Source organism: Pseudophryne corroboree, chromosome 8, assembly GCF_028390025.1.
Source record: "Pseudophryne corroboree isolate aPseCor3 chromosome 8, aPseCor3.hap2, whole genome shotgun sequence".
Taxonomy (NCBI): Eukaryota; Metazoa; Chordata; class Amphibia; order Anura; family Myobatrachidae; genus Pseudophryne; species Pseudophryne corroboree.
The window spans coordinates 88,739,650-88,883,828 of record NC_086451.1 but is presented as its reverse complement, the minus strand read 5'-3'; the positions used below and the strand labels follow the sequence as shown (position 1 = coordinate 88,883,828).

At 46.8% G+C, this 144,179-nt stretch overlaps 2 protein-coding genes, 1 long non-coding RNA gene and 1 pseudogene across 3 annotated transcripts; 3 read left to right on the top strand and 1 right to left on the bottom strand.

Moving 5' to 3' along the window:
- The first annotated feature begins 32,863 nt into the window (after positions 1–32,863).
- LOC134949777 (uncharacterized) lies at positions 32,864–86,959 on the top strand (annotated as a pseudogene).
- Positions 86,960–88,493: 1,534 nt separating this feature from the next.
- Positions 88,494–90,851, top strand: LOC134949775 (anoctamin-5-like). Its single transcript, XM_063938511.1, has 2 exons — positions 88,494–88,499; positions 88,629–90,851. Exons 1-2 carry the CDS (start codon positions 88,494–88,496, stop codon positions 90,849–90,851), a joined length of 2,229 nt encoding a protein of 742 aa, XP_063794581.1.
- A 143-nt stretch (positions 90,852–90,994) lies between these two features.
- LOC134948662 (uncharacterized) lies at positions 90,995–101,325 on the top strand. Its single transcript, XR_010182999.1, has 2 exons — positions 90,995–91,568; positions 98,577–101,325. It is a non-coding gene; the product is annotated as an uncharacterized LOC134948662 (long non-coding RNA).
- An 18,760-nt stretch (positions 101,326–120,085) lies between these two features.
- On the bottom strand, positions 120,086–129,366 carry LOC134949774 (rap guanine nucleotide exchange factor 1-like). The gene is made up of 5 exons (XM_063938510.1): positions 129,253–129,366; positions 122,219–122,311; positions 122,039–122,136; positions 121,824–121,952; positions 120,086–120,882 (listed from the first exon to the last, which is right to left on the bottom strand). The coding sequence occupies exons 1-5, from the start codon at positions 129,364–129,366 to the stop codon at positions 120,732–120,734; spliced, it is 585 nt and encodes a 194-aa protein (XP_063794580.1). The 3' UTR covers positions 120,086–120,731.
- Between the last annotated feature and the right edge of the window lie 14,813 nt (positions 129,367–144,179).

Sequence of the window (144,179 nt, the reverse complement as noted above, 5' to 3'; positions counted from 1 at the left end):
GATAAATTAAAGATTAGGTGGCTCTGTGCTTCGGTGGCCTTCCCACTGTTCTGCCTCCTCGTTTGGCCTCCCCGTCTTGTTTTGGTCTTCCCCGGGTAGAGGCCACCGCCCGGGTGTTTGCCACTAAAGGGGTCACAGTGTGTCTAGCTTCCGTATCTGTCGCTCCAGTTTCGTCGTTATCACTTGCTGAGGTGCTCGAGAAGCGAACCCGTTGTGGTCTCCTTGGGTTATTGGCTCCCCGGCCACGTCCACGGGCCTGATTTCCTTGTCCAAGCCAAGTGTAAACCCGATGTTGGGCGTAATCTGTCACAACCTTTCTGTGTTTTTCTTTCTTATATTTCACTAGGTTGTTTTTGTATTCATCCAATTGGATCTGTAATTTGGATGTCCAATCTGTAGATTTATCAGCTGCCATGGTGGTCAGATGTTCCTTTTCAAACGCATTGATCTTCTCTGTTGTTGATCTTAGCTCCCTCGTGGACTCCTCAATGACCAATAAGATAAGGTCCATGGAGCATTTGTTAAGTATTGATATCCAGCGTTTGCAAAAGGTCGTATTGTATCTACCAATAGTTGGTGTGTTATGGACCCTGAACCCCCGGGGTATTTGTTTAGCCCGGTAGTAATCAGATAACGTGCGACTGTGATAGAGGAAGTCCATTTCTCTTTTCTTTAATTTGAACAATTCACGATACACATCAGCACAGAATTCCACGTAATCTTCAGACAGTGGCCTGTCCTTATGAAGAATTTTCTCAGCATCAATGTCTGAGAAACTGAGAGTCTCATAATTGTCACACTCTAATAGAAACAATGTGAATTCACCCTCACCTTCTGAGGTGGCCATCCTATGCCTCCGTCCGGATGCCTTAACAGACCGGGTTGCGTTGTCGGTGTAATTAAAGTGCCAAATGCGTGCATATAAAGTGCTCCCAGTGAACTAAAAAAGTTTAAAAATCGAGGGAGGAGGTCCTGTGGGAGGGTGCCCTGGGCTGGTTCAACGAACTTATCCACCGCAGCGGAGCGTGGAACCAAATACTCCCAAACAACTGCCCCGGCACTCATCCAAAACAGCTTGCTGTGGTGCCCTTCCTTGTGGACCTTGCCGGCCCACCTATGTATAGCAGAGGGAATTAGGTGGCACTCACAGACTTGTAGCTTGTGGAATCAAACTTCACACAGTGAAGATGTTTAATGAAAAAACAGTGACGTTTCGGGGACGTATCCCCTTCCTCAGACAGTGAGACAATGCAATAACAGTGAATAAATACCATAAAATGACCCCACTTACCCCCATGATCACGACTCCCAGCTGCGTGGACCACGGCGTGTCTCGGCGTCCCCCGGCCCGCACTTCCGGCTTCGACGTCACCGCCTGACCGGAAGTGAGTCATACAGGCTTCGCCGGTCACCATGTCAACGCCCTGGGAGCGCTGCAATGTAAACAAAGCACAACACACTTGTATTATTAATGAAAAGGACTAACAAAGTGTAAAAAACACACACACATCTCAAAGATCGCTCGCCTGGAGCTGGAGTGTGTGGATAAAACCATCATATCTGTGATAAAAACAATACATATATATGTGCATACATGTTAAAAATACTTATTTTACAACACCCAGTCTGACACATCTGAACCTGAACTATTCCAAACTCGCCAATGTTACTACTTTCTGAACAAAACAATGATGATATATATGGAATGAAAATAGGAATAAAAATCACTGGCGATGGACAGGCATGGATGACTCTACTTTTGGAAAGATATATTTTATATGTTTATTAGCCAAAAGGTTTATTATGGGTGAATGGTTCTATTGCATATTGAGTCTTATTATAAAGGCTGCTATTGTTAATCTAGCTGCATTAGGCAATGAACCTGAAAAGGCTGGCCCATAACTAGGGACTCGCCTGCAAAAAGAAGGATGTATTGAAAAGTGACAACCTTTATTATATGTCTTTTAATCATTAATGTATAGTGACCTACAGAAAGTTACTAAGTCCTAAGGACTCGCTTAATCCTTTAGGGGCTAAACAATCCAGGCGAAAAATCCACCTGGATTCTAGTTGCAACAGTTTTTCCCCCTGTCACCACCTCTTATGGATGCTGGAACATGATCAATGGCCCTATATCTCAAACTGGCCAACGTGTGATGCTGTGTGGCAAAGTGCCTGGCAACTGGTTGATCACTAGTCCCTGTTGACAGGGCTGCTCTGATGGCAGACCGGTGTTGGGTTAAACGGATCTTCAATTGACATTCAGTTTTTCCTACATAATAGAGCCTGCAAGGGCACACTATTATGTAGACCACATATCAGGAAGTACAGGTCAATGGCCACCTAATTTTCAGGCGTCGGCCCGTATGTGGGTGGGGGAAGGTCTCGCCGACTATAAAGAAGGAACAAGTCGTGCATCCCAGGCATTTAAAACAGCCATTCTTCTTGCTTAAAAAATGCCTGGGTGCACTCCTGGCATCAAAACCTGTGATATCAGTCTTGACAACTAAATCCTTCAAGTTCTTGCCCCTGGCGTAACTCGCCATGAGTTTGCTATCTTGGAAGCATTTCAGGTCAGGGTCCGAGGTGACCATTTGCCACGTGTCCCTGACTTGCTTGACCAGTGCCGGGCTGTTGGCATTGTACTCCGTCACCCATGGAATGATCTCCCTGGGTAGGGTTCGGTGTCTCTGCTTGGCCTGTTTTTGAAAATTACAGAGGGCTCTCTCTCTAGCTTTTTTGAGTTCTGATAGTGCATACCCTCTCTCACTAAATTTGAGAATCATCTCCTCGAGTTGCTCCTCTGGTATATTTGGGTCAGTATTATTCCTGCAGACCCTGAGCAATTGGGAGTAGGGCAAGCTGCGTATCATTGCCTTAGGGTGGGAGCTCTCTGCCCGGAGCAGTGTATTCCTGTCCGTAGGTTTTTTATACAGGGATGTCTCAGCTCTCCCCTCTATCAATTGAATACAGACATCCAGATAGCAGATGTCTGATTTGCTAGATACCAAAGTCAATTTGATGGGACTGTTGGAATCATTATGTTTATTAATGAGCCCAATCAATTTTTGTATATCGTCGTTCCACATCATCAGGAGATCGTCAATGTAACGAAAATATAGAAGAATTGCACTTGAAATGCTCCCATCCAGAAAAAACAAGTCCCTTTCCACCTCCCACATGAAGCTGTTGGCGAACGACGGGGCCACTGGGGACCCCATCGAGCAGCCCGTGAGTTGTTTATAAAACTTCCCGTTAAACAAAAAGTAGTTGTGTGTCAGTGTGAAGGTCAGCAGCTCAATAAACAAATCTATGTCTGGACCCGTGTAAAGGCTATTGCCCGTGATCAACCGTCTGACCGCCTCCAGCCCAGCCTCATGGGGGATGCATGTATAGAGGCTGGTCACGTCCAATGTGACCATGGTAGTTACCTCTGGCATTGGTCCCAACCCTGCTAATCTCTCTAACAGCATATTCGTATCCTTGAGGTAAGAAAACGTAGCTTGAATACATGGCTGCAGGAATGTGTCAAGAAACACAACTACTGGCTCGCACAGAGACCCACGGGCAGATATAATAGGTCTGCCTGGTGGTCTCTTTGCGTCCTTGTGGATCTTGGGGAGGGTGTAAAACAATGGGACCACTGGCCATTTAGTGGATAACTTGTCACAAATTACCTGTGATATCAACCCCTCACCAACTGCCCGTTTCAAAAGCAAATCAAGATCCTGCTTGAAGACCAATGTAGGGTCATGATCAAGCCGGCAATAGGTTTTACTATCACTGAGTAATCTGTCGCATTCTGCGACGTATGAGGAAGTGTCCTGAATGACAACAGAGCCGCCTTTATCGGCGGCCCTAATAATGATGTCAGTCCTTTGTTGTAGACTCTTAAGTGCTTGTCGTTCATCACTGGATAAGTTGTGTTTCACCGCTGGTGCTCTAGTTCCAATGGCCCCCTCCATTAATCTGTGAAAGGTTTTAAGAGTGGCGTTGTTTGACTGTGGGTCGAATCTGGACCGGTTCCCCAATCTGGAGATGCGGCTGGGTAATGCTGGTTCAGTGTTGACCGTGGGATGTTTAGAAAAGTATTCTTTGATCTTAAGTGAGCGTGCCAGTTTGAACGCCTCCACCTTCCATTTAAACGGATCCACAAAATTGGTGGGAATGAAAGTTAGTCCTTTGCTCCGCAGTCTCTGTTCGGACTCCTGCAGAGTGTGTGAAGATAAATTAAAGATTAGGTGGCTCTGTGCTTCGGTGGCCTTCCCACTGTTCTGCCTCCTCGTTTGGCCTCCCCGTCTTGTTTTGGTCTTCCCCGGGTAGAGGCCACCGCCCGGGTGTTTGCCACTAAAGGGGTCACAGTGTGTCTAGCTTCCGTATCTGTCGCTCCAGTTTCGTCGTTATCACTTGCTGAGGTGCTCGAGAAGCGAACCCGTTGTGGTCTCCTTGGGTTATTGGCTCCCCGGCCACGTCCACGGGCCAGATTTCCTTGTCCAAGCCAAGTGTAAACCCGATGTTGGGCGTAATCTGTCACAACCTTTCTGTGTTTTTCTTTCTTATATTTCACTAGGTTGTTTTTGTATTCATCCAATTGGATCTGTAATTTGGATGTCCAATCTGTAGATTTATCAGCTGCCATGGTGGTCAGATGTTCCTTTTCAAACGCATTGATCTTCTCTGTTGTTGATCTTAGCTCCCTCGTGGACTCCTCAATGACCAATAAGATAAGGTCCATGGAGCATTTGTTAAGTATTGATATCCAGCGTTTGCAAAAGGTCGTATTGTATCTACCAATAGTTGGTGTGTTATGGACCCTGAACCCCCGGGGTATTTGTTTAGCCCGGTAGTAATCAGATAACGTGCGACTGTGATAGAGGAAGTCCATTTCTCTTTTCTTTAATTTGAACAATTCACGATACACATCAGCACAGAATTCCACGTAATCTTCAGACAGTGGCCTGTCCTTATGAAGAATTTTCTCAGCATCAATGTCTGAGAAACTGAGAGTCTCATAATTGTCACACTCTAATAGAAACGATGTGAATTCACCCTCACCTTCTGAGGTGGCCATCCTATGCCTCCGCCCGGATGCCTTAACAGACCGGGTTGCGTTGTCGGTGTAATTAAAGTGCCAAATGCGTGCATATAAAGTGCTCCCAGTGAACTAAAAAAGTTTAAAAATCGAGGGAGGAGGTCCTGTGGGAGGGTGCCCTGGGCTGGTTCAACGAACTTATCCACCGTAGCGGAGCGTGGAACCAAATACTCCCAAACAACTGCCCCGGCACTCATCCAAAACAGCTTGCTGTGGTGCCCTTCCTTGTGGACCTTGCCGGCCCACCTATGTATAGCAGAGGGAATTAGGTGGCACTCACAGACTTGTAGCTTGTGGAATCAAACTTCACACAGTGAAGATGTTTAATGAAAAAACAGTGACGTTTCGGGGACGTATCCCCTTCCCGCAGACAGTGAGACAATGCAATAACAGTGAATAAATACCATAAAATGACCCCACTTACCCCCATGATCACGACTCCCAGCTGCGTGGACCACGGCGTGTCTCGGCGTCCCCCGGCCCGCACTTCCGGCTTCGACGTCACCGCCTGACCGGAAGTGAGTCATACAGGCTTCGCCGGTCACCATGTCAACGCCCTGGGAGCGCTGCAATGTAAACAAAGCACAACACACTTGTATTATTAATGAAAAGGACTAACAAAGTGTAAAAAACACACACACATCTCAAAGATCGCTCGCCTGGAGCTGGAGTGTGTGGATAAAACCATCATATCTGTGATAAAAACAATACATATATATGTGCATACATGTTAAAAAATACTTATTTTACAACACCCAGTCTAACACATCTGAACCTGAACTATTCCAAACTCGCCAATGTTACTACTTTCTGAACAAAACAATGATGATATATATGGAATGAAAATAGGAATAAAAATCACTGGCGATGGACAGGCATGGATGACTCTACTTTTGGAAAGATATATTTTATATGTTTATTAGCCAAAAGGTTTATTATGGGTGAATGGTTCTATTGCATATTGAGTCTTATTATATAGGCTGCTATTGTTAATCTAGCTGCATTAGGCAATGAACCTGAAAAGGCTGGCCCATAACTAGGGACTCGCCTGCAAAAAGAAGGATGTATTGAAAAGTGACAACCTTTATTATATGTCTTTTAATCATTAATGTATAGTGACCTACAGAAAGTTACTAAGTCCTAAGGACTCGCTTAATCCTTTAGGGGCTAAACAATCCAGGCGAAAAATCCACCTGGATTCTAGTTGCAACAGTTTTTCCCCCTGTCACCACCTTTTATGGATGCTGGAACATGATCAATGGCCCTATATCTCAAACTGGCCAACGTGTGATGCTGTGTGGCAAAGTGCCTGGCAACTGGTTGATCACTAGTCCCTGTTGACAGGGCTGCTCTGATGGCAGACCGGTGTTGGGTTAAACGGATCTTCAATTGACATTCAGTTTTTCCTACATAATAGAGCCTGCAAGGGCACACTATTATGTAGACCACATATCAGGAAGTACAGGTCAATGGCCACCTAATTTTCAGGCGTCGGCCCGTATGTGGGTGGGGGAAGGTCTCGCCGACTATAAAGAAGGAACAAGTCGTGCATCCCAGGCATTTAAAACAGCCATTCTTCTTGCTTAAAAAATGCCTGGGTGCACTCCTGGCATCAAAACCTGTGATATCAGTCTTGACAACTAAATCCTTCAAGTTCTTGCCCCTGGCGTAACTCGCCATGAGTTTGCTATCTTGGAAGCATTTCAGGTCAGGGTCCGAGGTGACCATTTGCCACGTGTCCCTGACTTGCTTGACCAGTGCCGGGCTGTTGGCATTGTACTCCGTCACCCATGGAATGATCTCCCTGGGTAGGGTTCGGTGTCTCTGCTTGGCCTGTTTTTGAAAATTACAGAGGGCTCTCTCTCTAGCTTTTTTGAGTTCTGATAGTGCATACCCTCTCTCACTAAATTTGAGAATCATCTCCTCGAGTTGCTCCTCTCGTATATTTGGGTCAGTATTATTCCTGCAGACCCTGAGCAATTGGGAGTAGGGCAAGCTGCGTATCATTGCCTTAGGGTGGGAGCTCTCTGCCCGGAGCAGTGTATTCCTGTCCGTAGGTTTTTTATACAGGGATGTCTCAGCTCTCCCCTCTATCAATTGAATACAGACATCCAGATAGCAGATGTCTGATTTGCTAGATACCAAAGTCAATTTGATGGGACTGTTGGAATCATTATGTTTATTAATGAGCCCAATCAATTTTTGTATATCGTCGTTCCACATCATCAGGAGATCGTCAATGTAACGAAAATATAGAAGAATTGCACTTGAAATGCTCCCATCCAGAAAAAACAAGTCCCTTTCCACCTCCCACATGAAGCTGTTGGCGAATGACGGGGCCACTGGGGACCCCATCGAGCAGCCCGTGAGTTGTTTATAAAACTTCCCGTTAAACAAAAAGTAGTTGTGTGTCAGTGTGAAGGTCAGCAGCTCAATAAACAAATCTATGTCTGGACACGTGTAAAGGCTATTGCCCGTGATCAACCGTCTGACCGCCTCCAGCCCAGCCTCATGGGGGATGCATGTATAGAGGCTGGTCACGTCCAATGTGACCATGGTAGTTACCTCTGGCACTGGTCCCAACCCTGCTAATCTCTCTAACAGCATATTCGTATCCTTGAGGTAAGAAAACGTAGCTTGAATACATGGCTGCAGGAATGTGTCAAGAAACACAACTACTGGCTCGCACAGAGACCCACGGGCAGATATAATAGGTCTGCCCGGTGGTCTCTTTGCGTCCTTGTGGATCTTGGGGAGGGTGTAAAACAATGGGACCACTGGCCATTTAGTGGATAACTTGTCACAAATTACCTGTGATATCAACCCCTCACCAACTGCCCGTTTCAAAAGCAAATCAAGATCCTGCTTGAAGACCAATGTAGGGTCATGATCAAGCCGGCAATAGGTTTTACTATCACTGAGTAATCTGTCGCATTCTGCGACGTATGAGGAAGTGTCCTGAATGACAGCAGAGCCGCCTTTATCGGCGGCCCTAATAATGATGTCAGTCCTCTGTTGTAGACTCTTAAGTGCTTGTCGTTCATCACTGGATAAGTTGTGTTTCACCGCTGGTGCTCTAGTTCCAATGGCCCCCTCCATTAATCTGTGAAAGGTTTTAAGAGTGGTGTTGTTTGACTGTGGGTCGAATCTGGACCGGTTTCCCAATCTGGAGATGCGGCTGCGTAATGCTGGTTCAGTGTTGACCGTGGGATGTTTAGAAAAGTATTCTTTGATCTTAAGTGAGCGTGCCAGTTTGAACGCCTCCACCTTCCATTTAAACGGATCCACAAAATTGGTGGGAATGAAAGTTAGTTCTTTGCTCAGCAGTCTCAGTTCGGACTCCTGCAGAGTGTGTGAAGATAAATTAAAGATTAGGTGGCTCTGTGCTTCGGTGGCCTTCCCACTGTTCTGCCTCCTCGTTTGGCCTCCCCGTCTTGTTTTGGTCTTCCCCGGGTAGAGGCCACCGCCCGGGTGTTTGCCACTAAAGGGGTCACAGTGTGTCTAGCTTCCGTATCTGTCGCTCCAGTTTCGTCGTTATCACTTGCTGAGGTGCTCGAGAAGCGAACCCGTTGTGGTCTCCTTGGGTTATTGGCTCCCCGGCCACGTCCACGGGCCTGATTTCCTTGTCCAAGCCAAGTGTAAACCCGATGTTGGGCGTAATCTGTCACAACCTTTCTGTGTTTTTCTTTCTTATATTTCACTAGGTTGTTTTTGTATTCATCCAATTGGATCTGTAATTTGGATGTCCAATCTGTAGATTTATCAGCTGCCATGGTGGTCAGATGTTCCTTTTCAAACGCAGTGATCTTCTCTGTTGTTGATCTTAGCTCCCTCGTGGACTCCTCAATGACCAATAAGATAAGGTCCATGGAGCATTTGTTAAGTATTGATATCCAGCGTTTGCAAAAGGTCGTATTGTATCTGCCAATAGTTGGTGTGTTATGGACCCTGAACCCCCGGGGTATTTGTTTAGCCCGGTAGTAATCAGATAACGTGCGACTGTGATAGAGGAAGTCCATTTCTCTTTTCTTTAATTTGAACAATTCACGATACACATCAGCACAGAATTCCACGTAATCTTCAGACAGTGGCCTGTCCTTATGAAGAATTTTCTCAGCATCAATGTCTGAGAAACTGAGAGTCTCATAATTGTCACACTCTAATAGAAACGATGTGAAATCACCCTCACCTTCTGAGGTGGCCATCCTATGCCTCCGTCCGGATGCCTTAACAGACCGGGTTGCGTTGTCGGTGTAATTAAAGTGCCAAATGCGTGCATATAAAGTGCTCCCAGTGAACTAAAAAAGTTTAAAAATCGAGGGAGGAGGTCCTGTGGGAGGGTGCCCTGGGCTGGTTCAACGAACTTATCCACCGCAGCGGAGCATGGAACCAAATACTCCCAAACAACTGCCCCGGCACTCATCCAAAACAGCTTGCTGTGGTGCCCTTCCTTGTGGACCTTGCCGGCCCACCTATGTATAGCAGAGGGAATTAGGTGGCACTCACAGACTTGTAGCTTGTGGAATCAAACTTCACACAGTGAAGATGTTTAATGAAAAAACAGTGACGTTTCGGGGACGTATCCCCTTCCTCAGACAGTGAGACAATGCAATAACAGTGAATAAATACCATAAAATGACCCCACTTACCCCCATGATCACGACTCCCAGCTGCGTGGACCACGGCGTGTCTCAGCGTCCCCCGGCCCGCACTTCCGGCTTCGACGTCACCGCCTGACCGGAAGTGAGTCATACAGGCTTCGCCGGTCACCATGTCAACGCCCTGGGAGCGCTGCAATGTAAACAAAGCACAACACACTTGTATTATTAATGAAAAGGACTAACAAAGTGTAAAAAAACACACACATCTCAAAGATTGCTCGCCTGGAGCTGGAGTGTGTGGATAAAACCATCATATCTGTGATAAAAACAATACATATATATGTGCAAACATGTTAAAAATACTTATTTTACAACACCCAGTCTGACACATCTGAACCTGAACTATTCCAAACTCGCCAATGTTACTACTTTCTGAATAAAACAATGATGATATATATGGAATGAAAATAGGAATAAAAATCACTGGCGATGGACAGGCATGGATGACTCTACTTTTGGAAAGATATATTTTATATGTTTATTAGCCAAAAGGTTTATTATGGGTGAATGGTTCTATTGCATATTGAGTCTTATTATAAAGGCTGCTATTGTTAATCTAGCTGCATTAGGCAATGAACCTGAAAAGGCTGGCCCATAACTAGGGACTCGCCTGCAAAAAGAAGGATGTATTGAAAAGTGACAACCTTTATTATATGTCTTTTAATCATTAATGTATAGTGACCTACAGAAAGTTACTAAGTCCTAAGGACTCGGTTAATCCTTTGGGGGCTAAACAATCCAGGCGAAAAATCCACCTGGATTCTAGTTGCAACAGTTTTTCCCCCTGTCACCACCTCTTATGGATGCTGGAACATGATCAATGGCCCTATATCTCAAACTGGCCAACGTGTGATGCTGTGTGGCAAAGTGCCTGGCAACTGGTTGATCACTAGTCCCTGTTGACAGGGCTGCTCTGATGGCAGACCGGTGTTGGGTTAAACGGATCTTCAATTGACATTCAGTTTTGCCCACATAATAGAGCCTGCAAGGGCACACTATTATGTAGACCACATATCGGGAAGTACAGGTCAATGGCCACCTAATTTTCAGGCGTCGGCCCGTATGTGGGTGGGGGAAGGTCTCGCCGACTATAAAGAAGGAACAAGTCGTGCATCCCAGGCATTTAAAACAGCCATTCTTCTTGCTTAAAAAATGCCTGGGTGCACTCCTGGCATCAAAACCTGTGATATCAGTTTTGACAACTAAATCCTTCAAGTTCTTGCCCCTGGCGTAACTCGCCATGAGTTTGCTATTTTGGAAGCATTTCAGGTCAGGGTCCGAGGTGACCATTTGCCACGTGTCCCTGACTTGCTTGACCAGTGCCGGGCTGTTGGCATTGTACTCCGTCACCCATGGAATGATCTCCCTGGGTAGGGTTTGGTGTCTCTGCTTGGCCTGTTTTTGAAAATTACAGAGGGCTCTCTCTCTAGCTTTTTTGAGTTCTGATAGTGCATACCCTCTCTCACTAAATTTGAGAATCATCTCCTCGAGTTGCTCCTCTCGTATATTTGGGTCAGTATTATTCCTGCAGACCCTGAGCAATTGGGAGTAGGGCAAGCTGCGTATCATTGCCTTAGGGTGGGAGCTCTCTGCCCGGAGCAGTGTATTCCTGTCCGTAGGTTTTTTATACAGGGATGTCTCAGCTCTCCCCTCTATCAATTGAATACAGACATCCAGATAGCAGATGTCTGATTTGCTAGATACCAAAGTCAATTTGATGGGACTGTTGGAATCATTATGTTTATTAATGAGCCCAATCAATTTTTGTATATCGTCGTTCCACATCATCAGGAGGTCGTCAATGTAACGAAAATATAGAAGAATTGCACTTGAAATGCTCCCATCCATAAAAAACAAGTCCCTTTCCACCTCCCACATGAAGCTGTTGGCGAATGACGGGGCCACTGGGGACCCCATCGAGCAGCCCGTGAGTTGTTTATAAAACTTCCCGTTAAACAAAAAGTAGTTGTGTGTCAGTGTGAAGGTCAGCAGCTCAATAAACAAATCTATGTCTGGACCCGTGTAAAGGCTATTGCCCGTGATCAACCGTCTGACCGCCTCCAGCCCAGCCTCATGGGGGATGCATGTATAGAGGCTGGTCACGTCCAACGTGACCATGCTAGTTACCTCTGGCACTGGTCCCAACCCTGCTAATCTCTCTAACAGCATATTCGTATCCTTGAGGTAAGAAAACGTAGCTTGAATACATGGCTGCAGGAATGTGTCAAGAAACACAACTACTGGCTCGCACAGAGACCCACGGGCAGATATAATAGGTCTGCCCGGTGGTCTCTGTGCGTCCTTGTGGATCTTGGGGAGGGTGTAAAACAATGGGACCACTGGCCATTTAGTGGATAACTTGTCACAAATTACCTGTGATATCAACCCCTCACCAACTGCCCGTTTCAAAAGCAAATCAAGATCCTGCTTGAAGACCAATGTAGGTTTGTTAGGCGCTCCTGCCCTGTGCTGCCACGTCGTCATGGCAACCGGGAGACAAGTGCTAGCGGAGTAACCTGAGCGCAGCTGATACTCCGGTTCGGGTCTTTTGCTGTGCAGTGGTTACAGGCAGGGGATCCGGTGCTGGTTTTTGTGCTCACAGTCTGTGAGGTCTGAGTGGGGCGTGGACAGCACCTGCTTTATAAGGCCTCTTCTCAGATTAAGCAGATGCTGCTGAATCTTTGTTGGTTAGTCAGTTCCTGAAAGTTAGCCAGTACTGTGTAGCTTTGTATTTGTTGTTGCTTACTGCAAATAGGCCTGGGGATTTGGTACTACACTCTGCCAATCCAGACCTAGCAGTAAGACTGGAGTCAGTCGTTTAGCCTGCTGGGGTTCTTTTGCTATTCTGTGAACCCAGCAGGTTTGTGCTGTACTTTCAGACCTGCCTGCTTAATCCTCTCTCACTGTGCAGGGCGTCCATGTGTCAGTTTAGTGGCAGTAAGCTGAACCTGGGCCCTGCAAGTGAGAATTAGGATTGTGGAGACTCTCCTTGTGTCTACTATTCCATCTCTGACCAAGTAGTTTACTGCCACACCCGTTGGTAACCCTTTAGGGTTTTGCTGTTGCCCTTAGCAACAGCATTTCGAGTTCTCTACATATTAAAACACAACATCTTGCTTTTTCCATCTGAGCATTTCTAATACTAGGGAGACACCCAGTTTCTTAGCCTCTGGGCTTCTCTGTTCACTTTGTGTTGGTTTTGTTACCCTATCACCTTCTGTGTACGTAATGTCATATTTCCCAGTCTGTCTGTGAATTCATTTGTTTTGCATCCCTCTCTGTTCAGACACCAGTACATTCCTGCAGGCACTGGTGTGCATAACAGTTCAAATACCAGTACATTCCTGCAGGCACTGGTGTGCATAACGTATTCAGCAGCCCAATACTCCTGTTGAAATTTTGTGGGAATATGGAGCATACCCCTCAAAATACGTTGCAACAGGTGGTCGATCAGGTGCAGGTCCTGACTCGACAATTTAATGATTTGTCCATTAAAATGCACACCTCCCAGGCCGCTGGCGGAGCTCCCGCAGCAGCAGCACCTTCAGGGGTTAAGGAGCCGAAAGTAAATATTCCGGATCGTTTTTCTGGAGATCGCTCGCAGTTCTTTTGTTTCAAGGAGAGCTGCAAGCTATATTTCCAGCTTAGGCCTCAGTCTTCTGGGTCAGAGATTCAGCGGGTGGGCATAGTGATTTCCTTGCTACAAGGAGACCCACAGGTCTGGGCATATGGGTTGCAGCCTGACTGTCCGTCGCTTAAAAGTGTTGATGCTTTTTTTACGGCACTGGGCATGTTGTATGATGACCCTGACAAGACGGCCTCAGCCGAGGCTCAGATTTCGATCCTTAAGCAAGGGCGAAGGCCAGTTGAGGTTTACTGTACAGAGTTTCGGAGGTTGGCCCATGATACCCAGTGGAATGACCCAGCCCTGAGACACCAGTACCGAAGAGGTCTTTCTAACCAGCTAAAAGACCAACTGGTACAATATCCCTTGCCTGATAGCTTGGATCAGCTCATGCAGTTATCCATCCGGGTGGATAGACGGCTGAGAGAGCGTAGGCTTGAAAGGGAGACCGAGGTTTCCTTCTTTCCCAAGGGAACCTCAGACTCTGAGGAATTTTCCGAGGAGCCTATGCAGATTGGGGCTACCCGCCTCTCCTCGCGTGAGAAGACGCGGAGGAGACAGCAGGGGTTGTGTTTATACTGTGGGAATAAGGGTCATGTGGTAGTATCATGCCCAGAAAAGCCGGAAAACTTCAGGGCCTGAGGGTGATGGGAAATATCCTGTCAGGCCAGAAGTCAGAATTTCCCAAGAAGACTTTTATCATTCCGGTGACCTTGAAGATCCTCGGTCAAACTGTCAAGACTGAGGCCTTTGTGGACAGTGGGGCCGACGGGGTTTTTATGGACCGCCAATTCGCCCTGAAACACTCTGTTTCCTTAGTACCCTTGGCGTCGGAAATTGAGATTTGTGGGTTAAACGGGGAACCATTATCCCAGGGTAAAATTACCTCTTTCACTAGCCAGATTTCTTTGTTTATTGGAGCCACACACTCTGAAAAATTGTCCTTTTATGTGACTGTCTGTACTTTTGCCCCATTGGTGTTGGGGTTACCCTGGTTAAGGGCCCACAATCCTCAATTTGACTGGGTCTCTGGGGAGATTCTTAGTTGGGGTACTGATTGTTTCAGGAGTTGCTTGAGCCTTCCGGTCAGGCTCTCGCAGCTAAGTTTGCCAGGATTGCCAGGGTGTTATGCAGATTTTGCGGACGTGTTCTCCAAAAAAGTTGCAGAGGTACTACCTCCCCATCGCCCCTATGACTGTGCCATTAATTTGTTGCCGAATGCTAAGCTTCCCAAGAGCAGGTTGTACTCCCTGTCACGTCCTGAGACTCAGGCTATGGCAGAGTACATTCAGGAGAACTTGGCTAAAGGATTTATCAGACCTTCACAGTCTCCAGTTGGGTCGGGGTTCTTCTTCGTGGGTAAAAAGGACGGTTCATTGCGACCCTGCATCGACTTCAGGGAATTGAACCGTATCACGATTAAAAACTCATACCCACTGCCTCTCATTTCGGTCTTGTTTGACCAGCTTCGTACTGCCACCATTTTTTCTAAGATTGACCTACGCGGTGCGTACAATCTAATCCGAATAAGAGAGGGGGATGAATGGAAGACTGCCTTTAATACCCACTCAGGGCATTATGAATATTTGGTGATGCCTTTTGGGCTCTGTAATGCCCCAGCAGTCTTCCAGGATTTCATGAACGATGTGCTCAGGGAATATTTGGATAGATTCTTAGTCGTATACTTAGATGACATCCTAATCTTCTCCCATTCCCTGGAGGAACATCGGAAGCATGTACGCTTAGTCCTCCAGAAACTCAGAGACCACCGGCTTGGGGCGAAGCTGGAGAAGTGCGAATTTGAAGTTCAGCAAATCGCATTTCTAGGATATATTATCTCCCCAGAAGGTTTCCAAATGGAGGGTTCCAAGGTACAGGCAGTCCTGGATTGGGTGCAGCCCACTAGTGTGAAGGCGCTTCAGCGTTTCCTGGGCTTTGCAAATTTTTATAGACGATTTATCGCTGGATTTTCGTCTATAGTGGCGCCCTTGGTGGCACTCACTAAGAAAGGGGCGGATGTTGCTCACTGGTCTCGTGAGGCCAAATCGACTTTTGCCCGTCTCAAAAGGGCATTTGTCTCGGCCAAGGTGCTGCGACACCCAGATCCAGAGCGTCCTTTTGTGGTGGAGGTGGATGCCTCTGAGATGGGTATTGGGGCAGTGCTCTCTCAGATGGGAGTGTCTGATAATCGCCTTCATCCCTGTGCTTACTTTTCCCGTAAATTTTCGCCTGCCGAGATGAATTATGACGTGGGTAACCGGGAATTGTTGGCTATTAAGGAGTGGAGACACTGGCTTGAGGGGGCTAAGTTTGTGGTCTCAATTCTCACCGACCATAAGAATTTGGCATATTTAGAGTCAGCGAAGCGTCTCAATGCCAGGCAGGCACGATGGGCTTTGTTTTTTGCACGCTTTAATTTTTTGATAACATATCGCCCTGGGTCAAAAAACATCAAGGCTGATGCGCTCTCGCGGAGTTTTGCTCCAAACCAAGAGACCACCGAGGAGCCGTTGCCCATTGTGTCCCCATCATGTATTAAAGTGGGCATTACCCAGGACCTCTTGTCATTAGTCCTTAGAGCACAGGAGCAGGCTCCTCCAGACCTTCCGGTAGGTCTTTTGTTTATGCCTCCTAGGTTAAGACAGCGAGTGTTCCTGGAATTCCATGCCAAGAAGTCGGCAGGTCACCCGGGTATTGCCAGAACTCGGGAGTTGCTATCTAGGGCGGTGTGGTGGCCCTCGGTGGCTAAGGATGTGGATCAGTGGGTTCGGGCATGTGACATCTGTGCCCGAAATAAGACTCCTAGAGGGGTTCCTGTTGGCCCATTACATCCACTCTTTATTTTATCTAAGCCATGGACCCACATTTCAATGGATTTTGTGGTGGACTTGCCCAAATCCTCGGGGATGACAGCCATCTGGGTTGTCGTTGACAGGTTTTCGAAGATGGCGCACTTCGTTCCACTGGTTGGGCTGCCATCGGCCAGACGCCTGTCTGAATTATTTATGCTGCATGTTGTGCGTCTCCACGGGTTGCCACTTGATGTGGTCTCTGACCGCGGATCCCAGTTTGTGGCCAAATTCTGGAGGGCATTTTGTTCCGATCTCCAGATTTCTGTCAGCTTGTCGTCAGGCTACCATCCGCAGTCTAATGGGCAGACTGAAAGGGTGAACCAGTCCTTGGAGCAGTTCCTCAGGTGTTATGTCTCCAAGTGTCAGACTGACTGGGTTGCTCATCTGTCCATGGCGGAGTTTGCCTATAACAACGCGGCTCACTCTGCTACAGGGATATCTCCCTTCCTTTGTGTGTATGGGCATCATCCTAAGGCCAATTCTTTTGACCCCCTGGACTCCACGCCTGGTGGTTCCTCTGTCGTTTCGGTCCTTAGAGGTATTTGGAGGAAAGTGAAGAAAGCCCTTGTGTCTGTGTCATTAGTGACCAAAAGGGTTTTTGATAAGCGGAAAAGACCCTGCAGCTTCAAATTAGGAGACTTCGTGTGGTTGTCTACCAAGAATTTGAAGTTGAGACAGCCATCTCATAAGTTAGGCCCCCGGTTCATCGGCCCTTATAAGATAACCAGGGTTATCAATCCGGTGGCATTTCAGTTAGATCTGCCCCGTTCTTTGGGTATCAATAAAACATTTCATTGTTCCCTTTTAAAACGGGCGATTAGTAATCCTTCTTCCAGAGGAAGACCTTCCCCTCTTCTGATACGTGGCCAGAGGGAGTTTGTTGTTGAAAGGATTCTTGACTCCAAGATGGTTCGGGGTCGGCTGTCATTTTTGGTGCACTGGAAGGGGTATGGCCCGGAGGAGCGGTCGTGGGTGCGCAGTTGTGATCTTCATGCCCCCAGACTGATACGCTCTTTCTTCTCGCAGTTCCCCGATAAACCCGGTGGTAGGGGTTCTTTGACCCCTCGTCAGAGGGGGGGTACTGTTAGGGTCTCCTGCCCTGTGCTGCCACGTCGTCATGGCAACCGGGAGACAAGTGCTAGCGGAGTAACCTGAGCGCAGCTGATACTCCGGTTCGGGTCTTTTGCTGTGCAGTGGTTACAGGCAGGGGATCCGGTGCTGGTTTTTTTGCTCACAGTCTGTGAGGTCTGAGTGGGGCGTGGACAGCACCTGCTTTATAAGGCCTCTTCTCAGATTAAGCAGATGCTGCTGAATCTTTGTTGGTTAGTCAGTTCCTGAAAGTTAGCCAGTACTGTGTAGCTTTGCATTTGTTGTTGCTTACTGCAAATAGGCCTGGGGATTTGGTACTACACTCTGCCAATCCAGACCTAGCAGTAAGACTGGAGTCAGTCGTTTAGCCTGCTGGGGTTCTTTTGCTATTCTGTGAACCCAGCAGGTTTGTGGCTGTACTTTCAGACCTGCATGCTTAATCCTCTCTCACTGTGCAGGGCGTCCATGTGTCAGTTTAGTGGCAGTAAGCTGAACCTGTGCCCTGCAAGTGAGAATTAGGATTGTGGAGACTCTCCTTGTGTCTACTATTCCATCTCTGACCAAGGAGTTTACTGCCACACCCGTTGGTAACCCTTTAGGGTTTTGCTGTTGCCCTTAGCAACAGCATTTCGGGTTCTCTACATATTAAAACACAACATCTTGCTTTTTCCATCTGAGCATTTCTAATACTAGGGAGACACCCAGTTTCTTAGCCTCTGGGCTTCTCTGTTCACTTTCTGTTGGTTTTGTTACCCTATCACCTTCTGTGTACGTAATGTCATATTTCCCAGTCTGTCTGTGAATTCATTTGTTTTGCATCCCTCTCTGTTCAGACACCAGTACATTCCTGCAGGCACTGGTGTGCATAACAGTTCAAATACCAGTACATTCCTGCAGGCACTGGTGTGCATAACAAGGGTCATGATCAAGCCGGCAATAGGTTTTACTATCACTGAGTAATCTGTCGCATTCTGCGACGTATGAGGAAGTGTCCTGAATGACAACAGAGCCGCCTTTATCGGCGGCCCTAATAATGATGTCAGTCCTCTGTTGTAGACTCTTAAGTGCTTGTCGTTCATCACTGGATAAGTTGTGTTTCACCGCTGGTGCTCTAGTTCCAGTGGCCCCCTCCATTAATCTGTGAAAGGTTTTAAGAGTGGCGTTGTTTGACTGTGGGTCGAATCTGGACCGGTTCCCCAATCTGGAGATGCGGCTGGGTAATGCTGGTTCAGTGTTGACCGTGGGATGTTTAGAAAAGTATTCTTTGATCTTAAGTGAGCGTGCCAGTTTGAACGCCTCCACCTTCCATTTAAACGGATCCACAAAATTGGTGGGAATGAAAGTTAGTCCTTTGCTCAGCAGTCTCAGTTCGGACTCCTGCAGAGTGTGTGAAGATAAATTAAAGATTAGGTGGCTCTGTGCTTCGGTGGCCTTCCCACTGTTCTGCCTCCTCGTTTGGCCTCCCCGTCTTGTTTTGGTCTTCCCCGGGTAGAGGCCACCGCCCGGGTGTTTGCCACTAAAGGGGTCACAGTGTGTCTAGCTTCCGTATCTGTCGCTCCAGTTTCGTCGTTATCACTTGCTGAGGTGCTCGAGAAGCGAACCCGTTGTGGTCTCCTTGGGTTATTGGCTCCCCGGCCACGTCCACGGGCCTGATTTCCTTGTCCAAGCCAAGTGTAAACCCGATGTTGGGCGTAATCTGTCACAACCTTTCTGTGTTTTTCTTTCTTATATTTCACTAGGTTGTTTTTGTATTCATCCAATTGGATCTGTAATTTGGATGTCCAATCTGTAGATTTATCAGCTGCCATGGTGGTCAGATGTTCCTTTTCAAACGCAGTGATCTTCTCTGTTGTTGATCTTAGCTCCCTCGTGGACTCCTCAATGACCAATAAGATAAGGTCCATGGAGCATTTGTTAAGTATTGATATCCAGCGTTTGCAAAAGGTCGTATTGTATCTGCCAATAGTTGGTGTGTTATGGACCCTGAACCCCCGGGGTATTTGTTTAGCCCGGTAGTAATCAGATAACGTGCGACTGTGATAGAGGAAGTCCATTTCTCTTTTCTTTAATTTGAACAATTCACGATACACATCAGCACAGAATTCCACGTAATCTTCAGACAGTGGCCTGTCCTTATGAAGAATTTTCTCAGCATCAATGTCTGAGAAACTGAGAGTCTCATAATTGTCACACTCTAATAGAAACGATGTGAAATCACCCTCACCTTCTGAGGTGGCCATCCTATGCCTCCGTCCGGATGCCTTAACAGACCGGGTTGCGTTGTCGGTGTAATTAAAGTGCCAAATGCGTGCATATAAAGTGCTCCCAGTGAACTAAAAAAGTTTAAAAATCGAGGGAGGAGGTCCTGTGGGAGGGTGCCCTGGGCTGGTTCAACGAACTTATCCACCGCAGCGGAGCATGGAACCAAATACTCCCAAACAACTGCCCCGGCACTCATCCAAAACAGCTTGCTGTGGTGCCCTTCCTTGTGGACCTTGCCGGCCCACCTATGTATAGCAGAGGGAATTAGGTGGCACTCACAGACTTGTAGCTTGTGGAATCAAACTTCACACAGTGAAGATGTTTAATGAAAAAACAGTGACGTTTCGGGGACGTATCCCCTTCCTCAGACAGTGAGACAATGCAATAACAGTGAATAAATACCATAAAATGACCCCACTTACCCCCATGATCACGACTCCCAGCTGCGTGGACCACGGCGTGTCTCGGCGTCCCCCGGCCCGCACTTCCGGCTTCGACGTCACCGCCTGACCGGAAGTGAGTCATACAGGCTTCGCCGGTCACCATGTCAACGCCCTGGGAGCGCTGCAATGTAAACAAAGCACAACACACTTGTATTATTAATGAAAAGGACTAACAAAGTGTAAAAAAACACACACATCTCAAAGATTGCTCGCCTGGAGCTGGAGTGTGTGGATAAAACCATCATATCTGTGATAAAAACAATACATATATATGTGCATACATGTTAAAAATACTTATTTTACAACACCCAGTCTGACACATCTGAACCTGAACTATTCCAAACTCGCCAATGTTACTACTTTCTGAATAAAACAATGATGATATATATGGAATGAAAATAGGAATAAAAATCACTGGCGATGGACAGGCATGGATGACTCTACTTTTGGAAAGATATATTTTATATGTTTATTAGCCAAAAGGTTTATTATGGGTGAATGGTTCTATTGCATATTGAGTCTTATTATAAAGGCTGCTATTGTTAATCTAGCTGCATTAGGCAATGAACCTGAAAAGGCTGGCCCATAACTAGGGACTCGCCTGCAAAAAGAAGGATGTATTGAAAAGTGACAACCTTTATTATATGTCTTTTAATCATTAATGTATAGTGACCTACAGAAAGTTACTAAGTCCTAAGGACTCGGTTAATCCTTTGGGGGCTAAACAATCCAGGCGAAAAATCCACCTGGATTCTAGTTGCAACAGTTTTTTCCCCCTGTCACCACCTCTTATGGATGCTGGAACATGATCAATGGCCCTATATCTCAAACTGGCCAACGTGTGATGCTGTGTGGCAAAGTGCCTGGCAACTGGTTGATCACTAGTCCCTGTTGACAGGGCTGCTCTGATGGCAGACCGGTGTTGGGTTAAACGGATCTTCAATTGACATTCAGTTTTGCCCACATAATAGAGCCTGCAAGGGCACACTATTATGTAGACCACATATCGGGAAGTACAGGTCAATGGCCACCTGATTTTCAGGCGTCGGCCCGTATGTGGGTGGGGGAAGGTCTCGCCGACTATAAAGAAGGAACAAGTCGTGCATCCCAGGCATTTAAAACAGCCATTCTTCTTGCTTAAAAAATGCCTGGGTGCACTCCTGGCATCAAAACCTGTGATATCAGTTTTGACAACTAAATCCTTCAAGTTCTTGCCCCTGGCGTAACTCGCCATGAGTTTGCTATTTTGGAAGCATTTCAGGTCAGGGTCCGAGGTGACCATTTGCCACGTGTCCCTGACTTGCTTGACCAGTGCCGGGCTGTTGGCATTGTACTCCGTCACCCATGGAATGATCTCCCTGGGTAGGGTTTGGTGTCTCTGCTTGGCCTGTTTTTGAAAATTACAGAGGGCTCTCTCTCTAGCTTTTTTGAGTTCTGATAGTGCATACCCTCTCTCACTAAATTTGAGAATCATCTCCTCGAGTTGCTCCTCTCGTATATTTGGGTCAGTATTATTCCTGCAGACCCTGAGCAATTGGGAGTAGGGCAAGCTGCGTATCATTGCCTTAGGGTGGGAGCTCTCTGCCCGGAGCAGTGTATTCCTGTCCGTAGGTTTTTTATACAGGGATGTCTCAGCTCTCCCCTCTATCAATTGAATACAGACATCCAGATAGCAGATGTCTGATTTGCTAGATACCAAAGTCAATTTGATGGGACTGTTGGAATCATTATGTTTATTAATGAGCCCAATCAATTTTTGTATATCGTCGTTCCACATCATCAGGAGGTCGTCAATGTAACGGAAATATAGAAGAAATGCACTTGAAATGCTCCCATCCAGAAAAAACAAGTCCCTTTCCACCTCCCACATGAAGCTGTTGGCGAATGACGGGGCCACTGGGGACCCCATCGAGCAGCCCGTGAGTTGTTTATAAAACTTCCCGTTAAACAAAAAGTAGTTGTGTGTCAGTGTGAAGGTCAGCAGCTCAATAAACAAATCTATGTCTGGACCCGTGTAAAGGCTATTGCCCGTGATCAACCGTCTGACCGCCTCCAGCCCAGCCTCATGGGGGATGCATGTATAGAGGCTGGTCACGTCCAACGTGACCATGCTAGTTACCTCTGGCACTGGTCCCAACCCTGCTAATCTCTCTAACAGCATATTCGTATCCTTGAGGTAAGAAAACGTAGCTTGAATACATGGCTGCAGGAATGTGTCAAGAAACACAACTACTGGCTCGCACAGAGACCCACGGGCAGATATAATAGGTCTGCCCGGTGGTCTCTGTGCGTCCTTGTGGATCTTGGGGAGGGTGTAAAACAATGGGACCACTGGCCATTTAGTGGATAACTTGTCACAAATTACCTGTGATATCAACCCCTCACCAACTGCCCGTTTCAAAAGCAAATCAAGATCCTGCTTGAAGACCAATGTAGGTTTGTTAGGCGCTCCTGCCCTGTGCTGCCACGTCGTCATGGCAACCGGGAGACAAGTGCTAGCGGAGTAACCTGAGCGCAGCTGATACTCCGGTTCGGGTCTTTTGCTGTGCAGTGGTTACAGGCAGGGGATCCGGTGCTGGTTTTTGTGCTCACAGTCTGTGAGGTCTGAGTGGGGCGTGGACAGCACCTGCTTTATAAGGCCTCTTCTCAGATTAAGCAGATGCTGCTGAATCTTTGTTGGTTAGTCAGTTCCTGAAAGTTAGCCAGTACTGTGTAGCTTTGTATTTGTTGTTGCTTACTGCAAATAGGCCTGGGGATTTGGTACTACACTCTGCCAATCCAGACCTAGCAGTAAGACTGGAGTCAGTCGTTTAGCCTGCTGGGGTTCTTTTGCTATTCTGTGAACCCAGCAGGTTTGTGCTGTACTTTCAGACCTGCCTGCTTAATCCTCTCTCACTGTGCAGGGCGTCCATGTGTCAGTTTAGTGGCAGTAAGCTGAACCTGGGCCCTGCAAGTGAGAATTAGGATTGTGGAGACTCTCCTTGTGTCTACTATTCCATCTCTGACCAAGTAGTTTACTGCCACACCCGTTGGTAACCCTTTAGGGTTTTGCTGTTGCCCTTAGCAACAGCATTTCGAGTTCTCTACATATTAAAACACAACATCTTGCTTTTTCCATCTGAGCATTTCTAATACTAGGGAGACACCCAGTTTCTTAGCCTCTGGGCTTCTCTGTTCACTTTGTGTTGGTTTTGTTACCCTATCACCTTCTGTGTACGTAATGTCATATTTCCCAGTCTGTCTGTTAATTCATTTGTTTTGCATCCCTCTCTGTTCAGACACCAGTACATTCCTGCAGGCACTGGTGTGCATAACAGTTCAAATACCAGTACATTCCTGCAGGCACTGGTGTGCATAACGTATTCAGCAGCCCAATACTCCTGTTGAAATTTTGTGGGAATATGGAGCATACCCCTCAAAATACGTTGCAACAGGTGGTCGATCAGGTGCAGGTCCTGACTCGACAATTTAATGATTTGTCCATTAAAATGCACACCTCCCAGGCCGCTGGCGGAGCTCCCGCAGCAGCAGCACCTTCAGGGGTTAAGGAGCCGAAAGTAAATATTCCGGATCGTTTTTCTGGAGATCGCTCGCAGTTCTTTTGTTTCAAGGAGAGCTGCAAGCTATATTTCCAGCTTAGGCCTCAGTCTTCTGGGTCAGAGATTCAGCGGGTGGGCATAGTGATTTCCTTGCTACAAGGAGACCCACAGGTCTGGGCATATGGGTTGCAGCCTGACTGTCCGTCGCTTAAAAGTGTTGATGCTTTTTTTACGGCACTGGGCATGTTGTATGATGACCCTGACAAGACGGCCTCAGCCGAGGCTCAGATTTCGATCCTTAAGCAAGGGCGAAGGCCAGTTGAGGTTTACTGTACAGAGTTTCGGAGGTTGGCCCATGATACCCAGTGGAATGACCCAGCCCTGAGACACCAGTACCGAAGAGGTCTTTCTAACCAGCTAAAAGACCAACTGGTACAATATCCCTTGCCTGATAGCTTGGATCAGCTCATGCAGTTATCCATCCGGGTGGATAGACGGCTGAGAGAGCGTAGGCTTGAAAGGGAGACCGAGGTTTCCTTCTTTCCCAAGGGAACCTCAGACTCTGAGGAATTTTCCGAGGAGCCTATGCAGATTGGGGCTACCCGCCTCTCCTCGCGTGAGAAGACGCGGAGGAGACAGCAGGGGTTGTGTTTGTACTGTGGGAATAAGGGTCATGTGGTAGTATCATGCCCAGAAAAGCCGGAAAACTTCAGGGCCTGAGGGTGATGGGAAATATCCTGTCAGGCCAGAAGTCAGAATTTCCCAAGAAGACTTTTATCATTCCGGTGACCTTGAAGATCCTCGGTCAAACTGTCAAGACTGAGGCCTTTGTGGACAGTGGGGCCGACGGGGTTTTTATGGACCGCCAATTCGCCCTGAAACACTCTGTTTCCTTAGTACCCTTGGCGTCGGAAATTGAGATTTGTGGGTTAAACGGGGAACCATTATCCCAGGGTAAAATTACCTCTTTCACTAGCCAGATTTCTTTGTTTATTGGAGCCACACACTCTGAAAAATTGTCCTTTTATGTGACTGTCTGTACTTTTGCCCCATTGGTGTTGGGGTTACCCTGGTTAAGGGCCCACAATCCTCAATTTGACTGGGTCTCTGGGGAGATTCTTAGTTGGGGTACTGATTGTTTCAGGAGTTGCTTGAGCCTTCCGGTCAGGCTCTCGCAGCTAAGTTTGCCAGGATTGCCAGGGTGTTATGCAGATTTTGCGGACGTGTTCTCCAAAAAAGTTGCAGAGGTACTACCTCCCCATCGCCCCTATGACTGTGCCATTAATTTGTTGCCGAATGCTAAGCTTCCCAAGAGCAGGTTGTACTCCCTGTCACGTCCTGAGACTCAGGCTATGGCAGAGTACATTCAGGAGAACTTGGCTAAAGGATTTATCAGACCTTCACAGTCTCCAGTTGGGTCGGGGTTCTTCTTCGTGGGTAAAAAGGACGGTTCATTGTGACCCTGCATCGACTTCAGGGAATTGAACCGTATCACGATTAAAAACTCATACCCACTGCCTCTCATTTCGGTCTTGTTTGACCAGCTTCGTACTGCCACCATTTTTTCTAAGATTGACCTACGCGGTGCGTACAATCTAATCCGAATAAGAGAGGGGGATGAATGGAAGACTGCCTTTAATACCCACTCAGGGCATTATGAATATTTGGTGATGCCTTTTGGGCTCTGTAATGCCCCAGCAGTCTTCCAGGATTTCATGAACGATGTGCTCAGGGAATATTTGGATAGATTCTTAGTCGTATACTTAGATGACATCCTAATCTTCTCCCATTCCCTGGAGGAACATCGGAAGCATGTACGCTTAGTCCTCCAGAAACTCAGAGACCACCGGCTTGGGGCGAAGCTGGAGAAGTGCGAATTTGAAGTTCAGCAAATCGCATTTCTAGGATATATTATCTCCCCAGAAGGTTTCCAAATGGAGGGTTCCAAGGTACAGGCAGTCCTGGATTGGGTGCAGCCCACTAGTGTGAAGGCGCTTCAGCGTTTCCTGGGCTTTGCAAATTTTTATAGACGATTTATCGCTGGATTTTCGTCTATAGTGGCGCCCTTGGTGGCACTCACTAAGAAAGGGGCGGATGTTGCTCACTGGTCTCGTGAGGCCAAATCGACTTTTGCCCGTCTCAAAAGGGCATTTGTCTCGGCCAAGGTGCTGCGACACCCAGATCCAGAGCGTCCTTTTGTGGTGGAGGTGGATGCCTCTGAGATGGGTATTGGGGCAGTGCTCTCTCAGATGGGAGTGTCTGATAATCGCCTTCATCCCTGTGCTTACTTTTCCCGTAAATTTTCGCCTGCCGAGATGAATTATGACGTGGGTAACCGGGAATTGTTGGCTATTAAGGAGTGGAGACACTGGCTTGAGGGGGCTAAGTTTGTGGTCTCAATTCTCACCGACCATAAGAATTTGGCATATTTAGAGTCAGCGAAGCGTCTCAATGCTAGGCAGGCACGATGGGCTTTGTTTTTTGCACGCTTTAATTTTTTGATAACATATCGCCCTGGGTCAAAAAACATCAAGGCTGATGCGCTCTCGCTGAGTTTTGCTCCAAACCAAGAGACCACCGAGGAGCCGTTGCCCATTGTGTCCCCATCATGTATTAAAGTGGGCATTACCCAGGACCTCTTGTCATTAGTCCTTAGAGCACAGGAGCAGGCTCCTCCAGACCTTCCGGTAGGTCTTTTGTTTATGCCTCCTAGGTTAAGACAGCGAGTGTTCCTGGAATTCCATGCCAAGAAGTCGGCAGGTCACCCGGGTATTGCCAGAACTCGGGAGTTGCTATCTAGGGCGGTGTGGTGGCCCTCGGTGGCTAAGGATGTGGATCAGTGGGTTCGGGCATGTGACATCTGTGCCCGAAATAAGACTCCTAGAGGGGTTCCTGTTGGCCCATTACATCCACTCTTTATTTTATCTAAGCCATGGACCCACATTTCAATGGATTTTGTGGTGGACTTGCCCAAATCCTCGGGGATGACAGCCATCTGGGTTGTCGTTGACAGGTTTTCGAAGATGGCGCACTTCGTTCCACTGGTTGGGCTGCCATCGGCCAGACGCCTGTCTGAATTATTTATGCTGCATGTTGTGCGTCTCCACGGGTTGCCACTTGATGTGGTCTCTGACCGCGGATCCCAGTTTGTGGCCAAATTCTGGAGGGCATTTTGTTCCGATCTCCAGATTTCTGTCAGCTTGTCCTCAGGCTACCATCCGCAGTCTAATGGGCAGACTGAAAGGGTGAACCAGTCCTTGGAGCAGTTCCTCAGGTGTTATGTCTCCAAGTGTCAGACTGACTGGGTTGCTCATCTGTCCATGGCGGAGTTTGCCTATAACAACGCGGCTCACTCTGCTACAGGGATATCTCCCTTCCTTTGTGTGTATGGGCATCATCCTAAGGCCAATTCTTTTGACCCCCTGGACTCCACGCCTGGTGGTTCCTCTGTCGTTTCGGTCCTTAGAGGTATTTGGAGGAAAGTGAAGAAAGCCCTTGTGTCTGTGTCATTAGTGACCAAAAGGGTTTTTGATAAGCGGAAAAGACCCTGCAGCTTCAAATTAGGAGACTTCGTCTGGTTGTCTACCAAGAATTTGAAGTTGAGACAGCCATCTCATAAGTTAGGCCCCCGGTTCATCGGCCCTTATAAGATAACCAGGGTTATCAATCCGGTGGCATTTCAGTTAGATCTGCCCCGTTCTTTGGGTATCAATAAAACATTTCATTGTTCCCTTTTAAAACGGGCGATTAGTAATCCTTCTTCCAGAGGAAGACCTTCCCCTCTTCTGATACGTGGCCAGAGGGAGTTTGTTGTTGAAAGGATTCTTGACTCCAAGATGGTTCGGGGTCGGCTGTCATTTTTGGTGCACTGGAAGGGGTATGGCCCGGAGGAGCGGTCGTGGGTGCGCAGTTGTGATCTTCATGCCCCCAGACTGATACGCTCTTTCTTCTCGCAGTTCCCCGATAAACCCGGTGGTAGGGGTTCTTTGACCCCTCGTCAGAGGGGGGGTACTGTTAGGGTCTCCTGCCCTGTGCTGCCACGTCGTCATGGCAACCGGGAGACAAGTGCTAGCGGAGTAACCTGAGCGCAGCTGATACTCCGGTTCGGGTCTTTTGCTGTGCAGTGGTTACAGGCAGGGGATCCGGTGCTGGTTTTTTTGCTCACAGTCTGTGAGGTCTGAGTGGGGCGTGGACAGCACCTGCTTTATAAGGCCTCTTCTCAGATTAAGCAGATGCTGCTGAATCTTTGTTGGTTAGTCAGTTCCTGAAAGTTAGCCAGTACTGTGTAGCTTTGCATTTGTTGTTGCTTACTGCAAATAGGCCTGGGGATTTGGTACTACACTCTGCCAATCCAGACCTAGCAGTAAGACTGGAGTCGGTCGTTTAGCCTGCTGGGGTTCTTTTGCTATTCTGTGAACCAAGCAGGTTTGTGGCTGTACTTTCAGACCTGCATGCTTAATCCTCTCTCACTGTGCAGGGCGTCCATGTGTCAGTTTAGTGGCAGTAAGCTGAACCTGTGCCCTGCAAGTGAGAATTAGGATTGTGGAGACTCTCCTTGTGTCTACTATTCCATCTCTGACCAAGGAGTTTACTGCCACACCCGTTGGTAACCCTTTAGGGTTTTGCTGTTGCCCTTAGCAACAGCATTTCGGGTTCTCTACATATTAAAACACAACATCTTGCTTTTTCCATCTGAGCATTTCTAATACTAGGGAGACACCCAGTTTCTTAGCCTCTGGGCTTCTCTGTTCACTTTCTGTTGGTTTTGTTACCCTATCACCTTCTGTGTACGTAATGTCATATTTCCCAGTCTGTCTGTGAATTCATTTGTTTTGCATCCCTCTCTGTTCAGACACCAGTACATTTCTGCAGGCACTGGTGTGCATAACAGTTCAAATACCAGTACATTCCTGCAGGCACTGGTGTGCATAACAAGGGTCATGATCAAGCCGGCAATAGGTTTTACTATCACTGAGTAATCTGTCGCATTCTGCGACGTATGAGGAAGTGTCCTGAATGACAACAGAGCCGCCTTTATCGGCGGCCCTAATAATGATGTCAGTCCTCTGTTGTAGACTCTTAAGTGCTTGTCGTTCATCACTGGATAAGTTGTGTTTCACCGCTGGTGCTCTAGTTCCAGTGGCCCCCTCCATTAATCTGTGAAAGGTTTTAAGAGTGGCGTTGTTTGACTGTGGGTCGAATCTGGACCGGTTCCCCAATCTGGAGATGCGGCTGGGTAATGCTGGTTCAGTGTTGACCGTGGGATGTTTAGAAAAGTATTCTTTGATCTTAAGTGAGCGTGCCAGTTTGAACGCCTCCACCTTCCATTTAAACGGATCCACAAAATTGGTGGGAATGAAAGTTAGTCCTTTGCTCAGCAGTCTCTGTTCGGACTCCTGCAGAGTGTGTGAAGATAAATTAAAGATTAGGTGGCTCTGTGCTTCGGTGGCCTTCCCACTGTTCTGCCTCCTCGTTTGGCCTCCCCGTCTTGTTTTGGTCTTCCCCGGGTAGAGGCCACCGCCCGGGTGTTTGCCACTAAAGGGGTCACAGTGTGTCTAGCTTCCGTATCTGTCGCTCCAGTTTCGTCGTTATCACTTGCTGAGGTGCTCGAGAAGCGAACCCGTTGTGGTCTTCTTGGGTTATTGGCTCCCCGGCCACGTTCACGGGCCTGATTTCCTTGTCCAAGCCAAGTGTAAACCCGATGTTGGGCGTAATCTGTCACAACCTTTTTGTGTTTTTCTTTCTTATATTTCACTAGGTTGTTTTTGTATTCATCCAATTGGATCTGTAATTTGGATGTCCAATCTGTAGATTTATCAGCTGCCATGGTGGTCAGATGTTCCTTTTCAAATGCATTGATCTTCTCTGTTGTTGATCTTAGCTCCCTCGTGGACTCCTCAATGACCAATAACATAAGGTCCATGGAGCATTTGTTAAGTATTGATATCCAGCGTTTGCAAAAGGTCGTATTGTATCTGCCAATAGTTGGTGTGTTATGGACCCTGAACCCCCGGGGTATTTGTTTAGCCCGGTAGTAATCAGATAACGTGCGACTGTGATAGAGGAAGTCCATTTCTCTTTTCTTTAATTTGAACAATTCACGATACACATCAGCACAGGATTCCACGTAATCTTCAGACAGTGGCCTGTCCTTATGAAGAATTTTCTCAGCATCAATGTCTGAGAAACTGAGAGTCTCATAATTGTCACACTCTAATAGAAACGATGTGAATTCACCCTCACCTTCTGAGGTGGCCATCCTATGCCTCCGTCCGGATGCCTTAACAGACCGGGTTGCGTTGTCGGTGTAATTAAAGTGCCAAATGCGTGCATATAAAGTGCTCCCAGTGAACTAAAAAAGTTTAAAAATCGAGTGAGGAGGTCCTGTGGGAGGGTGCCCTGGGCTGGTTCAACGAACTTATCCACCGCAGCGGAGCGTGGAACCAAATACTCCCAAACAACTGCCCCAGCACTCATCCAAAACAGCTTGCTGTGGTGCCCTTCCTTGTGGACCTTGCCGGCCCACCTATGTATAGCAGAGGGAATTAGGTGGCACTCACAGACTTGTAGCTTGTGGAATCAAACTTCACACAGTGAAGATGTTTAATGAAAAAACAGTGACGTTTCGGGGACGTATCCCCTTCGTCAGACAGTGAGACAATGCAATAACAGTGATTAAATACCCTAAAATGACCCCACTTACCCCCATGATCACGACTCCCAGCTGCGTGGACCACGGCGTGTCTCGGCGTCCCCTGGCCCGCACTTCCGGCTTCGACGTCACCGCCTGACCGGAAGTGAGTCATACAGGCTTCGCCGGTCACCATGTCAACGCCCTGGGAGCGCTGCAATGTAAACAAAGCACAACACACTTGTATTATTAATGATTAAAATTTTTTAACATGTATGCACATATATATGTATTGTTTTTATCACAGATATGATGGTTTTATCCACACACTCCAGCTCCAGGCGAGCGATCTTTGAGATGTGTGTGTTTTTTTACACTTTGTTAGTCCTTTTCATTAATAATACAAGTGTGTTGTGCTTTGTTTACATTGCAGCGCTCCCAGGGCGTTGACATGGTGACCGGCGAAGCCTGTATGACTCACTTCCGGTCAGGCGGGTGACGTCGAAACCGGAAGTGCGGGCCGGGGGACGCCGAGACACGCCGTGGTCCACGCAGCTGGGAGTCGTGATCATGGGGGTAAGTGGGGTCATTTTATGGTATTTATTCACTGTTATTGCATTGTCTCACTGTCTGAGGAAGGGGATACGTCCCCGAAACGTCACTGTTTTTTCATTAAACATCTTCACTGTGTGAAGTTTGATTCCACAAGCTACAAGTCTGTGAGTGCCACCTAATTCCCTCTGCTATACATAGGTGGGCCGGCAAGGTCCACAAGGAAGGGCACCACAGCAAGCTGTTTTGGATGAGTGCCGGGGCAGTTGTTTGGGAGTATTTGGTTCCACGCTCCGCTGCGGTGGATAAGTTCGTTGAACCAGCCCAGGGCACCCTCCCACAGGACCTCCTCCCTCGATTTTTAAACTTTTTTAGTTCACTGGGAGCACTTTATATGCACGCATTTGGCACTTTAATTACACCGACAACGCAACCCGGTCTGTTAAGGCATCCGGACGGAGGCATAGGATGGCCACCTCAGAAGGTGAGGGTGATTTCACATCGTTTCTATTAGAGTGTGACAATTATGAGACTCTCAGTTTCTCAGGCATTGATGCTGAGAAAATTCTTCATAAGGACAGGCCACTGTCTGAAGATTACGTGGAATTCTGTGCTGATGTGTATCGTGAATTGTTCAAATTAAAGAAAAGAGAAATGGACTTCCTCTATCACAGTCGCACGTTATCTGATTACTACCGGGCTAAACAAATACCCCGGGGGTTCAGGGTCCATAACACACCAACTATTGGCAGATACAATACGACCTTTTGCAAACGCTGGATATCAATACTTAACAAATGCTCCATGGACCTTATCTTATTGGTCATTGAGGAGTCCACGAGGGAGCTAAGATCAACAACAGAGAAGATCAATGCGTTTGAAAAGGAACATCTGACCACCATGGCAGCTGATAAATCTACAGATTGGACATCCAAATTACAGATCCAATTGGATGAATACAAAAACAACCTAGTGAAATATAAGAAAGAAAAACACAGAAAGGTTGTGACAGATTACGCCCAACATCGGGTTTACACTTGGCTTGGACAAGGAAATCAGGTCCGTGGACGTGGCCGGGGAGCCAATAACCCAAGGAGACCACAACGGGTTCGCTTCTCGAGCACCTCAGCAAATGATAACGACGAAATTGGAGCGACAGATACGGAAGCTAGACACACTGTGACACCTTTAGTGGCAAACACCCGGGCGGTGGCCTCTACCCGGTGAAGACCAAAACAAGACGGGGAGGCCAAACGAGGAGGCAGAACAGTGGGAAGGCCACCGAAGCACAGAGCCACCTAATCTTTAATTTATCTTCACACACTCTGCAGGAGTCCGAACAGAGACTGCTGAGCAAAGGACTAACTTTCATTCCCACCAATTTTGTGGATCCGTTTAAATGGAAGGTGGAGGCGTTCAAACTGGCACGCTCACTTAAGATCAAAGAATACTTTTCTAAACATCCCACGGTCAACACTGAACCAGCATTACCCAGCCGCATCTCCAGATTGGGGAACCGGTCCAGATTCGACCCACAGTCAAACAACGCCACTCTTAAAACCTTTCACAGATTAATGGAGGGGGCCATTGGAACTAGAGCACCAGCGGTGAAACACAACTTATCCAGTGATGAATGACAAGCACTTAAGAGTCTACAACAGAGGACTGACATCATTATTAGGGCCGCCGATAAAGGCGGCTCTGTTGTCATTCAGGACACTTCCTCATACGTCGCAGAATGCGTCAGATTACTCAGTGATAGTAAAACCTATTGCCGGCTTGATCATGACCCTACATTGGTCTTCAAGCAGGATCTTGATTTGCTTTTGAAACGGGCAGTTGGTGAGGGGTTGATATCGCAGGTAATTTGTGACAAGTTATCCACTAAATGGCCAGTGGTCCCATTGTTTTACACCCTCCCCAAGATCCACAAGGATGCACAGAGACCACCGGGCAGACCTATTATATCTGCCCGTGGGTCTCTGTGCGAGCCAGTAGCTGTGTTTCTTGACACATTCCTGCAGCCATGTATTCAAGCTACGTTTTCTTACCTCAAGGATACGAATATGCTGTTAGAGAGATTAGCAGGGTTGGGACCAGTGCCAGAGGTAACTACCATGGTCACGTTGGACGTGACCAGCCTCTATACATGCATCCCCCATGAGGCTGGGCTGGAGGCGGTCAGACGGTTGATCACGGGCAATAGCCTTTACACGGGTCCAGACATAGATTTGTTTATTGAGCTGCTGACCTTCACACTGACACACAACTACTTTTTGTTTAACGGGAAGTTTTATAAACAACTCACGGGCTGCTCGATGGGGTCCCCAGTGGCCCCGTCGTTCGCCAACAGCTTCATGTGGGAGGTGGAAAGGGACTTGTTTTTTCTGGATGGGAGCATTTCAAGTGCAATTCTTCTATATTTTCGTTACATTGACGATCTCCTGATGATGTGGAACGACGATATACAAAAATTGATTGGGCTCATTAATAAACATAATGATTCCAACAGTCCCATCAAATTGACTTTGGTATCTAGCAAATCAGACATCTGCTATCTGGATGTCTGTATTCAATTGATAGAGGGGAGAGCTGAGACATCCCTGTATAAAAAACCTACGGACAGGAATACACTGCTCCGGGCAGAGAGCTCCCACCCTAAGGCAATGATACGCAGCTTGCCCTACTCCCAATTGCTCAGGGTCTGCAGGAATAATACTGACCCAAATGTACGAGAGGAGCAACTCGAGGAGATAATTCTCAAATTTAGTGCATACCCTCTCTCACTATCAGAACTCAAAAAAGCTAGAGAGAGAGCCCTCTGTAATTTTCAAAAACAGGCCAAGCAGAGTCACCGAACCCTACCCAGGGAGATCATTCCATGGGTGACGGAGTACAATGCCAACAGCCCGGCACTGGTCAAGCAAGTCAGGGACACGTGGCAAATGGTCACCTCGGACCCTGACCTGAAATGCTTCCAAAATAGCAAACTCATGGCGAGTTACGCCAGGGGCAAGAACTTGAAGGATTTAGTTGTCAAGACTGATATCACAGGTTTTGATGCCAGGAGTGCACCCAGGCATTTTTTAAGCAAGAAGAATGGCTGTTTTAAATGCCTGGGATGCACGACTTGTTCCTTCTTTATAGTCGGCGAGACCTTCCCCCACCCACATACGGGCCGATGCCTGAAAATTAGGTGGCCATTGACCTGTACTTCCCGATATGTGGTCTACATAATAGTGTGCCCTTGCGGGCTCTATTATGTGGGCAAAACTGAATGTCAATTGAAGATCCGTTTAACCCAACACCGGTCTGCCATCAGAGCAGCCCTGTCAACAGGGGCTAGTGATCAACCAGTTGCCAGGCACTTTGCCACACAGCATCACACGTTGGCCAGTTTGAGATATAGGGCCATTGATCATGTTCCAGCATCCATAAGAGGTGGTGACAGGGGGAAAAAACTGTTGCAACTAGAATCCAGGTGGATTTTTCGCCTGGATTGTTTAGCCCCCAAAGGATTAAACGAGTCCTTAGGACTTAGTAACTTTCTGTAGGTCACTATACATTAATGATTAAAAGACATATAATAAAGGTTGTCACTTTTCAATACATCCTTCTTTTTGCAGGCGAGTCCCTAGTTATGGGCCAGCCTTTTCAGGTTCATTGCCTAATGCAGCTAGATTAACAATAGCAGCCTTTATAATAAGACTCAATATGCAATAGAACCATTCACCCATAATAAACCTTTTGGCTAATAAACATATAAAATATATCTTTCCAAAAGTAGAGTCATCCATGCCTGTCCATCGCCAGTGATTTTTATTCCTATTTTCATTCCATATATATCATCATTGTTTTATTCAGAAAGTAGTAACATTGGCGAGTTTGGAATAGTTCAGGTTCAGATGTGTCAGACTGGGTGTTGTAAAATAAGTATTTTTAACATGTATGCACATATATATGTATTGTTTTTATCACAGATATGATGGTTTTATCCACACACTCCAGCTCCAGGCGAGCAATCTTTGAGATGTGTGTGTTTTTTTACACTTTGTTAGTCCTTTTCATTAATAATACAAGTGTGTTGTGCTTTGTTTACATTGCAGCGCTCCCAGGGCGTTGACATGGTGACCGGCGAAGCCTGTATGACTCACTTCCGGTCAGGCGGTCACGTCGAAGCCGGAAGTGCGGGTCGGGGGACGCCGAGACACGCCGTGGTCCACGCAGCTGGGAGTCGTGATCATGGGGGTAAGTGGGGTCATTTTAGGGTATTTATTCACTGTTATTGCATTGTCTCACTGTCTGAGGAAGGGGATACGTCCCCGAAACGTCACTGTTTTTTCATTAAACATCTTCACTGTGTGAAGTTTGATTCCACAAGCTACAAGTCTGTGAGTGCCACCTAATTCCCTCTGCTATATATATATATATGTCCCTTTAGAAAGTATGGGAGGTAGGGCACAAATGTATAGTTTGCAGGGGGGTGCTGAAAACCCATGCATTGGCCCTGGCTCCACCTAATGGGAGGGGAGGGGGGGGGGTAGGTGTTTGGGATAAAGCGCTCCACCACCTCTTCAGGACCACTTTAAGCCCTGAGTCTTATACCAAGAACCCTTCCATATCTGGCGGGACTGTCCATGATTCCTGTTCTATCGGTTAGGAATACCCGAGTATCACTTCTGAGGCTATTTACTCCCGTATGCTGGTAGAGACCCTCCCATCCTCCTGATTGTGGTTGGTGGGGTAGAATAGGCCATCGCATGGAAATGGAGGACACGCTATGTATATATAATACATAGGGGGAGATTAAATTCTTTTCACCCCTCTTCACACCCATTCTGTTTCTGCCCTCAGGGGCGTGGTATCATTATTTCAGCTTGCTACCTCCGGAGTATGGAGGCACCCAACCCTTTACACAGCTAAACCTGATCACTATGGGCGCAATATGCGCAATAACGGAGATCATTTTAGAAGGAAATTGGGCATGATATGTCATTTGAATATCACCCATAGAATGAGAGATGGTGCTGAGTGTAGTGTCCGTTCCCTACTACAGACCTCCCTCTATTACTGCTCTGTACAATATACTGCCCCCTAGGGATGGGACATGGTATATATGTGCTCCCTAGGGATGGGGCTGTATATATAATACATAGAATGAGAGGTTGTGCTGAGTGTAGTGTCCACTCCCTACTACAGACCTCCCTCTATTACTGCCCTGTACAGTATACTGCCCCCTAGGGATGGGACATAGTATATATGTGCTCCCTAGGGATGGGGCTGTATATATAATACATAGAATGAGAGGTGGTGCTGAGTGTAGTGTCCGTTCCCTACTACAGACCTCCCTCTATTACTGCCCTGTACAGTATACTGCCCCCTAGGGATATGACATGGTATATATGTGCTCCCTAGGGATGGGGCTGTATATATAATACATAGAATGAGAGGTGATGCTGAGTATAGTGTCCGTTCCCTACTACAGACCTCCCTCTATTACTGCCCTGTACAGTATACTGCCCCCTAGGGATGGGAAATGGTATATATGTGCTCCCTAGGGATGGGGCTGTATGTATAATACATAGAATGAGAGGTGGTGCTGAGTGTAGTGTCCGCTCCCTACTACAGACCTCCCTCTATTACTGCCCTGTACAGTATACTGCCCCCTAGGGATGGGACATAGTATATATGTGCTCCCTAGAGATGGGGCTGTATATATAATACATAGAATGAGAGGTGGTGCTGAGTGTAGTGTCCGCTCCCTATTACAGACCTCCCTCTATTACTGCCCTGTACAGTATACTGCCCCCTAGGGATATGACATGGTATATATGTGCTCCCTAGGGATGGGGCTGTATATAATACATAGAATGAGAGGTGGTGCTGAGTGTAGTGTCCGCTCCCTACTACAGACCTCCCTCTATTACTGCCCTGTACAGTATACTGCCCCCTAGGGATGGGACATAGTATATATGTGCTCCCTAGGGATGGGGCTGTATATATAATACATAGAATGAGAGGTGGTGCTGAGTGTAGTGTCCGCTCCCTATTACAGACCTCCCTCTATTACTGCCCTGTACAGTATACTGCCCCCTAGGGATGGGACATAGTATATATGTGCTCCCTAGGGATGGGGCTGTATATATAATACATAGAATGAGAGGTGGTGCTGAGTGTAGTGTCCGCTCCCTACTACAGACCTCCCTCTATTACTGCCCTGTACAGTACACTGCCCCCTAGGGATATGACATGGTATATATGTGCTCCCTAGGGATGGGGCTGTATATATAATACATAGAATGAGAGGTGATGCTGAGTATAGTGTCCGTTCCCTACTACAGACCTCCCTCTATTACTGCCCTGTACAGTATACTGCCCCCTAGGGATGGGACATGGTATATATGTGCTCCCTAGGGATGGGGCTGTATGTATAATACATAGAATGAGAGGTGGTGCTGAGTGTAGTGTCCGCTCCCTACTACAGACCTCCCTCTATTACTGCCCTGTACAGTATACTGCCCCCTAGGGATGGGACATAGTATATATGTGCTCCCTAGAGATGGGGCTGTATATATAATACATAGAATGAGAGGTGGTGCTGAGTGTAGTGTCCGCTCCCTATTACAGACCTCCCTCTATTACTGCCCTGTACAGTACACTGCCCCCTAGGGATATGACATGGTATATATGTGCTCCCTAGGGATGGGGCTGTATATATAATACATAGAATGAGAGGTGGTGCTGAGTGTAGTGTCCGCTCCCTACTACAGACCTCCCTCTATTACTGCCCTGTACAGTATACTGCCCCCTAGGGATATGACATGGTATATATGTGCTCCCTAGGGATGGGGCTGTATATATAATACATAGAATGAGAGGTGGTGCTGAGTGTAGTGTCCGCTCCCTACTACAGACCTCCCTCTATTACTGCCCTGTACAGTATACTGCCCCCTAGGGATATGACATGGTATATATGTGCTCCCTAGGGATGGGGCTGTATATATAATACATAGAATGAGAGGTGGTGCTGAGTGTAGTGTCCGCTCCCTACTACAGACCTCCCTCTATTACTGCCCTGTACAGTATACTGCCCCCTAGGGATGGGACATGGTATATATGTGCTCCCTAGGGATGGGGCTGTATATATAATACATAGAATGAGAGGTGGTGCTGAGTGTAGTGTCCGTTCCCTACTACAGACCTCCCTCTATTACTGCCCTGTACAGTATACTGCCCCCTAGGGATATGACATGGTATATATGTGCTCCCTAGGGATGGGGCTGTATATATAATACATAGAATGAGAGGTGGTGCTGAGTGTAGTGTCCGCTCCCTATTACAGACCTCCCTCTATTACTGCCCTGTACAGTATACTGCCCCCTAGGGATGGGACATGGTATATATGTGCTCCCTAGGGATGGGGCTGTATATATAATACATAGAATGAGAGGTGGTGCTGAGTGTAGTGTCCGCTCCCTACTACAGACCTCCCTCTATTACTGCCCTGTACAGTATACTGCCCCCTAGGGATATGACATGGTATATATATGCTCCCTAGGGCTGGGGCTGTATATATAATACATAGAATGAGAGGTGGTGCTGAGTGTAGTGTCCGCTCCCTATTACAGACCTCCCTCTATTACTGCCCTGTACAGTATACTGCCCCCTAGGGATATGACATGGTATATATGTGCTCCCTAGGGATGGGGCTGTATATATAATACATAGAATGAGAGGTGGTGCTGAGTGTAGTGTCCGCTCCCTACTACAGACCTCCCTCTATTACTGCCCTGTACAGTATACTGCCCCCTAGGGATATGACATGGTATATATGTGCTCCCTAGGGATGGGGCTGTATAAATAATACATAGAATGAGAGGTGGTGCTGAGTGTAGTGTCCATTCCCTACTACAGACCTCCCTCTATTACTGCCCTGTACAGTACACTGCCCCCTAGGGATATGACATAGTATATATGTGCTCCCTAGGGATGGGGCTGTATATATAATACATAGAATGAGAGGTGATGCTGAGTGTAGTGTCCGCTCCCTACTACAGACCTCCCTCTAGTACTGCCCTGTACAGTACACTGCCCCCTAGGGATATGACATGGTATATATGTGCTCCCTAGGGATGGGGCTGTATATATAATACATAGAATGAGAGGTGATGCTGAGTGTAGTGTCCGCTCCCTACTACAGACCTCCCTCTATTACTGCCCTGTACAATATACTGCCCCCTAGGGATGGAACATAGTATATATGTGCTCCCTAGGGATGAGGCTGTATATATAATACATAGAATGAGAGGTGATGCTGAGTATAGTGTCCGTTCCCTACTACAGACCTCCCTCTATTACTGCCCTGTACAGTATACTGCCCCCTAGGGATGGGACACGGTATATATGTGCTCCCTGCAGATGGGCTCTGTATAAATAATATGGCTGATAGTATTATTACTATCTCTGTATATAAAGGTACTGTTCTTTGTAGGCAATGTTTCTGACTTACCCAATCCACAGAATGAATAATACTGGAATAAAGATGCCCAGCATGATCCCAATGCCTGTAAGCACCATAGACTTAATACCTATATAAGAAGAATGAGATTGGCTGAATAAATGCCTGTAACTTGCAGCCAGGTCACACATATCAGTCCCTTATGTCATACATTTATAGAGCAGCGTCCTTACTATGGGCAGTGCTGGTAATATAGGTAGTAAGGGGAATAAGGCAGCGTGGCTCCTACAGATGTCTCCTCTTATAACGTTGCAGCTATGCTGCTAGAGGCTGTGAGCTTTCGCAACCATGCAAGTGAATTGATCACGTGTGCGTGCAAACACTCGCCACCGCTAATCTCGGGAGGTGGGAGTATCGCTGTGTATACTGTGCAGCAACAAAGCAGAGGACACATCTGTATATACTCTATACACTGTCCCTGACTGAGGAAGCCTGGGCCGGCTATGATAAATTAGCAGAGATCAGCCTGGAGGAGATGGGGGGGGGGGTACTACTATCTGTGCCTGGTAACCAGATCTGAGATCCAGATCCGGGTGCCCCCAGTGCATCAGCCGCCGGTAGGAGTGATCCAGAAACCCTGACTGGCGGCTGCAAGTGATACACAGCATGCCTGGACCCAAAGCATAAGTAGTGCAGGGTGATACTTACGCTCCTCGATTGGATCTAGGAGAACACAGAGAAAGGATATTGGATCAGTGCTGACAAAGATCAACATTTTACACACAGCAATAATAATATAAAACAATATAATAAACTCAGCGCAGCCATATAAAACAATTGATCTGGGAGTACCCGAGGCCAGCAGCACCATGGGGTGACACACAGCCATACCTCCCAACTGTCCTGATTTTCATGGGACAGTCCCGTTTTTTGGGGACTGATCGCTGTCCCACCCGCGGGCAGCAGTGTCCAGCGGTGGGGGGGGGGGCAGTTGGGAGACTCATTGCACTCGCTGCGCACGGCGTCTATTCACTGGAGTCAGAGGGAGAGAGGGGGCATGCCGGCGGTTCACAGAGCACTGGGCATGCCCCCTCAGTGACAAAAATGGGGGGCGTGGCTCGCGATCGCGGGTCCTCCTGTGCAGTCACGCCCCTTTTCTTAGGCCACACCCCTTTTCTGGGAGCGCGGGTGGCTTTGCCGCGCTTGTGTCCCTCCTTAGTAAAATGGAATTTTGGGAGGTGTGCACAGCTGATGCGGAAATCCCTGCATCAGTCATGGTGGTGCTGGACCATCCTTGTGCCAGGTGGGCAGGGAAGGGCAGACACATACTTGCCAACCCTCCTGCGCTCCCGTTTTCTGTGCCACTCTCACGCTGCCCCGCAAAGTTTAGTAAATCTCCTGGATTCCCCCAGTGCTGTCTGAGATCTGGAATTCGCATGCTGGTGTTCGGAGGAGATAGGGGTGGAGCCTGGTGTCTATATGCAAAATATAGGGGTGGCTCAGCCTAACCCCTCGGTGTCTGCAGTTTCTCTACTCCATCCCACCCCTGGTCTGCCCCGCCTTCCCTCCTGCCACTGGTATGTTGAGGCTGAGCCGGGTGGCAACGATGTGTATTTCCCCTGGCCCGGCCAGTCGCATAATGTGTACCTATATGTACAGCATATCACAGGGACGGGCTCATTTTGTAGACCCTGTCTCTGCATGTGAACAATCATATATTCAGGTGATAGGATTGCATATTGCAATGTGATCCTGGGTGGTAAGATCCTGCCCAGAACGCACTGAATATGCAATCTATGATAATTGACCCCCATAGTCTCTACATAGCAATCTGCGCACACCAGTCTCTGAGCCAGTTGTTATAACAGCGCAGACCCTTCACCCACACTCCCTGATGCTCCGGCCGGCTCTAAAGCCATTTACCCTCCTCAGTTACAGTCAGGAACATGTCAGGGAAATGCCCTGTTCTAGGGGGTAATTCCAAGTTGATCGCAGCAGGACATTTTTTAGCAGTTGGGCAAAACCATGTGCACTGCAGGGGAGGCAGATATAACATTTGCAGAGAGAGTTAGATTTGGGTGGGTTATTTTATTTCTGTGCAGGGTAAATCCTGGCTGCTTTATTTTTACACTGCAAATTAGATTACAGATTGAACACCCCACACCCAAATCTATCTCTCTCTGCACATGTTATATCTGCCTCCCTGCAGTGCACATGGTTTTGCCCAACTGCTAAAAAAATTCCTGCTGCGATCAACTTGGAATTACCCCCCTAGTCCGCTCATGTCTCTGAACCCCTCCTTGTAACTGCTGTAATCACACCAGGCCCATTGTCTGCTCCAGACACCGCTCCCATTCAGTGTCGTACTGAGACATAAAGGGCCCTCCAGGGGAATGTAGTGATAGGGGCCCATGCTTAGGGGTGTGCCATCCACCACAGAGGATTGGATAACTATTAGAGATGGGATGATTTGGGCCCCTGTATAAATATATATAGTAAATACCGCTAGTGCATGCATGGTGATGTAGCAGATTAACAACCACAATGCACTGTAGTGAGTACACCATAGTCCTGTCCAGTATAATATAACTAATGTATAATGTATAATTCAAGTGCACAAAACCTGATCCCTAGAGGAGGGGGTGGGCTCTCAGTCAGTGGGACCCACTGATGGTTTTCTCTGTACCCCTATGTGCCAGTCTGACCCTGCTCTCCCTGCCCCGGGAGACCCCCCCTTTACCCATCATATGGTGCCCATGTAGACTGGGCACCATATGATTGAAGTGACCCTGGGACACCGCCGAGCTGTTGCTGGTGCTAACTAGCGCAAATAAAGCAGGAAACGCCTGATCAATAGTAGGTGAGTGCCCGGCAGCTAGATGAGACACAGAAAGGATACTGGGTCAGTGCTGATAACGAGGAACCTTTTACACACAGCAATAATAATATAACACATATAATAAAGTCATATATTGTGCTAAATTCTCATTTCTTGTTTGGACCAAGGGGAGGAGCCTGAACTGCACCTGACTCAGCACAGACATATACAGAGGAGTCCTGCGTCGTCTTTACTGCTATCCGCAGCAGTCAGCTTGTGATCGCTGGGGTGACCCGCTGCCATCAGGTATTGTGCGGCACAGTACAAGTAACGACAGGCAGGGCCCTCCCACACCATATCCCCCACCATTATTACTACCTTCCTATACCCCCATGACACAGGGGGGCATATAGGCAACACGGTCCATCCTCCCTCATAGCACAGGGGGTGTATGGGCAGCACAGCCAGTCCTTGCCACAGCATAGGGAGCATATGGTCAGCGCGGTCAGTCCTCGTCCACAGCACAGGTGGCATATGGGCAACACGGTCAGACCCCTAATGTTGTTGGTTACTGATTGTCATGTGACAGTTGGCAGTAGTGCAGCTGAGCGGTTACATTGGGAATTATTGTATGCTCGTGTGATCTAATGTGTCCAATCGTGTTACTGATTTTTATGTCATTATATCATGCTATGTTATACACACATACATACACACATATATCCTGCGCCCTGACATCTGGCTGCTGAGGTACAGTTGTCTCTATGTGTCTATTTGGCCAAATAAATCATTATTTTCCACTATGTAAAAGTGAATGATATAAGTGGAGATTGCACTTACATGGTGTAGATGGCACAGGCACTCCTCTGACTGGAATTGTCAGTAGTAAAAGCAATATAACACAGACACCAAACATTGTGTCCTTCTCCTCTGAAAACTTCATATCAAAAGACACAAGCTGTGAGCGTCTGTGACATCACCTGGAGCACAGTGCATTGTGATGCGTCCTGCCTGTCACACTGACCACTGGGCTGGCACTGTGATGGTCTCTCCTGTACTCAGTGGTGCAAGTAGAAAAAATGTCTTATAGGTACTGTGTGCGCACGCCAAAAATGGGTGTGGTCAAATGCCACATGGGGCGTGGCCAATGAAAATGGGGTCGTGATACACATATGGGGGGCCAGATATACAAATGCCCCCACAGTGTTAGATGTACAAATGCCCCCACAGTGTCAGATGTACAAATACCCCACAGTGCCAGATTCACAAATGCCCCCACAGTGCCAGATGTACAAATGCCCCCACAGTGCCAGATGTACAAATGCACCCACAGTGCCAGATTCACAAATGCCCCCACAGTGCCAGATTCACAAATGCCCCCACAGTGCCAGATGTACAAATGCCCCCACAGTGCCAGATGTACAAATACCCCACAGTGCCAGATTCACAAATGCCCCCACAGTGCCAGATGTACAAATGCACCCACAGTGCCAGATGTACAAATGCCCCCACAGTGCCAGATGTACAAATGCACCCACAGTGCCAGATTCACAAATGCCCCCACAGTGCCAGATTCACAAATGCCCCCACAGTGCCAGATGTACAAATGCCCCCACAGTGCCAGATGTACAAATACCCCACAGTGCCAGATTCACAAATGCTCCCACAATGCCAGATACATAAATGCCCCCACAGTGCCAGATTCACAAATGCTCCCACAATGCCAGATACACAAATGCCCCCACAGTGCCAGATATACATTGCCCCAGAGTGCCCCCGCCTCTGCTCACCGCTGCCTCTGTTTGTGCTGTGTGAGGGGCGGAGAGCGCAGTGCCTCTCCTGCCCCTCATTGCTCGTGAAGTCCTGTCTCTGCAGCTCCGGCGACGGGTATCTCAAATAAGGCGCCGGTTCGTTAGTCAATCAGAGCTCGTGGACAGGCAGCCAATCAGGAGCCGTGGCTGCCGGTATGTGAGCTGACAAACCGGTGTCTTATTGAGATCAGTCGCCGGAGCGGAGACCGGACATCACAGAGAATTGAGAGCAGGCCAGCAGCCAGCGGGATGCAGGTAAGGTGGACGGCCCGGCAGTACAGCGTACCGGCTGGGAATTTCTTACCGGAACGCTGTACCGCCCCGTGCCACCATACTTGCAGCACTGCCTGTAATAACAACTTTATAGGGAAAAACTAATCCATGATTGCAATAGAAACAACTGTTGCATTTGTAGCAATGTAACACATTCTAGGATCAGCGTCAGACTGGCTGCCATGGAATCTATTAGATGTTTTCATGTCCTAAATAAAAATAAAAATTATTAAGAACAACTACAATATTTTGAACTCTGACCCAATTCTTAAAAACCTCATTCCAACAGACCCTAATTTTATTTTCAAGAAAAATAGGTCCTTGAAAACGCTACTTGCTCCCAGTTGTGTTAAACCAATTGACAAACAGGACACAGTAAGATGGTTAAAAACAGGTGCCCAAAATTTATAATAAGTCAGAATCTGACCACCAGGGAACAACTACTGAGGAAGTTTTTTTAGGACAAAAACAACCCCAGTTTCGAAAAGACAGCACGTATACAGAAGAAGAAACCCCCTACACACCCAAAAGAAACAGAAATATCAGTTCAGAAGGAGAAGGGGGGGGGGGGGGAAGGAGAAACATAGGAAACAAAGGAAACTGCTATCTTCAAAAAAAATCCTACAAAGGCATTTTTAACCTTTCCAGCAGAACTTTGACAACAAATGAATTATCTTTACTGAGTAAGGGTTTAAAATTTTCCCCCACTTCAGATCCCAATATATTTGATTTATTTGTTGAGTTAAACAGATTCATTAGAACACTCTGTAGGAAAAGATACACTTGAAGCCTGCAAACTCTATGATGTGAATAGGAAGAATATGAAACTAAAATCTGATTTCTTTCCTATCAAATCAAAAAGCAATAGTATAGAATGTTTCTATAAGGTAACTCTAGATAATTTCAAAAATCTATGCGATAACAATAGCAAATGTAAGATCTATGGTAATCTCAGTAAACAAGAGAGGAAAGCCCTCAAAAAACTTAACAAGGATACCTCCATAATAATCAGAGAAGCAGACAAAGGGGGCGGTTTGGTTCTTCAAGACAGAGCAGACTATACTAAAGAAGCATTTAGACAGAGGACACTAATTTTTATTAGAGATGAGCGGGTTCGGTTTCTCTGAATCCGAACCCGCCAGAACTTCATGTTTTTTTTCACGAGTCCGAGCGACTCGGATCTTCCCGCCTTGCTCGGTTAACCCGAGCGCGCCCGAACGTCATCATGACGCTGTCGGATTCTCGCGAGGCTCGGATTCTATCGCGAGACTCGGATTCTATATAAGGAGCCGCGCGTCGCCGCCATTTTCACACGTGCATTGAGATTGATAGGGAGAGGACGTGGCTGGCGTCCTCTCCGTTTAGACACTTGATTTACTAATTTTGGGGAGCATTAGGAGTACTCAGTAGTGTACAGTGCAGAGTTTTGCTGATAGTGACCAGTGACCACCACTTTTATTTATAATCCGTTCTCTGCCTGAAAAAAGCGATACACAGCACACAGTGACTCAGTCACATACCATATCTGTGTGCACTGCTCAGGCTCAGGCCAGTGTGCTGCATCATCTATATATATTATATATCTGTCTGACTGCTCAGCTCACACAGCTTATAATTGTGGGGGAGACTGGGGAGCACTACTGCAGTGCCAGTTATAGGTTATAGCAGGAGCCAGGAGTACATAATATTATATTAAAATTAAACAGTGCACACTTTTGCTGCAGGAGTGCCACTGCCAGTGTGACTAGTGACCAGTGACCTGACCACCAGTATATATAATATTAGTAGTATACTATCTCTTTATCAACCAGTCTATATTAGCAGCAGACACAGTACAGTGCGGTAGTTCACGGCTGTGGCTACCTCTGTGTCGGCACTCGGCAGCCCGTCCATAATTGTATATACCAGTGACCTAACCGTGGTTTTTTTTTCTTTCTTTATACATACATACTAGTTACGAGTATACTATCTCTTTATCAACCAGTCTATATATTAGCAGCAGACACAGTACAGTGCGGTAGTTCACGGCTGTGGCTACCTCTGTGTCGGCACTCGGCAGCCCGTCCATAATTGTATATACCAGTGACCTAACCGTGGTTTTTTTTTCTTTCTTTATACATACATACTAGTTACGAGTATACTATCTCTTTATCAACCAGTCTATATATTAGCAGCAGACACAGTACAGTGCGGTAGTTCACGGCTGTGGCTACCTCTGTGTCGGCACTCGGCAGCCCGTCCATAATTGTATATACCACCTAACCGTGGTTTTTTTTTCTTTCTTTATACATACATACTAGTTACGAGTATACTATCTCTTTATCAACCAGTCTATATATTAGCAGCAGACACAGTACAGTGCGGTAGTTCACGGCTGTGGCTACCTCTGTGTCGGCACTCCGCAGCCCGTCCATAATTGTATATACCAGTGACCTAACCGTGGTTTTTTTTTCTTTCTTTATACATACATACTAGTTACGAGTATACTATCTCTTTATCAACCAGTCTATATATTAGCAGCAGACACAGTACAGTGCGGTAGTTCACGGCTGTGGCTACCTCTGTGTCGGCACTCGGCAGCCCGTCCATAATTGTATATACCACCTAACCGTGGTTTTTTTTTCTTTCTTTATACATACATACTAGTTACGAGTATACTATCTCTTTATCAACCAGTCTATATATTAGCAGCAGACACAGTACAGTGCGGTAGTTCACGGCTGTGGCTACCTCTGTGTCGGCACTCGGCAGACCGTCCATAATTGTATATACCAGTGACCTAACCGTGGTTTTTTTTTCTTTCTTTATACATACATACTAGTTACGAGTATACTATCTCTTTATCAACCAGTCTATATATTAGCAGCAGACACAGTACAGTGCGGTAGTTCACGGCTGTGGCTACCTCTGTGTCGGCACTCGGCAGCCCGTCCATAATTGTATATACCAGTGACCTAACCGCGGTTTTTTTTTCTTTCTTTATACATACATACTAGTTACGAGTATACTATCTCTTTATCAACCAGTCTATATATTAGCAGCAGACACAGTACAGTGCGGTAGTTCACGGCTGTGGCTACCTCTGTGTCGGCACTCGGCAGCCCGTCCATAATTGTATATACCAGTGACCTAACCGTGGTTTTTTTTTCTTTCTTTATACATACATACTAGTTACGAGTATACTATCTCTTTATCAACCAGTCTATATATTAGCAGCAGACACAGTACAGTGCGGTAGTTCACGGCTGTGGCTACCTCTGTGTCGGCACTCGGCAGCCCGTCCATAATTGTATATACCAGTGACCTAACCGTGGTTTTTTTTTCTTTCTTTATACATACATACTAGTTACGAGTATACTATCTCTTTATCAACCAGTCTATATATTAGCAGCAGAGACAGTACAGTGCGGTAGTTCACGGCTGTGGCTACCTCTGTGTCGGCACTCGGCAGCCCGTCCATAATTGTATATACCAGTGACCTAACCGTGGTTTTTTTTTCTTTCTTTATACATACATACTAGTTACGAGTATACTATCTCTTTATCAACCAGTCTATATATTAGCAGCAGACACAGTACAGTGCGGTAGTTCACGGCTGTGGCTACCTCTGTGTCGGCACTCGGCAGCCCGTCCATAATTGTATATACCACCTAACCGTGGTTTTTTTTTCTTTCTTTATACATACATACTAGTTACGAGTATACTATCTCTTTATCAACCAGTCTATATATTAGCAGCAGACACAGTACAGTGCGGTAGTTCACGGCTGTGGCTACCTCTGTGTCGGCACTCGGCAGCCCGTCCATAATTGTATATACCACCTAACCGTGGTTTTTTTTCCTTTCTTTATACATACATACTAGTTACGAGTATACTATCTCTTTATCAACCAGTCTATATATTAGCAGCAGACACAGTACAGTGCGGTAGTTCACGGCTGTGGCTACCTCTGTGTCGGCACTCGGCAGCCCGTCCATAATTGTATACTAGTATCCAATCCATCCATCTCCATTGTTTACCTGAGGTGCCTTTTAGTTGTGCCTATTAAAATATGGAGAACAAAAATGTTGAGGTTCCAAAATTAGGGAAAGATCAAGATCCACTTCCACCTCGTGCTGAAGCTGCTGCCACTAGTCATGGCCGAGACGATGAAATGCCAGCAACGTCGTCTGCCAAGGCCGATGCCCAATGGCATAGTACAGAGCATGTCAAAACCAAAACACCAAATATCAGTAAAAAAAGGACTCCAAAACCTAAAATAAAATTGTCGGAGGAGAAGCGTAAACTTGCCAATATGCCATTTACCACACGGAGTGGCAAGGAACGGCTGAGGCCCTGGCCTATGTTCATGGCTAGTGGTTCAGCTTCACATGAGGATGGAAGCACTCAGCCTCTCGCTAGAAAACTGAAAAGACTCAAGCTGGCAAAAGCACCGCAAAGAACTGTGCGTTCTTTGAAATCCCAAATCCACAAGGAGGGTCCAATTGTGTCGGTTGCGATGCCTGACCTTCCCAACACTGGACGTGAAGAGCATGCGCCTTCCACCATTTGCACGCCCCCTGCAAGTGCTGGAAGGAGCACCCGCAGTCCAGTTCCTGATAGTCAGATTGAAGATGTCAGTGTTGAAGTACACCAGGATGAGGAGGATATGGGTGTTGCTGGCACTGGGGAGGAAATTGACCAGGAGGATTCTGATGGTGAGGTGGTTTGTTTAAGTCAGGCACCCGGGGAGACACCTGTTGTCCGTGGGAGGAATATGGCCGTTGACATGCCAGGTGAAAATACCAAAAAAATCAGCTCTTCGGTGTGGAGGTATTTCACCAGAAATGCGGACAACAGGTGTCAAGCCGTGTGTTCCCTTTGTCAAGCTGTAATAAGTAGGGGTAAGGACGTTAACCACCTCGGAACATCCTCCCTTATACGTCACCTGCAGCGCATTCATAATAAGTCAGTGACAAGTTCAAAAACTTTGGGTGACAGCGGAAGCAGTCCACTGACCAGTAAATCCCTTCCTCTTGTAACCAAGCTCACGCAAACCACCCCACCAACTCCCTCAGTGTCAATTTCCTCCTTCCCCAGGAATGCCAATAGTCCAGCAGGCCATGTCACTGGCAAGTCTGACGAGTCCTCTCCTGCCTGGGATTCCTCCGATGCATCCTTGCGTGTAACGCCTACTGCTGCTGGCGCTGCTGTTGTTGCCGCTGGGAGTCGATGGTCATCCCAGAGGGGAAGTCGTAAGCCCACTTGTACTACTTCCAGTAAGCAATTGACTGTTCAACAGTCCTTTGCGAGGAAGATGAAATATCACAGCAGTCATCCTACTGCAAAGCGGATAACTGAGTCCTTGACAACTATGTTGGTGTTAGACGTGCGTCCGGTATCCGCCGTTAGTTCACAGGGAACTAGACAATTTATTGAGGCAGTGTGCCCCCGTTACCAAATACCATCTAGGTTCCACTTCTCTAGGCAGGCGATACCGAGAATGTACACGGACGTCAGAAAAAGACTCACCAGTCTCCTAAAAAATGCAGTTGTACCCAATGTCCACTTAACCACGGACATGTGGACAAGTGGAGCAGGGCAGGGTCAGGACTATATGACTGTGACAGCCCACTGGGTAGATGTATGGACTCCCGCCGCAAGAACAGCAGCGGCGGCACCAGTAGCAGCATCTCGCAAACGCCAACTCTTTCCTAGGCAGGCTACGCTTTGTATCACCGCTTTCCAGAATACGCACACAGCTGAAAACCTCTTACGGCAACTGAGGAAGATCATCGCGGAATGGCTTACCCCAATTGGACTCTCCTGTGGATTTGTGGCATCGGACAACGCCAGCAATATTGTGTGTGCATTAAATATGGGCAAATTCCAGCACGTCCCATGTTTTGCACATACCTTGAATTTGGTGGTGCAGAATTTTTTTTAAAACGACAGGGGCGTGCAAGAGATGCTGTCGGTGGCCAGAAAAATTGCGGGACACTTTCGGCGTACAGGCACCACGTACAGAAGACTGGAGCACCACCAAAAACTACTGAACCTGCCCTGCCATCATCTGAAGCAAGAAGTGGTAACGAGGTGGAATTCAACCCTCTATATGCTTCAGAGGTTGGAGGAGCAGCAAAAGGCCATTCAAGCCTATACAATTGAGCACGATATAGGAGATGGAATGCACCTGTCTCAAGTGCAGTGGAGAATGATTTCAACGTTGTGCAAGGTTCTGATGCCCTTTGAACTTGCCACACGTGAAGTCAGTTCAGACACTGCCAGCCTGAGTCAGGTCATTCCCCTCATCAGGCTTTTGCAGAAGAAGCTGGAGGCATTGAAGAAGGAGCTAAAAGGGAGCGATTCCGCTAGGCATGTGGGACTTGTGGATGCAGCCCTTAATTCGCTTAACAAGGATTCACGGGTGGTCAATCTGTTGAAATCAGAGCACTACATTTTGGCCACCGTGCTCGATCCTAGATTTAAAGCCTACCTTGGATCTCTCTTTCCGGCAGACACAGGTCTGCTGGGGTTGAAAGACCTGCTGGTGACAAAATTGTCAAGTCAAGCGGAACGCGACCTGTCAACATCTCCTCCTTCACATTCTCCCGCAACTGGGGGTGCGAGGAAAAGGCTCAGAATTCCGAGCCCACCCGCTGGCGGTGATGCAGGGCAGTCTGGAGCGACTGCTGATGCTGACATCTGGTCCGGACTGAAGGACCTGACAATGATTACGGACATGTCGTCTACTGTCACTGCATATGATTCTCTCAACATTGATAGAATGGTGGAGGATTATATGAGTGACCGCATCCAAGTAGGCACGTCACACAGTCCGTACTTATACTGGCAGGAAAAAGAGGCAATTTGGAGGCCCTTGCACAAACTGGCTTTATTCTACCTAAGTTGCCCTCCCACAAGTGTGTACTCCGAAAGAGTGTTTAGTGCCGCCGCTCACCTTGTCAGCAATCGGCGTACGAGGTTACATCCAGAAAATGTGGAGAAGATGATGTTCATTAAAATGAATTATAATCAATTCCTCCGCGGAGACATTGACCAGCAGCAATTGCCTCCACAAAGTACACAGGGAGCTGAGATGGTGGATTCCAGTGGGGACGAATTGATAATCTGTGAGGAGGGGGATGTACACGGTGATATATCGGAGGGTGAAGATGAGGTGGACATCTTGCCTCTGTAGAGCCAGTTTGTGCAAGGAGAGATTAATTGCTTCTTTTTTGGGGGGGGTCCAAACCAACCCGTCATATCAGTCACAGTCGTGTGGCAGACCCTGTCACTGAAATGATGGGTTGGTTAAAGTGTGCATGTCCTGTTTTGTTTATACAACATAAGGGTGGGTGGGAGGGCCCAAGGATAATTCCATCTTGCACCTCTTTTTTCTTTTCTTTTTCTTTGCATCATGTGCTGATTGGGGAGGGTTTTTTGGAAGGGACATCCTGCGTGACACTGCAGTGCCACTCCTAGATGGGCCCGGTGTTTGTGTCGGCCACTAGGGTCGCTAATCTTACTCACACAGCTACCTCATTGCGCCTCTTTTTTTCTTTGCGTCATGTGCTGTTTGGGGAGGGTTTTTTGGAAGGGACATCCTGCGTGACACTGCAGTGCCACTCCTAGATGTGCCCGGTGTTTGTGTCGGCCACTAGGGTCGCTAATCTTACTCACACAGCTACCTCATTGCGCCTCTTTTTTTCTTTGCGTCATGTGCTGTTTGGGGAGGGTTTTTTGGAAGGGACATCCTGTGTGACACTGCAGTGCCACTCCTAGATGGGCCCGGTGTTTGTGTCGGCCACTAGGGTCGCTAATCTTACTCACACAGTCAGCTACCTCATTGCGCCTCTTTTTTTCTTTGCGTCATGTGCTGTTTGGGGAGGGTTTTTTGGAAGGGCCATCCTGCGTGACACTGCAGTGCCACTCCTAGATGGGCCCGGTGTTTGTGTCGGCCACTAGGGTCGCTAATCTTACTCACACAGCTACCTCATTGCGCCTCTTTTTTTCTTTGCGTCATGTGCTGTTTGGGGAGGGTTTTTTGGAAGGGCCATCCTGCGTGACACTGCAGTGCCACTCCTAGATGGGCCCGGTGTTTGTGTCGGCCACTAGGGTCGCTAATCTTACTCACACAGCTACCTCATTGCGCCTCTTTTTTTCTTTGCGTCATGTGCTGTTTGGGGAGGGTTTTTTGGAAGGGACATCCTGCGTGACACTGCAGTGCCACTCCTAGATGGGCCCGGTGTTTGTGTCGGCCACTAGGGTCGCTTATCTTACTCACACAGCGACCTCGGTGCAAATTTTAGGACTAAAAATAATATTGTGAGGTGTGAGGTATTCAGAATAGACTGAAAATGAGTGTAAATTATGGTTTTTGAGGTTAATAATACTTTGGGATCAAAATGACCCCCAAATTCTATGATTTAAGCTGTTTTTTAGTGTTTTTGGAAAAAAACACCCGAATCCAAAACACACCCGAATCCGACAAAAATAATTCGGTGAGGTTTTGCCAAAACGCGTTCGAACCCAAAACACGGCCGCGGAACCGAACCCAAAACCAAAACACAAAACCCGAAAAATTTCAGGCGCTCATCTCTAATTTTTATAAGAAACTTACTTCAGATCCATCTAATTTATTCACCATGGAATTAAAGAAACTATTGGCAGAAGCAATGTCTGATGGGGTCATATCCAGGGAGGAGTTCCAGTTTTTGTTTCCTTCCTTTCCTACTACAGGTTGAGTATCCCATATCCATATATTCCGAAATACGGAATATTCCGAAATACGGACTTTTTTGAGTGAGAGTGAGATAGTGAAACCTTTGTTTTTTGATGGCTCAATGTACACAAACTTTGTTTAATACACAAAGTTATTAAAAATATTGTATTAAATGGCTGTATACCTATTTACTATCACTTACCTAAAATTCACAAGTCCCTCACTTCACCTCCGGGACGTCCTATTATTTCGGGTGTTAATTCTCTTACCTCTAATCTTTCAGCTTATGTTAACAGCTATCTCCAGCCTCGTGTTTCTCTGAGGAGGTGGAGCCCGGGATCCAGCGCGGAGGTCCGGCGGAGAGTGCTGCAGTGTGTGGGTAGCAAAAGAGCTGACGAAGCTCCCCACTGCAGCCTCTCCCTACGGCCAGGGTAAGCAGCCTCGTGCCAAGCGTGGACTCCCCGTAGACCACCAGGGTGTCAGGCAGTAGGCCTGTGGCCACAGACGGCAATAGATCCGAGCAGCAGGTAGGAAAAGAGGGGCCCCGCACAATTAAGTAATCCTGGCATTAGGCCGGGATTACTAATTCCCCCCCAGTAGGCAGGCACTAGGCCTGTGACGCAGTAAGGAGAGAGTTCACAACCAACATAAGTAGACTTGGTATTAGGCCAAGTCTACACCCCACCTCCATTTGGCAGGCAGGCACTAGGCCTGAGGCTACAGTCAGGTGCTAGGCCTGTGGCAGTTAGGAGGAAGGCGTCCACAATCAGCATAAGTAGACTTGGTATTAGGCCAAGTCTACACCCCACTTGACAAGCAGGCACTAGGCCTGAGGCTGCAGTCAGGCACTAGGCCTGTGGCACAGTTAGGAGTAAGGAGGCCACAACTGGTACAAGTAGCCTTGGCATTAGGCCAAGGCTACCTCTCACCTGAAGGGCAGGCACTAGGCCTGCGGCCCTAGGGAGGCGGGCATTAGGCCCGAGGGGTAATATTGACATTTGGCCACAGTAAGGATAGGATTGGGTTGCGATCTCTACTGTAGGGAGCTCTAGTCCGGGGTTGGCACATCGTCACCACTTTGGGGTCTGGAGGAACTGTGGAGAGACTGTCCGGCCTCCCACGGTCATTTCCGTGACTCTAGAGTGTGCGGCGCCCCCCCAGAGAGGGGATTGGGTTGCACCAGCACTTATCCTCCAGGCGCGAAGCAGCTGAATCTTCACCAGACCGGACTAGAGAGGTAATTCACATTTCGTGCTATTGTCATTCTGCCACCCTGTATTTGCTTGTACTGTTTGCTGGAGTTAGATAAAGTAGCTAACCAGGTTGTACTGTTTAGAATTTAAAGTAAATTGGCTCAGTTCCGTTGTTTGCCATTTATTAGTTTGTAGGGAGGCTGCTGTCATTCTCTTTCCAGGAACAGCGACTCATGGCAGGCAAGCTGACAAGAGTTCCAGTGTGAGTATACTCTGTGTGTGTGTGTCTTGGTTCGCATTGAGCGTCGGTTGGCGAAACCCGGCTAGGCCTAGCGGGCTTGCTTTCACCTAGGTGCGCAAGTGCCGAGTAGGTGACGTTTGGGTGGCTGAGGCCCGCGGGCCAGTGATGACATTCACCTAACCGGTGAACGTCGCGGCCAACCCAGTGTGCCAACTTTCCCCGTCGTGGAAGGAGTGGGCACACGGTGACAATGTCTCTTTTCCCCTAGCTGTCGTCCCTCCAGGCTGGGTCCGCTGACTATGCCGGTGTCCAGGGGACAGAAGACCCTTATGTTCCTATAGACACAGGTAACTAACAGTGATGAAAGTCAGACATATATGTGCTATGTGTTAGTAATAGGGATCAGTGGGGACAGGCCAGGGACGGCATCTGTGTGTGTGAGGGGGGTAAGTTACATCTGCTGGCAGCAACTGGGTGAGTTTGGGGCATCATTTGCCTAGTATTGCCTAGGGCTGGAGCTAGAGACTGAAGACAAGAAGGAATCTGAAAATGGAAAAATCTATTTTGTTAAAATCCACACACCCTGGGAGGTCCTCTCCACCTACGCGGAGGTGCTGAACATTAAGGTGCCCATTAAGGAGAATGACCGGGACGACAAAGCTGGCAACCCTTTGAATTACGTGTTGAAGCTCTTCAGACTGCCGGACAAAGTCATGAACCCGGAGCCGGACTATTTCACTGCCCCATTCGGCAAGCAGCGACAGGAGCTGTTCCTCATCCATGATGAGAACACGTACTTCTCCCCAGCCACCAGGAACAGGATAGTGTATTACATCCTCTCCCGCTGCCCGTACGGAACATCAGAAGATAAGAGAAAGTTTGGACTGAAGAGGCTACTGAGCAACGGGACTTACAACGCCACCTTTCCACTCCATGATTGTCAGTACTGGAAGAAGTCTCCGGAGGAGAAGTGCGACAATGAGCGCTACACCCTGTACAGTCATTGGGCTAGGTTTGGCAAGTTTTACAAAGAGCAGCCTCTGGACCTCATTAGGAAATATTACGGAGAGAAGATCGGAATCTATTTTGCCTGGCTGGGTTTCTACACGGAAATGTTATTTTATGCTGCGGTTGTGGGATTTTTATGCTTCCTTTATGGCTTGGTAACCATGGATGACAGCAACAGTAGTAAAGAAATCTGTGATAAGGACATTGGCGGTCAGATTATCATGTGTCCTTTATGCGATCATAGATGTGAGTTCTGGAGGCTAAACTCCACCTGTGAACCCTCGCAGTATTCTCATTTGTTTGATAATGTGGCAACGCTTTTCTTTGCAATATTCATGGGAATATGGGTAACTTTGTTCCTGGAGTTTTGGAAGCGGAGACAGGCCAGGCTGGAGTACGAATGGGACTTGGTGGATTTTGAAGAAGAACAGCAACAACTTCAGCTAAGACCGGAATATGAAGCCAAATGTACTCAGAAGAAAAAAAATCCAGTCACTCAGGAGCTGGAGCCTTACCTGCCCGTAACTAGCAAGGTAGCACGGTTATGCTTCTCTGGAACCATGGTGCTCTTCTGGATCACCCTGATCGTAGCCAGCATGATCGCGGTTATAGTGTGTCGGCTGGCGTTCGCCAGCGTCATGGAGAACAACGACACGCTGGAACCAATCAGCGGATTGCTGACCCCCCAGCTGGCCACCTCAGTGACCGCGTCCTGTCTGAACTTTATCATGATCATGATCCTGAACTTCCTGTATGAACGCGTGGCGATCTGGATTACCGACATGGAAATCCCGAGGACGCACCTGGAGTACGAGAACCGCCTCACCATGAAAATGTTCCTCTTCCAGTTCGTCAATTACTATTCGTCTTGTTTCTACGTGGCGTTCTTCAAGGGCAAGTTTGTGGGTTTCCCCGGAGAATACACCTATATGTTCAGCCGCTGGCGCAATGAGGAGTGCGATCCTGTTATGATTCCCGTACTCCAGACCAGAGGAGATCTTAATGACAGAGGTCTGAGTACTGGAAAGATATGCTGGTACGGGAGCAGGAAAGCCTAGTAACCCCTGGCGCCCTAACTCCGTTGTCTCACCCGTGTTATCAGAAATCCCCTGCGAGACTATGGTTGCTTGAGCCCATGGCAGCCGCGTTCGAAGGGCGGATTATGTCTGCCCAACCCCGATGCCCCCTCAGGTCTTAATGGGAGACAAAGGGAAATCCGAGACAGGGTGATAACAAGGGGCCCTCTGACTAAGCAACCAGGCCAGGGGTTACAAGCTATCTAACTTAAACCAAAAGTATGTGCGGACAAACCGCCAGGGAAAAGGACAACCAAAGATCCACTGATCCGTTACTCCTATCCAGCACCGCTGGATACCAGAGTGGATTTGTGGGAGCGGAATCCTCCGCAAAAGCTCCAGAACACAATAAGCCAAATAATAAATAGTAAGCGGTCAAGCCGCAACACACGGCTACGCCGCGACTCACGAACACCACAGGATGTCAAAGGTGCTCGGTCGGACTCCAGGAATAGATGACAAATTCCGAGTACTGGATCACTGAGGACAGGAACAACCGGGTTGAGCAGGACTGGAAACTCTCAGTAACTGACACAGCCAACAGGAAGCTATCACCGGCGTCTGTGATAAGTCCTGGGAGTGCTTATATTTGGGAGCCCTCCAATCATGATCCAGACAGGGTAATTATAAAGTGATGCCGTGCAGCTGCATGCTGCACGGCCGGAATACACAAGCACTGATAATTAATACCCAGCAACGGGGAACGCGGCCTGAACGTGGCGTCCCCGTTGCTAGGGTCTGAGCGGCTCCGTGCGCCCGGCGTCTAGCGTTGCTAGGAAGCCGGCGGCTGTCTGCCTGCGGCGTCCCTAGTTGCTAGGCGCCGGGCCGCACTGACGGGCGGACCCTCGGCGCCTAACAGTACCCCCCCCTTGAGGAGGGGTCAAGGAACCCCTACGGCCAGGTTTCTGAGGAAATTCTCGAAAAAATGCCCTTTTGAGCCTCGGGGCATGGAGATCCTCATCCAGGACCCAAGACCTTTCTTCTGGACCATAACCTCTCCAATGTACCAAAAAATAAAGCCGACCCCGGGACAACTTGGAATCGAGAACCTTCTCCACTAAGAACTCCTGCTGACCCTGTACATCTATTGGTGATTTCCCCTGAGAGATCTTGCGAGGAAATCTACTGGACGAAACATATGGTTTTAACAAGGAGCAATGGAAGGTATTTCCGATCCGTAAAGTTTTTGGTAAACGTAACCGGAAAGCCACTGGATTGACTTTTTTGATAATATGAAATGGTCCAATAAATTTAGGACCCAATCTGGCTGAGGTTTGTCGAAGTTTAATGTTGCGAGTCGACAACCAAACCCTATCTCCAACTTTAAAAGTGCACGGCCGCCGGAGCCTGTCAGAAATTTTTTTCTCCCGAAATGCCGCTTTTCTGAGAGCCAGGTGCACTTTTCTCCAAATGAGTTTGAGATGAGAGGTCAAGGTCAGTGAGGAGACAGAGGAATGTTGAAAAAAGGAATTAGCTCTGGGGTGAAAACCAAAAACTGTAAAAAATGGAGATACATTGGTGGAGGAATGACAGGCATTGTTGTAAGCAAACTCTGCAAACGGAAGAAACTCAGACCAGTCATTTTGGAGTTTGGCCGAGTACAAACGCAAATATTGTTTTAATGATTGATTAACTCTCTCAGTCTGCCCGTTGGATTGGGGATGGTAGCCAGACGTTAAAGATAATTTCATCTTTAATGAGGCACAAAAAGACTTCCAAAATTGTGCAATGAATTGTGGACCCCGATCAGAAACGATATCAGTGGGTAACCCATGGAGTCTGAAAACATGGCGGAGGAACAAGACTGCCAATCCCTGGGCAGATGGCAATCGGGGAAGAGCAATGAAATGGGCCATTTTGCTAAAACGGTCCACTACCACCCATATGACTCGGCATCCGGCTGACAGAGGGAGGTCCACCACAAAATCCATGGAAATATGAGACCATGGCCTAAGAGGAACATTCAAGGGCATAAGTTGACCGATAGGCAAGGAACGGGGAACCTTATGCTGTGCACAGACCTGACAAGAAAAAACAAACTCCTTAATGTCTTTGGAAAGACCAGGCCACCATACCGAGCGGGAAACTAATTCAAAAGTTTTAGCGATCCCCGGATGCCCGGCAACCTTGCTATCATGAAACTCCGTCAAAACCGTTGCTCTCAAAAACTCGGGGACATAAAGACGACCAGCAGGAGTATTTCCAGGAGCCTGATGTTGAAGCTGCTTTAACTGGGTAAATAAATCTTGTGTGAGACCTGCCCGAATGACTGAAGACGGAAGTATGGGAGTAACAGGACTGTTGTCTTGAACTGGAAGAAAACTGCGTGACAGGGCATCTGCCTTGGTATTCTTGGAACCTGGCCTGAAGGTGATAAAGAACTTGAAACGAGTAAAAAATAAAGCCCACCGAGCTTGCCGGGCATTCAGCCGTTTAGCTGATTCAATGTATTGAAGATTTTTGTGATCAGTCAAAACTGAAATGGTATGAGTGGCTCCTTCAAGCCAATGCCTCCACTCCTCGAAAGCCCATTTAATAGCCAGTAATTCCCGGTTACCAACATCGTAGTTGGATTCAGCAGATGAGAATTTCCTGGACATAAAGGCACAAGGATGTAATTCCAGGGAATCTGGATCCTTCTGAGATAGGATAGCCCCTACTCCAACCTCCGAGGCATCAACCTCAACAATGAAAGGCAATTCTGGGTTGGGATGTCTGAGGACCGGGGCTGAGACAAAGGCTTGTTTCAAGGCCTGAAAAGATAACTCCGCTTCACGTGACCAGTTGGTAGGATCTGCTCCCTTTTTAGTCAGTGCCACAATGGGAGCAACTAGGTCAGAGAAAGAGTGAATAAATCTTCTATAGTAATTCGCAAACCCTAAAAAGCGCTGAATTGCTTTTAAATTGGTGGGTTGCGCCCAACTAAGGATGGCTTGGAGCTTCTTTGGTTCCATACAGAATCCCCGAGGGGAAATAATGTACCCTAAAAAGGATACCTCCGTGACATGAAATTCACACTTCTCCAGCTTGGCATATAGGTGATTTTCACGTAATTTTTTTAGAACCTGACGCACCTGGGTAACATGTTGTTCAATGGAGTCAGAATATATCAAAATATCGTCTAAGTAGACTACAACGAATCTTCCAAGAAATTCACGGAGCACATCGTTAATGAGATCCTGGAAAACTGCCGGAGCGTTGGACAGGCCGAATGGCATAACCAGATACTCATAGTGGCCTGATTGAGTACTGAATGCCGTTTTCCACTCATCCCCTGACTTGATTCTGATGAGGTTATATGCTCCTCTTAGGTCAATCTTAGAAAAAATCACAGCCGAACGTAGCTGATCAAAGAGGACAGAAATCAGCGGCAAAGGGTAAGTATTCTTCACTGAGATTTTATTCAAGGCTCTAAAGTCAATGCAAGGTCTGAGTGATCCATCCTTCTTCTCCACGAAGAAGAAGCCTGCACTTAAAGGGGATTTAGATGGCCTGATAAATCCTTTCCCTAGGCTTTCTTTAACATACTCATTCATGGCCACAGTTTCAGGTCCGGACAATGCATATAACCTTCCCTTAGGCAAAGTGGCACCAGGAATTAACTCGATAGCACAATCATAAGGCCTATGGGGAGGCAGAATATCCGCATTGCCCTTGGAAAATACATCAACAAAATCCTGGTATTCCACAGGAATGGGTGCGGGAATGAGAGCAGCTATTCTGATGGGAAGCGTAACACATTCCTTATTACAGATGGTACCCCATTGTAAGATCTCCCCTGACCGCCAATCAATGATGGGATTATGAAAGGCCAGCCAGGGGTGACCCAGAACCACAGGAACTGCTGGGCAATGGGTAAGGAAAAACTCAATCTTTTCAGAATGCAGAGCTCCTACTGAAAGAAGAACAGAAGGGGTACAGAGAGAAATAACCCCATTGGACAAGGGACTCCCATCTAAACCATGCATGGTGATACACCTACCCAAGGCTAACTGAGGAATACCTAAGGCCTTAGCCCATGTTAAATCCATAAAGTTCCCTGCAGCTCCACTGTCCACAAAAGCCGAGACCGAGGAACAGAGGCTGCCAAAGGAAACTTTAGCTGGAACCAACAGTGAATTATTTGAGGAGATAAGCTGCAGACCAAAGTGAACCCCCTCACAACTCACTTGGTCGAGGCGTTTCCCGACTTGTTCGGACAACTACGGGCAAAATGTCCCTTACCCCCACAGTATAAACAAAGACCAGAATTTTGCCTTCTGGTTCTTTCTTCAGGAGACAGTTTGGAGAGGCCTATCTGCATGGGCTCCTTTATGTCCACAGGAATGGAAACAACACAAGGAGAAGACCCGACAGATGCTCCTTTTTCAGCCCTCCGCTCTCTGAGACGACGATCAATCTTAATAGAGAGCTCCATGAGTTTATCGAGAGTCTCAGGAGCGGGATACTGAAGGAGACTGTCTTTTATAGACTCGGATAAGCCGAGGCGAAACTGACTGCGCAGGGCTGGGTCATTCCATCCACAGTCGTTCGACCAACGGCGAAACTCCGTACAATACATCTCTGCGGGATTCCTACCCTGTCTGAGAGCACGCAACTGACTCTCGGCGGATGCCTCTCTATCAGGGTCGTCATATAATAGCCCTAAAGACCCCAGAAAGGCGTCTACGGACAATAAAGCCGGATCGTCTGTCTTTAAGCCAAAAGCCCAGGTCTGAGGATCCCCCTGTAGCAAAGAAATAATAATTCCTACCCGCTGAGATTCCGTACCTGAGGAGACTGGTCTTAAACGAAAATACAGTTTACAAGACTCTTTAAAATTAAAAAACTGCTTTCTATCCCCAGAAAAACGGTCAGGCAGATGCATTTTTGGTTCAGGAATGACCCTCGGGGAAGTCCGTAACAGATCTTCCTGAGACCTCACCCGAAGGGACAGATCCTGAACCATCTGAGTAAGCTCTTGAATCTGGCTAACTAAAAGCTGGCCAGGATTTGGCCCAACACCGGAGGGATTCATGAGGCTGACAAATCTCCCAACAGAATAAGGGAAAAAATTAACTCCTGTTTAATTTTAAATTTTAGTCTGGCCGGTGATAATGTTATGATTCCCGTACTCCAGACCAGAGGAGATCTTAATGACAGAGGTCTGAGTACTGGAAAGATATGCTGGTACGGGAGCAGGAAAGCCTAGTAACCCCTGGCGCCCTAACTCCGTTGTCTCGCCCGTGTTATCAGAAATCCCCTGCGAGACTATGGTTGCTTGAGCCCATGGCAGCCGCGTTCGAAGGGCGGATTATGTCTGCCCAACCCCGATGCCCCCTCAGGTCTTAATGGGAGACAAAGGGAAATCCGAGACAGGGTGATAACAAGGGGCCCTCTGACTAAGCAACCAGGCCAGGGGTTACAAGCTATCTAACTTAAACCAAAAGTATGTGCGGACAAACCGCCAGGGAAAAGGACAACCAAAGATCCACTGATCCGTTACTCCTATCCAGCACCGCTGGATACCAGAGTGGATTTGTGGGAGCGGAATCCTCCGCAAAAGCTCCAGAACACAATAAACCAAATAATAAATAGTAAGCGGTCAAGCCGCAACACACGGCTACGCCGCGACTCACGAACACCACAGGATGTCAAAGGTGCTCGGTCGGACTCCAGGAATAGATGACAAATTCCGAGTACTGGATCACTGAGGACAGGAACAACCGGGTTGAGCAGGACTGGAAACTCTCAGTAACTGACACAGCCAACAGGAAGCTATCACCGGCGTCTGTGATAAGTCCTGGGAGTGCTTATATTTGGGAGCCCTCCAATCATGATCCAGACAGGGTAATTATAAAGTGATGCCGTGCAGCTGCATGCTGCACGGCCGGAATACACAAGCACTGATAATTAATACCCAGCAACGGGGAACGCGGCCTGAACGTGGCGTCCCCGTTGCTAGGGTCTGAGCGGCTCCGTGCGCCCGGCGTCTAGCGTTGCTAGGAAGCCGGCGGCTCTCTGCCTGCGGCGTCCCTAGTTGCTAGGCGCCGGGCCGCACTGACGGGCGGACCCTCGGCGCCTAACAGATCCGGCCGGCTGTCTGATAGAACTCACCACTCAGCTCACTATCGTCATGGCTGGAAAGCAGATCTGGGGGAATATTCAAGAGGCCCTTGTTCCGTGGATGATGAACTGGTGGAGGAGACGGAAAACCACTCACAGCCCAGAGAATTTATACAGCCGCTGGGAGCAGGACTACGAGCTGCAGGTGTTTGGTCCTCTGGGCCTCTTCTATGAATACCTTGAAATGGTAATTCAGTTTGGGTTCATCATGTTGTTCGTGGCGTCTTTCCCACTGGCGCCGCTTCTCGCTCTGCTCAACAACATCCTGGAAATCCGCGGAAAGCGGTGATTCGGGTTATATCAGCAGCAGTCTGTCCGTGTTTGACATCAATGATTTCAATAACATCAGCATGCCGCTGGAGAATATAATGAATGTTACATTTTGCAGGTACAGAGACTATCGTTATCCTCCCGACCACGAGAAGAGATACTTACACACCATGCAGTTCTGGCATATACTGGCTGCAAAAATGGCATTTATAATAATTATGGAGGTAAAAACACCATCTTCATGCTTGTATATCTGAGTCTCTCATCTCTCTCTGGCCACACTTTTCACACCCCAAGGAAGTTTGTCTGCAAATGTCTGTGACCCTTCTTCAATGCAAAATAACCTCTGTTAATTAGCTGAACTTCTGATTGCATACCTCCCCCTTTGCGAGCTGATATAGGGGTCATTCCGAGTTGTTCGCTCGCAAGCTGCTTTTAGCAGCTTTGCACACGCTAATCCGCCGCCTACTGGGAGTGAATCTTAGCTTCTTAAAATTGAGAACGAAAGAATCGCATTATTGCGAAAATACATCTCTGTGCAGTTTCTGAGTAGCTCGAGACTTACTCGGCATCTGCGATCAATTCAGTGCTTGTCGTTCCTGGTTTGACGTCACAAAAACACCCAGCGTTCGCCCAGACACTCCTCCGTTTCTCCAGCCACTCCCGCGTTTTTCCCAGAAACGGTAGCATTTTTACCCAACGCCCATAAAACGGCCTGTTTCCGCCCAGAAACACCCACTTCCTGTCAATCACATTACGATCACCAGAAAGAAGAAAAAACCGTGAGTAAAATTCCTAACTGCATAGCAAATTTACTTGGCGCAGTCGCAGTGCGGATATTGCGCATGCGCACTAAGCGGAAAATCGATGCGATGCGAAAAATTTACCGAGTGAACAACTCGGAATGACCCCCCTAGTTGGAGCATTTAAGAGCAATATTATCAAGGCCTGCAGTCAGGACTTGGGCTGCTTGCAATTGTGAAGAATGCATTTGTTAAGAATGTGTTTTAAGAATGGAGTTAGAACCGGAGTTTGAACTGGATTTGGACTACGCTAAAATCTCGAATAAAACAATTTCCCCAAACACTGCAACTCAGGACCATCATGTGGCCTCTCCTCACCTCTGCCTTGAGAACACCAGGACCAATGCCTACTACTTCTCTGTCCAAGAACATCATGACTGCCCCCAAGACTACCCCTCAAGCTGAGCAGGGAACTGAGGGGCGTGCGCATCAGGACCAGATTTTGCTGGGTCAGTTCCATTGGACAATAGTGTGCTCCCCACACTCTCACACCCACCTGCACTGCTCCCCACACTCTCACACCCACCCGCACTGCTCTCTTGAGACCAGGACATTTATCATTTTCACAAATTAATGTTTTCCTGCAAATGTGTCTTTCTCTTCTTTCTTCTTACAGGGTACTTTCCCCCCACTGTGTGCTATTCCTGTAATGTGTACCTCCATTGGTTGCACACCCTGCCAGCAGTAACCTACACAGTGCGCCTCACATGGCTGCCTCGGATGGTTCCTCCATGGGCAGGGTGTGCTTCATTTGGATCTTTCCATGCAGGGTATAGCATACTCCTACACACGTGTCAGTTTTCCCATAAATGCATTTGGCCCTTGTATGGCTCATCTCCCACTGTGTAACCTTCCTAGTGCGCCCAACATGGCTGCCTTATCTGGTAAACTTGTGGATGGGATGAAAAGTACATGGACCTGATGGTTTTATTGGAACCCTACTCTGAACCTAAGGACTCTGCAATCTCCCCGTTTTGTGTTCTCTTCTAGGGGTGGACTATTCCACCCTGTGTAATCCTACGCAGTGCGCCTAAGATGGCTGCCGCACCTGGTACCCTGTGAGGGTGGAATACACAACCCCTGGAGGTTATTACCAAAAATGCTTACACCAACCCTGCATTATGCTTTCTGTCTTTATTGTCTGTGTATTTTATCTTTTGATGTAATACTTAAATCTTCTGTATTATGTGCATTGTTTGAGTTCTAGTTGGCGCCGCGGATGGCTGCCTCGGTGCTGCTCTGCCAAGCAGCCTTTGTGTTTAGTCTTACATGTATAATATGTCTAATATGTTGAGTCTATTGTACAGTTGCAATGTGCAGTATCAACTCATACGTGTGATGTATGTAATGTATGCTATGTTCTTCCCCCTTCTTATGCTATGTACTCCCCCTTCATGTTGCTGCTTGGCGATGCATTGTACCACAAAGAATTCCTAGTGTACGTGAGTACACCTGGCCAATAAAGCTGATTCTGATTCTATTGCGCTTATGCCCATAAATCAGCTTTGTGCTGCAGAATATAATATATCAGCAGGTGCAGAGTACTCAGTGAGGCATTCCCAGGTTAGGGCGCAGGTTACTCCCCAAAATACATGTGACGGTTACACACCATCAGGGGCAAACGCAGGATTTCTAGGAAATGATATACGCTGAGCTTCAGCATATTCTGCACTTACTAGTGACAACAAAGCTGTTTTCAGAATTGTTTCATATAAGGAATTGATCCATGTGTAACACGGCTGTAAATGACATGACGCTTATTCACCGAACCTGTTTCTTTCTTGCAGGATTCCTGATTGCCGCTACATGTTTCTGCTTCTTCTCATTGGCGGTAATGCTGGCCTTCTGCATTTACATCTGGTAACTCAGTGATATCATTTACAGATAAAGGGCTCTATTCAAAGTTGTTAGCACACCGAAAAAGCCCACTAATGGGCAAAACCATGTGCACTGCAGGTGGGGCAGGTGTAACATGTGCAGAGAGAGTTGGATTTGGGTGGGGTGTGTTCAAACGGAAATCTACATTGCAGTGTAAAAATAAAGCAGCCAGTATTTACCCTGCACAGAAACATAATAACCCACCCAATTCTAACTCTCTCCGGACATGTTACATCTGCCCTACCCACAGTGCAACATGATTTTACCCATTAGTGGGCTTTTTTGGTTTGCTAATAAACCTGAATAACATTCAATGTTACAGTTTATTTACCTACAGTAGACAACAGGAGTATTAGTTATTACCAGTATAATAGAAAGGGTTAATACAGGCACTCTGCTGTCAGCGTATGAGAATATGATTTTACTGACACACTAATAGACAGTAATATGCTATATTAGCACAGCCAATAGAGTGACAATAACTTGCAGACCTGTCCCTTTTATCAGAACTCTTGTTTGCACTTAGCAGGATATATAGTGGAAAGTAGAACACAACCAGTCCTGCATTGCTGTGCTATACTGTGATATCATAGGCTGCCCTGTGTTCCTGTGCTGTACTGTAATACATTATGCTACCGTGTTATATAATGTGCCTCTATACACTGCACTGTGAAATGCCTAATAAGGCCCCAGCCCCTTCCTGTCATTATGACATCACAGCCGCATCACAATGCAGCTGAGGCCAGGGTGATGTCACAGACTGTTAGAGTGTTAGCATTTTGATAGGTAGTTTTTGGCCGAGAAAGACATGCAGAGATGTTCTCATGCTTACAGACATTTTTGTGGATATTTCTCATTATTACGACTGGTCAGGGAGCACCTATTGTGGCAACTGAAGGTAAGCGCCATCTTCCTTATTGTAAGAGTTGTTACTAAGTACAAATAAACGATATTGGCCCTCATTCCGAGTTGTTCGCTCGCAAGCTGCTTTTAGCAGATTTACTCACGCTAAGCCGCCGCCTACTGGGAGTGAATCTTAGCTTCTTAAAATTGCGAACGAAAGATTCGCAATATTGCGAGAAGACATCTCTGTGCAGTTTCTGAGTAACTCGAAACGTACTCTGCCAGTGCGATCAGTTCAGTGCTTATCGTTCCTGGTTTGACGTCACAAACACACCCAGCGTTCGCCCAGACACTCCTCCGTTTCTCCAGCACACTCCCGCGTTTTTTCCAGAAACGGTAGCGTTTTTCCGCACACACCCATAAAACGGCCTGTTTCCGCCCAGAGACACCCACTTCCTGTCAATCACATTACGATCACCAGAACGAAGAAAAAACCGTGAGTAAAATTCCTAACTACATAGCAAATTTACTTGGCGCAGTCGCAGTGCGGACATTGCGCATGCGCACTAAGCGGAAAATCGCTGCGATGCAAAAAAATTTACCGAGCGAACAACTCGGAATGACCCCCATTATTTGGCCAAATAGAGCCATAGACACAAGTATACCTCAGCATTTATAAGGGCGCACAGTACATAATACACAACATACAGACCTCTACAAGCATGACATACATACAACTATACTGTCTATATCACACCCTATATAGCGCTAGTTACATACTGAGTGTTATACTAAATATACTGTGTGAGAATAGTACTGGGGTGACATGTGTGACTTACACAAGCCTACTCACCTGTGCCTATAGCAGGTGTAGGTGTGAGCGGGCACCAGGCTGGGGGGACGAGGGAGGTCTCTTACCTCCGTTTTCCCCAGGCAGGCAGCGGCGGTACGCGTCGGGAAGTGGCATCGCGGCGCGCTTCCATCACGGAGGGGCTTGCATCCGCTGGGATTCAAGCCCCTCCAATCGTGTCGCGGCCATTTGAATTTGGCACCGGGCGTGAGCCAATCGCGGCTCGCGCCCGGTCAGCCAATAAGAACGGGCCGCGACAAGCCAATCAGGGCTCGTCGCATCATAGCTCCGCCCCCTCCCAGCGTCATCTAACAGACGCTGCGGAGCGGGAGCAGTCAGTTGGGCACCGGAGACGGAGTGGTGAAGAGCTCCAGAAGAGAAGAAGGCCTGGCAATGACGGAAGAAGTGGCGGCGGGAAGAAGAGGAAGTGGTGGCCGGAGAAGGAGAAGAAGCGGCGGCGGAAAGAAGAGGAGGTGGAGCCCGGGATCCAGCGCGGAGGTCCGGCGGAGAGTGCTGCAGTGTGTGGGTAGCAAAAGAGCTGACGAAGCTACCCACTGCAGCCTCTCCCTACGGCCAGGGTAAGCAGCCTCGTGCCAAGCGTGGACTCCCCGTAGACCACCAGGGTGTCAGGCAGTAGGCCTGTGGCCACAGACGGGCAATAGATCCGAGCAGCAGGTAGGAAAAGAGGGACCCCGCATAATTAAGTAATCCTGGCATTAGGCCGGGATTACTAATTCCCCCCCAGTAGGCAGGCACTAGGCCTGTGACGCAGTAAGGAGGGAGTTCACAACCAACATAAGTAGACTTGGTATTAGGCCAAGTCTACACCCCACCTCCATTTGGCAGGCAGGCACTAGGCCTGAGGCTACAGTCAGGTGCTAGGCCTGTGGCAGTTAGGAGGAAGGCGTCCACAACCAGCATAAGTAGACTTGGTATTAGGCCAAGTCTACACCCCACTTGACAGGCAGGCACTAGGCCTGAGGCTGCAGTCAGGCACTAGGCCTGTGGCACAGTTAGGAGTAAGGAGGCCACAACTGGTACAAGTAGCCTTGGCATTAGGCCAAGGCTACCTCTCACCTGAAGGGCAGGCGCTAGGCCTGCGGCCCTAGGGAGGCGGGTATTAGGCCCGAGGGGTAATATTGACATTTGGCCACGGTAAGGATAGGATTGGGTTGTGATCTCTACTGTAGGGAGCTCTAGTCCGGGGTTGGCACATCGTCACCACTTTGGGGTCTGGAGGAACTATGGAGAGACTGTCCGGCCTCCCACGATCATTTCCGTGACTCTAGAGTGTGCGGCGCCCCCCCAGAGAGGGGATTGGGTTGCACCAGCACTTATCCTCCAGGCGCGAAGCAGCTGAATCTTCACCAGACCGGACTAGAGAGGTAATTCACATTTCGTGCTATTGTCATTCTGTCACCCTGTATTTGCTTGTACTGTTTGCTGGAGTTAGATAAAGTAGCTAACCAGGTTGTACTGTTTAGAATTTAAAGTAAATTGGCTCAGTTCCGTTGTTTGCCGTTTATTCGTTTGTAGGGAGGCTGCTGTCATTCTCTTTCAAGGAACAGCGACTCACGGCAGGCAAGCTGACAAGAGTTCCAGTGTGAGTATACTCTGTGTGTGTGTGTCTTGGTTCGCATTGAGCGTCGGTTGGCGAAACCCGGCTAGGCCTAGCGGGCTCGCTTTCACCTAGGTGCGAGTGCCGAGTAGGTGACGTTTGGGTGGCTGAGGCCCGCGGGCCAATGATGACATTCACCTAACCGGTGAACGTCGCGGCCACCCCGGTGTGCCAACTTTCCCCCGTCGTGGAAGGAGTGGGCACACGGTGACAATGTCTCTTTTCCCCTAGCTGTCGTCCCTCCAGGCTGGGTCCGCTGACTATGCCGGTGTCCAGGGGACAGACGACCCTTATGTTCCTATAGACACAGATAACTAACAGTGATGAAAGTCAGACATATATGTGCTATGTGTTAGTGATAAAGCTTAATATTTATCTTATATAAAACCCTTTGTGAGGTCTAAGAACAATGTACGCTATTTACGTATGGAGTACCGTAAGGGTACGCTAGTTGCGTAACAATCGCTTAGCCGTAGTCGAGACGCTCAAGCGTCACGTTCGCTCACGGCCAAGAGATCACAGGCAGGCACGCTATTGGCTGCTGACTAACATAATGATTCGCTATAGCGTAGCGGACGCTAGGGACCACGAGGAGATCACCAGCGGCGCAGACGCTCACAATGTTAAACCTTTGTATCTAAACCATAAACAGTGTATAGTGCAGTAAAACCTTATTGTAACGATAGAGTGTAAATGCAACACAGTATAACCTTATTACCTTTAAAGCTGTTCGAGCGTCACCGACGCTCTGAGAATACTTAACACTATAAGAAATACACAGATACCGTGCTCAGGGTCCAACGCCTAATATATATATTATGAATGATATACTTGCAAAAGAATTTAACACAATACAAGTCATACACTACAATATAACATAGACTACCTAACCAGATAACTACACAGAAAATACAATACAATACAATTACGTTTAAGGGAAAATAAGAGAGAAAGAGGAGAAGAGAGAGAGAGAGAGAAAGAAATGGCTCACAATAACAAGATGATCAATATGATTGCGGAGAAACACTTACGCACAAGGGGAAACGATCGCATGCGCCTCGATATCCAGCTCCCGATTATCAGCAATGAGAACCGTTGAAGAGAGTGAACTGGATATGGTCGGCTTGTCTATTTATGCCCCACACACAATACAATTCAATGGTCCCTACAATCCCATTGTTCATTGGACACAGGAATTCGGCTTCGCATTATAACAAAAGGTCATAGGTTGATTCATACAGGTGGGCTGTGGCTACTTCCAACTGTTCAGGTGGGTGGGATACTGGGTTTCCCGCCGCATGACTAAATAAGAACAAATAATAGTAAATGGACATAAACTTCTTATGTCCATAACTATTCGCATGAGCGATTAATTCGCTCCAAACCAACACCGGAATATTGCTGATTAAATACTCTTCCGATGGGTACTAAACACCACTGTATGACCCCTGTGGGACCCTTCGTACAATACAAAGAGGGATCTCTCTGTCCAGGAACATGCTATATTAACTAAACTTTCAGAATCTATCAAAGGGACCATTATCTACAAAATACATTATATAGTGAAAATATGTAACGATTGAGTCGCACGCTACGATCACATAAACTCTACCGTAAATGCGCATACCGTGCGCCTGCGGGTGCCCGCGACTGTGAGTATGCGCACATACGGGAGAGCGTACGCATGCGCAGCACGGACCTGTATGAGGTGCAAATATGGCAGTGTGCATAGAGATATTTTTCTGACTTTGACAGTCCACCCTTTGGCAGTCAATAATAACTGCCACCTTCTAAAACATTTCAAAAAGAGAAAAATATATGTCAGGGGTTAATACATTTCCATGGTTGGGTAAGGGAGGAGAGAGGAGTAGGTGTGAAGAGGGTATGACCTAGTGAGATAGCAGAAGCATGTGTGTATGAATCCATGTTTGGGGGGGTCATGTATCATCGTGCTGTACGTGTTGTACATCAAGCTTCGAGGTATTGCGAAGTATACATTTGAATTCCTTCTTATCCCGTATTAAGGGTCTGTGGATGGGCTGTCAAACTCTACCGAGCTCTTTTCGGCTGTGGTTGCAACAAAATGGGGGAGCACATTTTAGTTGATGATACATGAATGGGGGAGATATGTGATTGCTGATATCTGTGCCTGTATTCCCTATCGACTATGTGTGTCATTACCTGAGGGTTGTAGAAATGAAGATAAAGAACACTTATGGTAAATGCAGTGGTATTCTATGTCAGGTTAATGTACATTTGTTGGTTGAAGTCTTGTTCGGTGTCTGTTGGTTGTAGTCTTCTTTGCGCTTTTGCCCATTAGGTGCGAGCAAAAAGCTTTGTCAATGTCCATAGATTTACAAAAGTGTTGGGCTAGCGTAATTTTAAAAATTTCTAGGGAAACTGGGGACCCATGGCATTGTTCATCAAAAATCTGTGTATAAGGTTGTCAAAACTTCTTCTTTAATCTATCTGTTGTCTGCATATCGGCTCATCAAATTCCTCGTCCAAGTGGGTCTTTTTACCTTGGAGGAAAACGGAAAAACAGGTGAAAGAAACGGACCGTATAATCGCATTTTCATTACATCATTGTTTCTACCGTTGGGTCATAAATCAAGTCCATTGGGATTACAGTTTCCTCACTCCTCAAAATCATTACCCTGGTACGACGTTTGCACTTCATTAATGCCTGACCGCATCTAAATATCAAACCAATTGATATGACAACACCTAAGATACATAGGAGGAACTTCCCAACATCCATTATGACTCCTTGAGCCCATTCTCCTAAACCAGAAAACCAATTTCGCGGGTTCAACCATGACACCCAACCAGTCAGCTCATTACCTACAGCAGCAAGAGTGAGATTGTGTCTCCTGCGAAATTCCCACTTCAGTTGGAGAATATCGTCCATCTTTTGATCTATGACCTCGACCGGGTCCTCGGTGCTATTCGTAATATATGTGCAACATTTCACGCCGTATTGTGTTGCCAGTGTGACACAATATCCGCCTGTCACTGCTGTGAGGTAATTGAGAACCATTCTATGCTGTACCAGTTCTGTTTTATAAGCTTGAAGTTCTCTTCCAGTATACCTAAACGTGTCATCATACATTTCAGTGATATTATCTAACAAATTTGCAAGCGCAGAAATGTATCTATAGTTCATCACTCCTCGAGCGGTGCGAGTGAAGTCTAACGCGAGTAGAACCTGAATCCCGGTGGATTCATGGATCATGTCAGAGGCCAAATGCTCTGTTCTCTCTGTCAGTTGCCTTTTAACAACGTGCTCGTAATGGGTGTGAGTATAAGGAGCTTGGGCACCACGGTGTATGTCTTTCATTTTGTCATGTGATACAGTCATTACTTCAGGCAGTACTTTTCCAATATAACACAATCCTTCAGAGTTTGGGGCAAGCCACTTATACGCCTTTCTCCCGCATATGAAATATGCATCATCGGGGAGAACATATGGGACGGAGTAGGACATAACCATATTACACACCTTCCATGTGAAATCTCCTAACCCTAATTCTTCCATCTGCTTAGTACACGTATCAGGTTGTACGATATGTGCACAGTATCCTGGTGATACCTCTCCAACTCTCGTAATCCTATTTCCTAAGGTATACCTATACCGAAAAGATTTTCCTCTACTGGCTATGTGGCGTATAAGCTCTGTATCTGTAGGCATTCTATCTGCTCTATGCGAAAAGGTCATGGTTTGGTTACTCCATGACACTTCCCAATTTCCCGGCTTTCGGGGATTGGAGATGTTAAAACATAATAGGGACCTATCCACATGGTATTGGTGGAGCTTCAAACTAGGAGGGCTGGAGATATTAAACCTCCTGTCCACCGGTCTCCCACCACTTAGCTCAAGTACCTCCCCTAACGTTAAAGGAAATGGTACTAGCCCTGATTTGCTATGACCTTGAGGTACTTGAGAGCATACCCAACAATCTGTTTTATTTAACACACTACCCACTAAGGAGTGATAGTCACTCAATGGATGCCGGTCCATATGGATATTAAAACTGGATTGGCATTTCTTAATGCACCCATCCTCAATTACGTTGTTACAGAGCCTACAGATACAGTTTTCTTCAGCTAACAATCCTTCACAATTCCTTCTATGGTCAATGCTATCGGATCGTTTTCTGATACTCGCCTTTACTTGTTGGTTAAGTTGTTCTTGGAAAACTACGCCTCCATCTTTATCATCAGAACCCATTCCAGAACCTCTCTCGACCTCCATGGTACTCTCGCCGGAACAGACTGCTCTGGTCAACATCATGGTCAACAGGAAAATCCGGATCACAGTCTCTTGGGGCAAGTCCATCTTATAGGAGGAAACGAAAAAGAATGAGAAGGGGGAAAAAATAATTGAGGGAGATGGGATGGGAAGTTGGAGAAAAACAATAAAAGGGAACAGGGGATCGACAACTGCTTTCGGTCTTGTAATCTTCAATGCTCAGGTGCCGCCTTAGTCCTCCTGGAACAGACACTCCAGTGATACAACCGCTACCGTCTGTTCCTTATCACGGGACCTCTCTGGATCAGCGACCTTCTTACAGTGGGACGAATGAACCCAAGTCTCTCTCTCAGCAACCTTCAATGCTGTAGTGCTAGTCAATAAGACCTGGTATGGTCCTTCCCATCTGTCAATAAGGCAACCTGAGCGTAGAAAATTCCGTATCATTACATAATCCCCAGGTTCAATGTCATGACAATTACTATCTGGTAAATCAGGAATCACCAACTTCAGATTATCATTTTGATTCCTTAACTGTTTACTCATGTTAATCAAGTATTTTACAGTCACTTCATTGTTACACTTCAAATCTTCCTGAGGGTTAATCATAACATGCGGTTGTCGACCAAACAAGATTTCAAAAGGAGACAGATTAAGAGGGGACCTGGGAGTGGTTCTGATGCTGTACAGTACAATGGGTAAAGCTTCTGGCCATGTCAATCCTGTCTCTGCCATAACTTTGCTCAGTTTATTTTTAATAGTGCTGTTCACTCTTTCCACTTTCGCACTCGCCTGTGGACGGTACGGAGTGTGCAGCTTGCTATCAATTCCCATCAACTTACACATTCCTTGAAAGACATCACCTGTAAAATGGGTACCCCTATCACTTTCGATTATTCTAGGGATACCATATCTACATACAAATTCCTGCACAATTTTCTTAGCAGTAAACATAGCGGTATTTGTGGCCGCAGGAAATGCTTCGACCCAATTTGAGAAAACATCTATACAAACAAGTACATATTTCAAATTCCGACAAGGGGGTAATTGTATGAAGTCAATCTGTATTACCTGGAAAGGACCACCTGCAGGTGGGATATGAGATGGTTCTGTTGGTATTGCCTTTCCGATGTTCTTTCTCAAACAGGTAAGGCATGACATTGCTCTTTTACTCGCATGAGATGAAAATCCTGGGGCGCACCAATATGCTCTTACCAACTTGCACATCCCTTCCTTGCCCAGATGAGTCAGCCCGTGAGCTGCCTCAGCTAAACATGGAAGGTATGCTCTGGGGGCCACTGGTTTACCATGTCCATCCGTCCAGAGTCCTGAGGACTCCTGGCCATATCCCTTTGCCTTCCAGACTGCCTTTTCCTGTGTGGAACACAAATTTTGCATTTCACACAACTTCTGTGTGTTGATGGTATTAAATACCATCAGTTGTGTGGTGTCTGTATGTCTGGGGGTAGCAGCTGCTAACTTAGCAGCTTCGTCTGCTCGGCTGTTACCAAGTGATACTGGGTCTTGGCTATATGTGTGTGCTTTACACTTGATAACAGCCACTCTGTCGGGTTCCTGTATCGCTGTTAGAAGTCTTTTTATGTGAGCTGCATGCGCTACCGGTGTACCAGCTGCCGTCATGAAATTTCTGAGGCGCCATAGGGCTCCGAAATCATGGACTACCCCGAATGCGTATCTAGAATCGGTGTAGATATTGGCTGACTTACCCTTAGCCAATTCACATGCTCTGGTTAGGGCGACCAGTTCAGCAACCTGGGCTGAGTGAGGTGGGCCTAGCGGTTCCGCTTCTATGGTGCCTTGGTCATCTACGACTGCGTATCCAGTACACAAGTCTCCCGAGTCTGACTGTCTGTGACAACTACCGTCCGTGTAGAACGTAAGTTCTACATCTTCCAGTGGGTTGTCACTGATGTCAGGCCTTGCGGTAAAATTTTGGGTCAAATATTCCATACAATCATGAGTGTCCTCCTTTGTATTAAATCCTCCTTCCCCACCACTCTCATCCTCCACCCTTTGTGCCTGTCCAGGCACACCTGGGAGATATGTTGCAGGATTTAATGCACTGCATCTCCTTATGGTGATGTTTACGGGGGCCATTAGTGCCAATTCCCATATTGTAAACCGCGCTGATGAGACGTGCCTGGTTTGGGCAGAATTTAACAAGGCTGACACTGCATGTGGCGTATGAATTGTGAGGTTGTGACCTAGCACTACATCTTCGCATTTCGTTACTAGCAATGCTATCGCTGCAACGCTTCGCAAGCATGTGGGGAGGGATCGCGCTACCGTGTCTAGCTGAGCGCTGTAGTATGCTACTGGCCTGCTGGCATCACCGTGCTTTTGGGTTAGTACGCCTGCCGCGCAACCAGCACTTTCTGTTCCGTATAGCTCAAAGGGTTTTCCATAGTCTGGCATACCTAATGCTGGTGCCTGCGTTAGGCACTGTTTAAGTCTCTCAAATGCTGTCTCAGACTCGTCTGTATGCGAAATCCGATCAGGTTTGTTTGAGGAGACCATCTCCTGCAAAGGTAACGCTAGAATGGAAAATCCTGGAATCCAATTACGGCAATACCCACACATTCCTAAAAATGTTCTGATCTGTTGCTGGGTTTGTGGCAGAGTCATGTCTCTAATTGCTTGAATTCTATCAGCGGTCAGGTGTCTCAGTCCTTGTGTTAGACAGTGTCCCAAATATTTTACCTTAGTTTGGCATAATTGCAACTTGTCTTTGGAAACCTTGTGTCCTGTGTCTGAAAGATGAAACAGGAGCTGTTTCGTATCCTTCAGGGATGCTTCCAATGAATCTGAACACAGCAGTAAATCATCCACATACTGTATCAATACTGATCCACTCTCTGGTTGGAAAGACTGTAAACAATCATGCAAAGCCTGGGAAAATATACTTGGACTGTCTATGAAACCTTGTGGTAATCGAGTCCATGTGTATTGGACTCCTCTGTATGTAAATGCGAACAAATATTGGCTGTCAGGGTGCAGAGGTACCGAAAAGAAAGCGGAGCAGAGGTCAATAACAGTGAAAAATTTCGCAGTGGGAGGGATTTGCATAAGGATGACAGCTGGATTTGGCACTACGGGGAACTGACTCTCAACTATTTTGTTAATCCCCCTTAGATCCTGCACTAGCCTGTAACCCCTCCCCCCACTCTTTTTCACAGGGAAGATGGGACTATTAGCAGTGCTGGACGTTCTTACCAGAATGCCCTGTTGTAGCAAGCGCTCTATTACTGGGTAAACTCCTAGCTCCACCTCTGGCTTCAGAGGGTACTGTGGGATTTTTGGAGCTATCCTACCATCTTTTACTTGTACAACTACCGGAGCTACGTTTGCCATTAATCCAGTGTCCTGTCCGTCTTTAGTCCAAAGTGACTCTGGTATCTGAGATGTCATTTCTTCTACTTGGGATGGAGTTCTATTTGTCATAATGGTATGTGACATTAATTTTGATGGGGAGTCTAACATGTCTCGCACTTCCTGAGCGTGATTCTCAGGTATGTCCAAGAATACACCTTCAGGAGTACAATAAATGACGCACCCCATTTTACACAGTAAGTCTCTACCCAGGAGATTGGTCGGTGCCGATGCAGCCAGCAAAAAGGAATGCTTGGTATGTAAAGGCCCTATTGTAATCTCGGCTGGTTTGCTAACAGGGTAATGCTGGACTACTCCTGTTACTCCCATGGCTGGAATTGTCCTACCAGTGGTTCTCATGCCCACTGTCGAATTTATCACTGATTTGGCCGCCCCCGTATCTACAAGAAAGTTTAATGATTTACCAGCTACATTAATTGCAATTTCGGGTTCATTTCCAAGGCTTGCAATCAATTTTACTGGCTGCAGATTACAGGTGTGGCCACACCCCTATCGGGTATGGTGACCTCCCTGAATCCCGCTGGCAGCAACTACTTGTGCGGGAGTTAGCTGGGAACTATCAGAGGCGTGCCAGTCTCTGTTCGGGGGTATCTTTTTGTTTCCCCTGTATGTGGCTCATAACTCCGTTTCTGTGGACCCTGGTCCCAATGTCGTGTGTCGTGTCGTTGTCTAGGGGGTTGATAAGATTTGTGTATATTTCTCGATCTACAGTCTCGTGCAAAGTGTCCCTGTTTGTGACAAGAATAACATGTTACCACATTTGACTTACCCACAGGGTTCGGTGATATAAACACAGGCTGTTTTGTGGTCAGGGCCTGTATACTTACTGCCATTAACTTATCACCTTGCGATTCCCTGTGTTTGGTGATGTTCCGGTCGTGATCAATAGCAGCCTCTCTCAAAGTAGCCACAGACAGACCTCGCCAACATGGTTGTGTGGTCTGTACCCTAGTCTTCAATGACTCTTTTAAACCATCCATCAGTACCGATACTGCTACTTCTCGATGGTTTATGTTTGTTTTAATGTCCTCTATGCCTGTGTATTTTGCCATCTCTTAATAATGCTCTGTGAAAATACTCTGTAGCTGTTTCTGACTCCTTTTGTTTAATGGAGAATATCTTGTTCCATTTAACTACCGCTGGGAAATATTCCTTTAACTGTAAGCTTATTCTTTTTACATTATCTTTGTTGTACACATCTGTAAGAGGTACGTCCTGATCTAATCCACAGTCAGCTAAAAATTGAGCTGCATCGACATTGGAGGGTAAACATGCTCTCAGCAATATCTGCCAGTCTTTATTGTTGGGCTCTACAGTGTTACCTAGGTCTCTGATGTATTTTTGGCTGGCAACTAAGTCTTTTCTAGGGTCAGGGAATTCAGACACTATGGTCCTTAATTCCATTCGGGAAAATGGGCTGTACATGGCTATGTTCCTAATGGGAGTGGCTCCTGAGATGTCCGTTTTCCCATTTGGCACTGCTATTACCCTAACAGGAGTAATTCTAACAACATCATTTGGTGTAGATTCTACAGCCTGTGGTGAAATAGTTTCAGCATAGTGTATGGTGCCGTACTTACCCGTTGATACGACCTCACCTATCCCTCCGCTAGGGGCCTTTGTTACTAATCTCGGGGGTTGAGCTGTTCCTACTGTTGTCTCTGCTATGGTGGCTGCGAGAGAGAGAGCTGATATTGTTGTCGATTCGTCTTCTTGATCACACTCTTGGGGAAAGTTCAAAACAGGATACAACTTGCACGGGTTAATACTTGCATTGGTTAATTGGTTAACATTATCTTTAACATTTACACAGTTGCTAAGTGTTTGTTTGTTACACCTTAGTGCGTCATTCTCCGCAACCAATTTTTCTCCCGATATATATGGTGGCGGTGGGGCCGTGGCGATCAGTTTCCTGATAGAGCCAGATCCCGCCGCCTGAGCCAATCCTCTCTGTATGTCACCTTCCTGTTGCCACAACTGCAAATGATCATAATGCTTGATTCGTCTCTTTGCTGATTTAATGAGACATATCCTTCTCCTTAAATTCGCTAACACTTCTGAGCTGAAGCTACCTACTCTTGGGAATTTCTCCCCGTCATGTACTGTCATTCTCTCCCATTCATCACATAAAGCTTCTGTGTGACTCCCGTACTTTTCACACATTACGTATCTTGCCGACCCGACTGGTCGGTTTATGGAATCAACCCGAACCGAGGTTGATCGCCCCCTTCCTGAACAACTGGCCCCCATAATTTGCAGGTGTTACGGACCCTTACAAAAAACCAAGAAATTCACGATAGGTTGACGGTAAGGTTTACCGAGCACCTTACTCACTCTGCCCACGCCGACCAATACGACCTGATCACACCGATATGGTGCTGGCGTACTCGACCCAGGGCACCTATTAACCTTTGTTTACTGGAACATGCGAGGGATATCCGCAGAACACTTACTCTTTCCAGTAAAGGTGAGGTTGTTGGATAATTCCTGAGTGACCAGCGAACTTCCCTTTGTAAAAATAAAAAATTACACAAATCACGTCAGAATGTACAAATAGCGTTTATGACCTTGGGTACGTAAATGGTACTGGTCAGGTTTACTAATGCACACAATTACGTGCAGTACAATCGTTCAGTACATAAGCAACTAATCTTATGTACGGAGCGACCAATGGAATCGAAAATTGCGGCTGCGAATTCCTTCAGCAAGAGCTTGTATGGCCTATATGGGTGTTGCACCAACCCTTTTCGGTGTTGTGCCTGTGGACTGTATAGCGGACTTCCTTGTCTACTGTACCTGAACCTGCTGGTCTGCTATGACCCCCTGGTCTGTTATGACCTCCTGGTCTGTTGCAGTATGACCTCCTGGTCTGTTACCGTATGACCTCCTGGTCCGCTATACTCTAATGCTCATATATTATGTTTAACCAAGGAAGCCTCCCTAGCCACCGTGCATGTCACTTACACGTATGTACCTCACGAGAACTCGATGATTTCTTTTGGTTCAACCTCAAAATTGTATAAAAGTATGAAAACACTCACTCACCACATGTACACTTTTGTTTCTATTTCTATTTCTGCGCAGAAATTTCTCTTTAGACCAGATGTGTTACAAGTTAGGAGAAGGATCTATTAATTTAAATTTTGAAAAATTTTTTTTTTCGCTATTTATCGCCTGTTGCGTTATTTATCGCGTTGCGCTACTTATCGCCTGTAAAAACAACACTTGTGTGATTTGAGTTACGTGGGCGTACACGGACGCTCCGTTGCGTAATATACGCTGCGTGCGTCGGCCTTTGGGTTGCGTACGCGAGTCTCCCTTTGTTAGAGACACGTGGACGCAAAGCAAATGTCCAACGTAACACAATTTATACGTTTATCAATGCAGATGATCCTTTATCATCTACCGCGCTCCACACTGACTTCGCCTTGTCTCCCAGGCAAAGCTGTGCGTTTGTCTATACTTTAACTATATTACCTTTACTCTTAAACTCTGAAATAGCGGCAAATCTCTTTTAGCACGTTTATCAACTATAAAACTGGCAAACAGGAGAGTGATATACGAAAATACACAAATGAAAAGAAATGCAGATATGCGTGTGTGCGTACACAAGACAGAAGAATAAACAGTTTTAAAAGACACGTGTTTTTGTTCTTACCTCCGGTTCCCGGATTCCTTCAGCACTCTTTACTTAAGCGAAGCAGACGCTTATCCAGACAGCACTACGAGGAATATAACCTCCCGCCCTTTGCTGATGGATAATGTCTGCTGTATCTACCTAGTGCAGATATGTGAAGGACGGACGAGCCGCCAATTGATAAAGCTAAATATTTATCTTATATAAAACCCTTTATGAGGTCTAAGAACAATGTACGCTATTTACGTATGGAGTACCGTAAGGGTACGCTAGTTGCGTAACAATCGCTTAGCCGTAGTCGAGACGCTCAAGCGTCACGTTCGCTCACGGCCAAGAGATCACAGGCAGGCACGCTATTGGCTGACGACTAACGTAATGATTCGCTATAGCATAGCGGACGCTAGGGACCACGAGGAGATCACCAGCGGCGCAGACGCTCACAATGTTAAACCTTTGTATCTAAACCATAGCGAACGCTAGGGACCACGAGGAGATCACCAGCGGCGCAGACGCTCACAATGTTAAACCTTTGTATCTAAACCATAAACAGTGTATTGTGCAGTAAAACCTTATTGTAACGATAGAGTGTAAATGCAACACAGTATAACCTTATTACCTTTAAAGCTGTTCGAGCGTCACCGACGCTCTGAGAATACTTAACACTATAAGAAATACACAGATACCGTGCTCAGGGTCCAACGCCTAATATATATATTATGAATGATATACTTGCAAAAGAATTTAACACAATACAAGTCATACACTACAATATAACATAGACTACCTAACCAGATAACTACACAGAAAATACAATACAATACAATTACGTTTAAGGGAAAATAAGAGAGAAAGAGGAGAAGAGAGAGAGAGAGAAAGAAATGGCTCACAATAACAAGAAGATCAATATGATTGCGGAGAAACACTTACGCACAAGGGGAAACGATCGCATGCGCCTCGATATCCAGCTCCCGATTATCAGCAATGAGAACCGTTGAAGAGAGTGAACTGGATATGGTCGGCTTGTCTATTTATGCCCCACACACAATACAATTCAATGGTCCCTACAATCCCATTGTTCATTGGACACAGGAATTCGGCTTCGCATTATAACAAAAGGTCATAGGTTGATTCATACAGGTGGGCTGTGGCTACTTCCAACTGTTCAGGTGGGTGGGATACTGGGTTTCCCGCCGCATGACTAAATAAGAACAAATAATAGTAAATGGACATAAACTTCTTATGTCCATAACTATTCGCATGAGCGATTAATTCGCTCCAAACCAACACCGGAATATTGCTGATTAAATACTCTTCCGATGGGTACTAAACACCACTGTATGACCCCTGTGGGACCCTTCGTACAATACAAAGAGGGATCTCTCTGTCCAGGAACATGCTATATTAACTAAACTTTCAGAATCTATCAAAGGGACCATTATCTACAAAATACATTATATAGTGAAAATATGTAACGATTGAGTCGCACGCTACGATCACATAAACTCTACCGTAAATGCGCATACCGTGCGCCTGCGGGTGCCCGCGACTGTGAGTATGCGCACACACGGGAGAGCGTACGCATGCGCAGCACGGACCTGTATGAGGTGCAAATATGGCAGTGTGCATAGAGATATTTTTCTGACTTTGACAGTTAGTAATAGGGATCAGTGGGGACAGGGACGGCATCTGTGTGTGTGAGGGGAGTAAGTTACATCTGCTGGCAGCAACTGGGTGAGTTTGGGGCATCATTTGCCTAGTATTGCCTAAGGCTGGAGCTAGAGACTGAAGACAAGAAGGAATCTGAAAATGGAAAAATCTATTTTGTTAAAATCCACGCACCCTGGGAGGTCCTCTCCACCTACGCGGAGGTGCTGAACATTAAGGTGCCCATTAAGGAGAATGACCTGGACGACAAAGCTGGTAACCCTTTGAATTACGTGTTAAAGCTCTTCAGACTGCCGGACAAAGTCATGAACCCGGAGAAAGACTATTTCACCGCCCCATTCAGCAAGCAGTGACAGGAGCTGTTCCTCATCCATGATGAGAACACGTGGATTTTGATGAAGAACAGCAACAACTTCAGCTAAGACCGGAATATGAAGCCAAATGTACTCAGAAGAAAAAAAATCCAGTCACTCAGGAGCTGGAGCCTTACCTGCCCGTAACTAGCAAGGTAGCACGGTTCTGCTTCTCTGGAACCATGCTGCTCTTCTGGATCACCCTGATCATAGCCAGCATGATCGCGGTTATAGTGTATCGGCTGGCCGTCTATGCTGCGTTCGCCAGCGTCATGGAGAACAACGACACGCTGGAACCCATCAGCGGATTGCTGACCCCGCAGCTGGCCACCTCAGTGACCGCGTCCTGTCTGAACTTTATCATGATCATGATCCTGAACTTCCTGTATGAACGCGTGGCGATCTGGATTACCGACATGGAAATCCCGAGGACGCACCTGGAGTACGAGAACCGCCTCACCATGAAAATGTTCCTCTTCCAGTTCGTCAATTACTATTAGTCTTGTTTCTACGTGGCGTTCTTCATGGGCAAGTTTGTGGGTTTCCCCGGAGAATACACCTATATGTTCAGCCGCTGGCGCAATGAGTAGTGCGATCCGGCCGGCTGTCTGATAGAACTCACCACTCAGCTCACTATCGTCATGGCTGGAAAGCAGATCTGGTTGAATATTCAAGAGGCCCTTGGTCCGTGGATGATGAACTGGTGGAGGAGACGGAAAACCACTCACAGCCCAGAGAATTTATACAGCCGCTGGGAGCAGGACTACGAGCTGCAGGTGTTTGGTCCTCTGGGCCTCTTCTATGAATAACTTGAAATAGTAATTCAGTTTGGGTTCATCATGTTGTTCGTGGCGTCTTTCCCACTGGCGCCGCTTCTCGCTCTGCTCAACAACATCCTGGAAATCAGCGTTGACTCCTGGAAACTGACCACGCAGTTCAGGCGCCCGTTTGCGGCCAAAGCCCACAGCATCGGGGTGTGGCAGGAGATCCTGAACGCAGTGGCCATTCTGTCCGTGGTGACGAATGCTTTTATTGTCGCCTTTACTTCCGACATGATCCCCCGCCTGGTGTACTATTACGCCTACTAGGAAAGCGGTGATTCGGGTTATATCAGCAGCAGTCTGTCCGTGTTTGACATCAATGATTTCAATAACATCAGCATGCCGCTGGAGAATATAATGAATGTTACATTTTGCAGGTACAGAGACTATCATTATCCTCCCGACCACGAGAAGAGATACTTACACACCATGCAGTTCTGGCATATACTGGCTGCAAAAATGGCATTTATAATAATTATGGAGGTAAAAACACCATCTATATCTGAGTCTCTCATCTCTCTCTGGCTACACTTTTCACACTCCAAGGAAGTTTGTCTGCAAATGTCTGTGACCCTTCTTCAATGCAAAATAACCTCTGTTAATTAACTGAACTTCTGATTGCATAACTCCCCTTTTGCGAGCTGATATAGTTGGAGCATTTAAGAGCAATATTATCAAGGCCTGCAGTCAGGACTTGGCCTGCTTGCAATTGTGAAGAATGCATTTGTTAAGAATGTGTTTTAAGAATGGAGTTAGAACCGGAGTTTGAACTGGATTTGGACTACGCTAAAATCTCGAATAAAACAATTTCCCCAAACACTGCAACTCAGTACCACCATCATGTGGCCTCTCCTCACCTCTGCCTTGAGAACACCAGGACCAATGCCTACTACTTCTCTGTCCAAGAACATCATGACTGCCCCCAAGACTACCCCTCAAGCTGAGCAGGGAACTGAGGGGCGAGCGCATCAGGACCAGATTTTGCTGGGTCAGTTCCATTGGACATTAGTGTGCTCCCCACACTCTCACACCCACTTGCACTGCTCCCCACACTCTCACACCCACCCGCACTGCTCTCTTGAGACCAGGACATTTATCATTTTCACAAATTAATGTTTTCCTGCAAATGTGTCTTTCTCTTCTTTCTTCTTACAGGGTACTTTCCCCCCACTGTGTGCTATTCCTGTAATGTGTACCTCCATTGGTTGCACACCCTGCCAGCAGTAACCTACACAGTGCGCCTCACATGGCTGCCTCGGATGGTTCCTCCATGGGCAGGGTGTGCTTCATTTGGATCTTTCCATGCAGGGTATAGCATACTCCTACACACGTGTCAGTTTTCCCATAAATGCATTTGGCCCTTGTATGGCTCATCTCCCACTGTGTAACCTTCCTAGTGCGCCCAACATGGCAGCCTTATCTGGTAAACTTGTGGATGGGATGAAAAATACATGGACCTGATGGTTTTATTGGAACCCTACTCTGAACCTAAGGACTCTGCAATCTCCCCGTTTTGTGTTCTCTTCTAGGGGTGGACTATTCCACCCTGGGTAATCCTACGCAGTGCGCCTAAGATGGCTGCCGCACCTGGTACCTTGTGAGGGTGGAATACACAACCCCTGGAGGTTATTACCAGAAATGCTTACACCAACACTGCATTATGCTTTCTGTCTTTATTGTCTGTGTGGTTTATCTTTTGATGTAATACTTAAATCTTCTGTATTATGTGCATTGTTTGAGTTCTAGTTGGCGCCGCGGATGGCTGCCTCGGTGCTGCTCTGCCAAGCAGCCTTTGTGTTTCGTCTTACATGTATAATATGTCTAATATGTTGAGTCTATTGTACAGTTGCAATGTGCAGTATCAACTCATACGTGTGATGTATGTAATGTATGCTATATTCTTCCCCCTTCTTATGCTATGTACTCCCCCTTCATGTTGCTGCTTGGCGATGCATTGTACCACAAAGAATTCCTAGTGTACGTGAGTACACCTGGCCAATAAAGCTGATTCTGATTCTATTGCGCTTATGCCCATAAATCAGCTTTGTGCTGCTGAATATAATATATCAGCAGGTGCAGAGTACTCAGTGAGGCATTCCCAGGTTAGGGCGCAGGTTACTCCCCAAAATACATGTGACGGTTACACACCATCAGGGGCAAACGCAGGATTTCTAGGAAATGATATACGCTGAGCTTCAGCATATTCTGCACTTACTAGTGACAACAAAGCTGTTTTCAGAATTGTTTCATATAAGGAATTGATCCACGTGTAACACGGCTGTAAATGACATGACGCTTATTCACAGAACCTGTTTCTTTCTTGCAGGATTCCTGATTGCCGCTACATGTTTCTGTTTCTTCTCATTGGCGGTAATGCTGGCCTTCTGCATTTACATCTGGTAACTCAGTGATATCATTTACAGATAAAGGGCCCTATTCAAAGTTGATAGCAAACCGAAAAAGCCCACTAATGGGCAAAACCATGTGCACTGCAGGTGGGGCAGGTGTAACATGTGCAGAGAGAGTTGGATTTGGGTGGGTTCAAACGGAAATCTACATTGCAGTGTAAAAATAAAGCAGCCAGTATTTACCCTGCACAGAAACAATATAACCCACCCAATTCTAACTCTCTCCGGACATGCTACATCTGCCCTACCCACAGTGCAACATGATTTTACCCATTAGTGGGCTTTTTTGGTTTGCTAATAAACCTGAATAACATTCAATGTTACAGTTTATTTACCTACAGTAGACAACAGGAGTATTAGTTATTACCAGTATAATAGAAAGGGTTAATACAGGCACTCTGCTGTCAGCGTATGAGAATATGATTTTACTGACACACTAATATACAGTAATATGCTATATTAGCACAGCCAATAGAGTGACAATAACTTGCAGACCTGTCCCTTTTATCAGAACTCTTGTTTGCACTTAGCAGGATATATAGTGGAAAGTAGAACACAACCAGTCCTGCATTGCTGTGCTATACTGTGATATCATAGGCTGCCCTGTGTTCCTGTGCTGTACTGTAATACATTATGCTACCGTGTTATATAATGTGCCTCTATACACTGCACTGTGAAATGCCTAATAAGGCCCCAGCCCCTTCCTGTCATTATGACATCACAGCCGCATCACAATGCAGCTGAGGCCAGGGTGATGTCACAGACTGTTAGAGTGTTAGCATTTTGATAGGTAGTTTTTGGCAGAGAAAGACATGCAGAGATGTTCTCGTGCTTACAGACATTTTTGTGGATATTTCTCATTATTACGGCTGGTCAGGGAGCACCTATTGTGGCAACTGAAGGTAAGCGCCATCTTCCTTATTGTAAGAGTTGTTACTAAGTACAAATAAATGATATTATTTGGCCAAATAGAGCCATAGACCCAAGTATACCTCGGCATTTATAAGGGCGCACAGTACATAATACACAACATACAGACCTCTACAAGCATGACATACATACAACTATACTGTCTATATCACACCCTATATAGCGCTAGTTACATACTGAGTGTTATACTAAATATACTGTGTGAGAATAGTACTGGGGTGACATGTGTGACTTACACAGGCCTACTCACCTGTGCCTATAGCAGGTGTAGGTGTGAGCGGGCACCAGGCTGGGGGAACGAGGGAGGTCTCTTACCTCCGTTTTCCCCGGGCAGGCAGCGGCGGTACGCGGCGGGAAGTGGCATCGCGGCGCGCTTCCGTCACGGAGGGGCTTGCATCCGCTGGGATTCAAGCCCCTCCAATCGCGTCGTGGCCATTTGAATTTGGCACCGGGCATGAGCCAATCGCGGCTCACGCCCGGTCAGCCAATAAGAACGGGCTGCGACAAGCCAACCAGGGCTCGTCGCATCATAGCTCCGGCCCCTCCCAGCGTCATATAACAGACGCTGCGGAGCGGGAGCAGTCAGTTGGGCGCCGGAGACGGAGTGGTGAAGAGCTCCAGAAGAGAAGAAGACGGAAGAAGGCCTGGCAATGACGGAAAAAGCGGCGGCGGGAAGAAGAGGAAGTGGTGGCCGGAGAAGGAGAAGAAGCGGCGGCGGAAAGAAGAGGAGGTGGAGCCCGGGATCCAGCGCGGAGGTCCGGCGGAGAGTGCTGCAGTGTGTGGGTAGCAAAAGAGCTGACGAAGCTCCCCACTGCAGCCTCTCCCTACGGCCAGGGTAAGCAGCCTCGTGCCAAGCGTGGACTCCCCGTAGAACACCAGGGTGTCAGGCAGTAGGCCTGTGGCCACAGACGGGCAATAGATCCGAGCAGCAGGTAGGAAAAGAGGGGCCCCGCACAATTAAGTAATCCTGGCATTAGGTCGGGATTACTAATTTCCCCCCAGTAGGCAGGCACTAGGCCTGTGATGCAGTAAGGAGGGAGTTCACAACCATCATAAGTAGACTTGGTATTAGGCCAAGTCTACACCCCACCTCCATTTGGCAGGCAGGCACTAGGCCTGAGGCTACAGTCAGGTGCTATGCCTGTGGCAGTTAGGAGGAAGGTGTCCACAACCAGCATAAGTAGACTTGGTATTAGGCCAAGTCTACACCCCACCTCCATTTGGCAGGCAGGCACTAGGCCTGAGGCTACAGTCAGGTGCTAGGCCTGTGTCAGTTAGGAGGAAGGCGTCCACAACCAGCATAAGTAGACTTGGTATTAGGCCAAGTCTACACCCCACTTGACAGGCAGGCACTAGGCCTGAGGCTGCAGTCAGGCACTAGGCCTGTGGCACAGTTAGGAGTAAGGAGGCCACAACTGGTACAAGTAGCCTTGGCATTAGGCCAAGGCTACCTCTCACCTGAAGGGCAGGCGCTAGGCCTGCGGCCCTAGGGAGGCGGGCATTAGGCCCGAGGGGTAATACTGACATTTGGCCACGGTAAGGATAGGATTGGGTTGTGATCTCTACTGTAGGGAGCTCTAGTCTGGGGTTGGCACATCGTCACCACTTTGGGGTCTGGAGGAACTGTGGAGAGACTGTCCGGCCTCCCACGGTCATTTCCGAGACTCTAGAGTGTGCGGCACCCCCCCATAGGGGATTGGGTTGCACCAGCACTTATCCTCCAGGCGCGAAGCAGCTGAATCTTCACCATACCGGACTAGAGAGGTAATTCACATTTCGTGCTATTGTCATTCTGTCACCCTGTATTTGCTTGTACTGTTTGCTGGAGTTAGATAAAGTAGCTAACCAGGTTGTACTGTTTAGAATTTAAAGTAAATTGGCTCAGTTCCGTTGTTTGCGGTTTATTAGTTTGTAGGGAGGCTGCTGTCATTCTCTTTCCAGGAACAGCGACTCACAGCAGGCAAGCTGACAAGAGTTCCAGTGTGAGTATACTCTGTGTGTGTGTGTCTTGGTTCGCATTGAGCGTCGGTTGGCGAAACCCGGCTAGGCCTAGCGGGCTCGCTTTCACCTAGGTGCACAAGTGCCGAGTAGGTGACATTTGGGTGGCTGAGGCCCGCGGGCCAGTGATGACATTCACCTAACCGGTGAACGTCGCGGCCACCCCGGTGTGCCAACTTTCCCCGTCGTGGAAGGAGTGGGCACACGGTGACAATGTCTCTTTTCCCCTAGCTGTCGTCCCTCCAGGCTGGGTCCGCTGACTATGCCGGTGTCCAGGGGACAGAAGACCCTTATGTTCCTATAGACACAGGTAACTAACAGTGATGAAAGTCAGACATATATGTGCTATGTGTTAGTAATAGGGATCAGTGGGGACAGGGACGGCATCTGTGTGTGTGAGGGGGGTAAGTTACATCTGCTGGCAGCAACTGGGTGAGTTTGGGGCATCATTTGCCTAGTATTGCCTAGGGCTGGAGCTAGAGACTGAAGACAAGAAGGAATCTGAAAATGGAAAAATCTATTTTGTTAAAATCCACGCACCCTGGGAGGTCCTCTCCACCTACGCGGAGGTGCTGAACATTAAGGTGCCCATTAAGGAGAATGACCTGGACGACAAAGCTGGCAACCCTTTGAATTACGTGTTGAAGCTCTTCAGACTGCCGGACAAAGTCATGAACCCGAAGCCGGACTATTTCACCGCCCCATTCAGCAAGCAGCGACAGGAGCTGTTCCTCATCCATGATGAGAACACGTTCTTCTCCCCGGCCACCAGGAACAGGATAGTGTATTACATCCTCTCCCGCTGCCCGTACGGAACATCAGAAGATAAGAGAAAGTTTGGACTGAAGAGGCTACTGAGCAACGGGACTTACAACGCCACCTTTCCACTCCATGATTGTCAGTACTGGAAGAAGTCTCCGGAGGAGAAGTGCGACAATGAGCGCTACACCCTGTACAGTTATTGGGCTAGGTTTGGCAAGTTTTACAAAGAGCAGCCTCTGGACCTCATTAGGAAATATTACGGAGAGAAGATCGGAATCTATTTTGCCTGGTTGGGTTTCTACACGGAAATGTTATTTTATGCTGCGGTTGTGGGATTTTTATGCTTCCTTTATGGCTTGGTAACCATGGATGACAGCAACAGTAGTAAAGAAATCTGTGATAAGGACATTGGCGGTCAGATTATCATGTATCCTTTATGCGATCAGAGATGTGAGTTCTGGAGGCTAAACTCCACCTGTGAACCCTCGCAGTATTCTCATTTGTTTGATAATGTGGCAACGCTTTTCTTTGCAATATACATGGGAATATGGGTAACTTTGTTCCTGGAGTTTTGGAAGCGGAGACAGGCCAGGCTGGAGTACGAATGGGACTTGGTGGATTTTGAAGAAGAACAGCAACAACTTCAGCTAAGACCGGAATATGAAGCCAAATGTACTCAGAAGAAAAAAAATCCAGTCACTCAGGAGCTGGAGCCTTACCTGCCCGTAACTAGCAAGGTAGCACGGTTCTGCTTCTCTGGAACCATGGTGCTCTTCTGGATCACCCTGATCATAGCCAGCACGATCGCGGTTATAGTGTATCGGCTGGCCGTCTATGCTGCGTTCGCCAGTGTCATGGAGAACAACGACACGCTGGAACCCATCAGCGGATTGCTGACCCCGCAGCTGGCCACCTCAGTGACCGCGTCCTGTCTGAACTTTATCATGATCATGATCCTGAACTTCCTGTATGAACGCGTGGCGATCTGGATTACCGACATGGAAATCCCGAGGACGCACCTGGAGTACGAGAACCGCCTCACCATGAAAATGTTCCTCTTCCAGTTCGTCAATTACTATTCGTCTTGTTTCTACGTGGCGTTCTTCAAGGGCAAGTTTGTGGGTTTCTCCGGAGAATACACCTATATGTTCAGCCGCTGGCGCAATGAGGAGTGCGATCCGGCCGGCTGTCTAATAGAACTCACCACTCAGCTCACTATCGTCATGGATGGAAAGCAGATCTGGGGGAATATTCAAGAGGCCCTTGTTCCGTGGATGATGAACTGGTGGAGGAGACGGAAAACCACTCACAGCCCAGAGAATTTATGCAGCCGCTGGGAGCAGGACTACGAGCTGCAGGTGTTTGGTCCTCTGGGCCTCTTCTATGAATACCTTGAAATGGTAATTCAGTTTGGGTTCATCATGTTGTTCGTGGCGTCTTTCCCACTGGCACCGCTTCTCGCTCTGCTCAACATCATCCTGAAAATCCGCGTTGATTCCTGGAAACTGACCACGCAGTTCAGGTGCCCGTTTGCGGCCAAAGCCCACAGCATCGGGGTGTGGCAGGAGATCCTGAACGCAGTGGCCATTCTGTCCGTGGTGACGAATGCTTTTATTGTCGCCTTTACTTCCGACATGATCCCCCGCCTGGTGTACTATTACGCCTACTCGGAAAGCGGCGATTCGGGTTATATCAGCAGCAGTCTGTCCGTGTTTGACATCAATGATTTCAATAACATCAGCATGCCGCTGGAGAATATAATGAATGTTACATTTTGCAGGTACAGAGACTATCGTTATCCTCCCGACCACGAGAAGAGATACTTACACACCATGCAGTTCTGGCATATACTGGCTGCAAAAATGGCATTTATAATAATTATGAAGGTAAAAACACCATCTTCATGCTTGTATATCTGAGTCTCTCATCTCTCTCTGGCTACACTTTTCACACCCCAAGGAAGTGATGGTGTAGGGGCTTTCTTAGTATAGCACATATATATTGATTCAAGCTTTTTCGCATTAACTAAAGATATTTACTCTTGCTCACAAATATAGGTTCGTGTTTCCTTAAAAGCTTCACAGATATTTCATAAGCTCAACATTATATTCAAAGCATGAATTGTTCAATGTCATAGCGCCAGATGTATCCAAGGCCAGTCAAGCATATCACCAAAAGTTCTGAACATCGAGGAGGATTTTGACTTGTCCTGACCTCCAGAGAGGATGTTCCGGGAAAACTGATAATCGCATAGCAATAAATATATTCTAATTGCTAATTATAATCTTGTGTGACAATTGATGTGTTTCAGTTTTCAAGACATACATGGTGTATTCTGATTGGCTAAATGTATTGGCACACATGAATCCTTTGTTCTTTTACTATAAAATAAACCTTATATGGCCATGGTCATTTTGGGACCTCGTCCGGAGATCTTCCAGCATCTCCTCCACTGGCAATAAATCCTCTGATCTTTCAGGAACCGCTGATAAAAAAAACCGGTAAGTGAGATTTATTGTGTAGATTTCTACCTGCTCACTTGAACTCAGCGTTTCTTGAAATCTGGGGAAGTCCAGTCGGGAAGGTCAGAGAATATCTTAAAGAGCCCAGTGTCAGTCAGAAGAAATTCTTTAAAGGTACCATACATTTATGTTATATTGTTGAATTGTGGGTAAATAATTTCAGATAATTTGTCACAAGTGCACAGGGGGAATTAATCAAATATGCAGAAAACTTTTAAATTGTGAAAGTACTAATACATGTTTATTAAGAAAATAGAGCCGTTTTATAAAGGTGGCGCATGGCCAAGATATGTTCTAATGCTGATAACCAGTTTGAATTGATAAATAACCAAAGAGGTGTATGCAAATCTTGTACCTGTGTTGTTGTGTTAAGAAAATACAAAGGGTCTGTAGCACCGAGATTGGTGGCAATTACAAGCACTGAAGTCTCATTTGGTTATGTGGAAAATTATGATGAATTTTATTGTACAAAAGGTTGTCATTTTAAAAAGGGAATTGTTGGAACATTACATTGAGAATGATTGATTTAACATCATAACCTATTGGCCTAGGAACCACATAATCCCAGGTCTAAGACCCATGTGCCCGTGCAGCCTCAAACAGCTGCCGTGCACACAGATAACAGATATAGCATTTGTCATCCTTGTTTTTGTATCCTTGCACTGTTATATGTACTCTGTCAATATGCTTTTGAAAAGGTGGGGGGGAGTCGGGTTGTCTGCTGAATAATGAAACCAGTGTAACTAGATTCTGCTGCACACATTGTACTGTATATATTGTATGTCCCTATGCAAGACAGTTAAAGGGGTAGGATTGGGTCAGTAATAAAGAACAGCTACTGTCTGAAAGAGACACAAGGTGAACGTATTCCAAGAATAGTGGGGAGTTTACCAAGAACACAAGGTACAAGCAGGAGTCTATATAGGCAGAGGGATAGACCCTTGGAGTGACTTAACAATAAATATTAGGGACGCATCTCAGTGATCCAGAAGAAATAATCTATTATGCAGGTCTCACTTGGGGAGCAGTACTAACAGATTTTCCACAAAAGCAGGGAGGAAGGGGCAACACTACAACCCCAGTCATTTGTCCACAGACGGATTTAAGGAGCTTTTTAGGTACAAGGATAGAAGAGATTCTTCAGAGTCAGCGTCTCACAAGGAGATTTTAATTCCCTCATAAGGAGTTACTAAAATACCACATCAGGATGGGTTCAAACCCGTGGATATTGTTAGTAACAGGGAGGGTAAGAAAAGCTTTAAAAGGAGATTTTAAGTCCCTCATAAGGAGTTACTAAAATACCACATCAGGATGGGTTCAAACCCGTGGATATTGTTAGTAACAGGGAGGGTAAGAAAAGCTTTAAAAGGAGATTTTAAGTCCCTCATAAGGAGTTACTAAAATACCACATCAGGAGGGGTTCCGCGCACGTTCACCCAGGCATGGGAGCGCGGTCTGTAAAGATGTCAGGGCCCGACAAACCCGTGGATATTGTTAGTAACAGGAAATCTCTGAAAGGTATAAGTAAAATTTTCAAAAGAGCAGGTTTTCCGTCAGAAGGGACACTAGACTTAGAGAAATGGGAAAAATTTGCCTCCTGTAACAAGAATTGGATAATTAAGCATAATAGTAGAGATCAAGCATCCATCTGGATCACTGTAGCAAAAGAATTAGGAGCAGAGAATAGAAGAAGAGATGAGGAAAATGATTTCCCCATTGTACCAGAGTACTCAATAGCACCACAACCAGCGTTAAACTCACTGCCTGTAATTGCAGCAACAGCACCTGCACACTATACCCCACCCCTATACCCAGACATGCATGCACACCAAGGTACCCATAGTATGAACAGAATGAAATCATCTGCAAGCTCACTAACAGTAAAATTGAAAAAAAGATGAGCCAGGAAAAGAGTGACGAATAATCAGCCCTATCTTAGAAGGATCTGTGGTTGAAAATCCGAATGATTTACCTGAGCTATGTGTACAGAGTATGCCCCAGTGTCCTGATACTTTATCACAAGAAACCCCAACAAGTCCAACCAAAGAAACTGGGCAGCTAAAGTTCCCCTCATGTTTAAACGAGTGGTGGACACCTGGAATCAAGCTATGAGTCCAGTAAACAATTGTCCACAATCAGGAACTATAGGCGAAAGGGTGCAAATCAGGTGAAGAGGAGAAGCAAGGGGTCAAGACACAGCCTCTACAGCTTTTTATGCCCAGGTGCATAATGTACAGAATAAACTGACATATTTTCCAGAAAGATTGTGTCCGGTATGTCAGTTTTGCGTTCCAGAAGGATATGAACATTGCCCAAATTGTGGAAACTGGATTTCACACCATGAACCACCATGCCAAGATATCTATGCGACTAGAAATACTGAAAGACGGTCATCATTGCCTATTTCTCTGTATCCAGCACAAGTACAGAGAATACGCAACCCAGATAATGCAGCCAGGACGAACGAACCATACATCGTACAGAGCCAACACCACAAACCATGGTATGGCAATGGCCTCGCAAATATAGTTGCAGAGTCCCCAGATCCTAGAAAAAACCCAATAGCATTTTATGCCTGTATGGAAAGAATTCAAACCATATGGACACCGGCATGGGTCGACTACCACTAGTTGTGTGAGGCTATACTAGGACCTGCAACTGCTTAAACAGTAAGCACCATGTTAAAAGAAGATGCAGTAGATGATTGCCCAGCCATAACGGACGTTCCGACAGAGAAAAATAGAACAACGTTTGAAAGTGGAAAGATGTACATGACAAGACTTAAGAGATGGTGTCATGCACAGACACTCAGGGCACCAGCAGCCCCAGATTTGAAACAGGAAAAGACTGAGTCCATCAGAACTTACTATGATAAAGTCACTATACGACACACAAGATGATAGAATATGAAGGTGTGCAACTCCTGTGTCGGCAACAGTGTACTCAGTCACCACTGGCAGTTCGATAAAAGTGACTTTACCCACAGGAGACCCAAGGGTTTCAAGAGCTGTTTTTATGCACAACCAGATTCCTCTACGTTGACTTACAGATCAAGCCATTGCAACGACTGGATTGGGAGGTTAAGCCCTACCCCTGCAAGAAAGCAAAGATGTAACCTGAAATACAAGCTGCTATACAAGACTATCTCTCACAGGAAAAGTAAGACAAAGAGGAACAACAACTCCCAGCATAAACATCATTATGTTAAACACCAGCCTGGGTGGACTTGGAAAAAGAAAAGTTGAGAAACAATATGAAGGTTGCATGAAAGTTTGGAGACTAAAGGAAGTCTGCTTTAAGAAGGACAAAGAAAGACATCTGACAAGTGGTCAGTACTACCTGGCAAGATTACAGAGATAATGCCATGATTTAAAGCAACAGAAGCTCCGGAGTTTAAAGCAAATAATAAGATACAAGACAGAAAAAGTTCCAGAAGACAAATGAATGATGCTTCTTCTGCCAATATGAGGTACGGGCTTCTTCGGGTACTCCCCAGTGAACATAATGTCTCCAGAGGAAACAGCAGAAGGTATGATTACAGTCACCTTGCCCACTGGATAAATACGTTTGTGCCTAATGAATGCTGGAGCCGGCACACGCAGAAGACAGCAGAGGGAGATACCACAAGAACTGGTGATATCAGAAATTCTTAAAGGGACAGGAGATGAGAGAAATGCAGTCACCAATACCAGCCCAGTTCTTGACCTCGGAGTACATGTCCAGTGACTTTGCTGAAGCACAATGTACTAAAGCTTATCCAAGGAGAATACAGTACACACCAGCAGAAGTTTAACTTTCCAGCAACTTATCAAAGGAAAGAACTAAAAGCCATTTAGAAGCAAGTTAAAACAGAAGTTCAGTATTGGCTCATTCCCGCAGTACCAGTTGTAGAAGAAAGGAAGCAATACTACTGGACCAGGATAGCTTTGTGGAGGGGCTATATCACCAAGTGATTTATCCACAAAACACACAGCTAAATACAGGATGTGAATGAACTGTTGATTGCCACCACCACTAAAAGAAGTACCAAAAAGGGGCAGTGTCCTTAGTGAAGTTTCTGGAAGAACAAGACTGCAGAGCCTCAGAAGGAGAAATTGCAGCTAGTCAAGCAAGAGTTAATCTTCCTAGGACACCCAAGGTACCCGACATCTAACAAAAGTGAGAAGGAAAAGATTCAGACTGCAAGCTAAGATGCCAACTAGTGTCAAGCAAGTCAGATGATCATTCCTGGGCCTAGTAGGACACTACAGAACACGGATACCTCTAGCACCAGTCTACATGCAAGCATTGTATGACAACACTGAAAGGGAGGAGGGTCCGCATCCTACATACAGCAACAGATGAATTCAGCTATTGAACAATTGGAAACAGCAGTTGCCTCATCTCAAGCCCTAGAACTACCTGACTATTAAAGAAGGAGGCCATACATAGAAGTCCTTATGCAAAATCATGGACTGAGGTGAAGACCAGTGGCCTACAACTTAAGCAAACTTGACAGCGGTAATCAAAGAGCACCTACCGGCATCAGAGCAGTAATAGCAGCAACAGTCCTAGAAGAGTATAAGAGCACAGAGACAGTGATGAATCAGAAGTCCTAGAAGAGGACAAGAGCACAGGCATAGTGCTGAATCATGAACTTATCATCCAGGGTCCACATGCAGGTACATATAAGCTTCAACAAGCAAGAACCAAACACCTGTCAGTGGCAAGGCTAACCATGTATGAAGTAGCACTGCCAAAGTGCGACAAGTAACCATCAGAAGATGTATTACCCTCAACGCAGCAACCCTTTTCCAACATTAATCAATAAAGGTGTTGAATCTCAAGATTCAAAAGGAGGGAAAAACAGATTATCTACTGATGAATGGGAAAGCCAGGAGTTTCTAACATTCACTCACGAAGGTAAACAATATTGTTGGACACGATTACCCCAAGGGGGAGCAACCAGTCCATCAGATTTCTCAGAGGCAATGGCATTAATCCTGCAGAAATGGAGACCGCACTTTACAGACATCCAGTTAGTTCAATATGTCGATGATCTGCTTATTGCTGCACAGACAGAAGAGAAGTAAAAAAAAAAGGACAACAGCATCACTGCTCATCTTTTTGGCAGAAGAAGATTGCAGACTGTCAAAAGACAAGCTTCAGCTAGTACAGAAAAAAGTTGTCTTCTTAGGACACTGCATATCTCAAGGAACAAGGCATCTTACTGATGAAAGAACAAAAGCAATAACTCAAGCAAAAACCCCAAGAACATTAAATTAAATCAGAGCTTTTCTGAGCCTTATTGGTTATTGCAGAGAATGGATACCCTCAGCTTCATTACTGATGCAACCTCTATATGAATTAACAAAAAAGGAGGCGTCAGCAGAAAACAGGGACACCATTGAAGAAGCAGTAAAAAAAACTAAAAAAAACTAAAGCAAGCCATAATAACAGCCCCAGCATTGGGATTGCCTGATTACAAAAAGCCTTTTAACCTATTCTGCCATGAAAACAGAGGGCATTCTTTAGGGGTGCTCACCCAGAAATACGGACCAAAACAAAGACCAGTGGCATACTATTCAGCCCAGCTGGATCCGATTATCAGAGGAGCACCATCCTGTGTCCGAGCAGTGGCAGCAGCAGCAATAATGAAGGAAAAGGTGACAGACATCATTGTGTTTGATCATCCACTGTGTATACAAGTACCGCACGCTGTAACAGAAATACTAAGTCAAGAAAAAAGCAAGCATCTTTCTGCAGCCAGACTTACCAAATATGAAGTGATTGCCTAGCCCTCATGGAATTAGAGACTTTACCTCTTCCTAATGTCCAAGATACACCACTGGACAATCCAGACATGAACCTGTTCGTCGATGGATCAAGATATTATGATAATGGATCCCCAAGGACAGGATATGCAGTAACAACTGAAACTTAAGTCATAGACTCTGGACCATTGCTACCAAGAATGACAGCACAAGAAGCAGAACTCATAGCAATGACCAGAGCCTGCATACATGCTGAAAACATGACAGCTAACATCTAGTCCCAGGATTACGCTGTTATTTGGAAAAGTAGGGACTTCAAAGGTGCAAATGGAAAACCTATCAAACATGCCAGTTTGATTATGGAACTCTTCAGAGCATTGGAACTACCTAAAAGGATTGGCATAATCAAGGTACAAGCACATACTAAGAGCCGAACCATGGAAGCTAAAGGAAATGCATTTGCAGATGCAGAAGCCAAGAGAATTGCCTTACAATCAAAAGAACTTGAGCAAGTCTTAGTAGCTCAATATGTGAAGCAAATGCCCAGTGAGAGGAGTTGATCAAAATTCAACAACAAACATCACAAGGAGAAAAGGAGAAATGGAGATGATTGGGGGCAGAAGAAGATGAACATGGACTTTGGAAGTCAAGAGAATTAAAGTACTGTCTACCAGCAGCTCTATTTCCACCTATGTTACAAGTAGCTCATGGACAAGTACATCATTCAAAGGAAGCCATGGCTCCTGGAAGACACCTCTAGGAACTATACCCAAAGCCTCTTACCCATTTGAAAGACTACAAATTGACTATATACACTGGCCACGAAGCAGTCCATATGAATATGTACTAGTAGCAACGGACATGTTTAGTCGCTGGGCCGAAGCCTGGCCAGTGAGCAAAGCCACAGCAAAAACCACTGCAAAGAAACTGATAGCTGAAGTAGTATGTAGATTTGGGGTACCTGAGGTTATAGAATCAGATAGAGGTACACATTTCACGGGAGAAGTCATGCAGCACATAATGAAAGATTTGGGGATACAGCAGGCCTTCCACGTGCCTTACCGCCCCCAGGCGAGTGGGAGGGTGGAACGTTTGAACTTTGACCTTAAACTAAAACTACAGAAAATGATGACAGAAACCAAAAGAACTTGGCCAGAATGCCTACCTATAGTCTTGTTCAATATTAGGACCACACCTATGAGACCTAGTAAGCTGACTCCATATGAGATATTGTTTGGATCAGCTCCAAGAACAGGTTGTTATTATCCACAACAGTTACAACATAATCATGGTGATTTAACAGGTTATGTACAGGAGGTCTGTAAAACGTTGACTAACCTCCATTGCCAAGTGTTGTCTTCCATTCCAGACCCAGAGGGATCAGCTACGCATAAGCTACATCCAGGAGATTGGGTCTATTTAAAGAGACATGTGAGAAAGACCTTTGAACCAAGATATGATGGTCCATATCAAGTGCTGCTAACCACGCCTACTTTGATCAAGGTGAAAGGTCGTGACATTTGGATACACGCCTCGCACTCGAAGAAGCTGACAGTGACTCTCCAACCAGAAGAATGAAGTCGCTTATCCTTTGGTTGTTGTTAGGGGTAATCCCCATGGTTTGTGCTATAAGTCCAGGGGACTGGTTTACTGAAAGGGAGTGCCATAATGATGGAACTGTCAATAAGGGAGAACCAGATTCCTGCTGCTGGAACTTTGATGACCAGCGGTGGAATTACTATAATCTAACTGTACAACCCTCTGTCTGTTTTTACTTTTATAAAAAAGGTGGAGTTCTCAACTACAAGACACCAAAAAACATGTCAGAAAAAGCTGTAAAGAGGTGGAGAGCATGTAAAGCTCTTAAGATTATTATAAATGAGGGAAAAATGTATAAAAAAAGAATTGGTGCAGAAATACATCTTTTTCTATTGCCCAGTAACCGCACCACATTTACACTGTCCCGTGGTACCAGAATGAAAATGAAATGCTGTGAAGAGCCATTCACTAACCCAATAAGAAATAAGGGGGTAGTTCAAGCTATATCGAGATGTATAAATGGCTCTAAGGAACTACCTTTTAATGCTGAATTGTCCGCGCAGGACTACTCAAGCACAGTGATTGTGTGTACTAACACATCCAGTTTTCCTGGTAATGCTACAGGACATAGATCAAAATTTTATATTTTGCAGAATAAGCCAGAAATAAGAAATGAAACTTTGATTAAAATACCAGCAACCTGTCAGAAAGTGGGTATAAAGCAATTTAGGATACTACATCAATTTAATATTTCATTCCCCAAAGGCCCTAAGTGTAACCGGATAAAAAGAGACTGGTATGATATCCTGTTGGGAGGGGCAGGAACAACCATGGGAGCACTAAATTCTATAGATATAGAAACACTGACTAACAAAATGAGTGACGCAGGCAGTGATATGGAAGGAGTGGTTCACATGCAGGCAAAATGGATGCCCACTGTCTTTAATCCGATTTTAAAGGTCATCAATTGGGATCATTCTTTTCTAACCTTGGTCAACAGTTCTTTTATGAACACGTTAAAACTGACCAAAAACATCTCTAGTATGTTCAAGTGGACAGAGTGCTCCATAAGAACTGTGTATCAGGAGCAACAGAAAAATCTAGCCCAGACCCAGTTAATGACTGGGAACATACAGGTTTATAGAAAAATGTTTAATATAGCATCTGAATTATGGGTTAGGCTATATGGACATGAGGTTTATTGCACAGACAGGTGGTGTTGGGGCCAAATAGAAACCTACAACATAACAAAGCCTAAGATCATGTGTAAATACTTCATTTTAGCAGTACTCTTCACCACAAAAGCAGGTAACTCAGATTTATGGACACCTCAGTTCAGAGGGCAGTATATTGATCCAAACAACAAAACTCATGACCTATCCCTATGCACTAGCACTGATAATGGGCTGGCATGTCCTCATACTACATACATACCAGAATCATGTCAGCTTAAGAACCCTACCAGTGTTTGTAATTGGGGGTTGCATGATCCAAAAGATGACATCTTCATAGAAGTGGCACCACAAATAGTTTGTATGATTACATATGACAAACAGATCAGTCAGCTATATCAGCTACCAAACCCTTTTTCAGGATGCCTGTTCAATGTAACTCATTTAATATGGAAAAATCAGACCATTGTTTTCTATAAGGACCAAACTGACTACCTAGATCAGGCTTTTAAGCCATTAACTCTGTCCCCCCATAACATAACTGTAAGCATACAGGATATCATTAACATAATCAACAATACAGAAAAATTGGAAGAGCACCTAAGGAAAGTTAATTACTCTACAAGGCATGCACAGATGCAAACAATAGTAGAGGCTGGGGAATTAAAACACATGGCCACACAGCTAAAAAACAATCTACAGCATCACTGGTGGGATATATTCACAGGAAAATCCCCATCGGTTACAGGATTAATGAAAACTGTCCTACACCCACTACTAGCAATAGTCATAATATTAATAGGGCTGGTTGCTTGGAATTGTTATTTTTCCTGTAAATTCCGGAAACATGTGAACAAAATGGACGCGATCAGAAATGCCCAAGAGATTCTTCTGTAACATAGGGAGAAAAAGTGGAATCAAAAAGAGGGGAAATGATGGTGTAGGGGTTTTCTTAGTATAGCAAATATATATTGATTCAAGCTTTTTCGTATTAACTAAGATATTTACTCTTGCTCACAATTAGGTTCGTGTTTCCTTAAAAGCTTCACAGATATTTTCAAAATTATATTCAAAGCATGAATTGTTCAATGTCATAGCGCCAGATGTATCCAAGGCCAGTCAAGCATATCGCCAAAAGTTCTGAACATCGAGGAGGATTTTGACCTGTCCTGACCTCCAGAGAGGATGTTCCGGGAAAACCAATAATCGCAAAGCAATAAATATATTTTAATTGCTAATTATAATCTTGTGTGACAATTGATGTGTTTCAGTTTTCAAGACATACATGGTGTATTCTGATTGGCTAAATGTATTGGCACACATGAATCCTTTGTTCTTTTACTATAAAATAAACCTTATATGGCCCCTAAGACAGATCAACTATGAACTGCTTAGGTTACACAATGATCCTGTGTCACCTTTTCATTCACTGATCTCCAACCGGTTGCTAAGGGAAACAGAATTCTGACTGATGACTGCAGAGAGTTTATAGACCAGACCTGAATAGGTTAACATACCCTATCACTACCTTCATTTAAAATCTACACTACTTAGCTAGATCAGTGGTAGGTGACATTTGCAGGTTATTGGAGAATTTACACAATTACATTTTATAGAGATCACAAGACAGAAGGAAATGAGCATGTCTTTAGAAGTAGACTGTGCATTAAATAGATGAGATTACATTTATTCATGCGCTTTATCGGAAGCCCCAGCAGTGATAGCAGAACACTAGGAGTAACCACAAATGCACCTCTGTCTCCTACAGACCCGGACCGCTCTGAGGAGGGGCGACGTGCTGCAAGCTAAGGAGTTCTCCCGTAAAGCGCGCTCCCTTATATTCTACAGTTTTGTCATCGGAGTCTTGGTGTACTACAGTTTATATGTTTACATAGTGGTGACCATCATCATCATGTGATGGAGACAGAAAACATTGAAATAAATAATACTTTAAAAAAAAAAGTCTTCACACTTTTTTTTCCAATTTATGTAAATATACAATAGCTTTCTGTCCTATCTGCAGAGATGGGCACACTATCCTAGTGAGACAGGCTGGCATTAATAAACACAGCTATTACTTAAATTGTGCCGCACAGAAAGAACGGACACAAATATCCTGCATCTATACAATCTGTTGTAGTAGCGCTACCTTCTGGTTCAGAAGTTATACAGCAATTCCTTATATTACAACACTGTACACCCGGCTCGGGGTGGCACTGGATATACCGGCTGTCAGGATCACGACGCGCACCATACTGGTGCCGGAATTCCGACCACCAAGATACCGACAACTATTCTCCCTCTTGGGGTGTCCACGACCCCCCTGGAGGGAAAATAAATAGCGTGGCATGCATAGCGCACAACTATGCCAGCAAGGGGCTCTTTTGCACTCGCCCCGCTCCCAGCATTCCTGCGTCCGGGATCCCACGCCAGTATGCTGGCCGTCAGGATCCCAAGCACCAGCGAAGCATACTACACCACTTGGCTCATGTTATGTTCAGCCCAATTACAGTTGCTTGCTATTCTTATTATAAAGTGGATATAATAATAAACTGAAGACATGTGAAGCAATAAAGGGTTTCTCTATTCATGATATGTGTTACAATTTAGGGTGTGTAGCATACCCCTGCCCCTCAATGCCTAGTACAGGGGGTGTCCACTCCAATACATAGCTACCCCCAACAGGTCATGTTTTCCACACATATGTATACAAGTATTAAAAATCTCCAGTATATTACCCAGCAAGCCATGAAAAGGTAGTTCAGTTGGAGATTTTTAATACTCGTATACATATATGTAGAAACAGATTGGCATTGTATCACAGAGAGACTGATCTATTTACCCTCCAACTGATGTGAGGAATTTAAATTGCATATATATATATATATATATATATATATATATATATATATATGTGTATATATATATAAAAACATCAGAACATATTGTTATAGTCCAATAGTATCATAATAACTGATATTTAATTGTTTTTATTCAATTTTGAGTTAATAAATGTTTATATTCCAAACGCAGTCTGTCTCTCTCCCTCTCTCTCTCTCTCTCTCTCTCTCTCTCTATCTTTATATATAGATAATTCCATGTAAGAAATGGCACTCAGAGTCGGCATTAGTAAACAAGCAACCAAATCTGTATTGAAGTTGAGTACTTTCGGGGACAGCACCCCGTCCTCAGAACTATACAGCAGATAAGACAGATAATGAAATAACAAACTTACCCGCAATTTAAACCCCCTATCACCAATCACCTCCAATACAGTCTCCCGCGGTCAAGCCGGCGTCCACAGCTGTGCACTGACGAGCGTGACGTACACCCGGCGGAAGTAGTCACGTCGCCATGGTAACCACCTGCCTGCGCTCCAACAAGAGCGGAAGCCTGCGTTCCAAGACGCGTCACACTACCCAGGGCTGTCACTGCATGGCCGGTCACGTGACTGTGATACTGAGCCGATCGCAGGGGATCCGAACACAGGGCTGGGACCTGCACCCAAATCCATGTGTACAATATAGACCACAGTGCACATTAATATACATAAAAAAGTCCATACACAAAAATACAAAAAAGTGCAAAAAGGTACATTAAAAAACATATGTTAAAAAACATATATACTAGCAACAATGTTGTGGAGACTATCTCAAACCGAGCAGTATGCTCCCTCGATATACAGAGAGAACAAGTGCACAGAAGGAGACAGGATAAGACTAAAAAGTACATATCCACTATAGAGCAAAAAGAGAGGGTGATCTATACACCCACCATAGGATAACACAAACAACCAATAAACCATTATATCCATAATGCTCATAAACAGGAAATCACCAATATATAAGGGGGCCAATCGTACAATAAGAGGCAGGAACCCAGACAGGACTAGTTTAAACTGTTCCAATTTATCTTGTCATTGAGACCGCCTGGCTTAATGGTACCAAGCCTCACTATCCATCGAGATTCTTTAAATAAAAGAACCTTAGCTCTATCACCCCCCCCCCCCCCCCCCCCCCCCCCCCGAGGTGATTCTGGGACATGATCGATCAAAAAATATCTGATGTCCTCTAATTTATGATTAAGCAGCTTAAAATGACGGGGAACAGGTTGGTTGATATCTTTACCCGCTAATGATAAACGTATCGCTGACCTATGTGCGTTCATACGTTCCTTGAATTTACGTGTGGTCTGCCCCACGTAGAATAACCCACACGGACAGACCACCACGTATACCACAAAGGACATATTTCAGGTTAGGACAAATCTCATATAATACGTTTTGTCGACATGTGGATGTTTAAATTTAGTACATTGAATCATAAAACGACAAGTAGTACAGTCGTGACATGAATAACATCCAAAGGGTTTCCTATATACATACGGGGTCTGTGGGATATTACGACCTGTAATATCGGTATGTACCAACAGATCTTTAAGGTTACTCCCACGCCTAAAAGCAGCCACTGGTCTTTTACCCCTGAACATATATGTTTTTTAACATATGTTTTTTAATGTACCTTTTTGCACTTTTTTGTATTTTTGTGTATGGACTTTTTTATGTATATTAATGTGCACTGTGGTCTATATTGTACACATGGATTTGGGTGCAGGTCCCAGCCCTGTGTTCGGATCCCCTGCGATCGGCTCAGTATCACAGTCACGTGACCGGCCATGCAGTGACAGCCCTGGGTAGTGTGACGCGTCTTGGAACGCAGGCTTCCGCTCTTGTTGGAGCGCAGGCAGGTGGTTACCATGGCGACGTGACTACTTCCGCCGGGTGTACGTCACGCTCGTCAGTGCACAGCTGTGGACGCCGGCTTGACCGCGGGAGACTGTATTGGAGGTGATTGGTGATAGGGGGTTTAAATTGCGGGTAAGTTTGTTATTTCATTATCTGTCTTATCTGCTGTATAGTTCTGAGGACGGGGTGCTGTCCCCGAAAGTACTCAACTTCAATACAGATTCGTTTGCTTGTTTACTAATGCCGACTCTGAGTGCCATTTCTTACATGGAATTACGAATTGGATTTTGCTGCACCAGGGCATGCTGACTTACAAGTGAGTGCCGGCAATATATGGATTTATTTTATATATAGATATATATATTTCTATCCAGAAACCCCAAGCGCCGTTCTTCCGTTAATTTATTTGCTTGTCCATATAGGCGCTTCACACACTCCTTAACAGCTGCTAAATAGTTGCGCCATTCTCAGCCTATTTTCTCCACATTTTTCACAAATGTGTGAAGTCAAATGATCTTACATAAAAGGAGGCCCTGGTCTGGAAACACTTTAAGGTTCCCATAAGGCTGCCTGGTCAAAGGACAAAATACCCTTGTATGAGGAAAGTTGTAAACTGCATAAACTTCTAGCTAGAGAATGAGGTAGCGGATCCAGGACTGGGTGACCTGGTCATTTAGGCATGTAAGGCAGGGATCGATTCCTTGGAAAGTCTTAGGGGGGGAGGGGCCAGTTAAATTCTGGGCTACATGTGTGATTTGCTGTTGTGTTTAAACACCAGCAATGGCATCATTTGCGCGGCCCAATGCCAAGTCACTCCAGGGCTCCTATCCCCAAACCACTGTCGCTGCTGTTAGTTGCGGAAGTCCAAACTGTGCCACACCTTGAGGACACTGCCCTAACGCAATGAATAAGGCAGCAGCATATAAAACAAACCCATATTTGGCAAAACCATAATTAAATCCCTGCCAGGGAAAGCTGGCTGATGGAGTAGGGTGCAGTGAGCCGGCCAGGTAATAAGACCTGCTGGAGAAGCAATACATGTCCCTAATGGGCTGTGTGCAATGAACAAACCATCATGTTTTCCTGATCAAGCTGGTGAGACAATGTAAGCGTGTGACATCACTATCCACAGACTAACCTGATGGTAGAAATCCACTGTCCCAGCTTCGTCACTGGGACCAGAGAGTGAAACAACTTCTCACCCAGAGGTCCTCATTGTGACCCACTTCTGTCTAAGGCAGAGGTAGGAAAATGTTTGGTTGCAGAGCGCACAGGTCACATGTATCGCCACAGATGAACCGTTTTCTTCCTGAAGCCAGGCAGGACTGCACAGAACTGCTTAAAACATTTATTTGACCTGTTGTGAGACACTGCTCCCATGGTATGTCACTTGCACAGATTCTGGATCTGGCATGTAATTTCTCCTCTATATACATTACACAATCAGTCTCTGTATACTTATCATGCAACAGCATAAAAGAAAAAAAATAATATATATAATAATACATATAACATTACTTCTGCCTCCCTCCGAAACAGAATGTGGATATTTACAGGAGCTGTGCGCTGCCCTCTGCTGGGGGTGGAGGAGAAACAAAACCAAAGTAAAAAACAAACCTGTGGGTTATGGGGGGAAACAACAGCCCTAAACGATAACTTTAAGGATCTGGGCTTCAGCGAGAGATGGAGAGTGCAGTGTGAGAGCCACAGTATGCAGAGTACAGTGGAAGGAACCAGGAACGAAGGACCTTCAGGGGTACCCAAGAAGCAGGACGGGAGGTGTGAGTCTGCGGGATAAGACGAGCTGGGTGAGTGGTAGGAACCACGTTTGGTGGAAGGCCCCCAGGAACGTGAACATGAGATCCCGTTTAGATAGAGCCCCTAGCGAATGGGGGAGAACACACTGAAATGAATCTCAGTTTGCGGAAGCCGCACTACTGATTCCCAGAGACTGCGCTGGTATGTACTATACTGTAATGCTGCCATATCACTATAAATGCTGTTATTGCCCGTGAAGCAAATGAAAGGAGATGTAACTTGATGTAACCCATATGAATATTGCGCTGGAGAGGAGAACAAGGAGTTAAATGTTACTGTCGTGATAACCCTGTCTGAACTGTGAATAAACTGCTTTCTTATGTGATGAGACGGCCTGGTGTGCAATGCTTTTTAATATGACTGACGGATCTGCCGCTGCCCGGCTATCACATATGCCGCACATTATTAGCTCCCTTCTACACATAATGACACACATAGTGCCCCTTACATATATGTTACACATTATTAATGTCCTTATACACATAATGACGCATGTAGTTCCTGGCATGAGTCAACTGGCAGCTCTGCTAATGTCGGGTGCCTATTTTTTATAAAAATACATCTTATTTGCATTGCTATGTGGCTTGGATGCACAAGCAGCTTCTGCTGATTAAAATGATATGTGGCATGCCTATATTCTGTGTGCGACTGTGGCTGTATCTGCATACGAAATGCTACACACAGAATATAGGCATGCCACATATAATTTTAATCAGCAGAAGCTGCTTGTGCCCCTAGGCATACCAGATGCCCTAGGCAATTGCCTAGTTTGCCTATACCTAGGGCCGGCTCTGCTGCGGGGGAACATAAGGTAAGAAATTCGATTTACCGGCCGTAGCAGTAGAGACAAGGTCTGAGAGGCCTACTCCAAACAACTTCTCCCCCTTTTAAGGCATCGACTCCATATGCTGCTTTGAGTCGGCATCCCCTGTCCACTGTCTGGTCCACAAGAGTCGCCCAGCAGAAATAGACATAGCATTTATTCTGGAGCTTAGTAAACAAATGTCTCTTTGAGCATCCCGCATATATAAAGCAGCATCTTTGATATGCTCTAGGGTCATTAGAATGGTATCCTTATCTAGGGTGTCAATCTCCGTAGATAAGGAATCTGTCCATGCTGCGACAGCACTACACACCCAGGCCGATGCCATAGCCGGTCTAACGATAGTACCGGAATGTGTGTAAATGTACTTCATGGTAACCTCCTGCTTACGATCAGCAGGATCCTTGAGGGTAGTTGTATCCTGGGAAGGCAGTGTTACCTTCTTGGATAAGCATGTCAGCGCCTTGTCTACTTTAGGCGAAGATTCCCATCGTATCCTGTCCTTTTGTGGAAAGGGATACGCCATAAGAATCCTTTTGGGAACTTGTAGTCTCCTATCTGGAGATTCCCAAGCCTTTTCGCACAATTCGCTGAGCTCAAATGAGGACGAAAAAGCGACCTCAGGCCTTTTCCCTTTATACATGTGTACACTCGTGTCAGGGACAGGGGGTTCTTCAGTGATATGCAAAACCTCTTTAATGGCAATAATCATGTAACAAATACCTTTTGCCACCTTTGTCTGTAATTTTGCATCCTCATAGTCGACACTAGAATCTGAATCCGTGTCGGTATCTGTGTCAGTAATCTGGGAGTGCGTTTTTGAGACCCAGAAGGTCCCGATGTCACTGGGGCAGGCATGGTCTGACTACCTGACTGCTCCCTAGCCTCAGCCTTGTCTAACCTCTTATGCAATAAATTTACATTTGCATTCAAGACATTCCACATATCCACCCAGTCCAGTGTCGGCATTGCCGACGGCGACCTGACAACCATGCGCTCCCCCTCATCCTTAGGTGAGCCTTCATCGTCAAACATGTCGACACACGCGTACTGACACACTCCACACACATAATCTCTTATCTGAAGACAGGTTCCCCCCTAGGCCCTTTGGAGAGACAGAGAGAGAGTATGCCAGCACACACCCCAGCGCTATATGACCCAGGAAAAAGCACAGTATGTTTACCCAGTAGCGCTGCTGTGATGTAGAATCGCCAAATATGTGCCCCCCCCCCCTCTACTTTAAAACCCTGTTTCACCGTGTGTCAAGCAGGGGAGAGTCCGGGGAGCTTCCTCTCAGCGGTGCTGTGGAGAGAAAATGGCGCTGGTGAGTGCTGAGGGAGAAGCCCCGCCCCCTCGGTGGCGGGCTTCTGTCCCGCTCAAACTTAATAAAATATGGTGGGGGCTCTTTTATATACATGTACAGTGCTCACCTGTACATGTATATAGTCATTTGCCATAGGAGAGAGATTCTATTGCTGCCCAGGGCGCCCCCCCCTGCGCCCTGCACCCTTACAGTGACCGGAGTGTGGGAGGTGTATGGGAGCAATGATGCACAGCTGCGGTGCTGTGCGTTACCTCAGTGAAGCACCCGAAGGCTTCTGCCGCCTCAGTAGTCTTCTTTCTTTGTTTCTTCCAGCACTGTGAGGAGAACGGCGGCGCTGCTCTGGTATGAACGCCCAGGACGAACCTGTGTTCCACTCCCTCTGGAGCTAATGGTGTCCAGTAGCCGAGAAGCAGAGCCTATCATTTAAGTAGGTCTGCTCCTCTCTCCTCAGTCCCTCGATGCAGGGAGTCTGTTGCCAGCAGAGCTCCCTGAAAATAAGAAAAAAACCTAACAAAATGCTTTCTTAGCAGGAAACTCAGGAGAGCTCCCTGCAGTGGACCCATCTTCCTCTGGGCACAGTCTAAAACTGAGGTCTGGGGGAGGGGCATAGAGGGAGGAGCCAGTGCACACCCAGAGTTCAGTTCTTTCTTGGGGCGCCCATATCTCCTGCGGAGCCTGTCTATTCTCCATGGTCCTTACGGAGTCCCAGCATCCTCTAGGACGTTAGAGAAACTTGTGTTTTTGCTGCGTGTGAACAGAAATGACCCACGTCGAAGTCCCAGGTCCACAACCAGTGGTTTTCCCGGGTGCCACCCAGCTCACCTCTAGTGTGAACACATCCACCGTGTTCCTTTTATTCTCACTCTTTGGGCTATACTACCTTCATTTAAAATCTAAACTACTTACCTAGATCAGTGGTAGGTGACATTTGCAGGTTATTGCAGAATTTACACAATTACATATTATAGAGATCACAAGACAGAAGGAAATGAGCATGTCTTTAGAAGTAGACTGTGCATTAAATAGATGAGATTACATTTATTCATGAGCTTTATCGGAAACCCCAGCAGTGATAGCAGAACACTAGGAGTAACCACAAATGCACCTCTGTCTCCTACAGACCCGGACCGCTCTGAGAAGGGGCGACGTGCTGCAGGCTAAGGAGTTTTCCCGTAAAGCGCGCTGCCTTATCCACTTCAGTCTGGTCATTGGACTCTTAGTGTTCTACAGCGTATTATATATGCGGTGGTGATCACCATGATCATATGATGAACGGCTGCGCTGGATTTCAGAAATAAATGTGATGTAATCAGTAGAGAGAGCCAACGTGTCAATTATAAAAAATAACAGATTTATTAAAACACTATCAATGTACTGAATAAAAAGCAATAAACATGAGTATTCCTCAGTAACTTGGTCTTAAGGTGTCAATCATTTTTCAGCTGTGACATGTAATGTTAAAGTCCGTGTTCCGTAGCTGAAAATAGTGCTGCTATTGGTGCACAGAAATGAGAACAGAATGCAATAGTAAAGCTCCTAAATTGGAGTGACGGTGTGTTGCCGGTGGGTCAGTAATTAGTACCTCTCCAGTGGGCTGGTCCGTTAACCGGGCGTCCCCGATCTGGTTTCCTGCGTTGCCCTCCTTGTTTGTTTATTCATTGCCACACTATTACACATATAGTTTTGGCTAGCGCAGGATTTCTGAAATAGTTTTCAATAATTATCATTCTCAAGACTTCCGGTGGGTGGCGCATCCAAGATGGCCACGTTTTAACAGAGCTGTGCTCACCAAGGCTCCATCTACCACCATCCACCTATTTCCCAGGCACCTTTTGGGATATCTTGGGCGCAACACACTTCCCCAAGTATTGGGAAACCCGTTGCTGCCTGTCTGGAGAAGATCCGTGGAGTGGAGGCCCTTTTCCCCGGAGTCAGGCCCTCGTCAGGGCCGCCGCGTGGTGAGGATCCGCGCTACCTGCCCTCCTGCACAGACTGCCCTGCGACCACTGCTGGACTACAGGGGAAAACCTGCCGTGCTGTCCCCTTGGGCTGCTGCCTATCTGTGGGAGAAACCTGCGGAGGAAACCTGCCGCGCTGTCTCCTCGAGCCGTCACTCACCGGCACTCACCGGCCGTCGTGTTGGAGACTGAGCCCGGGCACCCGTGGACACCCTGTGGAGCGTCTAAGCTGCTGACGGGCCGGAGAGTTGGACACTCGAAGAGCGCACACTCACCCCACTGAGACTCCTGCGGATAGTGGATACTGGATCGGGGCTGCGCGGGCGACCTGCGACCCGGGGCGTTCGGGGCTCCGTCGCCTTGGCCGTCGCTAGGTTCGCAAGCGCGCCGTGGTCCCCCTGTGAAACAAACTGCCGCTGGCCAGACACCCCCACGCTCTCTGCACACCTGCTCGTGCTTCCCAGCGGAGAGACATAAACTGCTTGTAGAGTCCTGGACCGACTCCATATCTGCCTGTGGGACTGACGAGGACGGAGGTGAGAGGCTGAGACGCCAGGAGCTGCAATACCCGGTCGGTGAGAGACGTTACTCACCAGCTTGCCCCTGCTCCCCTGCGACCCCCCCAACGAAATAAGCCTGCTGATATTGGCCTTTCGCCCCTGAGACCCCGCTGCCGCGATTGGGAGACTTGGCCAGGCACTGCACCACAGAGGCTGCCTCTCCTGGGTTTGAAGGTGGGGATAGCTGCTCGCTTTAAACCCGAGGGCCACTGTGGACGCCTATTGTCCCTACTGAGACAGCCCCTGGGACTTGTTGGAGCTTCTGGAGGCCACAGAACTACTGACTATTGGAGTGTGCCTGGTATCATTGGTACCTCTTCCCTCATTTTCTTTTTATTGTACCTATATTATATAGCACACTTTCTTTTTACTTTACTATCTTTTTATTTTCTTTATTTGACACCTCTCCCTCCATCTCCCTACTCCCCTGGTGCTACTTATCTCTCCTTATTTCCCCTCTGAATCCCACTTAAAAGTCATTATACACCCCATCTTTCCCCACACTGATCTTGTATTATCATAATTTTGCTCATTGGCTTGGTATATACTGTCACCTAGTGGCCGATTACCGTCACTGTGAATATTATATACCTCACTGGTACATTATTGTTAACTTATACTCTGAACCTGTTTAAATCTCTACTTACTGGCCTGGCACACACTGCCACCTTGTGGCCGTTTACCATCATTGTGAATACTATATACCTTACTGGTACAATATTGTTAACTTATACTCTGAACCGGTTTTCGTTACCACTCCTGCTAGAATACCTACCATTTTATAACCTCTTTTTTTTATTTTTTTTATATTAGAACCTGCTGTCACGTTACAGGCTTGGTACATAACTAGGTGGAGTAGGATTTATATCTAACTATGTGATATCTTACATACCCTATTGGGGCGATATACTTTACGAATTCAGATGTCTATCATCTGATACTTCTGTTAACTGGTGAACAGTGTCCGATCCTCTTGGATCTTCCCTACCAAACATCTCACAATTAATGGAGAGGTTTCTGAACAGAACCGTATCAGAAACTATGGTAAAAAACAAAAAGGCAAATAAGACAGGTGGCCCTTCCCCACAGCAATCACAGCCCGCAACAAATATGGATGGGAATTCGGACCCGACGTCCCAACCTGACATGACCCCCCCAGTGTCCCAAACTGCCAAAGAGATTCTCTCGGTGCTAATGCCCCATATTGACAGAAAATTAGACGAATTTAGAGACTCATTCCAGTCTGCTCTGAAAGACGTGGCTTCAAACACCTCGAGAATATCGGAGGTGGAGCAGAGAGTCAGTGACATAGAGGACACGGTCCGCAATGTGGAGTCATCATCTGACTCATCCATTGGCATGATTCGGGAGCTCCAAGACAAGCTAGATGAACTAGAAAATCGAAACAGGAGAAATAATCTTCGCTTTATTGGTATCCCGGAGCATGTCAAACCCTCCCTACTGGGCGACTTCCTGGCCTCTCAATTGGTTCCTGCCCTCCATATATCCGACAAGATAGAATTTCCTCAGGTTGAAAGGGTCCATAGGGTGGGGGCGGAGCGGGAAGGTCCTAATTCCCCTCCAAGACCGGTGGTGGCCCGTTACTTTGATTATAGGACAAAGGAAATAATATTACGGGCATATAAGAAAATGGGCAAATTAGTTATTGAAGGTACCCGTATATTGATTTTTCAAGATTTTTCAGTGATGGTCACCCAAAGACGCAGAGCATTCTCACCTGTTTGCAAGTTCTTAGTAGAATCGCAAAAACGCTTTGCCTTACTTTACCCGGCTAGACTGAGGGTCACTGATAATGGGCGCACCCTTTTCTTTGATGACCCAGAAGAGGCCCGTAGACACTTTCTGTCCCCTCTCTCCACACAGAGTTCACCAGTAACACTATCCCAGAGATCCCCCAATCGCTGAAAGGATTTGCAAACACGAATGTGGTATTTGTATTATTACATTATTTTAAATTTAGCGATAGGGGACAAGGTTCTGTTTTCTATCCGCCCCTAGATGGTTAACAGTTAATATGTTATTACGCAGGAGACTGGCTCTCTACGTTCAGTTTACTATTTGTTTTTTGTTGATTCTAAGAGATGGATGCAGTGTTATATCACTGTGTCCACTCAGATAAATGTTTGGTATGAGAAAATTCAGAAAAGATTATTGAGGCATGACTTCTCATTTTTTGACAACTGTAATATGTTCAACCCATTGTATTTATAAATGTTCATGTTATATTTTGGAGCGACGACGGCAGAGAGATGGGAACACCTAGCCGAAAATGGGCTAGAAGGGCTGTCCTCCGCTTGCTGGGACGGGGGACCCCAAAGAATATTGCAGGGACCGTATGGTGAACAGTCCGCAGCGCGATCTGGGATCGGATGATGGCAGGTACTACACACAATTTACCATACATGCCTCCCCATGACTCGATAAAATGCCTGTCATGGAATGTAGGTGGGCTCAACACCCCCATTAAGCGTCAAAAAGTCCTATCCCATTTGAAGAAATTCAGTCCAGATATTATTTTCCTACAGGAAACCCATTGGAGGGAAGGGGATGGCTCCTCCCTTCGCGCTGGCTGGCTCGGCGATTGCTTCTCGGCCTCATTAGTTAACAAAACAAGAGGGGTGGCCATTCTTTTTGCACGACACCTTCCATACACTATTTTGACCGTTGTCCAAGATCCTGATGGCCGATATATACTGATAGATGTTAAGATTGGAGATGCCACATATACTCTTGTGAACATATACGCCCCCAACATTCAGGTTTCTGAATTCCTGACTAAAGTAACCTCCCAGATACAACAACGGGAGAATTTTCAATTAATACTTGGAGGTGATTTCAATACGGTGCGTGATCCGACCCTGGACAAAACCCCAATCCCATCTAACCGCCATTCTCCCATTTGGTCTACACTTGCGAAATTTACATTGGAGCTCCAAGTGACTGATGTCTGGAGACTCTTCAACCCATCAGATAAATCTTTCACTTTCCACTCGGGGGTCCATCGCACAGTCTCTCGTATAGACTATTTTTTAGTGGCGGACTCTCTAATATCAGAGGTGACTTCTGCAAACATCGCTGAAATCTTGGTCTCGGATCACGCACCGATTGACTTTTCATTTAGGTTGCCACACACAGGCCCTACACACCGTACTTGGAGATTTCCTACATATCTATTCCAATCAGAAAAATTTAAAGAGTATTTGAAACGTAATTGGCTAGATTATATAGATAATAATATCACACATTGGAACGACCCGGTTCTTTTCTGGGAAGCATCGAAGTCCGTGATGCGTGGTAGTATCATCTAATACATATCGGGGCGCAATAAGATTCAAAAAGACCAATATCGTTCCCTCTCCCACAAGGTACAGACTACATTTGCTGAATATGTGGCGGATCCCTTGGAGGAGAAATTAATCATATATAATCAGGCTAAATCTGTATTGGAAAATTTTTTACTTTCCCAGGCCCAATCACGATTAGATTACACAAAAAAATAATTATTATAGATGGGGAGCCAGGACGGGACGCTTATTGGCCTCGTTAACTAAAGGCTATAAACGAAGAAATCACATTGTTTCCATTAAAAACAATAGGACTTCTCCTTGTCTGACACGCACATCGGACATATCAAAGGCTTTTTATGACTACTATTGCAAACTATATTCCGCAAGACCATCGACCCCAGAATCATTAGAAGAAGTTATTAGAGAGGCCAACTTACCTAGTCTAGACCCGGAACAAACTGACCTATTAAATTCAGAAATTACCAAAGAGGAAATAAGACTAGCAATCTCATCTTTACATACTGGCAAAGCTCCGGGACCAGATGGATTCTCGGAAGAATATTTTAAAATCCTATCCACAGACATTGTCCCGACGTTGTTAGAACTATATCGCACCATCCATAAACAACGTCCACACTATCCCTCCTTTAACGCTGCTTACACGACTCTCATCCCGAAGCCTGACCGTGACCCCACACAATTGAGTTCATATCGCCCTATCACTCTATTAAATGTGGACTTTAAAATTTTATCCAAAATAATGTCTTCTCGATTACAACTATTTTCCTCCTCCCTTTGCTCACCTCATCAACTAGGTTTTACCCGAGGCAGACAGCTAGTCAAGGGTATTCGTACAGCTATTGCTTCTATTGTGGCTTCCAACCAAAATCCCACTATCCCCAATATGCTTTTAAGCTTAGACGCCCAGAAAGCTTTCGATACGGTATCATGGCCATTCTTATTCAAAGTTCTGTCAACCAGAAATTTTGGCTCAGACTTTATCAACCTTATACAGTTCTTCTATAGTTCCCCCACAACTCACCTTTTAGTAAACGGCACGAGAAGTGATCCTATTGTCATGTCCAGAGGCACCCGCCAGGGCTGTCCTTTATCCCCACTGCTCTTTAATTTATCCCTCGACCCCTTACTCCGTATAATTGATTCCTGGCCCACATTGAAGGGTATCTCGATTGGCTCGGTGGAAGTAAAGCTCACCGCATTTGCAGACGATGTTCTGATATACATGTCCAATCCTAAACACACCCTCGGACCATTGTTAGAACTGCTGGATAGAGTGGGATCCCTATCTGGCTTCTTTATCAACTTTGAAAAATCCAACGCACTTTATCTTAAAAAGGGCTTTCATAGACCGTTATGGGCAAAGCAGCTACCTTTAAATTGGGCTAAAAAGAAACTTCCATACCTAGGAGTCACCCTCCCCAAGAACATTATAGACCTCTATGATGTAAATATTGGGAAAACACTTTTAAAACTTACAAGGGATATTGAGGCAATGGTACAATTGCCACTTTCCTTTTTAGGAAGGGCGAACATAATAAAAATGATATACTTCCCGAAACTCCTCTACCCATTACAAGTCCTCCCCCTCATACTCTCTAGGCAAGATCTCCTACAAATCACGGCAACCTTTAGGAAATTTATTTGGAACAACAAACGCGCGAGAATTGGTCTGTTCAAATTAGGTCAGCCTAAAACAAATGGAGGAATTAACTTTCCAGACATCCTGACGTATAGTTATGCCTCCCATGTTCGTTATATCAAAGACTGGTTGTCTAACACTCACACATACGCTGACTCATCTCTCGAACAAAATTTTATTCCACAGGTGTCTTTGGTAGCCTTTTTACACTTGACTGACGCTGAGATTTCACCCGACTTAATGATTAACCCCCTCCTAATGACCACGAGGAAAGTCTGGCTGTTTTTGAGACATAAATATAAACTACACAAATACATATCCATCCATTTGCCCTTTTTAAATAACCCGGGCTTCCAAAACGGAGAAGCCGCCTCTTCTTTCAAGGAATGGAAAACCCTGGGAATATGTAACATAGGCCAACTCCTTAATCCTAAATCCCATAAACCATTAACATATGCGGAGGCCCTATCTAAATTCCCTGACATTGGTCCACAGAACCTTGCTTTTTTTCAAGCCCAACATTATATAAGTAAAATCTCCAGACTAATGCCCACAACTGATTGGGGGAACCAATTAGACCATATATTGGTGCGACCAGAACAACATAAAGGGGCTATCTCATTCTACTATAAACAGCTCCACACCACATTAGACCATTCTTTATATAAAACTGGAATAGCACAATGGTTGGAACACTTTCCCAATCTAGAAGTAGAGGAGCTATTAAGCATGTTACATTTTTCAATAACCACGTTTCCAGCCGCCAAATACACAGAAATGTACCTAAGCATATTCCACAGATCCTACATTTCTCCCCACAGGGGTTTTTTGATAGGTCTACTAGCTGACTCTTCTTGCCCTAAATGTGGCCACCCCTCTGCCGACCTATATCATTGCTTCTGGGCCTGCCCACTTCTGAGAAGGTTCTGGTTGGCAGTATGGCGCTTTGCTTCTCAGCATTTAGTGAGTTATACTCCCCTTACACCGGAATGGGCCATATTTGGCATTATACCCCCTGGCATTAGAGTTTCCAAACCCGTTAGGAGGTTGTTGCTGGCAATCTCCTCGGCAGCTAGGAAAGCTGTCTTGCAAATGTGGGTCCATAGCTCTGTTCCGACACTGGAAATGTTTAAGGACAAACTTTTTTTTATCTGCCATATGGATTGGCTGGAGGCCTCACTGCAAAAGGAATCTCGCACGGAAGTTTTTTTTGAAACATGGGAGAGTTTTGTTGAAACACTTCCTATTCATACTAAGGAGGCCATTGGTCAGTGTTTTCGTAACACACTCTGGTATGAAACCAGGGTTTTTCTTGGAGACCCTCCCATAGAGCTTGACGGCGCCAGCTAGGGGCCCTGACGTGTTCCTATCTCTCTGTAAGTATATGGCATATTTATAGAGGGTATCTGGTATTCTTAAATATTGTGCAAACCACTTGTATATCGACTCCTCTTTAAGTCATATATTGTATTTGGTGAATGCCACGTTTTATCCGTCTGATCTGCTGTTATCTTCTTAAACTGATACTCATAATGTCATCGTATTTATTGTTATTTTATTCAAAGAAATGCTTCAATAAAGAAAGAAATGTTGTTAAAAAAAATTTATCATTCTCATTTTCTGCTGAGGCGCTTTTTTAACAGTTAATTCTCTTTGGTTTTGTCTATGATCATATGACGGAGGAGTTGCTGAGAACTGCCCCATTTTCTGCAGAATCCTACTGTATTAAACATTGTGCTCATCTGAAGAACCCAATCCGTTATAAGCCCATCTGGTTGTACAGAAAACATTGAAATAAAATATACTTTAAAAAAAAAAGTCTTCACACTTTTTTTTCCCAATTTATGTAAATATACAATAGCTTTCTGTCCTATCTGCAGAGATGGGCACACTATCCTAGTGAGACAGGCTGGCATTAATAAACACAGCTATTACTTAAATTGTGCCGCACAGAAAGAACGGACACAAATATCCTGCATCTATACAATCTGTTGTAGTAGCGCCACCTTCTGGTTCAGAAGTTATACAGCAATTCCTTATATTACAACACTGTGCACTCGGCTCGGGTGGCACTGGATATATATTGGCTGTCGGGATCACGGCGCGCAGCATACTGGCGCCGGAATTCCGACCACCAAGATACCGACAACTATTCTCCCTCTTAAATAGCGTGGCATGCATAGCGCGCAACTATGCCAGCAAGGGGCTCTTTTGCACTCGCCCCGCTCCCAGCATTCCGTCGTCCGGGATCCCACGCCAGTATGCTGGCCGTCAGGATCCCAAGCACCAGCGAAGCATACTACACCACTTGGCTCATGTTATGTTCAGCCCAATTACAGTTGCTTGCTATTCTTATTATGAAGTGGATATAATAAAAAACAGAAGACATGTGAAGCAATAAAGGGTTTCTCTATTCATGATATGTGTTACAATTTAGGGTGTGTAGCATACCCCTGCCCCTCAATGCCTAGTACAGGGGGTGTCCACTCCAATACATAGCTACCCTCAACAGGTCATGTTTTCCACACATATGTATACAAGTATTAAAAATCTCCAGTATATTACCCAGCAAGCCATGAAAAGGTAGTTCAGTTGGAGATTTTTAATACTCGTATACATATATGTAGAAACAGATTGGCATTGTATCACAGAGAGCCTGATCTATTTACCCTCCAACTGATGTGAGGAATTTAAATTGCATATATATATATATATATATATATATATATATATATATATATATGTGTGTGTGTATATATATATATATATATATATATATAAAAACATCAGAACATATTGTTATAGTCCAATAGTATAATAATAACTGATATTTAATTGTATTTATTCAATTATTTTAATAAATGTTTATATTCCAAACACAGTCTCTCTCTCTCTCTCTCTCTCTCTCTCTCTCTCTCTCTCTATCTTTACATATAGATATATATATTTCTATCCAGAAACCCCAAGCGCCGTTCTTCCGTTAATTTATTTACTTGTCCATATAGGCGCTTCACACACTCCTTAACAGCTGCTAAATAGTTGCGCCATTCTCAGCCTATTTTCTCCACATTTTTCACAAATGTGTGAAGTCAAATGATCTTACATAAAAGGAGGCCCTGGTCTGGAAACACTTTAAGGTTCCCATAAGGCTGCCTGGTCCAAGGACAAAATACCCTTGTATGAGAAAAGTTGTAAACTGCATAAACTTCTAGCTAGAGAATGAGGTAGCGGATCCAGGACTGGGTGACCTGGTCATTTAGGCATGTAAGGCAGGGATCGATTCCTTGGAAAGTCTTAGGGGGGGAGGGGCCAGTTAAATTCTGGGCTACATGTGTGATTTGCTGTTGTGTTTAAACACCAGCAATGGCATCATTTGCGCGGCCCAATGCCAAGTCACTCCAGGGCTCCTATCCCCAAACCACTGTCGCTGCTGTTAGTTGCGGAAGCCCAAACTGTGCCACACCTTGAGGACACTGCCCTAACGCAATGAATAAGGCAGCAGCATATAAAACAAACCCATATTTGGCAAAACCATAATTAAATCCCTGCCAGGGAAAGCTGGCTGATGGAGTAGGGTGCAGTGAGCCGGCCAGGTAATAAGACCTGCTGGAGAAGCAATACATGTCCCTAATGGGCTGTGTGCAATGAACAAACCATCATGTTTTCCTGATCAAGCTGGTGAGACAATGTAAGCGTGTGACATCACTATCCACAGACTAACCTGATGGTAGAAATCCACTGTCCCAGCTCCGTCACTGGGACCAGAGAATGAAACAACTTCTCACCCAGAGGTCCTCATTGTGACCCACTTCTGTCTAAGGCAGAGGTAGGAAAATGTTTGGTTGCAGAGCGCACAGGTCACATGTATCGCCACAGATGAACCGTTTTCTTCCTGAAGCCAGGCAGAACTGCACAGAACTGTTTAAAACATTTATTTGACCTGTTGTGAGACACTGCTCCAATGGTATGTCACTTGCACAGATTCTGGATCTGGCATGTAATTTCTCCTCTATATACATTACACAATCAGTCTCTGTATACTTATCATGCAACAGCATAAAAGAAAAAAATAATATATATAATAATACATATAACAATACTTCTGCCTCCCTCCGAAACAGAATGTGGATATTTACAGGAGCTGTGCGCTGCCCTCTGCTGGGGGTGGAGGAGAAACAAAACCAAAGTAAAAAACACACCTGTGGGTTATGGGGGGAAACAACAACCCTAAACGATAACTTTAAGGATCTAGGCTCAGCATACAGTCTTTACCAGCTTGTTGACACAGTTAGTCCTCGGTTCATGAATGGGGAAGGTCTGCACTAGTCGCCTAAACCACAGCACAAAATCCAATATGTCCGACTTTCCAATTTTGTGGGAAGTAGGAGACAGGTCTGTACAGAGACATGGCACGGAACGGTGTGTGATCGCAACAGTCCAGGAGACCGTAAAATAACAACGTAAGACACAAGACGACAGTGGGCGGGGTAACCCAACTCTTTGGGAGGGGGCAGCGACAACTAGTAAACACAATGAATATCTTGATCTACCCCTTGATTCCCCCCCTCAGTCAGGGAGATCTCTTCTTCAATGTCCACTTGGCAGTCATTCCCCCAACTTATGTTTTCTCATCTCTTTCTGTTTTCCTCCGGGTGATATTCCGAGGTTTGATTTTCAAGGACAGTTCCCATAGCGCCTCCTCGGCCAGGTGATCACTGAAGTCATTGAAGAAAGAGATGATGTCATCATTCCGGCGAATTTCATAATGACTGCAGGAGAGAGACCGCAATACACACATTATATTGAAGAAACATGAGAGTTACACAGGTCACAGTGTAAGTCAGTGACTTCATACAGGCAGAATGTTTTTGTGTTGTCACTGTACACAGTTACCTGCACATTTCCTGTGAGTAGGTTCTATCCTACACAGCCCCGACTGGCAAGCATGCCCACTGGCCAGAACCGGTTCAACAGGCAGCTAGGCACAGATATTTAATTAGCAGGGGTATTGCACAAAGACAATATGGTCTGTCCCCATGCTCTATGAGGTTTCACTGGTTGCCAGCTATATCTGAATACTCCTAATGGCACTGATTTTCTAAACACAGCATAGGGATAAACATGGGGAATGAAAAGACAATACTTAACCCTCAGTATGTCAGATCGGAGATTTACAGTAGCTGGAAAAGTGTACCTAGCGGGCCTCTATGCTCATGGCTCATGCTTGTGGGCCTAAAGTGGCTCTTTCCCTAATAATCTCTAAGAGGGTGGCAGAGGCAGGGCATGGATGAACCTTAAAAGGTGGGGAGATGCAGGGATGAGTGAGGACACTGAAGGGAGAAAATGTGAATGACTGACTGGCACGGCCACTGTAGAGGTGCATCTATGCGTGGAGACTGCTGGCATTGGATGCTGAAACCTTAGTGGATAGGGATTTGGCCAGTAGTATGACCTGTGGGGTAACTCAGCTGTAGCAGGGGTCAGTTTTGGGATTAGTGGCTACTTTATCCAATTCTGCCCATCCTTTAAAATAATCTCAGCACTGAGAAACCACCTGTGCCTGTAACCTCTTATGGTCTTTACCCGTTAGGAAGAATGACACTGGCTGCAACATGCACCAGGTGAACAGGCCATGTTTGCAGGTAATAGGAAAGTTAAGCAATACATATACAGTCACAGGAAGAGACAGCAAGCATTACTGGTCACTTACGCTTGCTGGAAACGTCTCATGCTGTCCAGGATATTGAACTGTTGCCACCGTTTAGAGAAGTTCACTTTCCCATCAATGTGGTCTGGATTTCCCAGGTGCACAAACGTAAGGTCTTGTAAGATTAGACCCCTGGGTGGGGAGGAGAGGAATGAAACAAGGTTAACCAAACAGGTCACCTACTATATGGCTAAACAATATTGAAAAGGAACTCTTACAAGTATGGTATACACGGCGGCTCAACTTCAGAGAGCGCTGCACGGTAGGCCCGGAAAGACGACGAGCTGTCCATCAGAGTGCAGTATTCAGCAAGCCCCTGAGGAATGTCACATAAACCGTATTACTAAACTGCAAGACACTGCCACTTCCTTGTAAGCAGCAATTACTCATGACCTCACCTCTGATGTCTGCTTCAGCCGACGGATGGGGGCGGAATCCAGGGCAGAGAGGATGGCAAGGTAGGAATTAAAATTGTTCAGTTTTCTCAGGTGCTAAGGAGCAAAAAAGATGAAGACCAGCCCAACAGCCTCAAAAGCTCAGAAACCACAAAAGGCAACAGATCTAGTGTTCACTTATGTTCGTCAGAAATGGGGACACTCCTTAGCACAGCGGCCCAACATTGTCACTCCTGCATCCTGTGTGACCTCACCAGTATAACACCAATGCAAACAGAAGCAGTGACACGCATGCTTATTGTTCCCTCTCTGTAAGCCATTCCTTCTCAGTCTGTCTGTCAGTCAATTTGGATACAGGGTTCCAGCTACCATTGTGCTAATCTGCAATGGAAAAGCTATAGGTTTGGAGAATCTCCGTGGAGAGGGATACATAGTTATTTAGCCTGTAATGCCTAAAACTCGGTCGTCAAGACACCATAACAGTCCAGGGTTTAAGGACATCCAGGTTTGAGTACACATGGTGAAATCAAGCTGACTGAGGTACTAATTAAGTCACCTGTGCTTAAGTATGGATATCTTTAAAACCCAGACTGTTAGGCCTGTGTTACCCAAGACACACTAATGTATGAAATCACTGCTAAGGGGCAGAAGCAGGTTATTCATGTACGTCTGACAGAGCGGCTTTTCTCCCCTATGTTGCTGCACAACATTGGTAATGCATTTATACACAATACCACACAGTAATGCCCCTTACACATATGACACCCATTATTAATGTCCTTATAAACATAATGTGCCTTACACATTATGCCAACCTTTATTAATGCCCTTATACACAAAATTTCCCTTACACATATGCTGCACATTGTTAATGCCCTTATACACATAATGACACACATAATGTCCCCTACACATATGTGTGGCATACTGGAATGTTAGGAGACAAGAGATATTGGAAAGTTCCAAAAGCCATTTAATTCTTATCAGTGAGTGGGGGAGTTTTATGGCCCCAACCAGTTACTTGCAGACCCTGTGACATGTAAGAGGTTAGGACAGGAAGTGTAGGGGGATTTTTAGCAAAAGGAACAAAGCACAGGACAGTTCAGTGTGAGCTGAGGACTGAGGATGGAGGGCACAGGCTAGTGTCCAGGGGAAATGCAGGCTGGGGACTGTGGAACAAGAATGGCACTCCACAGTCCCTGGCATGATGGAGAGAAGAGCAGCGTGTGGGTGTTGCTATGAAGAGGGAGAGCCCATATCTGCAGTGTAACAGGAGAGCCAGCAGCTTCAGCGAGAGATGGAGAGTGCAGTGTGAGAGCCACAGTATGCAGAGTACAGTGGAAGGAACCAGGAACGAAGGACCTTCAGGGGTACCCAAGAAGCAGGACGGGAGGTGTGAGTCTGCGGGATAGGACGAGCTGGGTGAGTGGTAGGAACCACGTTTGGCGGAAGGCCCCCAGTAACGTGTACATGAGATCCCGTTTAGATAGAGCCCCTAGCGAATGGGGGAGAGCACACTGAAATGAATCTCAGTTTGCGGAAGCCGCACTACTGATTCCCAGAGACTGCGCTGGTATGTACTATACTGTAATGCTGCCATATCACTGTAAATGCTGTTATTGCCCGTGAAGCAAATGAAAGGAGATGTAACTTAATGTAACCCATATGAATATTGCGCTGGAGAGGAGAACAAGGAGTTAAATGTTACTGTCGTGATAACCCTGTCTGAACTGTGAATAAACTGCTTTTTTATGTGATGAGACGGCCTGGCGTGTCAATGCTTTTTAATATGACTGATGGACCGGCCGCTTCCCGGCTATCACAACTTGGCGTCCGCGAACAGGATCGGTACCGAAGATTTATTTGACAATTTGGGGAAAACTTTATTGGGAGGGGCCCATGAAAGCCACCTATCTCTTTTGACCCAGCGAACTGGGGGAGACAAGGGCCGGCACGGGCAGGTTCTAAGTGTTTGGCACAATTGCCATAAGATGTTGGAACATTCATGATCATCTGTGACCCAGGACTGTAATTCACAGGAAATAGGCAGCAGTATATGTGATTTGTATTTCATGTGATGTTTTGCATGCCATGTTTTTCTGCTCATGTGATTGTTATATTGTGTGTTTGCATGCCATGTTTTTCTGCTCATGTGATTGTTATATTGTGTATGATGTATACTTCAATTATACTTGTTTATTGTGTGTTATGTTTTGACCTTGCTGTAGAGTATAAGAGACTGTTCCTTGCTAGACTTTTTGCAAGCTCATAGTTATATTGCGTGGGGACACGCAAGACTTTAGCAGGGGTGTATGTGGCATACTGGAATGTTAGGAGACAAGAGATATTGGAAAGTTCCAAAAGCCATTTAATTCTTATCAGTGAGTGGGGGAGTTTTATGGCCCCAACCAGTTACTTGCAGACCCTGTGACATGTAAGAGGTTAGGAGGGACAGGGGGTTCTTCAGTGATATGCAAAACCTCTTTAATGGCAATAATCATGTAACGAATACCTTTTGCCACCTTTGTCTGTAATTTTGCATCCTCATAGTCGACACTAGAATCTGAATCCGTGTCGGTATCTGTGTCAGTAATCTGGGAGTGCGTTTTTGAGACCCAGAAGGTCCCGATGCCACTGGGGCAGGCATGGTCTGACTACCTGACTGCTCCCTAGCCTCAGCCTTGTCTAACCTCTTATGCAATAAATTTACATTTGCATTCAAGACATTCCACAAATCCACCCAGTCCAGTGTCAGCATTGCCGACGGCGACCTGACAACCATGCACTCCCCCTCCTCCTTAGGTGAGCCTTCATCGTCAAACATGTCGACACACACGTACCGACACACTCCACACACATAATCTCTTATATGAAGATAGGTTCCCCCCTAGGTCCTTTGGAGAGACAGAGAGAGAGAGTATGCCAGCACACACCCCAGCGCTATATGACCCAGGAAAAAACACAGTATGTTTACCCAGTAGCGCTGCTGGGATGTATAATCGTCAAATATGTGCCCCCCCCTCTACTTTAAAACCCTCTTTCACCGTGTGTCAAGCAGGGGAGAGTCCGGAGAGCTTCCTCTCAGCGGTGCTGTGGAGAGAAAATGCCGCTGGTGAGTGCTGAGGGAGAAGCACCGCCCCCTCGGTGGCGGGCTTCTGTCCCGCTCAAACTTTATAAAATATGGCGGAGGCTCTTTTATATACATGTACAGTGCCCACCTGTAGATGTATATAGTCATTTGCCATAGGAGAGGTATTCTATTGCTGCCCAGGGCGCCCCCCCCTGCGCCCTGTACCCTTACAGGGACTGGAGTGCTGTGAGGTGTATGGGAGCAATGACGCACAGCTGCAGTGCTGTGCGTTACCTCAGTGAAGCACCCGAAGGCTTCTGCCGCCTCAGTAGTCTTCTTTCTTCGTTTCTTCCGGCTCTGTGAGGAGAACGGCGGCGCGGCTCTGGGATGAACGCCCAGGACGAACCTGTGTTCCACTCCCTCTGGAGCTAATGGTGTCCAGTAGCCGAGAAGCAGAGCCTATCATTTAAGTAGGTCTGCTCCTCTCTCCTCAGTCCCTCGATGCAGGGAGTCTGTTGCCAGCAGAGCTCCCTGAAAATAAGAAAAAACCTAACAAAATGCTTTCTTAGCAGGAAACTCAGGAGAGCTCCCTGCAGTGCACCCATCTTCCTCTGGGCACAGTCGAAAACTGAGGTCTGGGGGAGGGGCATAGAGGGAGGAGCCAGTGCACACCCAGAGTTCAGTTCTTTCTTGGGGTGCCCATGTCTCCTGCGGAGCCCGTCTATTCCCCAAGGTCCTTACGGAGTCCCAGCATCCTCTAGGACGTTAGAGAAACCTGTGTTTTTGCTGCGTGTGAACAGAAATGACCCACGTCGAAGTCCCAGGTCCACAACCAGTGGTTTTCCCGGGTGCCACCCAGCTCACCTCTAGTGTGAACACATCAACCGTGTTCCTTTTATTCTCACTCTTTGGGCTTTACTACCTTCATTTAAAATCTAAACTACTTACCTAGATCAGTGGTAGGTGACATTTGCAGGTTATTGCAGAATTTACACAATTACATTTTATAGAGATCACAAGACAGAAGGAAATGAGCATATCTTTAGAAGTAGACATTAAATGTGCATTAAAAAGATGAGATTACATTTATTCATGAGCTTTATCGGAAACCCCAGCAGTGATAGCAGAACACTAGGAGTAACCACAAATGCACCTCTGTCTCCTACAGACCCAGACCGCTCTGAGCAGGGGCGACGTGCTGCAGGCTCAGGAGTCTTCCCGTAAAGCGTGCTCCCTTGTCCACTTCAGTCTGGTCATCGAACTCTTAGTCTTCTACAGCTTGTTTATATACGTGGTGGTGACCACCATCATCATATGATGGAGGAGTTGTTGAGAACTGCCCCATTTTTGAAAACCAAAGAAAAAAAGAATTCCCTTTTGTGGGCACACACGGACAGATCTATTCTCATAGTCAAATACCCTAAGGTAGATGGCCACCAATTGTTAAAATATAACCTTTATTATGGTCCTTAAACATACGCAAAATATAGTGCAAGTGTAATTGTGAAAATGAAATAAAATTAAAGTGAATTTAAAAAGCTTGGCCACTGCTGTGACATTGTCCGACTGAATCAGAACCGTCTTGTTGCGAAGTAATTATTCCGCTTGACGCAGGGCGTTGTATATGGCCCTCAACTCCAGGACGCTGATGTGGAGACAAGTCTCTAGACTTGACCAGAGACCTTGGAAACTTCTTCCCAGTGTGACTGTTGTCCAACCTCGGAGGCTCGCGTCCGTGGTTACCAGGATCTAGTCCTGAATGCCGAACCTGCGGCCCTCTAGGAGGTGAGCACTGTGCAGCCGCCACAGGAGAGATACCCTGGCTCTGGGAGACAGGGTGATCCTTTGATGCATGTGTAGATGAGACCCGGACCATTGTCCAGTAGGTCCCATTGAAAAGTCCTCGTATGGAACCTGCCGAAGGGGATGGCCTCGTAAGACGCCACCATCTTCCCCAGGACACGTGTGCAGTGATGCACCGAAACCTTTTTTGGCTTTAATAGGTTCCTGACCAGAGCCATGAGCTCCTGAGCCTTTTCCATTGGAAGAATAACCTTTTTCTGGTCTGTGTCCAGAATCAGGCACAAAAAGGTCAGACGCGTTGTAGAAACCAGTTGGGATTTCGGAAGATTGAGAATCCAACCGTGCTGCTGTAACGCCTTCACAGACAGTCACACGCTGTCCAGTAACTTCTCCCGAGATCTCGCCTTTATGAGGAGATCGTCCAAGTATGGGATAATTGTGACACCCTGCTTGCGCAGGAGCACCATCATTTCCGCCATTACCTTAATTCTCGGGGCCATGGAAAGCCCAAACTGCAACGTCTGAAATTGGTAATGACAGTCCTGTACTTCAAATCTCAGGAACGCCTGGTGAGGAGGGAAAATCGGAACATGAAGGTATGCATCCTTTAAGTCCAGGGACACCATCCAATCCCCCCCCTTCAGGCTGGCGATGACCGCTCTGAGCGATTCCATTTTGAACTTGAACTTCTTCAAGTACAGGTTTAGGGATTTTAGATTCAAAATGGGTCTGACCGAACCGTCCGGTTTCGGGACCACAAACAGGGTTGAGTAATACCCCTTCCCTTGCTGGAGAAGAGGAACTTTGACTATCATCTGTTGAAGATACAATTTTTGAATTGCAGTCAACACTAACTCCCTCTCTGATGGAGAAGCTGGCAGAGCCGATTTGAAAAACCGTCGAGGAGGCACCTCTTCGAATTCCAGACTGTATCCCCGAGAAACAATCTCTATTGCCCAGGGATCCACCTGTGAGTGAACCCAGACTTGGCTGAAAAGTCGAATACGTGCCCCCACTTAAGCTGACTCCCCCAGGGAAGCCCCAGCGTCATGCGGTGGATTTTGCAGACGTAGGGGAGGACTTCTGCTCCTGGGAACTAGCTGTGTGTAGCTTTTTCCCCTTGTCTCTACCTCTGGCAAGAAATGACGATCCCCGTACCTTCTTGCTTTTATTTGAACGAAAGTACTGCATTTGATAATGAGATGCCTTCTTAGTATGTTGCGGGGGAACATAAGGTAAGACATTCGATTTACCGGCCGCAGCAGTAGAGACAAGGTCCGAGAGGCCATCTGCAAACAACTCCTCCCCCTTGTAAGGCAACTACTCCATATGCCGCTTTGAGTCGGCATCCCCCGTCCACTGTCGGGTCCACAAAGGTCGCCTAGCAGAAATTGATATAGCATTTATTCTGGAGCTTAGTAAACAAATGTCTCTTTGAGCATCCTGCATATATAAAGCAGCATCTTTGATATGCTCTAGGGTCATTAGAATGGTATCCTTATCTAGGGTGTCAATCTCCGTAGATAAGGAATCTGTCCATGCTGCGACAGCACTACAAACCCAGGCCGATGCCAAAGCTGGTCTAACAATAGTACCGGAATGTGTGTAAATGTACTTCATGGTAACCTCCTGCTTACGATCAGCAGGATCCTTGAGGGTAGCTGTATCCTGGGAAGGCAGTGCCACCTTCTTGGATAAGCGTGTCAGCGTCTTATCTACTTTAGGCGAAGATTCCCATCATATCCTGTCCTTTTGTGGAAAGGGATACGCCATAAGAATCCTTTTGGGAACTTGTAGTCTCCTATCTGGAGATTCCCAAGCCTTTTTGCACAATTCGCTGAGCTCAAATGAGGACGGAAAAGCGACCTCAGGCTTTTTCACTTTATACATGTGTACCCTCATGTCAGGGACAGGGGGTTCTTCAGTGATTTGCAAAACCTCTTTAATGGCAATAATCATGTAACGAATACCTTTTGCCACCTTTGTCTGTAATTTTGCATCCTCATAGTCGACACTAGAATCTGAATCCGTGTCAGTATCTGTGTCAGTAATCTGTGCGTTTTTGAGACCCAGAAGGTCCCGGTGCCACTGGGGCAGGCATGGTCTGACTACCTGACTGCTCCCTAGCCTCAGCCTTGTCTAACCTCTTAGGCAATAAATTTACGTTTGCATTCAAGACATTCCACATATCCACCCAGTCCAGTGTCGGCGTTGCCGACAGCGACCTGACAACCATGCACTTCCCCTCCTCCTTAGGTGAGCCTTCATCGTCAAACATGTCGACACACACGAACAGACACACTCCACACACATAATTTCTTTTCTGAAGACAGGTTCCCCCCTAGGCCCTTTGGAGAGACAGAGGGGTATATTTACTAAGATTCGTTTTAGTACCGATTTGGAGTGAGAATCATCACGAATGACATCGAAAGTGTATTTGTGAAACTTTTTGAATTTATTACGCCTCATTTACTAAGCTGTCGTATTTGTATTTTTCGTGTTTTACGATGTCGATGTCATTTGTGGTTTTGTAAGGTATAATGCGGCCGATTTTGCGGTTTGTCGGCCGTGTTCTGTGGTTTTTGTTATGAATGCGTCACATTTCGGTTACGGCAGTGTTTGTCCGTTCACTGGCGCGTTTTTTTCCTAAGTTTCGTTTTTGTCACTCGTCCGTGATTGGTTAGATTCGTGTTGGAGGAGTGTCTGTGCACATTACTATAAAAACGCCCCAAACCGTCCGCACCGAGTGGGCAGAGCCGGCCCTAACCAATACGATGCCCTAGGCAAGATTTTGGCTGGTGCCCCCTAGCACCACCACTGGTTCCGCCTCTGACCTTGCAACTCTTTCCCAGCACCATCATCCCTCACCCATAGCAGTCATTATTTTGGTGTTTGTGTCACCTACATTTCAAATAGGAACAGTTCGCACATTTGGTGCACAGCCCAAAAAGAGGTGTGTTTTTGCTGGCAAGGGGCATGGCCACACAATAGTACCCCCAATTCCAATTACGCCACACAGTACTGCAACTTTATTCACATCTGATCATGCAATAGTCTTCATAATTCATATTACATCCCACAGTATTATCACTTTACCTTATAAACATTACTCCTCACAGTAGAGCCCCTTATTCACATTACATCACACTGAATTGCTCCTTATTCACATTACACCATACCGTATTGCTCTTTATTCACATTAGATGACACAGTAGTGCCCTTTCTATACGCAACACCACATAGTAGAGCACCTTATACACACAATACCACACAGTAATGCACCTTACACATGAGACACATTATTAATGTCCTTATAAACATAATGCGCCTTACACATTATGACAACCTTTATTAATGCCCTTTTACACATAATGTCCCTTACACATATGCTGCACATTATTAATGCCCTTATACACATAATGACACACATAGTGCCCCCTACACATTTGCTGCACATTATTAGTGCCTCTATACACATAATGACACACATATAATAGTACCCTGTTACACATATGCCGCACATTATTAATGCCCTTATACACATAATGACACACATAGTGCCCCTTACACATATGTTGCACATTATTAATGCATTTTAACATGACACACATAATGCTCCTTACACGTATTCCGAACACTACTGCACAACCAACCCACTCACATGCACACAGCACTCACACTGTGACCTCTGCCTCTGCTTGGATACAGATGTGTCCTCATAAATCTTGCCTCAACGTCTGGCACCATTTTTTTTAATCAAAATGCATCTTATTTGCATTGCTATGTGGCTAGGATGCACAAGCAGATTCTGCTGATTACAATGATATGTAGCATGCCTATATACTGTGTGAGACTGTGGCTGTATCTGCATATGAAATGCTACACACACAATATAGGCATGCTGCATATCATTTTAATCAGCAGAAGCTGCTGATGCCCCTAGGCATATCAAATGCCCTAGGCAATTGCCTAGTTTGCCTATGCCTATGGCCGGCTCTGCTCGTGGGTTTAGCTAGCGGAGAGGAGAGAGGAAGGTGTATTAGGAGTTGGAGAGTTTTGTGGAGTTTGCTGAGTTTTTGAGGCGGAGTTTTGTGATTGGTGAGTGCTGTACTGTGTGTGTATGTAGTCTTGTCATACTTGTTGTGGAGTTATTTAAAAGTCTGTCTATTTTTTTGCCTTTTGTTTTTTAGTTACGTCTATTGTCATTGTTTGAGAGTGAGTGAGTGAGTGAGTGAGTGTGTGTGTGTGTGTGTGTGTGGTGTGTAGTGGTAGTGGAGGAGTGTGTTATTTGTTTTATTTTCTCTGTGTTATTTGTTGTTTGTTCTGATTATGTCACAGTCAGAGGTGAGTGTGGTGGAGGAGGTGAGTGAGAGGGAGGAGGTAAATGAGGTGGAGGGGTGAGTGAGAGGGAGGAGGTGAGTGAGGTGGAGGAGGTGAGTGAGAGGGAGGAGGTCAGTGAGGAGGAGGGGGAGGTTGCGGCTGCGGCTTCCACTAATAGTGATAGTGATGGTGTTGTGGCTCCGCAGCCACGCACCACTACAAGGACGGGCCGCAATGTGAAGTTTAGTTACTCCGAAAATATGGCTCTGGTGCGGGAGCTGATGAGGCATCATCGCCAGTTGTTTGTGTCTGATGCAGCAAAGGTGTCGACACGCAGGAAGACTGTACTGTGGGGGAAGGTTGTTGCTGCTGTGAACAGTGAGGGTGTGGTGAGGCGGACCGAGGACACCTGTCGGAAACGCTTCTATGACATCAAGCGCCGTGTGAAGGCGAAGATGGCTAAGGAGGCAAAATCTGCCTGTCAAACTGGGGGTGGACACCCCTTCCGAGCGTCTTATAAAGATTGGGAGGGGCCTATGCGTACGCTGATTCCGCCAGAGGTGGTTTCTGCCATTCATGTCCGGGATTCGGACCGCCCAAGGCAGGATGGTGAGTTTTTTATATTTCTGCCTTTATTTATAACATATGTGCTTTGTCCTTAGTTGTGTGTAAATTAATTATGATAATTGTGTTGCTAATTTTTTTTTTATTTCAAATGTGTTGGTGATGTAGTGCAGGCCCGGCCACCCTGTGGTTCTCCAGCTGTTGTCAAACTACAAGTCCCATCATGCCTTACCACAGTTTGGTACTTAGTGAATGACAAATGTGTTGGTGGGCATGCTGGGATGTGTAGTTGCACTACAACTGGAGAGACACAGGTTGGGCCGGGATGGTGTATTGTGAGTTTTAATTATGCTTTTTTAGCCATTATGTATTGTGAATGTTTCTTCTTGTGTTGGTCATATTCTGCTGTCTGCTTTACAAAGTAAATGTTATTTAGAGTTTATTAATGAAGTGTGATGACGGTGTTTTATGCATATGTTTTTAAATATTTCCTTTTTCCATGGATGTATGTTTATTTTGTGTTGTTCTGGTTTATCATTGGTTTTGATGATGCGTATTTGCATGCATTTGTAGGTTTGGTGATTTTATTTTAGTGCAGATATTTGTGGCTACTGTAATTTTTTTTTGGCGTAAAAAAAAGTTAACTGAGCATGCAATATTGTGGCTGTGTAAAGCTACGACGTATGTGTTTTAAGTAGTATAATATTGGAGATTATTAGAATTTCAGTATGTATTGTATGGTTTTTTATTTTTGCCATTGAAAGTATACACAGCCAATGTAGTCATGCATTCAAGGCTAAGCATCGCTTAGTTTAAGTTACAGCAGCTACCACATATGTTTTCATCCCAAAAATAATTTTGCATAAACTTAACAACCAAAGAGTATGTTCATATCGACATTCTTCTTCTTTCTACAGTACGCCAGAGAAGCAGCACAGCCAGGCCACAGCCAACCCTACCTAGAGCTGATGATGGTGGGAATGCTGGTAAGATTTTACTGTAACCACATATTCTGCAAACACATTTAAAATTTCAATTCTAATGAGGATTCTATCACACAGGTTCTTCGTCTGTCCCGCCTCCACTAAGGCGTCCATCACAGGGCAGCGTTACTGTGGCTACAAGGCCACCCAAGAGGCCCCATGTACAGGCTCCTGCTCCTGCACCAGCATCACCACCCCAAAGGCGCATCTCTGCAGTGTCTGCCGTGCCACCACTCGCGCTTTTGGCCAGACCCCAAAGTGAGGATCCACAATCCCCACAGTTGTCTGGTGAGTAAATTTTTATTTATTTTAATAAACAATTAGTAAACAGTGCAGTAGATTAAATAACCAGGTGAAGACATATGGAATTGAAAAAACACTATTATGTGCAAGATGATAAAGGCAGCAGTACAAAAATTAATAAAAATGTGAAGGTACATTTTGGAGATGCTTGCCTTGTGCCTTTAGCACCTTGCACATATCACTGGTTTCTCTAACGTCCTAGTGGATGCTGGGGACTCCGTCAGGACCATGGGGAATAGCGGCTCCGCAGGAGACAGGGCACAAAAGCAAGCTTTTAGGATCACATGGTGTGTACTGGCTCCTCCCCCTATGACCCTCCTCCAAGCCTCAGTTAGGTTTTTGTGCCCGGCCGAGAAGGGTGCAATCTAGGTGGCTCTCTTAAAGAGTTACTTAGAAAAAGTTTTTAGGTTCTTTATTTTCAGTGAGTCCTGCTGGCAACAGGCTCACTGCATCGAGGGACTTAGGGGAGAGATTTTCAACTCACCTGCGTGCAGGATGGATTGGATTCTTAGGCTACTGGACATAGCTCCAGAGGGAGTCGGAACACAGGGCTCGCCCTGGGGTTCGTCCCGGAGCCGCGCCGCCGACCCCCCTTGCAGACGCTGAAGATGAAGAGGTCCGGAACCAGGCGGCAGAAGACTCTCAGTCTTCATCAGGTAGCGCACAGCACTGCAGCTGTGCGCCATTGTTGTCAGCACACTTCACACAGCGGTCACGGAGGGTGCAGGGCGCTGGGGGGGGGCGCCCTGGGCAGCAATGTATAATACCTGTATGGCGAAAAATACATCACATATAGCCCTTGAGGCTATATGGATGTATTTAACCCCTGCCAGATATCTAAAACTCCGGAGAAGAAGCCCGCCGAAAAGGGGGCGGGGCCTATTCTCCTCAGCACACAGCGCCATTTTCCCTCACAGAAAGGCTGGTGGGAAGGCTCCCATGCTCTCCCCTGCACTGCACTACAGAAACAGGGTTAAAACAGAGAGGGGGGGCACTGATTTGGCGATATGTATATATATTAAAATGCTATAAGGGAGGAACACTTATATAAAGGTTGTCCCTGGATAATTATAGCGTTTTGGTGTGTGCTGGCAAACTCTCCCTCTGTCTCCCCAAAGGGCTAGTGGGTCCTGTCCTCTATCAGAGCATTCCCTATGTGTGTGCTGTATGTCGGTACGTGTGTGTCGACATGTATGAGGAAAATATTGGTGAGGAGGCGGAGCAAATTGCCTGTAATGGTGATGTCACTCTCTAGGGAGTCGACACCGGAATGGATGGCTTATTTATGGAAATTACGTGACAATGTCAACACGCTGCAAGCCGGTTGACGACATGAGAGGGCCGGCGAACAAAGTCCAGGCGTCTCAAACACCGTCAGGGGCTGTAAAATGCCCATTTACCTCAGTCGGTCGACACAGACCCAGACACGGACACTGATTTCAGTGTCGACGGTGAAGAAACAAACGTATTTTCTTTTAGGGCCACACGTTAAGGGCAATGAAGGAGGTGTTACATATTTCTGATACTCCAAGTACCACAAAAAAGGGTATTATGTGTGAGGTGAAAAAACTACCTGTAGTTTTTCCTGAATCAGATAAATTAAATGAAGTGTGTGATGATGCGTGGGTTTCCCCCGATAGAAAATTATTGGCGGTATACCTTTTCCCGCCAGAAGTTAAGGCGCGGTGGGAAACACCCCTCAGGGTGGATAAGGCGCTCACACGCTTATCAGAACAAGTGGCGGTACCATCTACGGATAGGGCCGTACTTAAGGAGCCAGCTGATAGGAGGCTGAAAAATATCCTAAAAAGTATACACACACATGCTGGTGTTATACTGCGACCAGCGATCGCCTCAGCCTGGATGTGCAGAGCTGAGGTGGCTTGGTCGGATTCCCTGACTAAAAATATTGATACCTTTGACAGGGACAGTATTTTATTGACTATAGAGCATTTAAAGGATGCATTTCTATATATGCGAGATGCGCAGAGGGATATTTGCACTCTGGCATCAAGAGTAAATGCGATGTCCATATCTGCAAGAAGATGTTTATGGACACGACAGTGGTCAGGTGATGCAGATTCCAAACGGCACAAAGATGTATTGCCGTATAAAGGGGAGGAGTTATTTGGGGTCGGTCCATGGGACCTGGTGGCCAGGGCAACTGCTGGAAAATCCACCGTTTTTTTTTTTACCCTAAGTCACATCTCTGCAGAAAAAGACACCGTCTTTTCAGCCTCAGTCCTTTCGTCCCTATAAGAGTCATATCTGCCCAGGGATAGAGGAAAGGGAAGAAGACTGCAGCAGGCAGCCCATTCCCAGGAACAGAAGCCCTCCACCGCTTCTACCAAGTTCTCAGCATGACGCTGGGACCGTACAGGACCCCTGGATCCTATAAGTAGTATCCAAGGGGTACAGATTGGAATGTCGAGAGGTTTCCCCCCTCGCAGGTTCCTGTAGTCTGCTGTACCAATGTCTCCCTCCGACAGGGAGGCAGTATTGAAAACAATTCACAAGCTGTATTCCCAGCAGGTGATAATAAAATTACCCCTCCGACAACAAGGAAAGGGGTATTACTCCACACTATATGGTGGTACTGAATGCTAGGTGAGACCTATTCTAAATCTGAAAAATTTGAACACTTACAAGGGTTCAAATCCAGATGGAGTCACTCAGAGCAGTGATAGCAAAGAACAAGGGGACTATATGGTGTCCCGGGACATCAGGGATGCTTACCTCCATGTCCCAAAATTTGCCTTTTCTCACCAAGGGTACCTCAGGTTCGTGGTACAGAACTGTCACTATCAGTTTCAAGACGATGCCGTTGGATTGTCCAAGGCACCCCGGGTCCTTACCAAGGTAATGACCGAAAGGAGGATTCGTCTTCAAAGAAAATGGACGACCTCCTGATAAGAACAAGGTCCAGAGAACAGTTGGAGGTCGGAGTAGCACTATCTCAAGTAGTTCTACGACAGCACGGGTGGATTCTAAATATTCCAAAACCGCAGTTGTTCCGACGACACGTCTGCTGGTCCTAGGGATGATTCTGGACACAGTCCAGGAAAAGGTGTTTCTCCCAGAGGAGAAAGCCAGGGAGTTATCCGAGCTAATCGGGATCCTCCTAAAACCAGGAAAAGTGTCAGTGCGTCATTGCACAAGAGTCCTGGTAAAAAATGGTGGCTTATTACGAAGCGCTTCCATTCGGCAGATTTCACGCAAGAACTCTTCAGTGGGATCTGCTGGACAAATGGTCCGGATCGCATCTTCAGATGCATCAGCGGATAACCCTATATCCAAGGACAAGGGTGTCTCTCCTGTGGTGATTACAGAGTGCTCATCTTCTAGAGGGCCGCAGATTCGGCATTCAGGATTGGATGCTCGTGACCACGGAGGCCAGCCTGAGAGGCTGGGGAGCAGTCACATAAGGAGTGTGATCAAGTCTGGAGAATTCTCTCCACATAAATATACTGGAGCTAAGAGCAAATTTATAATGCTCTAAGCTTAGCAAGACCTCTGCTTCAAGGTCAGCCGGTATTGATCCAGTGGGATAACATCACGGCAGTCGCCCACGTAAACAGAAAGGGCGGCACAAGAAGCAGGAGGGCAGTGGCAAAACTGCAAGGATTTTTCGCTAGGCGGAAAATCATGTGATAGCACTGTCAGCAGTGTTCATTCCGGGAGTGGACGACTGGGAAGCAGACTTCCTCAGCAGGCACGACCTCCACCCGGGAGAGTGGGAACTTCATCGGGAAGTTTTCCGCATGATTGTGAACCGTTGGGAAAGACCAAAGGTGGACATGATGGCGTCCCGCCCGAACAAAAAAGGGGACAGGTATTGCGCCAGGTCACGAGACCTTCAGGCGATAGCTGTGGACGTCCTGGTAACACCGTGGGTGTAACAGTCGGTGTATGTGTTCCCTCCTCTGCTTCTCATAACCAAGGTATTGAGAATTATAAGACATAGAGGAGTAAGAACTATACTCGTGGCTCCGGATTGGCCAAGAGGGACTTGGTAACCGGAACTTCAAGAGATGCTCACAGAGGACTAATGGCCTCGGGAGCTAAGAAGGGATTTGTTTTCAGGAAGTACCATGTCTGTTCCAAGAGGAACCGTGGCATCTGCCTTTAAAAAAGGACCTGCTCCAGCAGGGACCTTGTCTGTTCCAAGACTTACCGCGACTGCGTTTGACGGCATGGCGGTTTGAACGCCGGATCCTAAGGGAAAAGCCATTCCGGAAGAGGTCATACCTACCCTGGTCAAAGCCAGGAAGGAGGTGACCGCACAACGTTATCACCGCATGTGGTAAAAATATGTTGCGTGGGTGAGGCCAGGAAGGCCCCACGAAAAAATTTCAACTAGGTCGATTTCTGCACTTCCTGCAAACAGGAGTGTCTATGAGCCTCAAATTGGGGTCCATTAAGGTTCAAGTTTCGGCCCTATAGATTTTCTTCCAGAAAGAATTGGCTTCAGTTCCTGAAGTCCAGACGTTTGTCAAGGGAGTATTGCATATACAGCCCTTGTGTGCCTCCAGTGGCACCGTGGGATCTCAACGTAGTGTTGGGATTCCTCAAATCATATTGGTTTGAACCACTCAAATCTGTGGATTTGAAATATCTCACATGGAAAGTGACCATGCCGTTGGCCCTGGCCTCGGCCAGGCGATTGTCAAAATTGGCGGCTTTGTCTTACAAAAGCCCATATTTGATTTTCCATTCGGACAGGGCAGAACTGCGGACTCGTCCCCAGTTTCTTCCTAAGGTGGTGTCAGCGTTTCACCTGAAACAACCTATTGTGGTGCCTGCGGCTACTAGGGACTTGGAGGACTGAAAATATATATATATATATATAATTCCAGGACGGATGGAGTCAGAAAGTCTGACTTGCTGTTTATATTGTAGGCACCCAAAAAGCTGGGTGCTCCTGCTTCTAAGCAGACTATTGCTCGTTGGATTTGTAGTACAATTCAGCTTGCACATTCTGTGGCAGGCCTGCCACAGCCAAAATCTGTAAATGCCCATTCCACAAGGAAGGTGGGCTCATCTTGGGCGGCTGCCCGAGGGGTCTCGGCTTTACAACTTTGCCGAGCAGCTACTTGGTCAGGGGCAAACACGTTTGCTAAATTGTACAAATTTGATACCCTGGCTGAGGAGGACCTGGAGTTCTCTCATTCGGTGCTGCAGAGTCATCCGCACTCTCCCGCCCGTTTGGGAGCTTTGGTATAATCCCCATGGTCCTGACGGAGTCCCCAGCATCCACTAGGACGTTAGAGAAAATAAGATTTTACTTACCGATAAATCTATTTCTCATAGTCCGTAGTGGATGCTGGGCGCCCATCCCAAGTGCGGATTGTCTGCATTACTTGTACATAGTTATTGTTACAAAAAAATCGGGTTATTATTGTTGTGAGCCATCTTTTTTAGAGGCTACTTCATTGTTATCATACTGTTAACTGGGTTCAAATCACAAGTTGTACGGTGTGATTGGTGTGGCTGGTATGAGTCTTAAGGGGGGTACTCACGGAGCGATATTCTAAGCAATCTGACTAGATTGCTTAGAATATCGGCAGGATCGCTCCGTGTGTAGCCCCCTCGGCGATAGCGATGCGCGGCCCCGCACATCGCTATCGCCGCTGCTAGATTGGCCTGCATGCAGGCCAATCTAGCGGGTCGCTCACTTCACCCGCTGGGTGAAGTGAGCGGCCCCCCCGTCTCCCCCCGCACGCTCAGCACAGATCGCGCTGTGCTGAGCGGCAGGAGAGATGTGTGCTGAGCGGTTCGCTCAGCACGCATCTCTCCTTGATCGGCCCGTGAGTACTGGGCTTTACCCGGGATTCAAGATCCTTCCTTATTGTGTACGCTCGTCCGGGCACAGTACCTAACTGAGGCTTGGAGGAGGGTCATAGGGGGAGGAGCCAGTACACACCATGTGATCCTAAAAGCTTGCTTTTGTGCCCTGTCTCCTGCGGAGCCGCTATTCCCCATGGTCCTGACGGAGTCCCCAGCATCCATTACGGACTATGAGAAATAGATTTATCGGTAAGTAAAATCTTATTTTCTCACTTACTTAGGAGAGAGAATTGACAGCATAGGAAAGGAATGAGTTAAACATCTTGTGAGGGGTGGACCTAGCTGGAAAGGAAAGTACAGCCCTTTGGAAAAGGGGAGGGTTAGTATATATAGGGAAGTATAGCCATTTTGTCTCTCTCTTGTTGGTGAAATTGCTTTGTGGTGTGGGTGAGTGCTGCAGTGCAGAACTTCCCAATTTCATTTCCAGTTTCCCTGCGATTTTTCCTAATTGGGGTGCATTTATAAGCTTCCTGCATCCCTTCTTAGCTGCATAATTCTCCCTGCTTTACTGTGGTAAGAATGGCTGCCCGCCCTCGACGTTCCGCCGGGCCCCCAGCCCGGTACCGCGCTTCTGGTGGTGGGGCTGGCCCGGAGGAAGGGGTGGCAGGCCTGGGGGACGGGGCCCCGTCCCCTGGGGCCTCCACGGGCTCGGGCAGGAGCACAGGGCGGCGGACCAGGTCGGCCTCGCCGCTGGGGTCCGGGCCGGCTTTGCCGGGCCGGCGCGGCCGGCGGGGTGGGCCGGGGGTCCGGCACGGCCGCCCGGAGGTTGACGGGCACTGGCCCTCACCTCCGGGAGCGGCTGCTGAAGCGGAAGTGTCCGGCGCCAGACGGGGATCGGCTGCTCGCCGTGCGGGGTTGGTTACGGAGCCTCGCGCGGCGGGTCCTACAAGGGCGGCAAGCGGGAGCTCTCTGGCTGAGAGCCGGCCCTGCTGTCTCCCCTAGAATCGCCCCGGCAACCAGAGTCCGGCGGGGCCGGGGGGAGGAGATGCAGGTCATTGGGGTGAGCATATGCAGGGGACGGGCAGGGGAATACAGGAGTGGGCCAAAGAGGTGCGGCAGCAAGAGGTGACGGGGCCCACAGCGAGCGGGTTTCTCCCCAAATCACTCCCCCGGAGCCGGAGTCCAGCGGCCTGCGGGGGAGGAGGGGGACAGGGAATGGGTTAGCGACCGCAGGGCTGTTGCAAGCACCGCATGGGCTCGCGGCGGCCCCCCCTCAGCGGCGACGGATAGTTTCGACCCGCAGGAGGGGGAGAGCGAGGGTAGTGCGGGTACCGACAGGGGTGCCTCCGCTTTCCCGCCGGGGCAGCAGCGTCAGGTGCCCGGTTTACGCAGGTCGGGTGGCGAGCGCGTGGTCGCGCGCGGGCCACGGCTGAAGGGCACTTGGGGCCCAGGGCCGGGTCTTGGGGCGGTCCCGACCCCTCCAGAGCGCTGGCGTCGGCTCTGGCCACGGTGGTGGAGGCTTTGGGGCCGCTAGCCGCGGCTGCCTCCCCGAGGGCAGCGGTTCGTTCCGGCGCGCCTGCGAAAGCAGGTGGGTCCGGCGGGCGGCGGGCTTCGGCAGCGCAGCGTGTGGCACGCGCCTGCCTTGAGCTTGGGGCGGCCGCCGCAGAATTGGAACAGGGGCAGGACACGCGGGAGTGCGCGGCGGCAACGCCCCCTCACGGAGGGCGCGGCATGCGCCGCGAGTGCTGGATGGGTCCTCCGCTTCTTTCTCTTTTACAGGGGAGGTAGGGGACGAGGAGAATTCGAGGAGGAAGATGTTGGTTTGGCCACGGCGGAGGATTCCATGTCGCAGCAGTCGGCGGCATCAGGTGAGGTGGTGCAGTCGGTATTGGTTTCCTCCACGAGCTCTTGTTCTCGTAGTTCTTCCTCTTCCTCCTCTTCATCTTCTCTTTCATCGCAGGCGTCCGAAGTCAAGTAGCACTACTAGGGCAAAGAGGCGGGCGACAAAATTTGTCAAGAGGGCAGCGGGCCAGCAGAAAAGGCGGAAGAGGCGCAAGCGGCTTAGCGTGGAAGCTCGTAGGGCCAAGAAGCGCCGCGATTTGCCCGGTGTCGTGCGCTGTGACTATACTGCCGTAATGCGGGGGCTGCGAGATAGCTGCCGCAGGAAGATTCGCAGAGGGGACTTCGTGGACGTGTTTGTATTGACGAAGGACGCGAAGAAAGAATATAAGGTGGCGAACGCAAAGAAAGGGCATCGGGGCTGAGGCATTCCGTACCTTCGATAATTGGCTGGCCGGGTTCTGGGTCTTCGCGGCGTGTTACCTGGAGGACAGGCCGGTGGAGTACATGAATATAATTCGGTACCTGCATCTCGTGCATGACATGCAGCGCACATCTTCGGGATCGGAGTGGCGTAGGTACGACCAGGAATTCAGGGAAAAGCAGGACGGTTTGCAGGTCATGGACTTTGGGTTCAAGGACGTTGAGGTCTGGCTCAAGGTCACGCGGGCTTCGCAACAGGCTGAGGAGCCCCGGAAGCCGGGGGCGGACGGGCACCGCGCAGGGTCGTCCGCCCAGGGGTCCGGCGCGGACGGCGGATTGGCCAAGCCAGGAAGGTCAGGCGTCCGGGCAGGGGGGCGAGCCACCACAAAGGGAAAATGTTTTGCGCTTAACAACGCGACGTGTTCCTTTGGCAAACAGTGTTGTTTTCGAGACTCGTGCCTGCAGTGTGGCGGTTCCCACCCAGCATCCTCCTGCTTCAATCAAACTTACCCCAGGCAAGCCGCGGGCGGGAACGCTCCACAGAGCGCCAACACCAATTAAATTGGAAACTATGGGCCGTTGGTTGGACTGGTATCCGAATAGGGAGGATGCACAATTTTCTCTATCGTCCTAGTGGATGCTGGGGTTCCTGAAAGGACCATGGGGAATAGCGGCTCCGCAGGAGACAGGGCACAAAAGTAAAGCTTTCCGATCAGGTGGTGTGCACTGGCTCCTCCCCCTATGACCCTCCTCCAAGCCAGTTAGATTTTTGTGCCCGGCCGAGAAGGGTGCAATCTAGGTGGCTCTCCTAAAGAGCTGCTTAGAAAAGTTTAGCTTAGGTTTTTTATTTTACAGTGAGTCCTGCTGGCAACAGGATCACTGCAACGAGGGACTTAGGGGAGAAGAAGTGAACTCACCTGCGTGCAGGATGGATTGGCTTCTTGGCTACTGGACATCAGCTCCAGAGGGACGATCACAGGTACAGCCTGGATGGTCACCGGAGCCTTGCCGCCGGCCCCCTTGCAGATGCTGAAGTAAGAAGAGGTCCAGAATCGGCGGCAGAAGACTCCTCAGTCTTCTAAAGGTAGCGCACAGCACTGCAGCTGTGCGCCATTTTCCTCTCAGCACACTTCACACGGCAGTCACTGAGGGTGCAGGGCGCTGGGAGGGGGGCGCCCTGGGAGGCAAATGAATACCTATTTTGGCTAAAAATACCTCACATATAGCCTCCGGAGGCTATATGGAGATATTTAACCCCTGCCAGAATCCGTTAAGAGCGGGAGACGAGGCCGCCGAAAAAGGGGCGGGGCCTATCTCCTCAGCACACAGCGCCATTTTCCCTCACAGAAAGGCTGGAGGGAAGGCTCCCAGGCTCTCTCCTGCACTGCACTACAGAAACAGGGTTAAAACAGAGAGGGGGGGCACTAATTTGGCGTTAGAAATATATAAAAAAGATGCTATAAGGGAAAACACTTATATAAGGTTGTCCCTATATAATTATAGCGTTTTTGGTGTGTGCTGGTAAACTCTCCCTCTGTCTCTCCAAAGGGCTAGTGGGTCCTGTCCTCTATCAGAGCATTCCCTGTGTGTGTGCTGTGTGTCGGTACGTGTGTGTCGACATGTATGAGGACGATGTTGGTGAGGAGGCGGAGCAATAGCCTGTAATGGTGATGTCACTCTCTAGGGAGTCGACACCGGAATGGATGGCTTATTTAGGGAATTACGTGATAATGTCAACACGCTGCAAGGTCGGTTGACGACATGAGACGGCCGACAAACAATTAGTACCGGTCCAGACGTCTCAAAAACACCGTCAGGGGTTTTTAAAACGCCCGTTTACTTTAGTCGGTCGACACAGACACAGACAGGGACACTGAATCCAGTGTCGACGGTGAATAAACAAACGTATTCCTTATTAGGGCCACACGTTAAAGGCAATGAAGGAGGTGTTTCATATTTCTGATACTACAAGTACCACAAAAGAGGGTATTATGTGGGATGTGAAAAAACTACCGTAGTTTTTCCTGAATCAGATAAATTAAATAAAGTGTGTGATGATGCGTGGGTTCCCCCCGATAGAAAATTATGGGCGGTATACCCTTTCCCGCCAGAAGTTAGGGCGCGTTGGGAAACACCCCTTAGGGTGGATAAGGCGCTCACACGCTTATCAAAACAAGTGGCGGTACCGTCTATAGATAGGGCCGTACTCAAGGACCAGCTGACAGGAGGCTGGAAAATATCAAAAAAGTATATACACACATACTGGTGTTATACTGCGACCAGCGATCGCCTCAGCCTGGATGTGCAGAGCTGGGGTGGCTTGGTTGGATTCCCTGACTAAAAATATTGATACCCTTGACAGGGACAGTATTTTATTGACTATAGAGCATTTAAAGGATGCATTTCTATATATGCGAGATGCACAGAGGGATATTTGCACTCTGGCATCAAGAGTAAATGCGATGTCCATATCTGCCAGAAGATGTTATGGACACGACAGTGGTCAGGTGATGCAGATTCCAAACGGCACAAAGGTGTATTGCCGTATAAAGGAAGAGGAGTTATTTGGGGTCGGTCCATCGGACCTGGTGGCCACGGCAACTGCTGGAAAATCCGCCGTTTTTACCCTAAGTCACATCTCTGCAGAAAAAGACACCGTCTTTTCAGCCTCAGTCCTTTCGTCCCTATAAGATCATATCTGCCCAGGGATAGAGGAAAGGGAAGAAGACTGCAGCAGGCAGCCCATTCCCAGGAACAGAAGCGTTCCACCGCTTCTGACAAGTTCTCAGCATGGCGCTGAGACCGTACAGGACCCCTGGATCCTACAAGTAGTATCCCAGGGGTACAGATTGGAATGTCGAGACGTTTCCCC

Excerpts from the sequence above, each read along its gene's own strand:
- LOC134949774 (XM_063938510.1), bottom strand. The coding sequence starts at position 129,366 with ATGTTTGACGATGAAGGCTCACCTAAGGAGGAGGGGAAGTGCATGGTT. Across the intron at positions 122,312-129,252 it reads GGAATGTCTTGAATGCAAAC|CACCTGAGAAAACTGAACAA; the intron begins GTAAATTTATTG and ends TTTGCTCCTTAG. Across the intron at positions 122,137-122,218 it reads GGCTGAAGCAGACATCAGAG|GGGCTTGCTGAATACTGCAC; the intron begins GTGAGGTCATGA and ends GACATTCCTCAG.